This window comes from Barbus barbus (genome assembly GCF_936440315.1).
Source record: "Barbus barbus genome assembly, chromosome: 45".
Classification (NCBI taxonomy): Eukaryota; Metazoa; Chordata; class Actinopteri; order Cypriniformes; family Cyprinidae; genus Barbus; species Barbus barbus.
The window spans coordinates 24,702,061-24,830,425 of record NC_136723.1 but is presented as its reverse complement, the minus strand read 5'-3'; the positions used below and the strand labels follow the sequence as shown (position 1 = coordinate 24,830,425).

General features: G+C 36.4%; 6 protein-coding genes across 8 annotated transcripts; all 6 read right to left on the bottom strand.

The window, feature by feature from the left end:
- Positions 1-8,358: 8,358 nt before the first annotated feature.
- On the bottom strand, positions 8,359-22,747 carry LOC306864141 (mothers against decapentaplegic homolog 4). Of its 3 annotated transcripts, none has more exons than XM_079407865.1 (12): positions 22,451-22,747; positions 21,113-21,450; positions 20,048-20,222; positions 19,935-19,964; positions 18,602-18,811; positions 16,331-16,438; positions 14,943-14,993; positions 14,686-14,869; positions 12,285-12,453; positions 11,366-11,504; positions 10,286-10,484; positions 8,359-8,975 (listed from the first exon to the last, which is right to left on the bottom strand). In XM_079407865.1, the coding sequence occupies exons 2-12, from the start codon at positions 21,350-21,352 to the stop codon at positions 8,894-8,896; spliced, it is 1,587 nt and encodes a 528-aa protein (XP_079263991.1). In that variant the 5' UTR covers positions 21,353-21,450; positions 22,451-22,747; the 3' UTR covers positions 8,359-8,893. The 3 variants fall into 3 exon arrangements, with proteins under 3 accessions (XP_079263991.1, XP_079263992.1, XP_079263990.1); XM_079407864.1 differs by lacking the exon at positions 8,359-8,975 and adding an exon at positions 16,591-16,716 and having other exon boundaries at positions 10,125-10,484; positions 22,451-22,591; XM_079407866.1 differs by lacking the exon at positions 8,359-8,975 and having other exon boundaries at positions 9,442-10,484.
- Positions 22,748-28,812: 6,065 nt separating this feature from the next.
- Positions 28,813-31,813, bottom strand: LOC306864140 (bone morphogenetic protein 10-like). Its single transcript, XM_079407863.1, has 2 exons — positions 31,302-31,813; positions 28,813-29,651 (listed from the first exon to the last, which is right to left on the bottom strand). Exons 1-2 carry the CDS (start codon positions 31,612-31,614, stop codon positions 28,828-28,830), a joined length of 1,137 nt encoding a protein of 378 aa, XP_079263989.1. The 5' UTR covers positions 31,615-31,813; the 3' UTR covers positions 28,813-28,827.
- A 7,366-nt stretch (positions 31,814-39,179) lies between these two features.
- On the bottom strand, positions 39,180-53,166 carry LOC306864139 (neuropeptide FF receptor 1-like). The gene is made up of 4 exons (XM_079407862.1): positions 53,042-53,166; positions 50,979-51,333; positions 45,883-45,982; positions 39,180-41,884 (listed from the first exon to the last, which is right to left on the bottom strand). Exons 2-4 carry the CDS (start codon positions 51,316-51,318, stop codon positions 40,951-40,953), a joined length of 1,374 nt encoding a protein of 457 aa, XP_079263988.1. The 5' UTR covers positions 51,319-51,333; positions 53,042-53,166; the 3' UTR covers positions 39,180-40,950.
- A 5,027-nt stretch (positions 53,167-58,193) lies between these two features.
- Positions 58,194-64,177, bottom strand: LOC306864582 (uncharacterized protein). Its single transcript, XM_079408678.1, has 5 exons — positions 64,126-64,177; positions 62,435-62,973; positions 60,786-60,819; positions 58,981-59,904; positions 58,194-58,461 (listed from the first exon to the last, which is right to left on the bottom strand). Exons 2-4 carry the CDS (start codon positions 62,969-62,971, stop codon positions 58,994-58,996), a joined length of 1,482 nt encoding a protein of 493 aa, XP_079264804.1. The 5' UTR covers positions 62,972-62,973; positions 64,126-64,177; the 3' UTR covers positions 58,194-58,461; positions 58,981-58,993.
- An 867-nt stretch (positions 64,178-65,044) lies between these two features.
- Positions 65,045-97,473, bottom strand: LOC306863838 (splicing regulator ARVCF-like; the record flags this gene model as incomplete). Its single annotated transcript, XM_079407380.1, has 16 exons — positions 65,045-65,137; positions 68,645-68,721; positions 69,734-69,821; positions 69,922-70,033; positions 72,068-72,260; positions 72,340-72,490; positions 74,198-74,325; positions 77,090-77,161; positions 77,574-77,591; positions 81,175-81,343; positions 82,299-82,416; positions 83,911-84,094; positions 90,125-90,551; positions 91,895-92,203; positions 94,410-94,517; positions 97,453-97,473. 16 exons carry the CDS (start codon positions 97,471-97,473, stop codon positions 65,045-65,047), a joined length of 2,268 nt encoding a protein of 755 aa, XP_079263506.1.
- An 8,185-nt stretch (positions 97,474-105,658) lies between these two features.
- Positions 105,659-126,427, bottom strand: LOC306863837 (palmitoyltransferase ZDHHC8B-like; the record flags this gene model as incomplete). Its single annotated transcript, XM_079407379.1, has 11 exons — positions 105,659-106,004; positions 106,338-106,750; positions 110,794-110,900; positions 110,986-111,094; positions 112,150-112,270; positions 113,117-113,208; positions 113,279-113,381; positions 114,795-114,967; positions 115,991-116,148; positions 117,244-117,365; positions 126,345-126,427. The coding sequence occupies 11 exons, from the start codon at positions 126,425-126,427 to the stop codon at positions 105,659-105,661; spliced, it is 1,827 nt and encodes a 608-aa protein (XP_079263505.1).
- Positions 126,428-128,365: the final 1,938 nt, after the last annotated feature.

Sequence of the window (128,365 nt, the reverse complement as noted above, 5' to 3'; positions counted from 1 at the left end):
GCGGCTGGATTTGTGATCTGATACAGTGGTTTGCTAACACTCGTCTGTCGCTCAGTTACCGCTCCCTATTCGCCTCTGGAGTCAGCTGAAGTTGTGTGTGGATTTGGCCGAGGTGTTTGTCGTCGTGTGTATCTTGTCGCCCTACCTCACTCCGGCGCTGCCGGTCTTAAACACAAATCCTGACGGGATTGTGTCTCTTATTTGCTGACCCATATGTTGTCATTTTACTTTCATTTGAAATCACATCAGCTGCCCTCCACATCACGATTCGTGGACCAAACCTTGATGAATATTAGTATAGATAAAAAGATATAAGTTGGGTCTCATTCACAAACAAGCAGGTTTCAGTATCAAAACATTTACGTAAATTGTACTAAATCATGTGATAAATGAGACCTATAATTTTTTTAATCTTATTTTTTTAGTGCTGTCAAATAATTAATCGCATCCAAAATAAGTTGTTGCTTGCATAATGTGTGTACTGTGTATATTTATTATGTGTGTGTGTGTATGTATATATATATATATATATATATGTGTATATGTATGTATATATATGTATATATATATATGTGTATATATACACACACAAATACACGTGTATATTTATATTCATATAATTTACAATATATTATGTATAAATATATTTATGTAAACAATTTTTTTCTTAAATATACATGCGTGTGTGTGTGTGTATGAGTGTGTGTGTAAGAGAGAGAGAGAGAGAGAGAGAGAGAGAGAGAGAGAGAGACACACACACACAGTACACACATATATATTATGTCAACAAAAACTTTTATTTTGGATGCGATTAATCATTTGCTAGCGCTATTTTTGTTAATCTGCATGAATAGACGATGGCATTTCATTTAGTAATAGATCTAGGTTGTTTGTTTGTTTCATTACTGTGATGTTAACCTGACGGACAGGAGATCACAGCATCCGTTAGTAAAGTTAAGGATGATTGGTTTCAGGAGGTACGACTACCTTACGGATAACTTTTATACTTGACCTGTCGTAAATTGCTGTACTATTGTGGAAAACACTGGAAAATTGTAGTTGGAGACTGAAAACTGCGTTATTTTCTTCACTACTGACATTATTTTCAGAGAGCAACGGTGTGCTCAGAAGCCGTTTCATGTTGTTTTATGCATCTTTTTTTATCGAAATATATTATGAATCTTATTTTTAAAGTGGGGATGAACGTTTAAAGTAAAAAAAAAAAAAAACCATCCTGATCGTTGCCGTTCAGTTGAAGAGATTCCGTCAGATGCGTCCAGTTTTCTGATAATCCTGATGTTGATATACAGTGGTGTGAAAAAGTGTTGGCCCCCGTCCTGATTTTTTTTTTTTTTTGCATGTTTGTCACACTTTAATGTTTCAGATCAAGCTAATTTAAATATTAATCAAAAGATAACACAAGTAAACATCACATGCAGTTTTTAAATGAAGTTTTTTATTATGAAGGGAAAACTAAATCCAAACCCACATGGCCCTGTGAAAAAGTGCTTGCCCCCTAAACCTAATAACTGGTTGGGCCACCCTTAGCAGCAACAACTGCAATCAAGCGTTTGTGATAACTTGCAATGAGTCTGTTACAGCGCTGTGGAGGAATTGTGACCCACTCATCTTGGCAGAATTGTTGTAATTCAGCCACATTGGAGGGTTTGAGCATGAACCGCCTTTTTAAGGTCATGCCACAGCATCTCAATAGGATTCAGGTCAGGACTTTGACTAGGCCACTACAAAGTCTTCATTTTGTTTTTCTTCAGCCATTCAGAGGTGGATTTGCTGGTGTGTTTTGGATCATTGTCCTGCTGCAGAACCCAAGTTCGCTTCAGCTTGAGGTCACGAACAGATGGCCGGACATTGTCCTTCAGGATTTTTTGGTAGACAGCTGAATTCATGGTTCATTTATCACAGCAAGTCTTCCAGGTCCTGAAGCAGCAAAACAGCCCCAGACCATCACACTCCCACCACCATATTTTACTGCTGGTATGATGTTCTTTTTCTGAAATGCTGTGTTACGTTTACGCCAGATGTAATGGGACACACACCTTCCAAAAAGTTCAACTTTTGACTCGTCAGTCCACAGAGTATTTTCCCAAAAGTCTTGAGGATCATCAAGATGTTTTCTGGCAAAACTGAGACGAGACTTTGTTCTTTTTGCTCCGCAGCGGTTTTCGTCTTGGAGCTCTGCCATGCAGGCCATTTTTGCCCAGTCTCTTTCTTATGGTGGAGTCATGAACACTGACCTTAACTGAGGCAAGTGAGGCCTGCAGTTCTTGAGATGTTGTTGTGTGGTCTTTTGTGACCTCTTGGATGAGAGGTCGCTGCGCTCTTGGGGTAATTTTGGTCGGCCGGCCACTCCTGGGAAGGTTCACTACTGTTCCATGTTTTCTCCATTTGTGGATAATGGCTCTCACTGTGGTTCGCTGGAGTCCCAAAGCTTTAGAAATGGCTTTTTCACACAGGACCATGTGGGTTTGAAAAAAAAAAAAAAAAACCTTCATTTAAAAACTGCATGTTGTGTTTACTTGTGTTATCTTTGATTAATATTTAAATTTGTTTGATGATCTGAAACATTCAAGTGTGACAAACATGCAAAAAAATACAAAATCAGGAAGGGGGCCGACACTTTTTCACACCACTGTATATTTACGTGTGCAATCTGTGAAAGTCCACTTTTTAAGCGTAACGACCAGTTACTAAAGATTTTCTACAGCTGAAGAATTATTTCTGAGATTATGTAATTTGCTCGTTATGGTTTTTGTACTCGCGTATAGAAAAGAGTTGATTTGCGTTTTCGTTCCTACAGAAGAGCTTTGGTTTGGTTTTTCTTCTGTCCTCGTGCCTGGACTACAGACAGCTCTTCGCTATTGGATAGTTGGGTAGATGTGTTGATCGTGTGCGATGACACTACTCAAAGTGCTTTTGGTCTTGCATGCCTTTTCTCGTGCTGCTAGGATATCATGAGTTCGCTTCTCTGTGGCTTTCGGACGACGTGCCAGAAAGTATAGAACAGTTCAGTGCGTTCATTTCAAACCACATGCCTGTTTCTACTCAAACTTTGCCAAAACATACTTTTGATTTGGACAGTCTTCTCTTTGTTGCATTGTTTTGGTTTTCTTTTCTGAACAAGACACTAAAATTTAAATGGAAATCCTCAATGGACATTTGCAACCTTACTCTGGATATCAATGCAAACTTTTCTAGGAAAAGAAACTTGCCCTTCTTCTGATATCAACATATCAACCCCTGAGGAGCGTGAAGGCAGCTTCACTGACTAGAGACTTCAGTGCCTTTGATTTCACTAAGACCTCCAGAACCAGTACAAGCCAACGGACGGACAGATGGACACATATTTGACACATATGCACATCCCAGTTTAAAGGCACCCAAACGGATTCAACTGCTGATGAAACGATGACATGAACAGAACTATATTGGGATTCCACCACTGCACTATCATTGTCATCATGAGGTTTCTTTTGGTTTCTTTCTATTGTACGTAGAGTGACATGCTTGGTTTCTATGTCGTCTTATTTCGGGGGTTTTTAAGTGCCATTTGACTGTTTACGTAGTGAGTCGTGGCCTGCTGTAGCGCGTTCAAATGCAAGCACAAGCATCGTGGTACTCTGAGAAACTCAGAACTGAAGTCCTAGATGTAAATATTGAGATAAAATGGAAGGATATTTATTTACAGTCCCTTACTTTAAGCAGTTTAATGACAGATATGTGTGAAAATGTAAAAAAGTGTGATATTTCCCCCCCTCTCTCGCTCTCTTTATCGTTTTGGATGACGTACCTTACATATACAGTACATATGGATTTTTTTTCTTTTTTGTGTGTTGTTCCAATTTACCTCTTAGTAAATTATATCCTCTGAAAATTGGTAAAAGCTTACTAATATGTGTAGAGTGATTTGTATTGTGTATTTTACATGAAGGATAACAAACCGGGGAACTTTTATATTTATAAAATTATATATTAACATTTAGTGTGTCAATATGAGGAAAATATAGGAATTATCCAAGACACATGTAGTTTGTTTTTTCTGAATATTTCAGACTTGAGCTCAGGCTAGCTTATTAGTGTTGTTTTCTTAAATTTGTGGCTTGTCTTTCAATTAATAAACTTTTTCTTGTTGAAACGAGAGCTGTTGTGTTCACTGTCACAAAATGACTCGTTCCAAACCTGACCGCTGTGGAACGTGAAAGTAGAAAAATAATAGCTTTTTCATACAGTGAGAAAAACATGAATGCATTCTGTTATTCTACCTGCAAGTTCTGTAATTATAGTCACATCTGATTGAAAAATGAAAAACTTTCAGAAATACGGATCTGTGTTGAAAACTGCAGGCAAAACTCTTCATTTGTTGGCTTGACTCTGAAGCATGGAAGGGATTTTTCTTAAACATTCTTATAATTATGCAAACTGCTCACTTTTAGACAAACAGGTTTTTGCATTTTTGCTGCTTGCTCAATTTGCTTAAAGCGAATGCAAAACAATTGTTGAACGTTTTGTCACGTTTTTTTTTTTTGGGTTACAAATAGAAATAGGGAAGCATGCTTTGAATGGGACTTTACTAGGAACATCTGAAATGATGTTTTTCAGCAAGACGAATTAAAGAGGTTTGTTCGTGTTTAATTCATGTTCGTGTTCTTTTAGTGTTGGATTTAGAAGAGAACATGAGTTATATCTGGGTTTTGGTGATTATAGGAGACGGTGGTAGCTGCAGCCTGGAGCAATGGACGTGCTGAAATGAGGCGTTCCGAAAGGTGAATCAGTACAACAAAATCTACCCCTAACCCTACCCCCACACCCTGACAGACAGCTTTGTCGACCAATCATTAAGACCTTTCTCCACGCCCCTACCTTTTGGCACGCCCATTGCTCAAGCCTGCAGTTATCCCTACTTGGATTATAGACTGAAAAGCTATTGCTTTACTCAAAAAGCAATGCTTGTAAAGTTCTTTAATTTAATTTATATATTAGGTTTACATGAATAATAGATCTGTGTCACGTTCAGCAGCAGCAGCTCTTAAAGTAACAGCAGCCAAAACAAACTAATAACCAGCTGCATGTCTTTCATCAAAGAAATCAATAACTTTTATAGCTTTAAGAATTCATCCATTTAATTTAGTGTTTGATAACTTTTGGTATATTTCTGCTATAAAGGTAACACAGGTAGCTAAACATGACATTGATTATAATGGGTTTATGTGAAGATTGTTTAAAGTTCACTTAAATTAGAAGTTATTTTTTAAAGTCTAATAAATGTTCATATTGATAGCTCTCAATTATACTGTAATGTTGAATGCTATAGTCAATGGTTAAATATTAGGGGGGAGGCAGTTTTATATGACATGGTTCTCGTGATACTGGCCTTCAGTCATACAAAAAATATGCCATTAAACAAATATAAAAAATGTGTTGTTTGTGCATTAATTTGAAGATTGAATGTGAAATTGCAATATAAATGTATATTTAAAAACATTAATGTAAGGTGGGATTAACTGCAGTTAATTAGATTTTTAATAGATTTACAGCACTAGTTAAAAGATAAAATGCCTGTAAAACGATGGTAGATGAACAAATTCAGAATTACAGGATTAGTTTCGAGTTGACAAAACCAAACCCCTACGGTGGCCGAGAGAGCTCAACACGCTGCAAATTCAGAAAACACAAGCAAATCAAGAAAACATCTTCATTTTGACAACACATGCGCTGCAAATGCTCACAACACATGCAAATTGAGAAAAGCTGCAAATGCTCACAACACATGCAAATTAAGAAACGCTGCAAATACTCACAACACATGCAAATTAAGAAAAGCTGCAAATGCTCACAACACATGCAAATTAAGAAACGCTGCAAATGCTCACAACACATGCAAATTAAGAAACGCTGCAAATGCTCACAACACATGCAAATTGAGAAACGCTGCAAATGCTCACAACACATGCAAATTAAGAAAAGCTGCAAATGCTCACAACACATGCAAATTAAGAAACGCTGCAAATACTCACAACACATGCAAATTAAGAAAAGCTGCAAATACTCACAACACATGCAAATTAAGAAAAGCTGCAAATGCTCACAACACATGCAAATTAAGAAACACTGCAAATACTCACAACACATGCAAATTGAGAAACACTGCAAATCCTCACAACACATGCAAATTGAGAAACGCTGCAAATGCTCACAACACATGCAAATTAAGAAAAGCTGCAAATGCTCACAACACATGCAAATTAAGAAACGCTGCAAATACTCACAACACATGCAAATTAAGAAAAGCTGCAAATGCTCACAACACATGCAAATTAAGAAACGCTGCAAATGCTCACAACACATGCAAATTAAGAAACGCTGCAAATGCTCACAACACATGCAAATTGAGAAACGCTGCAAATGCTCACAACACATGCAAATTAAGAAAAGCTGCAAATGCTCACAACACATGCAAATTAAGAAACGCTGCAAATACTCACAACACATGCAAATTAAGAAAAGCTGCAAATACTCACAACACATGCAAATTAAGAAAAGCTGCAAATGCTCACAACACATGCAAATTAAGAAAAGCTGCAAATGCTCACAACACATGCAAATTAAGAAACGCTGCAAATACTCACAACACATGCAAATTAAGAAACGCTGCAAATACTCACAACACATGCAAATTAAGAAAAGCTGCAAATACTCACAACACATGCAAATTGAGAAACGCTGCAAATGCTCACAACACATGCAAATTGAGAAACGCTGCAAATGCTCACAACACATGCAAATTAAGAAACGCTGCAAATACTCACAACACATGCAAATTAAGAAAAGCTGCAAATACTCACAACACATGCAAATTCAGAAACGCTGCAAATCCTCACAACACATGCAAATTAAGAAACGCTGCAAATACTCACAACACATGCAAATTAAGAAACGCTGCAAATACTCAAAACACATGCAAATTAAGAAACGCTGCAAATCCTCACAAAAACGTGCTGCATGGACCACAATGGAAATGTTTCAAGGGGACCCCAAAAAAGTGACGGACCAGCTGGGATTTGCTTATTGTGCAGTGGCTATTGGTTGAGTTGTTGGTGAACTGAAAGGTGAGTGTTTTCTTATTGTTGTTTATTTTAACACCCTGATTGCATGATTTCTTTGTCTTTTGGATATTATTAGATTAATAATGACAAATTACACGATTAACGTTATTATGTAAGATGGCTAACTTAATATCCTCAACTAAATATAATTTCAAGGTTAATGAAAATAAATTCGCAATGCTTCATTAATTGTTAAAACCGGGTCAAAATAAAAATGTCAGTAAGAATAATATTTTAAAATTTATTCAGGCCCTTTTAGTAGGCTAATGAAAGAAAGGACATTTGCATGTGTTGTGAGGATTTGCAGCGTTTTTTAATCTGCATGTGTTGTGAGGATTTGCATTGTTTCTTAATTTGCATGTGTTGTGAGCATTTGCAGTGTTTCTTAATTTGCATGTTCTGAGGATTTGCAGCACATGTGCTGTCAAAATGATTGTTTTCTTGATTTGCTGGTGTTTTTTTCTATTTGCATGTGTTTTCTGAAGTTGCAGCGCGTTGAGCTCTCTCGGCCACCGTACAAACCACTCCAATCTGGCTTTGTTGATACCATGATGCTGATCATCAACTTTCTTATTAAACTCTGGCTTTAATGCTGAGTTTGTGGAGCACGTGCACATGAAAGTGTGACATCACTGGCGAACAGCCAATCACGAGTCTTGGTCAAAGGTTAAATGTTTTGCAAAAGGTTAAGAGATTGAAGAATATGATGAATTTAAATGCATTTGCAATGAAAAAAATTACTTGTTCATGAAAGAGGACAAATAAAAGCTTTATCAGTGCAGTCACAAGTGTAACTTAAGTGAGTTTATATAGTTGTAAATATACAGATAGAGACTCGGATGTAAGGTCAGTCATTTTTAAAGCATTATCTATTGATTCTACAGCTTATATTACATTCGATCTGTATATTGGTAGTTGACGTATCAATGTTTTGACATTGAAGATACACCTCTCATGCTATTTATAACTCTAAGATGATGTATTTTTCTCATGTTATTTGTATGTTGGGTTTTTTTCTACATTTTTGCTGTCACACCACAGGGCAAATCCAATTTTTAGTTGTCAACTACCCTTAACATTCATTTAAAATAAATGATTTATGATAACTGTTAAACTAAAAATGCTTGTAATGGATTAATAATTAATGATGATTTTTAATTTAGATTTTGCTCTGATATGAAAAGTGCTAAAAACATTTGTGAAGATGAGAAAATATGAAATACACAAGACTTCAAAATCAATGTAATATTATACTGTATTTGATAAACTGCTAAAAGTACGAGCTATTGGAGGACTCTTCTCATTCAGAACTTTCCTATTTCTTTTCAAACAGAATATGAAATCAGGCTCAACAGAAGTATTGATCTGTCCTCTAAACCCAGACATGCAAGGCTGACATGATTGTCTAAATTGCCGCCGTATGACATCTCAAGAGTAAGTCTGTCATTTTACAGAGAAAACCACAATCACTGACATCTTATTTCCCATAATGTTCATTTCATATGGCTTTCAAAGTTCACATCGTTCCAGTTCATCTCATATCAATACATGGCCATCATTTATTATATGAATAACTGATATTCTCGGGCATCAGAGGGGAACATGATGTGCTCTAAAAAACAGATTAATGGTATAAAAGTGTTAATTTATCAGTTTACTGTAAAAGGATCATTAGACCCCTCGTAACCTTTGACCAGTAAATCAGCTGTGAAACCGCATTAGAACAATAATGCATTAAAGGAACAGTTCACCTGAAAATTAAAATTTCCTGTCTATTCAAGATTAGGATGAGTTTGTTTCTTGATCAGGTCTGGAGAAATGTGTCTCTGCATCAGTGTCTCAGCAATGAATGCTCTGCAGTGAATGGGTGCCGTCAGAATGAGAGTCCAAACAGCTGATAACAACATCACAATAATCCACACCACTCCAGTCCATCAGTTAACATCTGGATTAGACCAAAGCTGTAAAGTTTAGAGCTGTTTTGGTTTGTAAACGCTGCTTGATCTGTGCAGATTTCTCTCCTGATTCAGACCAGAACACTTTTTCACTGGAGGAAGCGTTATGGATTATGGTATTGTAGTTAAAAACGTCTTCATGCTGGATTTGTTTGAGCTTTTGTCTTCTCCAGATGTTAACTGATGGACTGGAGTGATGTGGATTATTGTGATGTTTTTATCAGCTGTTTGGACTCTCATTCTGACGGCACCCATTCACTGCAGAGCATCCATTGCTGAGACACTGATGCAGAGACACATTTCTACAAACCTGATGAAGAAACAAACTCATCTGATCTGAGGCCAATGTGTTTTTCTGTAAAAGCTGCAGAACATTTTTAGTCTCAGGCTGCGAAGAAGAGAAACTGAAAGATGTAAATTAGACCAAACATGCATATAGTGCTAGAACAAATACATGGCTAAAAGAAAAGAAAAAGCATTCAGAACAAAGCCGGTTGTTATTGCTCGTGCGTGAATGAGTTTAGACTAACCGTTAATAATACGTCTTGCTATGATTAAGTTAGCAGTATGCAGAGTATGTAAACTTGAAAAAAAAAGAAATCGAGCCAATTAGCTGCTAGTGAGAAGCTTGAAAGAAAACGCATGTCTTCTGCACATGCAACACCCGCTACTACGACTGAGTCCAAACCCCTTTAACCCAAACACTGCAATTCAAGAAATGAAATGCTACATGATTTCCATCGTACTTCCAGACCACAGCGCACAACGGCTTTTAATCGTTTGACCTGAGAGACTCAGGTTTGCATTAAGAGATGATCAAAAAGTAAAAAAATAAAAATGAAATAAGACCAGTCTGACTGAAAATGACATTGTTTAGACATAATGAGAGACTCTACTGGCTAGTGAAGCAACAGCATGAAGCAAATGTCTGGGAACAAATCCATTTAAACAGATCTTGAATCCCAGCATGCACCTCTGCAGAGCTGGCAACCGCACATTATCTTCATGCAAAACACTTTTGCATATAGATATATAACACTGGGTCCTGTGCACTTCAAGGTCTGAATGTTACAAGAACAAAAGCAACGCAGGCAAAAACAAAAGAAGTAAATGGAGCCGTATAGATCTCTGAAACCCATTGGTCTCTCTGCTTCATTCGCACAGTTCGGCGGTACTGGGTTTGTCGGAGGCTGATCTCAGTCCAGCGGCGTGGGGTCAGCGATGGGCATGGTGTGCAGAACCTCGTCCAGCAGCTGCAGCGCGCGGTGCAGGTGGATCTCGATCCAGCAAGGCGTCTCTTTGATGCTCTGTCGTGGGTAATCGGGACCCCAGCCCTTGACGAAACTCATGCGCAGAATGCAGAGCCGGCGGAGGTCGTCCACACCGATACCAGCAGCCGCAGACAAACCTACACGACCGATTAATAATTCAGTAAATCTATGATAACATAATGCACTTTACACCAAAACAGATTCAGAACTATAGAAGCTTGTTTCTGCCATGCAATCAAAAAAACTTTAAGCAATTGCAGCTTTTTAATTGCACAATTCTTCATTTTTTTCCTTACAGTTTCTCAAAATTCTGACTTTTTACTACAATCCTAAGATTTCTAAGAATTCTAAGAAAAAGTTAAAATTGCAGGATGTAAAGTTTTAGGAAAAATGTCAGAATTGAGAGATAAATTCAGTGAAGCACAAACGAGACTTGTGAGAGAAAAGATGCAACTAACTTTTTTTTATATTCAGTGTCAAAAAAATGCAAAAAATTGCAAGATTTGAACTCATTCGGAGAAAAAAAACATTGCAAGATGTAAACTAAGAATACTGAGAAAAACTAAATTGCAGGAATTCTGGAAAAATGCATAACTTGCAATTGCTAGATATAAACTTGCAGTTCTGAGGAAAAAAGTTGGTAAATTGTTATATAAACTTGCGACTGCAAGACAAAAAGTCAGAATTTCATTCAAAGTCTCAATTACCTTTATTTGTTTATTCCGTGGTTGAAACAAGCTTCCATACATAATACTACTGCAGCAGAAATCATTCTGGAGAATTCTGATTACAACAACAGAACTACACTTAAGTAGCAACTTTGTTTTGAAACAACACCAATGTCTATGCTATTAAATGTCTATGCTATTCAACAATGCGATTTAAGCAACTATACAGTTCAAATAACACGTTTTTGTTCAATTAATATGAGTGGCCAATGCCAAAAGGCAACATGTTTGTAGATATGAACAGCAAACTTAAAGTGCAGTTCTGGAGTGTAAGCAGTGGGAGCACTTACTGATAGCAGGAGCGATTCCTCCCACGGATCCGGGGCCGGGGATGTTTCCGGCCACCGCTGCTGCTTGAGCGGCCGCAGCTGCTTGTGCCGTCGCCGCCTGCTGCTGCATCTGTCTGTGGCACTGACGCAGATCAAACACCTGCAGGACACAAGCAGCAGCTCAGGCTTCAACTGAGCAATGCCAAGTTTGTTTGTGATGGTCCTACTATCAGGCTGCATGTGTTTTATTCAGAATTAATAGGTGTTTTAGCCTTGTGTAGTGTTCTGATTATATTTTGTTTTTTGTTATCAAGTTATTTTACAAGTGACCCTTACAGTGATTAGTTAGTTTCTTCCAAATAGTTAGTATATACACAACTTGTTTTGGTTGTCTAACCTTTTTAGTTTGCCCAACAAACTGATACACAAGTTAAAGAAACTACTACATCTCTATAATGTAATGATAAAGCTCAGCTTATTCATTTTGGATCCACAAGTAAAAAAACAATTTTTGAGTTTATAGAACTTAACTTTGATGAAAGCACAGACCATTTTTAACTGATAATCTGATAACCAGGGTTAGTATTGTTAACTAAATCCGAAACAAAAACCATAAATTAGTTACTTGAAATAAAATAAACTATAAACTAAAATAAGATATTTAAAAAACATTTCATTTTGTTTAACTTGATGTACTAAAGACACTAAAATTATCATTATTAAAACCTATATACATATGTTTACAAATATAAAGAATAAAAAATAATAAAAATGACAAATACATACAAAATTTGCCTTAAGTTGTGAGTTTTCTCTACTTCTGATATTTTATGGTAGAGAAAATGCTTCTAGATATCTCAAATATTTCCTAATTTTTTAACTTCTCAAAATCCTAAATCTGTCTGTCAAGGCTGGCATCAGACGTCCGTCTCGTTCTAACCTTGATGTATGCGCTGGGGTAAATCTTGTGCACAGCGTCTCCAGGAGCGCGGCCGGCTTCCCGATCCAAGTAGTAGCTCTGGACGAAGACGGCGTGATCGCTCAGACAGCGAACCCAAACGTCGCCTTCGCCTTTACATTCCAGCTGGACACCCTTCCCGATGTGCAGTCTGAAAACAGGCATGCAAACACATCAGATCAAGCCCAATACAGGGGTGTACAATATACCTATATCATCTTTAATGATGTGCGATTTGACATTATCGAGTATTTTGCTAAAACCATTCAAAACACCCCTACAAAGTGCACACTTACATTACACGAGTGTGCATTTAGAGTGTGTTCCTTCACTGCATGATTCAGTCTATTAAAATACATTTAGAATAATCACAAAAATCAACATATGGAGGCAGAAAATGTACAGGTACATCTAAAAAAAAATTGAATATCGTGAAAAACTGCATTTTTTTTTGTAACACTTCAAAAAGTGAAACTTTCATATATATTTTAGATTCATTACATGTAAAGTAAGACATTTCAAAAGTTTTTTGTTTTAATTTTGATGATTGAAATTCAAAATCCAGTATCTCAAAATATTAGAATATTTCCTAAGATCAATCAAAAAAAGGATTTGCAAAGCAGAAAAGTTCAAGTTCTTTAAAGTATGGTCATTTCTGCACTCAATACTTGGTCGGGGCTCGTTTAGCACAAACTCCAGCATCAGTGAGGAATGGCATGGAAGCGATCAGCCTGTGGCTCTGATGAGGCACTATTGAGTCTTCAGCTCGTCTGGATTGTTGGATCCACTGTTTCTCATCTTTCTCTTGAAAATATCCCATAGATTTCATATGGGGTTCAGGTCAGGCATGTTGGCTGGTCAATCAAGCACAGTGATATCATGGTCAGCAAACCACTTGGTGTTTTTGGCAGTGTGGGCAGGTGCTAAAGTCCTGCTGGAAAAGCAAGTAAATTTACTCACAGCTTTGCTTGACAGTATTCTCAAGCTTGCGGTGAACCCTGTTGCTCGTGCACCTTTTCCTACCCAAACTCTTCCTTCCAGTCAACTTTGCATTTAATATGCTTTGATACAGCACTCTGTAAACAGCCACAGCTTTCAGTAATGACCCTCTGTGACTTACCCTCTTTGTGGAGGGTGTCAATGTTCATCTTCTGGATCACTGCCAAGTCAGCAGTCTTCATTATTGTGGTTTCAAAGAACAAGAGATACCCTGGATTTATACTGTAGAGATGGTCGTTTAATGAAGCTCAAATGTAAATATTCTAATATTGTGAGATACTGATTTTTGACTTTCATGAGCTGTAAGTAAAGCTCAAAGTAAAAAAAAAAAAAGCTTTACGTTATGAATGTAAAATATATATGTTACAAATAAGTTACAAAAAAATGTTTTTCATGATATTCTAATTTTTTTTAGTTGTACCTGTATATAAATCCGTGTATCAAAACATTATTTATGCATTTGTAACTGCAGGTTAAATGCATTCATGTCTTGCATTAAACAGTGTGTAAATACATCTAAATGTCTTCTGCGTTTGAATTTAGATGAATTTAGTTGATATTGATTTAATTTGCTTGATAACAGCCCAAATGTGGGAAGTCGTGGCCTAATGGTTAGAGAGTTGGACTCGTGATCCAAAGGTTGTGGGTTCGAGTCTCCGGCCGGCAGGGATTGTAGGTGGGGGGAGTGAATGTCCAGTGCTCTCTCCACCCTCAATACCACGACTGAGGTGCCCTTGAGCAAGGCACCGAACCCCCAACTGCTCCCCGGGCGCCACAGCATAAATGGCTGCCCACTGCTCCGGGTGTGTGTTCACGGTGTGTGTGTGTGTTCACTGCTGTGTGTGTGTGTTCACTGCTGTGTGTGTGTGTTCACTGCTGTGTGTGTGTGTTCACGGTGTGTGTGTGTGTTCACGGTGTGTGTGTGTGTTCACGGTGTGTGTGTGTGTGTTCACTGCTGTGTGTGTGCACGTTGGATGGGTTAAATGCAGAGCACGAATTCAGAGTATGGGTCACCATACTTGGCAGTATGTCACTTCACAAATGCCTTATTACTCTAATTGACTGATTAAATGTAAGAATTTGACTGAAAAGATAATGCACACTTTTATGTAAAGGTAAAAATCTATTTAAACTTATTGGAAAAGATTAATTTCTATCACTGCTGTGAACTGACCGTCACACAGAATATGAAGAACATCAAAAACTTTACGAGTCAGCTGTCCACGGTAGTCCTTAAGATACCAGCACAACACACTCAGCAAAATATTGTCTAATTATTGTTACCGATGAAATACCAAACAATATCAGGATATAATTTTTTTGTCTATCGCACACCCCTAGACCAAAAATCATCATTTAATCGTGATCACTGTGGCAGCTGTACCTCGCCCTCTCGATGGCCTCCGTTCTGTGGACGTTGCTGAGCTGGCCGAGGCAGAAGCGATCTCCTCCGGACGGATCCACATACCCGTCGACGGTCACGATGGGACAGGAGGAGGGAACTTTAAAAGTCTCGCCCACTTGAACGTCCATCTCGAAATAAGCAATGGAGCACCAGTAATCTGGAGCTGCAGGAGATCAGGAGATCATTAGACATCCGAACACGACCGAAATGAGCTCTTAACAGAATTAAACTCTTACCAGGGTGGTTGGATATCGGTGGCTGAAATCCAATTTCATTGTGAACGGGCCCTGAAGAGAAAATAACACAGATTGAGTCCATGGAGATGCACTGCAAATAGTTATCTTCTAAAATCATAAATTAAAGACTTTAAAGGGGTGGTTGATTTTTTTTCTAAGCTTGTGTTTTTTTTTTTTTTGGTTAATGCATTATTTTTCACATAATTTACCTTTATTCTACACTGCTCTGTCCCTTCTCTTACGAACACTCCTGGTTTTATGAAGCCCCTCCCTCAGAAATGCACAATGGGCTCTGATTGGTTAGCTGGCCCAGTGTGTTGTGATTGGCTAAACCGCCTCTAGTGCGCGTCTGAAAGTCCCGCCCCTCAGGTCAGTGGCATGTGCTCCGGTTGTACTGTAAACAATGGCGTTGTCTATATTGCTTATCAACTTGAGCACAATTAAGACCCAGAGGATATTAGTGAAGAGGATCACACAGAACCTGTGCAAGCACGACTCTCAGTGGCATGTTTTTGGTTTGTTGTTGTCTCATACTTTTAGATACGCTGTTATTTGTAAATGCTACTGCTTATGTTAGCTTCTAATATACAGTTTTATCCTGATTAAAGCTGTAATACAGCAGAATTTATAATAGCATTATATATAGCATTTTTGTAAAGTAATGTTTAATTTGTAATGTAACCCATTAAATTGGGTTTGTGATGTCACAAACCCGGGAAGCAACTCATTGTAGTCCCTACCAGCCGTATTTGTAGGCATTAAACTGCCATAATTTTATATTACAATATCTCAGCTTGCATTGAACTTTCAGCGTCGTAGCTTTGCAGATATCATTTATGCTCAAACAGCCCCTTTAAGATCTGCACAAATAAAATGAATACTGTATGACCAAACCAATACACACAATCTCAAACTAATGAACGCACCTCAGATTGTTTATAATAAAACAGGCTGTGGCACACATTCAACTACAGTTTAAAATAGTTAAAAACTAAACTGAAGTTTAAAACTGACTTTAAAACTTGCCCTGAACCGCAAGGTGGGAAAAAAAAAAAAAGAAGAGAACTTGTGGGGGAGAGAGAAAATGTATCACTGTACATTTACATTGTATATATATATATATATATATATACACATACACACATTTTTTTAACTATAATAGGGCCCTATGAGCTGTTATTTTTTCAGAAATTCTGTGCTTTATATTTGAATTTTTATAAATTGTAATTAATCCTATTATAGTAACTGTGCCTGACGGCACGCTTCAGATGTGACTGCACAGCCTCTTGCACCTTCTTCATTATAATATCCAGAAGGCCGGTTGTAAAGCTCTAGACTGGAGCTCAGTGTATTCCTATGATATGTTCTGGCTGAGGTGAGACACTCACAGTAGTGTGCTGGATGGGCCATGGGTGGATGATGCTGAAGATGGCCGTTCTGATGGTGAGGCACAGTGGGGGTGAAGTTACTGTTCCTCGCCCAGGTGGTGGCGGCATCTGTGGACAGAAGAACAGAGAGCGCACGTCTAACACCGGACATGTTGTCACCAATCAGATTTACTCATGCTCTGAATACTGAATGCAGGAGATGCTGAAAAGCTTTCGGACTCTAGGAGGAGCTGCTGGGTGGAGGTTCACTGATGGCTTACTGTGATGGTACGTTGAGGGCTGGCCGGGGGGAAAGCCATTCTGCTGTGAGCCCTGCCCCATCCCAGAGGCAATCTGCAGCAGACCATTGCTGCTATGGCTTCCTGAGAGAACGCTATTGGGCTGAGCTGGGGAGAGAGGGCGGCATGCACACATCAACACAAACAAACCATGAAACACCAGGACTGGGCGGCGTGACCGCAAGCGTGCATGAGCCATTTCATATCGTGGCATCAATACAAATCAGAATATGTGTGATGCAGTCTAGGAAAACCAACCACATGGTGAAAAGTCTCACAATTAAGTCACTTTACTGTGGTAAGAGACTTATTTTAGTCACTACATGCGGTCACCGTTTGAACTAAATGAAAGTAATGCATAGCGTTAATATGATGCTACTTAATGGTGCTAGTCCCTTTAAGAACGAGAGCTCTGTCAAGAGCACTATACTGCTACATTACACAAGCAGACTAGCTAACGTTCCCCCAAACTTTGCATGCTGTAGTTCACACAGGACTAGCGGAAAATGTGCATTGATAGACCTTTATTATATATATTACATAGTTTATTTTGAAAGGTGAACAGTCTTTGTAGTGTTAAGGGAAAGCACCTCCGCAGCACGTGTTGGCAAACTAGAGAAAGACAGTCTTTTCTGCTTGCCACAGTAAATCGCTATTTTTCTGCACTAAACAAGTGAATTTTACCATGATATTTTCAGAGATGATAGACAAGATGTTATAGAATAATAATTTAATGAAAACCCAATGTTAACAAAAAATAAATAAATTTTTACATTCAACCTTTTTTTTAATTTCTTGAAAACGTCCCAGCGCGACATCCCACAGGTTTTCCTAGATCGTATCACATATAGTGATGCATCAAAATTCTGCCAACAAACTATTTTGGAGAACTGACATCAGTGAGGTTTAATTGCATGCACATGACGTGGAGCTACAACAGGTTATCATGTCAGCTGTGTGAAAGCTTAGGACTGGATTAGCAATACATTTGTCATTCTGATGAATCAAGATCTTTTAGCCTGTGCTGGTTTCTGCTGATGCGTGAAAACATCATTCAGCATTAATAGTTGCATACCTACCATCAAATAATCACGATTTGTACTTCTTTTTTTACTTATATGAAACAGACTCCGCTTTCTGTCAATTTTAATAAAGAACAAACAATAAATGTGGTTTTGTTTAATGTGGCGTGACAATCTGTCAAACCAAAATTAATTAAATGAATTTAAATTTCAAATTTAAAACAAATTAAACACTTAAAAGTTGATGTAAAAATGTGCAATTCTGATTTTACATACAACTAAATTTTTGAGTGTTAAATTAAATGTTTAATTAAAATAAATGTCACTAACTGATTATCAAATAAATTTTGTATTTGTTTTTTTTCTAAATTAAAATGTTTTATTGTTTTAATGTTTTATTTCCATTTTGGTGTTTTGGTAAAGATTTTACACTATTATATAAAACTTATTAGATTTTAATTAAAGTTTGAATAAATCTGTCATGAACAAGATTTTATTACAGCCACTGTTAATTGCTTCAATAACAAATTAACTTGTTAAAAACATTTTTTTTGAGTATTGTTTAATTTAAATAAATCAGATTGATTGAATATTATTAAACGTTTTTAGCTTCAGTTTTTGGCTAAATTAAAATTTGCGTTTCCTTAAAAAAAAAAAAAAAAAAGGTACATTACTAATAGTAGTTTTTGCGATTCCCCGGGAATGCAAATGTACAGAAATAAATGTGTATGGATTTACATATGCATGTGCACAACATGTCCCACTCTGTATTTTTGCATTAGTTTATGTTTCTCTGTCATTCTCATGTGTAAATAACGTAACAGTATAAACGCTATAGCAGACTGTCTACGGTCACTGCGCCCAGCCCTATTCAACACCAATGAAGAACAGGACACCTCCACAAACGAGAAAGCTTTTCAGCATGGCCTATGCGTTTAAGGATATGAGCGAGCGACTGTGATGTGTCGTACTTGTGGATCCCACTGCGATGCTGGAGAATGCGGAGGTGGAGGCCGAGCTGCTGCCCTCTGCTGGCGGGAGCATGGCGGGCGTGTTGAAGGGCTCCGGGGCCACCGGTCGAGAGGGAGGGTGTTGAATCGTCTGCATGTGTCCCTCAGTGCTGGGCAGAGACTGCTGCCCTTCATAATCATACTCATCCTTCACCATCAGACCCGACGGACCTGAAAACCATCATATAGAGACACACATCACATCACGCCATCATGAAACTGCATCTGAAAAACAGTTTATTCTATAATGTGTCATGTTTGATTGGATGCTAAAAAGGTTGCAGATGGTCATTTCAGAGGTGAAGCAATTATTACACTTTGACTACACTTTTTTTTTTTTGACTCTAGGAGAATACACAACAGTATTAATTTCATAAGTTTATCAACAACATTTTTCACAAACAAAAACAAGACAAAACGAATTAAATAAAAAAACGTTTTGAATGACAATTTATGACAAAAATCTATTGACCTTTATGTCAATATACATAATATACCTTTATGAACATAAAAACAAGACTTAAGTTCTCTTTCATATCTTATTGCACTTGAATGGACAAATACAGACAAAATTATATCGAAATGTCCGTTTTGGTGAGTATTGACATCAACAGTTGGTTAAGTCTTAAATCAACAAACTTTTGGGTATATTGTATATTAGAATATCGGATGTGTCAATAAATTGGAACCATGCATAAAATAAATATATATATAAAAATATATACACACACACTGTATATATAGGGTCTTAAAGTGACAGCAGCCTAATAAACCTGCTATATATATATTTGTGTGCGTGTTTGCATATGCATTTGAACGTAAATTAAAAATTGTTTTAAATACATAATATGTATTATATATACAACATAACATGTTTTATAACAATTTATAATATTGGGTCTTAAAGTGACAGCAGACTAGTAGATCTGCTACAGCCCATGTCCTTAAAGGGACAGTTCACCCAAAAATAAAAATTCTGTCATTTTCTCTCCCTCATGCTGTTCCAAACCTGTATGAATGACTTTATAGATATTCATACATACAGTTGTTTGTCCACATTGACTCCCATATTATGGAAAAAAAACACTATGGAAGTCAATAGTGACTTATTACCATTATTCTTCAAAATAATTTATTTAATGTTCCACATAGAAACTCATACAGGTTTGGATCAACATGAGGGACAGTAAATTTTAATTTTTGGGTGAATTATCCCTTTTAATTTGGATTAATCTCTTCAAGAAGTACAAAAACACTCAGAAACCAAGTCTTTTTTTCATAGAGTATCACTCACCAGAGCCTGACAGTGTAAGTCCAGATAAATCTAAAAGAAAGCACAGGATAGTTGAATTAAATAGAGGCCATAATGAATGAGCTATACGCTATTAAAACAAACAAGAAACGAACCTATTCCTGGAGACACGACTCTCTCGTAATGGTAAGGGTTCACACAAACGCTATCACACTTCAGGTCAAAGGCAAACTGGCAGTACTTGACTTGTTTCAACTCATTCTTATGAAGGTCCGGCCATCGCCATAACCGTGCATAAATGACATGTGGGAATCCTTTACGACCAGCCACCTAAAGGCAGAAGAGCATTACAGGAACACCCATTTAGAATCACATACCACTAGGGGTGTGCGATATTGACACAAAATATCTCGATATATCCTTCAGTTCACAGCAGTGATAGAAATTAATCTTTTCCAATAAGTGTAAGTCGATTTTTACCTTTTATGAGCAGTTTTACCATTATATAGCCATTTTTCATAAAAGTGTGCATCTTTTTAGTCAAATTTTTACATTTAATCAGTCAATCAGAGTGATAAGACATTTGGGCTGTTACCAAGCAAATTAAATCAATATCAATGAAATTCATCTTTGCAATGCAGAGGAAACACAGAAGCTGCATCTGAAGTGGGATTTAGATGCATTTACACACTGTTTAATGCAGGACATGAATGCATTTAACCTGCAGTTACAAATGCAGAAATAATGTCTTGATATATTAAACATAAAACACTGAATATTTGAAATTAATTAAATTTTAAATTTCACAAGCAATATGGTGTCTTCTCGTTTATTGAACTGTTGTATAAAATCAATATCACATTTGTAATCATGCTGATGTTAGGATAAAAAAAGCCCTCTTCATGTGATATTGACTAACTATATGAAATATATACATTCTCAGCCTCCATTTCTTGATTTTTGTGATTTTTCTAAATGTATTTTAATACTGAATCATGCAGTGAAAGAACGCACACTAAATTTGCACGCATACTAGTCTAACCTACTAGACTTCATCACGTAATGTATGCGTGTGTGTTTTGTTTGGTTTTTGCAATATACTCAATGTCAAATCGCACATTGTTAAAACAACAATTACAATATATATCGCACACCCCTACATAACACACACACACACACAGAGATACAAGCTGAAGAGTGTAGATGCAGTCCTGTCGCACCTGCAGACGGCCGTCTAGTGTTCTCTGTATGGTCACACATTTGCTGGGATGAGCGCCGTTGGTGGTGATGGCGGTGATGAGCGAATCCAGCTCGTCTTTCTTCTCCTTCAGTTTCTTCACCAGACTCTCAATGGCCCGTTTGGCGAACGTCTCGCTCTCGCCGCCCTGCCTGTGACACATCAGACTGTGCACGATGCTCAGACAGGCATCATTACTGGTGGGCGTGTTTGTGATGGACATCCTGCGCTGGTTATCAGCCTCAGAGAGGCTCCCGTGTGCCGTTTCAAACTCGTTTCAGCAAAACACTGGCGCCAGTGAAAGGTCCATCCAAACGTCCCCTGCGGAAGAATTGAGATCGATAATGTTAACGATCGATTGAGGGGTTTCCCTAAATCATATTGCATGCTTTTATAGAAAAAAAATTAAATAGTTGAAATGAGTTGATATATTATGGAAACCTGTTTCGGCCCCCATGGGCTAAAAAATAAAAAAGATAATTGCAACTTTATCTCTCACAATTCTGCCTTTTTTCCTTGCAACAGAGTTTGCATCCTGAAATTCTGATTACTTTTCTCAGCACTGTCAGAAACACTCACAATTGAGAATTACAAGTTCAGTTCTGAGGGAAATTATGGCATTTTCTTACGAGTTTATATCATACAATTCCCACTTTTTCACACAATTATATATATTACATATGGTTTATGAAATATATGAATATATACACACACACATACATATATTACATATGGTTTATGAAATATATGAATATATACACACACACATATACATATATATACATATATATATATATATACACACACAAATACAGTATATGGAAAAATATACTGGGGAAAATAAAAAAATATACACATTTTAAAATATAAATATATAAAAATATATATTTTTTATAAAAAATACTGTGTTTAAAACATAAAACTATAATACGTTAAAAATGTACACATTATTTATATAAAAAGCATTATATAATCTAAAAATGCGAATATTTAGAGCTGAAAGTGAATCTGATCAATAACACGGACAGCACTGTTTACTGAGAGTTTAATTGGATAAAGCGTCTCACACCACAATAATCCTGCACACACTTGATTTCAGACAAGCTGCGGAGACTGATGAAGCTGTAGAAGTGCTGTGAACTCATGAATGTGATGACAGTGATGTATAAATGAGCTGAAGAGAATGTAAACAACGTGAGATCTGCGTGTTAGCATAACATGCTAATGCTAGCACACAAGCGGCTATTGCTTCAGACTTAAACTTATCATATAGACAATTAAAACACATTTAAATGTGGAAATTTGTATTGAAATGACATACCTGTTATGTATCCTGTGAATAAATCTGTCTTTATCGGTCCAGTTTTGATGAGAATATTGTTAGCGGCTAACACACTTTAGCCGGACTAACGCTTTCTGCTGATATCTACAACGATTTAAAGCGACGACAGATCTGAAGACATCTTCCTTTGAGCGAGAACTCTGTTAGACGTGATTTGGCACAATATATTTTAACAGGATGGCAAAAACAGTCACTGCGCTCAACAAAAACAAACAATGTAGCCGCGCCGGTCTCGACGCACCACCTCACACCCTGCTGCGCAATATGGCGAACTGCGCATGCGCACTGCAGCGAGCTGTGTATACACCTCTGAGCATCAGGGGCACATATACTGTCATGAATACTGTGAACTTATACAGCCCTTAGCCATCTTCAACAATCGACTAAAAACACATCTCTAACATCTTTATTTGAACTCTAGCACTCTCTATTCTAATTCTATTCTATATCCCTTTTAGACTTGCACGCTATTCATTTACAAACTGCTTGTTTTCTTTAAAAAAAAACTAACACTATAGCTTCTCTATTCTTTTTGTATTCTATCTGTTTTCTTTTCATTTATTACATAATTAAAAAAATTTTTTGGTGTTTGGTTTAGTGTTATGTTAGAATCATTATTATACTCATACCTTTTGTTCTTTAATATTTTGAATTGTTTTTAGCTTTATTTATTTTTACTTATATAATATGCATTTAAATCAAATCTTTATTTTAATCCCATTTATGAATGTATCTTTCATTATTTATTGCTTTAAGTTATTTCTTAAAATCAATATATTTTTGAATCTGTTATTTACTATTTGCTAATAAAAATTTAATTTGATTTGAATTATTTTATTATTTTTAATTATTAATGAAGAGGTATAAAGGTGCAGTTATGTGTAATGTATATTTCTGATTTCTTCTTGTCGTGTGTGTATACTGATATATATCAGTTCTGTAGGGTATGGCTCCGTATCTCCTCTCCTAAAGGTCTTTACACTAAAACACGTGGTGCTTCAGATATGAGTCCAGTCTAAACACATACCTGAGTAATATTGACTCAAGAGAGAACGTTTGCTTAAGTGAGCATCTACAGGTTTATTCACATCACACACAAACAAACTCTGCAAGGCTCGTCAATCAAGAATAAATACATTTCCTGTCAGATTTAACACTTCAAGAAAACAAAAACAGACAAAAATGGAAGAACGTATTGTAATTTTGTGCCAGGATGTTATCTGTTGAGTTTATGGACCTTTTCTTGAACTCTACAGTCGTTCTTTACTGTTCTGAGGGTTGCCAGGTCCCAGGGAAAAACAGCCTAAATTCCCCGTCCAATCACAGTTGACAGCTTACTTAAACTGTATTTTATCTTTTATTTTAGCTATAAATGTTAGCAATACAAGTCAGAAAATCACTTTGGTTAGAATTTATTTATACCTTTATGCCAGTTGCATGCATATTTATATATATATATATATACAGGTTTTGCCATAAAACACGTATTGTCTCTGTACTTCCCCAATTCTTCAAACATAGTGTATATTGTACACATCTTCATATAATACATGAAAAACTGATATTTTCTGATTGCAGTCAAGAGCATTATAAACAGACTACATTCTCTTCTGTCCTTGGGTTGCCAGGTATTCATTCCTAGAATCAACACACATCAGTAAAATAATGTATGTATAATGTAATAATAATGCATTCCACAAAAGGTTCTTTAGGATTATTCAAATGTTCTCCTAACTTAAAAAATGGTTCTTGAAGGAACTTATCGCAGAAGGATTCTTTGAGGAACTAAAGAGGGTTCTTCTATACCATTGCTTAACTTTTTAAGAGTGTATAGTAAAACGTCTTATCAAAGACACTGTCAAAGATACTTCACTCTTTAAAATTAAGGTTCTTTATTGGCGCTGACGGTTCCATGAAAACCCTTAGCATTTATGTCCCTGGAGCACAAAAGCAGTCATGAGTAACACAGGTATATTTGTAGCAATAGCCAACAATACATTGTATGGCTCAAAATTATACATTTCTCTTTTATGCCAAAAATCATTAGGATATTAAAGCTGCAGTCCGTAACCTTTTTGGGTTAAAAATGACCAGAAATCAATATTTGAGCAAGTACATAACCAGCCAGTGTTCAAAACTATCGCCTTACATTAGCCCGATTCATAACGGTAAGCTTATAATGTTTTCTAATTTGAGTGGTACGGGTAGGTTTCCGTGGGAAATTCGAGCATGGCACTGCGTCATTACGTCACGTCTGTAAACATGAAGAAGTTTTCCCGGCTAGTAGGCTATCGCACGTGAGGATCCTGCAGGTGCCAGATCCATTATAGTCTTTTCTCACAGCAGCTGTAATAATTAAATGCATCATTTTGATGGCGGATTGTTATCCAGAAAGGATTATGTGTTTATGAAACACATGTGAATGAAATGAAATTATATTCCAGTTTGAAATGTGCTTCTGATTACACATAGCCTGGGATTACACAAGATTTGTTTTAAAGAAAAACAGTTCAAAGGGAGCATAATTTGCTTTTTGGGTTAAAAGTATTTCTTAATATGAAATTCGAATTTGAATGGTATGACAATTAGATATTAGACTGTACAGAAATTGAAATACACTATACTCATAGTCACGCAGTGCTGATGTTAACATTAATAATTTGAGAATAAAGTATAACAATAATAATACTTTGCACGGTTTGATGTGATATGAGCTAACCGATCGTTAGATTAAATCACCGTTGGTAGCGTGATTTATGTTAATGTTTTTTTCCTCAGTTGGGCAGAACAAACGTGGCAGACTTGTGCTTGTTCAGATGGCAATATACGGTGAAAGTTCTTATTTGGGTCATATATTCCAAGACAAAGGCTAGAATCTGTGATTGTGAACTACAGTAAATATCCACACCGGTGCGGTGACTGACAGCCACACATTCACCTCAAAACATTAGATTCATCCGCGCTGGAGCCGTGTCGGAGCACATCCCATGCAAGCGAGATAATTCTGCACCCAGCTGCAATTCCAGGTTTTCAAACAGAGATGGCGACAAAGAGGCAAAACTTACGGACTGCAGCTTTAAGTAAAGATCGTGTTCATGAAGATATTTTGTAAATTTCCTACCGTAAATATATCAAAACTTCATTTTTGATTAGTAAAAAGCATTGCTAAGAACTTTAAAGGAGATTTTCTCAATATTTAGATTTTTTTGCTCCCTCAGATTCCAGATTTTCAAATAGTTGTATCTCGACCAAATATTGTCCTATCCTAACAAACCATACATCAATGGAAAGCTTAGCTTTCAGATGATGTATAAATGTTCATTTAAAAAAATGTTCCTTATGACTGGTTTTATGGTCCAGGGTCACATTTACGGAACCAATTAAGGTTCTTTATAATGGAAAAAGATTCTTTAGATTATTAAAATGTTCTTCAGTGATCAGTTTACACTCTTAAGAATAAAAATTTGTAACATGCAACAATGCTGTAGAGATGAACCATTTTTTGGTTCCTCAAAGAACCTTTCAGTGATCAGAAACACTTTTAATAGCATTTTAATAATCTAAAGAACCCTTTTCCACTCTAAAGAACCTTTTGTGCAATGGAAAGCTTTTTAAGGTGATCACTGAAAGGTTCTTTGAGGAACCAAAAATGACTCTTTCGTTGCATCGCTGTGAAAATAACACAAAGCAATGCATAATATGGTTGCACTACACTGTTTAGTTCACACGTCGCAGCGTTAGATGGCAGGAGGAAGTGAAGGCGTCGTTGGAGACCGTTGCTGTTGGTGCTCAGGAATCTGACAGCACTTGGAGTGAGGTCTCATCCTGAGCGAGGGGTCGAACACGTCTCGTGTTTTCACACCTCCTTATCACAGCTGTGGAAGAGAACGTGGCTAAGGCTCGCACGGCATGTGGCCATCAGGGGCTCGAATATTCACGCTCGTTTTGGTTACAATCAGCGCTATTTGAAGCGTATTGGCCTCTGCATGATGAAGCATTAACATCCATAGAACCTTTCCATTGGCAACAAACTCTTACACACTCAAGGCTTTTTTGCAACAATGCCATAGAAGAACGTTTTTGGTTTCCCCCATACAGCAGCAAAAAAACTAAAGAAGCTAAATATATATATTTTTGTTTTTGAAATTTAAAATATTAAGTTTCAACCTTCATAAACCAGAATGTATTTTAAATTGTATTTTAGGGGCAAGAAAATACATATCCACACTGTAAAAATTACCGTGACTTTAATAGTAAAAAACTGAAAATGCTACAGTAAAAACCTGTTAAATGGTTAACGGTAAATTAACTGACGTTCCCAGAATTCCCTGCATTGTATTTCACATTTTGTTTGAATTTGATGTTTTTTCTTTGAAATAACTGTTTCTTCTTAGTTTTGTCTTATCAGTTATGTTTATTAGACTTGTATGTTACATCTAATATTGTTAAATTAATGTTTATTGCATATTTCAGTTTAATGAGTCTCACCGTGATGTTGTTTAGTGTTTGTGTGAATGACACTGTGCACCTTCTATATATGTTATTATTTGAAAGCTGCTTGTGATGGGCTTTGGTTCATCATATGACTCATCAGCTCCTGCTTTTGGTGGTTATCAGTGTATTACAAAGTTACAAAACAGATTTCAGTACTTCAATAGGTTGGTATATTAACATTATATCAGTTAATTAAATTATGGTATTTAACAGTAAATTTAAGTTAAAACCATAATACCTAAATGTTGTTACCGTACTTTTACGGTAGAATTCCGGCAACCACAGCTGCAGTTTTTTTACCGTAAATTTTATGGATTTTTTTTTTCACAGTGCAGTCTTACAGTAGCCTACATTTAGGCTAAATGTAAATCTGGATGGAAAAGCCAAGTATGCTACATTCACTAGTTATAGACAAACACTGTAAAAGTTGCTGCGATCAGTAAGGCACCACATATTTTTCCATTATCTTTTCAACTTAAATTTTTTAATTATATATGAATTAAGTCAGTTCAATATAATTTAAGTTAAATCACTTGCACAGCCAATTTGATTATACTTATGAACTTTAAGTATGTAGAATTTTTTGACAATGACAGCCTTTCCTTGGATTTAAATCATTTTAAATGCCTTTAAAATATATATTTATATTTTTAAAATATATTTTCAAAAATGTGCTATAAATAAATGTATTAAACATATATTTCATGTTTTTTTGTGCATTGTGAAAAATATTTAAAAATACTTTTTGAAACATTTTGTTTTGACCTTTTTCTTTGTATTAGAAGAATATTTTAATAATCTAAAGAACCTAATCTAAGAACCTAATTAGATTAGGTTCTAATCTAAAGAACCTTCATTGGTTCCACAGATATTAAAGATTCCTCATGGAATCATCAATGCCAATGAAGAACCTTTATTTTTAAGAGTGTAGCAGAAAAAGGTTCTTAAGATTTTTTAAATGTTCTTCAAACTAAGAACAATGTAGTTCTTTTAAGCATAGCACTAAAAGGTTCTTTGGGGAACCAGAAATGGTTCTTCTATGCTGTTGCTGCAAAAACGCCCCATTGGAACCTTTTTTTGTATTATTATAAAGAACCTTTATCTATTATAAAAAACAAAACAAATGCAATGATCAAATTAAGCAGCATAACACTGTTATTTCAGCAGGTTTAGTTTCAACTTCACTCATAATAAGTGACATTAATTAAACACCTAAAAGCAGTGTGTTGTACATCACAATAGAAAACAGACTAATTTACAACTAATAAATATACTAGTGCTGTCAAACGATTAATCGCGTTTTTGTTTGCATAATATATATCTGTGTGTTCTGTGTATATTTATTATATATATATAAATACACACACAGTATATATTTTGAAAACATTTACATGTCTGTATTTATATAATTTATATTATATATTTAATATATAAACATAAAATAAACCTTTAAAGTTGTCCAAATTAAGTTCTTGGCTATGCATATTACTAATCAAAAATTAAACTGATATATTTATGGTAGGAAATTTACTAAATATCTTCATGGAACATGATCTTAATATCCTAATGATTTTTGGCATAAAAGAGAAATGTATAATTTTGACCCATATAATGTATTGTTGTCTATTGCTACAAATATACCTGTGCTACTGATGACTGCTTTTGTGCTGCAGGGACACATATACAGTACACATACATATATTATGTAAACAAAAACTCACGATTAATCATTTGACAGCACTAAAATATACATGAGGCCTAAATAAAATGCTGTTAGAGGCGCCAAGACTCTGGATGTTCAGTTCACGATGCAAACGACTACAGTTTCCTCCTATTTTGTCTTTTTTGGAGTTTTCTTCCGACTATCTGCATCCGCATTCCTTGACCACCATGCCCTCGTATTTATTATTCAAAACCAACACGCCGTTCTCGTTCGCGTACAGCAGGGAAATGGGTTCGAGCTCGGTGGGAACGCAGCAGGCCTGCGCGGCTCTCTGAGGACTCTTCAGATTGAGCAGCGTCTGGACTATAGCATGTTTGGTGGGCGTCACTTCCGGAGCCAGAGGATAATTGCAGGCGCCGCGGCAGGTGAACGCCTGATAACCGGACGGAGCAAAGACAAACGAGTCCCAGCCGATGTCCTTAAAATCCACGTACATCTCGGCTTTCCTGCAGTCCTCTGTTTTAGCACTGCGCCGGACTCTCGAGCCGTCGTCGTAGATCAGGTTCGAGAGCGTTTGGGTTAACAGCGTCTCGTCTTGATCCTCCTCTTTCATCTTCCTTTGGAGTTGATGGATTTCACTCGAGTCGTCTGAGAAGACGATCAGTGCCGGTTCGTGTTGTCCATCCGGATTCCTGTCGATGTCCAGATCTACATTCGTATTCCTAAACGCTTGCAGGCTATCGATACGAACCTCCAGTCTGGGGGTCAATGCATTGGCTTTCCTCCAATGCTGGATGGCGTGGGTCATGTCGAACACTTCCCAGCCGCTCTCCCTGCGATGCACGTGTTTTGACGCCAGCGGATCTCTCTGGCAGCGTGCGTCGAACACGCTCACCTTCCACCCCGCTCCGATGCGCTGATGCGAGTCGGTCTTGAGAAGCATGTGGAGCCGCAGCTCGGCGCTGACCACTTGCTCCTGCTGCGGGACAGAGATGTTGAACAGGAGACGGCGTGAGGTGTGGTCTGCAGATCAGAGACAGGGGAATAACTTTGAATGAATTTCAGTAAAACTGTTGAGGTGATGCAACAGATGATGGATGATCAATCTGTTGTGTGTGCGTAAGGAAAAAACAGGAGAAAAACAATAAATATTTAAAATTTCAATTTAAAGAACTGTTAAATAATATCATATTTATTTAAATATTAATGATTTCAATAATTATTATTATAATAATATTATAATAATAATTATAATTTACAGAATGGTAAATTATAATAATAATAATATTAGTAATAATCTTTACGTATTATAATAATAATAGCACTAATTATAATGATTTAATATAAATCTAATAATAAATAGTAGTAAAAATATAATTTATTGAAATAATAATAAAGTTAAATAATTATCATTTATTTTTTATTTAAACAATTGTTAAATAATAATAATAATTATTATTATAAAAATTATAATTATAATTTTAAATAATTTAAATAATTATTAAATAATAAAATAAATATCCTATTTAATAATGCAGTAATAGTACTAGTAACATTTCAATTATTTTATTATTTGAAAAGAATGTTTTAAAGAATGTTAAATATCATATTTAAGTAATAATAATAATAATATCATATTTAGTAAAATAACAATAAATAAATATGTGTTTTTATTTAAATAATGGTTAAATAATAGTAATGCTAATAAAAACATTACATAATATAACATCTCAAAATAATAATGAAAAATAATAGCTATTATTTAAAATATTTATTTGTAATAGTAATTTCATAAGTTATTCTAATAATTACTGAAAACCTGCGAAGAACAAAACCATGAAAAAAAGGACAGAACTCTGATCTCTGGTGTTCAAATTCAAGACACATTATATAAACACAATATTCAACAATAAATAAATAAATCACAACTTTGCAATACTGAAACTAAATTGAAGTTGAACTGAATTGAGTTGAATAATGACACTGTTGTCTTCTGTAGAGTTTGAACGTTACATAATCGATTAATTTACAAACATTAAGTTATTTTCCTGTTTATTAATGCTTTGAGACTATCTGTGTTGTATAGAAATAAATGTGACAAAGACTGCTAAAAGTTCTCTTTCCTTTTTTCCCCTTTCTTTCTTTCTTTGAACCTATAACTCTGATTGCCTGGTGTTTTTTCTTCTTATAGTATATTACTATATTTACGTTATTGTTACTTTCTGTCTGACCTAAGATGAACCACATAAAAGCAAAAAAAAAAAAAGTTATTTGAATGGATTCCTTTGCTTTTTTTACTTCGTTTTTCTTCCTTTTTTCAAAACTTCACACACAAATCCAAGAATTGCACACACAAAATGCCTCACATCTCTAAATATCTCAAAATATCACACAAACATCTGAAAAGCAAACATTTGCAAGCACCTTTGCCATAATATTAATTCCTGTTAGATTTGTGTGTTACATAGAGAACTGTGATGTGTTTTGCAAAAAGTGTTTAATGAAATTGAAAACGGAGTCAAAGGCTGAGAATTAGTGTCTGGATCTGGTGTGTGCTTCTGCTGTTTGAGTGACAGCTTTCAGAAACTGTGTGACAAGGAAAGATTGTGTGTGTAAGCAGCTGAAAAAAAGCTGTAATATTCACCAAAAACAAAACAAACTGAGCCTCCTCACCTTCGTTCCTGAAGCTCCTGACGATGTTGGCCGACGGCGCGGCGCTGCGGTCGTTGTTGAATCGGTTGTACAGTTCCAGCATGTACTCAGGTGGTTCGGAGCGGGGCCTCGGCCGGGGCCCCTGATCCGTCCAGTTCAACACCTGCAGAAACTGATCCAGAACCTCCTGCATGTCCACTTCATCCACAACACCTGGAGCGGAGCGGCGCTCCTCGGGAGGAGGAACCGGGCCGCAGCGACCCGAGGACAGCAGGAGAACGCAGAGGCTCAGAACCCAAACGCACCCGGCTCCAGAGAGCCCAGAAACAGGCATGACTGCGCTGGGAGAGGCGAGGGATGATGTGAAATATCAGGAGGGTTTGGGACACCTGCGCAGGTCCGTCCGTCTGTCTTTGGCCTGACAGCTCGATGTGCTGCGAGAGGAAAAACAGCCTTGTCCTTGTGGATCTTGTGATCGAGTGTGGAGGGCAGGACTACGGTGTCGACCCGCTTGTGCTGACAAGTTTGGAGATGTTGCCACTTGGTCTGTGGGCCTTTCATAGTGCGTCCGGGTTCCTCACACTTCCTGTATCTTCTTTCCATGCATGCCTTTCTCAGACGTCCAGCTCAAACGTATGCACTTGGTACATTCACATTTACATTGAGTAGACGTACAGAAAGAGCTGTAGCTTCACCGTTGCGATCAAAGGATGGCAAACACATTATTAGAAGCAAGAAAAATGATTCCTGTACAAATACACTCTTAAAATAAAAGTGATTAAAAGCTTCTTCACAACGATGCCACAGAAGAACCATTTTTGGTTCCATTCAGTCAAAGAACCATCTCTTTCTTACTTTTTTATAATCTGAAGATGTTAAAGGTTCATTATGGAAGCATTCAGACCAAAAGGTTCTTCTATGGCATCGTGAAGCAGCTTTATTTCTAAGAGTGTACTAATAGAAACCATGGTACAAACACAGTTAAATGTAGTTCAGGCTGAAGCTGGGTTATTTTAGTTCATTAAAGCTAAACTAAAGCCATAAAAAAATATTTCCATTATTTGAAATAAATTAAACTTTAAAATAAAGTATAAAAAACCTAAAAACTTATTTTATTTCAGTTAATTGCATGACCAACATTTCTCATTTTAAGTTGGTCTTTTATATAACTAAGACTGAAACTGAAATAAAAATTAATAAACACAATATAGACATTTTCAACACACACACACACAAAAACTTACAACACAATTACTTAAACCTTAACTTACATTAATATAAAAACATAAAAATAAAAACTAATTCAAAATATTAATAAAACTATAATAGTATCTCAGTGATGGAGTCTGAAATAAAATACTAAATATTAATAACAATAAATATTCATAAACAAATCTCTTATCAGCTTGTTCTTTTTAATTAATAAATGAAAATAATTCAGAAAACATTTTTGTTTTGGTATTTGAGGCTCATTAGACATGAATTAGAATAATTATTGAGTAGTTCATACTTCATCCATTTTTTTTTTTTTTTGTATTTTAATGTCTACAGCAACTGAGAACTAAAAATCTACATATGAATATAGTTTTAAAAAACAGTGTTTACAAAGTGCTTTACAGACAAGAAAACACAACAAAAAACTGTCATGCAAATGCAAATCTATTCTAACAAACTAATAAATAATATATTGCATTCTTGTCACTTGTACGTAAATCAAAAGGTTAAAGTTTTGTCCTAAAAAAATCCATTTTACGTAATAATTTTCAAAATGCATTTTTCTCAAATTGCTTAAAAATCAGCATAAATCTTGTGAAAACCACCAAAGGTATTCAGTTAAAAAATATAAGCATGGTTAAATATGACTAGCTGTGGAACAAGCAATATTCAATTAGATTAAATGTATGATACTGAAACAAATTGCATTTATTGATGATAAATATATAAATCTGTTTATTGTGCATTTAAAACACATTCAGTTTATTAGTATTGTTAGAGAAATCTGATCTGATCAAATATGCATTGAAATATTAGTACATTTAAAATAATATACAAATATTAGTTTTAGTAAAAACTGTGTAATCCAAATGAATGGACATTTTACATGCAATTAAATGCTGAATTTAGGCCTGAATATTAGAGTGGATTTTCCAGCTGTATCACTGATCATCCACTAGAGGTCAGTGTAAAGACATTCAGGTGAAGTGTAACAGGTCTGCTGTAATAGCATTATCAGATTGATGAGGTGATGTGTTCAAGCATCACTCTGAAAGAGTTTGAAAGAGGGATAATTAAGGGCTGGATTGCTGTGACTGGGAAATCATAACCAGCTCGCACATTAGTACAGTTTTCATGATGATGCTTGATTTGAATGCTTGATTAAGCTTCCCTGCAGGTGGCTGATGGCAGCATTTATTGTGTTTCTTTTGATTCATCCAGCACCAGTGACACACATGTACAGGCTCATTTACACACAACATGAGGTGATAATGGAGTAGTTTTGAAACAAGTCACAAGATTTACGGCACAATGGAAGAACAGTGATGGGAGGGTGAAGTGGAGTTATAACTGCAGGATTGACAACGAAACACGGCTGACATTAGCAAAGCCTTCATTCAGACTCCAGCTGTGCTGTTCATCAGAGACTCATCAACATCAGGCTATAGATAGACAGCACCGCTGGGAAGAAATATACTGTTATATAGGAATATTTCACAAAAAAATGTAAACAATTTAAATTTACTTGCACTGATGTTACTCCGGGCCTTCTGCGCTTTTGTTGGAAAGGAGACACTTTTAAGAAACTCTTCAATGCACTGCATTTTATTTGAACGTACACTCAAAAAAATGTAATCCAAAATGAAATTTATATTCATTTATAATTTAGAAATGTATATATTTGAAAATTTTCCATGCATTTGGATTTCATAGATTTAACAAACTATTAAAAATGTGATGTATATTTTAAGTCAGTAAGATTTCTACAAGGTTTCTAAGATTTCTACACAAAAAATCATGGCATAATTTATTATTACTAATTGCATCTATGCAATTTTAATTTACAGCAGGTTTTATAAAGGTTAATTAAAGACTTTCTAAAGAAAGTAAAAAAATGAATAAATTGAACGGAACATAATACATCAACATGGACTACATAAGTGTCTTGTTTGAAAATACGGTACAACTTACAACAGATCTTTTTCTTTTAGTTCATTTCACACACACACACACACACACACACACACACACACACACACAGAGACACTCACACACACACACACACACACACAGACACAGACACAGACACAGACACACACACACACACACACACACACACACACACACATACACACACACACACACACACACAATCTCACACAGCTCTATGGCAATAACTTTTACTGTGCATCTGGTCACACTGCAGAAAGTGAAGTGCTTCCTCAGTATTTTTGATTATTTTCCAGTACAAATGTCTAAGAAATTATTAAATCAAGACACATTTACTTGAGAAGCAAAATGAAACAAATAAATAAATTATCAAAATGAAGTTAGTTTATGATTAAAACAAGAACAAATATCTGCCAGTGGAAAAATCAACATAATTGAAAGTAAAACAAGTTTCCATTCCTCATTGACAGATAGGCCTATTTGTTCTTGTTTTAATCAAACTCGCTTCATTGTGTTCAATTTCCCAGAAAAAAAGACTTCGTATGTTCATTTTGCATCTCCAGTAGATGTATCTTGATTTAAGATGATTAGACATTTGTACTGGAAAACAAGACAGAAATACTGAGGAAGAGATTCATTTTTTTCAGTGCATGCAACATTTAATGCCACGACTTTATGGATTTCTGCTCAGATTTTACTACTATTCCAGAAATCTGACCGTATGACAGAAATATGCACTAAATTAATAATACACAAATACTAGTTTAAAACTGCACTGTAAAAAAATGTTTTTACATTACTTTGGTAACTCATCAAATTGACTAAGTTTAGCAATTTCAACAAGTTTCAACACTATTTGAAAAATCAGTTTAATATAATTTAAGTTGAACTTGATTTGCAGGACCAAGTTGATTATACTTAAAAATTTAAAGGGTGACTATTATGCAAAATTCAGTTTTACATGTTGTTTGAACATAACTGTGTGCTGGCAGTGTGTGTACACAACCACCCTATAATGAGAAAAATCCACGCTCTATAAATCATGAGCAGTGTCTCAGAGCTTACTGACCACAGAATCAGTAAAGTGTGACATCACACTTTACCAGCCCCACCCACAATAGTTGACTGACACAGCCGTAGAATACACCCCAGAAAACAATATGGTGAATTCAGGTTAATTGGGACTTTTTTCCAGTCATCTCAATGGCAAAAAAAAAAAAAAAAAAAGTCTAGTTTACCTAAATTCACCCTTACTTTGTGGCATTTAAAAGTGAAATGATTTTTTGTTGTTTTTGGTTATTAAACATTCTTCTCATTCCACTGTAATCACTATTTTTCTAATTATATTTTCTAATGTTGTTTTGCCCATAAATTAGACATTTCACCTTTAACTCTCTGTGAAAAATGTAGATATTCAAAAAACGTATTTGATTTTGGTATTAAGCTGATGAAAATCAGTGTGCATTTGGTTCACACTCATATGTCAGGAATAGCTGCCTCTGTTGCAGTGAAATAAAAGGAACACAAAACTCATAATTACATCAATCAGTGTTTTAAATCTTAAAGGCTTGGCTGTTTTGCGTGGTTGTGGCCCTGTGGGTTTATTCTAATACTCCACATGCCGTGGGCCGCAGACACACGAAGCGAAAAGGTTGGAAGTAAGCGGTGGCAGACTATTATTCACCTCACCTACAGGGAAATGAGTCACATACATGAGGGACAATGAGCCATTGTGTGCTGATGGCAGACGTTTATCCCCTATATGACATCCACTCATACACACACGTCTACTAACACCACATAAACATCGACAACCCCCACAGACCATTACGACACAAAATCAAATACAAACACAGACATATTAGAATGATTAACACAATGTGTTTATACATTTGCAACATATTTACAGTCTAATTTTTGTTCTTTTTATGAACTATTATCTAGCCCAAAAAAATCTATATAGAGATACGATCCTACAGATGCTGACATAGTTTTCTCTACTGTCTTTAAGCACTAAGATGGCATACCAAAATATCAATACTCATTCAAATTAAAGCTATAGCTCACCCAAAAATGAAAATTTGCTGAAAATAATCTCACTTTCAAGCGATCCAAGTAATGTAGATAGATGAGTTTGTTTCTTCATTAGATTTGGAGAAAATGTAGCATTGCATCAGTGTCTCAGCAATGGATGCTCTGCAGTGAATGGGTGCCGTCAGAATGAGAGCCCAAACAGCTGATAAAAACATCACAATAACCCACACCACTCCAGTCCATCAGTTAACATCTGGAGAAGACAAAAGCTGAGACAAATCCATCAAGACATTTTTTACTTCAAACTGGCTAATCCATAATCCATAACACTTCCTCCAGTGAAAAAGTGTTCTGGTCTGAATCAGGAGAGATGTCTGCACATATGTGGCTGTATTTTGATGTGAGAGACAACAGCAGATGCAGTTTTTCACTGAAGGAAGCGTTATTACGGATTATGGACTCGTCTCATATTTTAGTTAAAAACGTCTTAATGCTGGATTTGTTTCAGTTTTTGTCTTCTCCAGATGTTAACTGATGGACTGGAGTGGTGTGGATTATTGTGATGTTTTTATCAGCTGTTTGGACTCTCATTCTGACGGCACCCATTCACTGCAGAGCATCCATTGCTGAGACACTGATGCAGAGACACATTTCTCCAAACCTGATGAAGAAACAAACTCATCTACATCTTGGGTGACCTGAGAGGGTGAGCACATTTTCAGCAATTTTTCATTTTTGGGAGAACTATTCCTTTAAGATCAAAGCACGAACTTGGATCAGGATTATTCTTCAGTTAAAGGTCTCTCATATAAATTGTCAGTCTAGTAGGTTGGTGGCACAACAGCAAGACAAACAACATCTAAAAATAAAAGCGTGATGTGGTTCACGTCAGCGACCTGCAGAATATTACACCACTGCAAGCACTGAAACACCTAAAGACACACACTGTACAAGAAAACTTCAAAACAGGCTAATAAACCTTATGAAAACGTCAGTTTCACTCAGATTAATGCCACATTGTGTTTCATGATAAATGACTGACTTCATGTCCCATCTGTCACAGTAATATAAATATTAAAGAAAATGTAAATAAAATCACTCTTCTATTTGAACTTCTGCTGCATATAAATCAATCTCACTCAGGAGCTTAGTTTTATAGCTCATTCTGCAAAAGAAAATAACAGAAAATGGTATGAAACAGCTCATTTAGTTTATGATGTGACATGTATTTAGGACAGAAACAGAACAAAACAAAAAGGCAGGATTTGATTTTATCCATCAGGATTTGATTAGACTGTAAAAGTGGCTGTTATATACTGAAGTTTGGGGTCAGTTAACAAAACCCCATCGGATGAATCTTAAGTGATGCCAGTGAAAAGGAAACTCTTAAATTTTGATGAAACATTATGAAGAGAAACTATTAGAAGAATGTCACTGAACATGAATTAAGAAAATAAATGTTGACTTTATGTTGACTTGTGGTGTCTGTAAATATAAAGCAGCATACGGTGTAGTTTCAGCTAATTACTAAAAACAAATCTGAGGTTCAAGTGGCTCTGAGGACATTACATTTTTATCTTCAATACTCCAGGGGCCTCATTTACGAAACGAACGTATGACCAAAAATTGGGCATACGGTCGTTTCTACGCAAAACTTGGAGTTTATCAATAGAGCGGTGGCTACGATCAAATCTCACATCAGGACTGAGCTCGTGTACGCAAGATTTTGAGTTAGCCTGAACGTGCGTGCAGCATAGAGAATTGTATAATGACAGCATTTTGTTCATTTAGATTATTTTCCTAAACTGACAAACAAAGTTTTTTTTCCTTTCAGGGCTATAGCTTTATTTGCGCAAATAGCAGCATAAACAACAGACCATGAGGAATCACACATCGTCGTATCACGCACCTGCAGCACTTCTGTGAATGGAGAAAAACAGAAGGTATAAAAGGAATAAAATAAATAGTATTCTGGTTATTTATAAATTAATGTTAGTTCCAGGCCAGAGGGAGCAACGAGCAACTAGGATCTAATTTTAATTTTGACATTTTGAACAGCAGAATTAAATAAATTAATCGCAATCCCACTGTGCATCAAGCGCCTGCCGCCATTGTTTTAAATGCGCTCTAACGCTAACCGGAAGCGTCCGAGGAACAAAGACGTTACTTCCTTACACCACAGAATATCCGCTGAAATGGTCCATAGGCCACTTTCGTTTTTGTGACACTCTTAATGCATTGTTTTCTTTATATCTTTATTTTTAAAAATGTAACTGATCGGTGATCATGCAGGTGCCTCACACATACAACATTTCAGCGTTACTAACTTGACATTTCAGCCATTAATCAAACTAAAATGCAGTCAACCAACATAAAAGTTTCACTGCACAATTTACAAGGTCCACTGTAACATCAGCGCACCGAAACAAACATTTATAGCGCATGTGAAGGATGATGTTTTACGTGGATATTGGAACACAAGTGAAGTACAAAGCCTTGTTTACATCATAGATAATAGTTTAGCAAACAAATGTTACATGGCAAAAATGGAAACATTTAGATGTTGAATGAGACAGGCTTGTGAGCCCAATTCATTTTAGCTTGACGTTGTATTCTGTTTATAATGAATGCCACTATAGCCTAATTTGTGTTACTTCATAGTTTAATAATTTATAGCTACTAATTTTTTTCATTCTTGTTCTGTAATACTGTTAAATTTAAAAGGGTTTGTTGTGAATTAAGGAGAACTAAATCTATATAGTGTTTATAATGTTTATAAACTGGTATTTAATACACATAAATTAATGCCATTGTTTGCAATTATAAGGTTAACGGGTGTTTTTGGAGTAAGATCAATTTCTCTTTCATTAGATTACTTCCTCTTTTCTCCATGTCGTAAAAATGTGTTTTTAGGGGCGTGATATTCAAACGACCATCGTTTTCTGCCCCCACATTTATCAACGTACGATCTTTCGTACGATGGGATTGGCGGCATACGAATGTTTGATAAATCACACGTGAGCTCTGTCGTAAGTTGATTTGTGCGCTCGGATCTGCGATCGTTTCTACGTTAGATTGATAAATGAGGCCCCAGATACGTAAACAGTAATCCTTCATTTTCCAGCATATTCCTGCTGGTCAAGAACAGAACTTCATCTCTCATGGGATATTATGACTTTCTGCTGTGAGAGAGGCTCACAGTGCTGTAATTTGCTGCAGGTGTATGTCGTTTTCCAGTCATTTTCTCAGAAATGCTTCCGTTTGTCAATAGCTCTATTGTTTTTCTATAGAGAGGGAGAGCAATTCATTTCACTCGTTAAATGTCAGCTAAATGACAAAACGCTTCATATGTTTCCAGGCAGATGTTACTTAGAATCTGACGCAAAGACAATCATTTAGAGTTAGGGATGTTACAAATTATAAATTAATTGTGTCCTTTTATTATTGCTTGGACAAAATGCAGCACGTTTCTTTGAGAAAATGAAATATAACACTATTATAAAATAGCACTTGCATATCATTGCTCTTTTGTTGGTTTTGATTGCTTCTATTCTCCTCATTTGTAAGTCGCTTTGGATAAAAGCCTCTAAATAACAAAATGTAAATATAATGTCCAGGGCTCGAAATTAACTTTTTTACTTGGTAGCACTGGTGCTCCTAACTTTAAAAAGCGGAAAGCAGTGACTGGGTGATGGACAGCTAATATTAACCAATCTAAAATCTGCATTAAATTTAAGAATGTAAAGATGTTATGTAACGTTTGATAGAACGGCAGACCGGTCACCGTATCAGCACACAGAAGGCACAGAACTGTGAACGTTTTTAGAGAAATGAAAACAAGTCACACTAGAACAATTATATGCACTCGCACAGATGCTCCTAAATATATTTTGAGGTCGCACAGATTAAATTATGGGAGCATATGCGACCAAAATTGGCGCAATTTCGAGCCTTGATGTAAATGTAAATAAAAAAACTAAATTTAAATTGTAAAACAAGCTCCAAATCAAATAAATAAGTAACACAAATTAAAGAAATGTCTTCATATAAAGAAAATAAGGCTTTGTCTGTGCTCTTTCCATATAAAATTAGAGGCAACTTTTATTTTGACGGGTTGTTTCTGAGTGTATATGATATAGTTTCTCATAAATTATATGGTAAAATGCTCAGTTCTGGAGAGGTTGTTCATGCATTTATGTCCTCATTTAGTGAGACGACAGAGGCTGAAAACACCGCACATTCCAACGTCATACAATAAATTACATTTTTATGACTGGATTCCGCGATTCCATCCGCCTTTTCCGCACTGCAGAAATCATAGGGCCCTATATGAAGCTGCTTTGAAACAATTTCTATTATATAAAGCACTACAGAAATATATGTGACTAAGAAATTGAGAACTGAAAACAGAAGCTTGCCAAATGTCAGCTGATTAATCAGGATGGCTGACACAGATCAGTCTACAGTGGTTTCAACGCTCCCAGGCGTTGTATATTTTCCCTCCTGCTGAAGACACCATCTTAATCTCTTCAAAGTGAATTTCCCTTTTTATAGACATGCTGCTGTTTCCCCCTTCAGCTGAAGAGCCCTCCGCCGACACCCTCCGGTGCTCAAGCTCCAGGCGAACGCATCCCGCCAGGTCGCTTTCGGTGAAGATCCGATTCGTTCTTGAGCCCAGGCTGAGTGGATGGCCGCTAACAGCAGTATTCAAAGGACTTCCAGCTCTGGGCTGTTTGATGCAGAATCTCGTCGTCTTTTGGGCCCAGCAACAAGCCTGATGCTGACACGCGGCCTGGAAGCCTCTCTTGAAGTTCTCATTGAAGTAGCCGTAGATAATGGGGTTGACGCTGGAATTGGAGAAGGCCAGCCAGTGAGAGAGAGGGAATATATAGCTGGTCAGGAGCTCCAGATTGTCCTCATCTGGACGGGCGTAATCGGTCAGCAGCATGAGCGTCCACAGCGGCAGCCAGGACAGCATGAAGAGCAGAGCCACCACAATCAGCATCTTTATCACTCGGATCTTTCTTTGAGACGCGGGACATTTGCAGTGCACGGGAACATCGGGCTGCTCGGCGCTGGCCAGGATGGCTGTGGCGTACAACTTTGCGCCGATCCAGCCGTACATGAGCATGATGAGCACCAGGGGAATGGCGTATATGTGTACGAACAGGACGGTGGTGTACACTTTCCTCATCTCCGGGTCAGGCCAGGTCTCGTAGCAGGAGTACAGCGGGTATGTGCTGTTGTCACTGTGAACCATGAAATGCCCTTTTTCTTGGTTGACAGTCAACATTAACACCGAGGGAAACATTATGGTGAGAGCGAGCGCCCATATCGCCCCGACTGACACCTTTGCGACAAAGAGCGTAAGTTTGGGCTTGAACGGGTAAACGATGCAGCGAAACCTGGGTTTCAGATGAGGAGAAAACACATATAGGTTATGGATTACTAAAGATCTTAAAATGTGTTTAAATTAGAAAAAAGCTGCTTTTTTAAATGGTGATAAGGAACTGGTTAGAGACAAAAAGAAGGAATTTAGGGGTCGAATTAGGAAAGCTAAACTAGCATATATGGATAAGATTGAAAATAGGTTTCATATACAGGCAATGCTAAGAAGGCATGGGAAGGGCTTAATAGTTTTATGGGAAGAGAGAAGAGGAAACAGGTGTTTTCCTTACAAGGCCCACCTTTTGTAGAAGATTTAAATGTCTTCTTTACTAGGTTTGATGGGGGGAATGTACTACCGAATGTGAGAGAATATGTATTAATATTCCGGCATATGAGCCTATTAAACTTGAAGAGTATGAAGCAGCCAGTCTTGCTAGCATTAAGCCAAATAAATCACCTGGCCCAGACGGGCTAAAGGGTCGTGTTAAAAGATTGTGTTTTCCAACTAACTGGTGTTCTTACCCAACTGTTCCAGCTCTTGTTAAATTGTAGGGTGGTTACAAATTCATGGAAAGAATCACAGATTGTTCCAGTACCTAAAATATATATTGCCAATCAGTTAAAAGACTTCAGACTGATAGCTCTAACATCCATGTTGGGTAAATGTATGGAACGAGTACTAACAAGGCATATTTGGAACCGTGTGGTCAAAGATTTGGACCCCCTTCAGTTTGCCTATATGGAAAAGAGGGCCACCGATTATGCTGTTATAACCTTATGTGATTTTGTAGCTGAACACATTCAGCAGACTACAAACTATGTTAGGACTTTAATTCGATTCGGATTGATATTCTTTTGCAAAGATTAATTAACTTAGGAGTAAATGTTGATCTTATTTGGTGGGTTAAAGACATTTTTAAATCTTCCTCAAAAAGTAGTTGTGAATGATATGATGTCAATCATTGTAAATACAGGAGTTTATTTAATTTTATCACCCTTACTTTTCTCGTTGTATTCAAATGAATTTAAGATCCAGGATTCATATTTTAACTTAAATACGTGGACGATATGGCACTTGTTGGCCGGTTGAGTAAAGCTGGAACAGTGGGAGACACACGGTGTTATAGTTACATACATTTATTTCAAAATTGGTGTAAACCGAGTTCACTGGAAATGAATGTGAACAAAACGAAGGAATTGTTCATTAGTAGGAATAAACTAGATTTTATTGAAGGGTTAGAACCTTTGATACTTGATGGACATCAAATAGAGACGGTAGATGGAAATATTTAGGAACATTTATTGATAGTAAACTGTATGAGTATGTTTTAAAAAAAAGAAATGCAGAGATTACATCTATACAACATTTGAGTTAACATATTTTAGATGGTGTATAAGAATCTTGTTGAGTGTGTTAATACGTTTTAATATGACTAAGTGGTATGGGCTATTGCCAGTTAAAGAAATGCAAAAACTGGATAGAGTAGTCTAGTGCAATTGTAGGACAAACACAAAGACAATTGAATGAAATCTTTCAAACAAGAGTTAAACAAAAAGCACAAGTTATTACTGGAGATTGTTCTCATCCTTTGAATATTACATTTCAGTTTTTATCATAAAAAAAGATGTTTTAGGCAACCTCAAGCAAGGAAAAATCTGAATCAAATGTAATTCGTGCCAACTGGCGTTAGAATTTTATATTCTGGGATTTGAGTGTGAGCAGGGGTGATTGTGTTACTTCTTGTCTTTTATGTAATGTAACTACAGAAGACTCAAGTTTTAAATAGAATGTAAACTTTAATGTTAACCTGCTTTATCTAGTGTTAACAAATGGGACCTTATTGTAAAGTGTTACCTATTGTTCTTTCGTTCATTTGAACAATCTTTTGCGCTCCAAACTTGAAACACTTGTTTACTTTACATAGTAAATGATCTTTAATAAAGTTATTTAACCTGTTAGGAGGACAACAAGGTTTAAAAACCTTGTGCATTTTCTGTATTCTGATCATATAAATAATTGTGCTTGTAAATGTCTCTTTATATCCCCTTATTAAGCTAAAACAAATAATTTGAAAAATTTGCATTGTGCCCCTAAATTTGTTCAATGCGCTCCTAAACTTTTTAACTTATAAGCACATGTGTTCCTTGGGAATAAGGTAAGCGTCAAGCCCTGCTCTAGACTCATTCTTCCCACTGTTCTCACTTTTGTGACTAACTTTCTCAGTTGGTCGCACAAGCACATAATTTGGTCACAAATATATATATTTTTTATACAACATTTGATTAATCAATGCATGCTGATGAAGTTTTAGTTATATGGTAACGAAAGTGTAAAACATTCAACCCATTCTTTTTCATCAGTATTATTTGTGATTTAAATTTTGTGAACAGGAATTCCTTTTTCGTGCGCTTTCACTTTCAAATTCGCGATCTTGGTGTCACGTTTTACAAGAAAACATAATTGTCTGTTTTGCTTATATCTATACATCTTTCACTTTTTAAGACTAAAACAAAAGATGGATTCATTGTTATTCTTAATTAAAAAGCACAACTACAAGAAAACAGTACGTTACAATAACAAACTGTCTTGCATGACATTCATTAACAAAAACGAATAAGACGAGGCATGGCATATAGGACACAACACATGCTGTACTATATACCGACTAATAAATTACAGAATGTTCAGCAAACACAGAGGAATCAAATAAATAATAATATAAAAAAAATGAAGGAAAGCCTCAATAGCTGTATGAAGCAGACGCTTTGGAGCAGCGCAGACCATGCACAAGTGCGACCACGTCAAATTTTTACTCGCACTCAAAAAATGGTCGCAGTCTAGAGTCCTGTTAATGTATTTTTCCTACAACTAGAGTACCTCGTTTGTGTTGTTTAATAATGAGGATTTACATTATTTTACACATTGCATATTTTAGCACAGTATCCTGAAAGACTGTCTTGACTGTTGACTGATCTTGTGTGTAACTTGATTTATTTATTTTTTGTCCAATTATTTATTTTTCTTTATTTAAAAAAAAAAGTGTAGGCCTATTTTTTGTTGTGAATTTCCCAATTGAGGAACAGGATGTGAAAATTTAAGATAAATGTTCATGTTATATGTTTTGGTTGCATTTCTGATTTAATAAAAATGTAGATGGTTGTTTAAAATAGGTATATAGCATATGTAATATTATAATATCGAAATATATATCAATATTCTCCTGTATCCAATCATATCGAAATGGTATTGTATAATTTTTTTTGAAGTATCTGCAAATATTGTATCGCTGGGTATGAGAATCGATATCGTATTGCAATGAACCATCCGATTTACACCCATATATATATATATATATATATATATATATGTGTGTGTGTGTGTGTGTCAAATATACATACATGTAATAGACCTAAAATTATATTTTAATGAATTACGCGTAACATAAATTTAAGCATATATAATTATGTTTCACTTATATTTCATACATCTTGAGCAGATTGTGATAATTAATCCATGAAAATGGTACAATAACTTACTTTTATAAATAAAAGATTATCTTTATCATCATTTACTGATGAATGATGGCACTGAACTCCTTCACAAAAGTTTCAGTTCATTTATGTCTATATATTTGTACATACGTAGAAGGGTTAAAGCTTTGCAGGGCATCAAAACATTGAAATATTTCAGCATCTCTCCAAACATACAGTACATGTTAATTACACTGACCTGCAAGTACTGCTGAGCTCACCCTTTACAGTTCTCGTCTAATGTTTTCTGCACATATCAGAAACAGCATCATGTAAGAGCCGTCATAATGACCAGCAGTTCACCGCTGCGTTTCGTGAGTCTAAACCTCAATCAGCTCTAACAATGTGCTAATTAGTGCTTCCAGCGGAGCTGCAAACTTCAGATACGAGCCACGACTGACAATACCGCTGTTCTATTGTTTCCTTCTCAAACATTTGTTTGTTCAATGCTTATTTCATTTGTCTCAAAATTATAAACACTTACCTGTCCACAGCAATGGCGACTAATGTGAAAACGGAGGCACAGACAGACGTTCCTTGCACCAGACCACTCAGTTTACATATCGTGTTGCTGAAAGGCCAACCTGACAACAACAGAAACATGATCACATTGAATCTAGAAATTCAGTTTAATAAACTAGAGAAAGTTTGATGACAAACCTTGATGTTGGCTCGGCAAAGCCTTGTCTGAATGCTTCAAATTACTTTAAAAGCTTAAAGTTTGAAGGTTTTAGTCAGAGAAGTCAAAGAAAGTCAATTTAACATGTTTCTTAACAAGTTGTAGCAAGTTGCTAACATGTTTTAGCAGGTTGTTAACATGTCTTGATGTTTTATCACATGGCTAGCTTGATTAATCACACTGATGATGGCGCCGAGCATGGCAGCCGTGTTGCGAGCTCCAAGAAAACTCTGCAGTTTTTCTTATGTTTCTTATGTTTTATTTGTTATTTTGTTGTTTCACGTGTTAGATGTTGTCAGTATAACTGTCTACGATAGACAGACGCTTTTAAACATTGGTTCCTTCGTCGCGCAACGCAAACCGGACTTTGAGTTCCTGAACGCCGGCGCCTTGTTTACAGACACCGCATCAGAGCCCTTTGTCTGGGCTGCACGATCGCGACCGAAGAAACGCCGCCGGAAAAGGGGGAAGAGAGCCGGCGTCCTTGTCAGACTCAGACGCCGTCCCCTCCGACCTCCTCTCCCAACTATTTTGCTGGCTAACGTTCAGTCACTGGACAACAAACTCTGTGAACTGCGGGCACGCATCTCATACCAACGGGAAACAAGGGACTGCTGCATTATTTGCCTCACAGAAACCTGGATGTCGGCAGTGGTTCCAGACTCAGCCATTGAGCTCACGGGGTTCTCCGTGCACCGCTCGGACAGAACGAAAGAGCTCACAGGGAAAAGCAGAGGTGGGGGCGTCTGTTTATTTATCAACAACTCGTGGTGTGATGAACGGAACCTACACTCTATTAAATCCTCCTGCTCCCCTGATCTGGAATTTCATATGCTTCTGTGTCGACCATTCTGGCTACCGAGGGAATTTACAGCGATCATAATCACAGCTGTTTACATTCCCCCTCAAGCCAACACAGACCAGGCACTCAAGGAACTGTACGGGAATATAAGTGAGCAGGAAACCGCGTACCCAGATGCAGCGTTTATTGTTACGGGGGACTTCAACAAAGCCAACTTCAGAACAATAGCTCCAAAATACTTTCAACACATCACCATCAACACGCGTGGTGATCGTGTACTTGATCACTGCTACTCTCCTTTCCGGGACGCCTACAAATCGCTCCCCCGCCCACCTTTCGGCAAATCGGACCACACTTCCGTTCTGCTCCTGCCTGCTTATAGGCAGAAACTGAAACGAGAAGCACCCGCCCTCAGGACAATTCAATGCTGGTCGGACCAATCAGACGCTATACTACAGGACTGTTTTGATCACGTGGACTGGGACATGTTCCGGGCAGCGTCTGATGACGACATAGAGGTGTACTCAGATACTGTAACGTGTTTCATCAGGAAGTGTGTAGAGGATGTAGTACCGACAAAAACAATCCGCATCTACCCCAACCAAAAACCGTGGATTAACAGCGATGTTCGAGCAGCCTTGTCAGCGCGGACATCTGCCTTTAAATCCGGAAACTCTGACGATCACAAACAAGCCAGTTACGATCTCAGGAAATCAATCAAAGCTGCCAAACGACAATATAAAAACAAAGTTGAAGAACAATTCAAAACCAACAACGCAAGAAGCATGTGGCAGGGTATCAACAACATCACAGATTTCAGAGGGAATAAACCAGCTACTGTGAACATTGCCGCCTCTGTACCGGACGAACTTAATCACTTTTATGCTCGTTTCGAGGCTCACAACACCGCCCACACAGAGCGCGCTCCCGCGGCTGTGGCAGAAGAGGCGAGCGCACTTTCCTTTTCTGTCGCAGATGTAACCCGATCCTTCCGACGGGTGAACATCCGCAAGGCTGTGGGTCCCGATGGCATCCCAGGCCGTGTGCTCCGAGCATGCGCATTCCAACTGGCCGGGGTTTTCACAGACATTTTTAACCTTTCCCTCTCTCTGTCTGTGGTTCCCGCATGCTTCAAAAAATCCACCATTGTGCCCATACCAAAGAAAAATAAAATCACATGCTTGAATGACTGGAGGCCCATTGCTCTGACACCCATCTTCAGCAAGTGCTTTGAGAAACTCATCAGAGACTACATCTGCTCTGTGCTGCCTGACTCACTGGATCCCCTACAATTTGCATATCGCAGAAACCGTTCCACAGACGATGCTATTGCCTTCACCCTGCACACTGCTCTCTCCCACCTGGAAAATAAGAACACCTATGTGAGAATGCTGTTTGTGGACTACAGCTCAGCATTCAATACCATAGTGCCTGCCACACTGGTTGAGAAGCTCCAGACTCTGGGACTAAACGGATCTCTGTGCAGCTGGATCCTGGACTTCCTGACAGGCAGATGTCAGGTGGTCAGAATGGGCAACAACACTTCATCCCCGCTGACCCTCAACACTGGTGCTCCTCAGGGCTGCGTCCTCAGCCCACTCCTGTACTCCCTGTACACACACGACTGTACAGCAACACACAGCTCCAACGTCATCGTCAAATTTGCTGACGACACAACGGTGATAGGCCTGATCACTGACAACGATGAGACGGCCTACAGAGAGGAGGTGAGAACCCTGACTAAATGGTGTCAAGAGAACCACCTCTCACTCAACATCGACAAGACCAAGGAGCTGGTGGTGGATTTCAGGAGACAGAGCAGAGAACACACACCCATCACCATCGACATGACACCTGTGGAGCGAGTAAACAGCTTCAAATTCCTCGGTGTTCACATCACTGAGGATCTCACATGGTCCGCTCACACAGATGCAGTGCTGAAGAAGACACACCAACGCCTCTTCTTCCTGAGACGGCTGAGGAAGTTTGGAATGAGCCCCAGCATCCTCAGATCATTCTACACCTGCACTGTGGAGAGCATCCTGACCGGCTGCATCACCGCCTGGTTTGGAAACAGCACTGCTGGCAACCGCAAAGCTCTGCAAAGGGTCGTGCGAACTGCCCGTCACATTGTTGGAGGTGAGCTTCCCTCCCTCCAGGACATCTACACCAGGCGGTGTATAAAGAAAGCTCGGAGGATCATCAGTGACTCCAGCCACCCGTCCCACAGACTGCTCTCTCTGCTGCCCTCAGGAAGACGTCTCCGCAGCATCCGATCCCGCACTAGCCGACTGAGGGATAGCTTTTTTCCTCAGGCTATAAGGCTAATGAACAGTCAAAACTAACACACCCTACAGCACACTCCCACTTTACAATATACCACGCACTGCACTTTAATTCCACACAGTTCAAACTGGACTACCAGTACACTACTGCACAAATACAACAATCTTTTTGCCAGCACTGGATACCATCCAATGCACATCCATGACATTTGCACATCCGGTTTATATATAATCTGCTGCATCTCGCATATTACTGTGTGTATATAACGTAGAATGTGTACTGCATACTGTGTATAATGTGTATCGGTAACTGTATGTCTGTCTAATAGTACACTGTGTGTACTGAGTATATGTATGTGTATATTACACATTGTCATCTGTATAAGTCTGTACGTATGTATGATAATGTCTATATGTAAATTGTTTTTGCAGTGTCTGGAGCACGCTCTCAAGAATTTCACTCACGAAGGCACACGTGCTGTGGTGATGTGACAATAAAAGTGATTTGATTTGATTTGATTTGATTTGATGGGCATGTTTTAACATCTTGAGAGCATGTTCTAGTAAACTGTTTAAGTTTAACACATCGCTAACAATTGACACGTTATTTTTGCAACATTGACACACTTTTGCGTTATTGACACGCTATTTTTCTATTTAATACTGTAAAGCTGGAAAAAAAAGGAGTCCAGAAAAATTCAAATGGAAAAATACGGAATCTAGAGGAAGGGAAAACCAAGGGAGAAACACTGGCTATATGTTTTTTTTTCTGCGACTAAGTGACTAATAAATTTAGTCGACTATTAGGGGGCAGCCCTAGTGTTGGCATACCCTAGGCTAGTTAAGAGGCTTTGCTAGTGACAGATAGCCAGACTAGAGGTCTTCTCGGGTCCTAAAATCCATACCAGACCCGAATTGCTTCTTACCCATGCAAAATAAAAAATTGATGCATAAATAATTTTTTTTTAAAGATAAACCTGACCCGAGACAGACCTGATGAAATTAGACCAGAGTCATTTATTTTCGAATCCGAGTGGACCCGAACGTAAACGGCATTGACGTGTGCGCAGCCTGCAGCCCCGCATCGGTCCGGAAAAATCCCGGGGTCCTCCTGACTGATTTGGCCACTGTCCCATTACTTTCATTAATTTTATTTACTTATCTATTAGCCTATTACTTTATATCTTTGCCTGCCTGATGGATACATGTTATTTCTGAGTTTGGCTTTCAATTGTAACCAGTGGATTTGAAATATAAACGTGATAGTTTCATAAAAATGAAATCGATAGGTTAATAAATCATGGATTTGCTTGTCTGCAACGTTTACCTCATCTCTGGTGAAGGGCTTCTGCACACAAAAAAGAAAAGCCTCGCATTGACACGCAGCGTAAAGTAGTAAGTGAATTTTCCTGATGGATCTCATATCTATAAGATGGATTTCTGAGGTTACAAACTAATGTTCCTTTTTTACACGTGTTTCTCAAAAATGAACTTACCATGAACGCACAAGCAGGCTATATGCACTTGAATCTAATCGGGTCCATTTGGGAAAAGCACATTTATTTTAATTACCCGAGACCCGACGCTGCTAATACCAAACCCGACCTGTGTCCGAGGCACTCGTAGAAGTTTTGGACACGAACCCATTCGGGTCTCGAGTCGGACCTTGGGTTTTCGGATCCAAGTGGACCCATGAAGACCTCTAAGCCAGACATAATGATCAGACTTGTTCTATAATTGGCAAACACCTTAGTAGCAACAGTGAGTTTCGCACGGGTAAATATTGTTGCACATCAAACACTAGATTTCCACACCTGTGATGAGGTTGTCCACTAGCGTCGTGGGAATGCAGAAGATCCCAACCAGCAGGTCGCTGACGGCTAGATTCAGGATGAAGATGTTGGTGACGGTTCTCATGTGCCGGTTCCTCAGGACTATCACACAGACCAGACCGTTTCCCATCAGGCACAGCAGGAAGATGAAGAGATACGCCAGCGTGAAGAGCGTGGCCGTCGGCAGCGAATGCTGGTAATAAGGAAACAGGATGATGCCCCCTACAGTGCTGGAGTTGGTGCTGTTGGTCTGGTTGGTGCAGGAGACAAGATCTGAGATGATGACGGAGGCGGCATCCCATAATCCCTCTGAACCCTCCATGAATGCACAGCAACGCTGGGAACAAACACAAAAATAAACAAACTCATCAAAATCATTTTCTTCAGCTTTAGCTCTAATACTTTTGGAAGCCACTAATGAATAAAATTTTGTGATTTTTTTAGCTCACAATCTGAGCTTTGTTTCTCGCAGTGAAAAAAAAAAACTGAATTCTTTTGTTTTTCTTGCAAATCTCTTTTTGTGTTTCTGCCCCTGAATAAATAATAATATGTATGGAAGCCTGTTTCTACCACAGGATAAACAAAAATAAAAAGGTAAATAAACAAAAGGTAATTGTAACTTTTTTGGAGTTTTGTTTTGTTTGTTTTTTTGGGTTTTTTTCAATTCTGAGTTGTTGTTTTTTCTGAATTGAGAAAATTGTGGGGAAAAACTCATAACTGCAAGAAAAAGAGTCAACTCAATTGTGAGGAAAAAAGTCCCAGTTACATTTTCTTTTCTTTTTTATTCAATGGTGGAAACAAGCTTCCATAAATACTACTGACATTTAGCAACAAAACATACTGAAATAAAACACATTTAAAACTAAAAAAATCCTGTTAGAAACATTCAAACGCTGTTGACAGAGCAGCATTTAAAATCTTTTATATTGTGAAGCGCAAGTGGTTTGCTGAAGTGATTAGAGTTACAGGGCTAGCAAAATCGCTAGCCTGACGTCCCGGGGCTATTGTGTTTTCCAGTCGGGCTACCAAAATGTATTACTGTCCTGCCCGACGGGCTACCTTAAATACAGGGCTCCCACGCAGTGTTCCCTCTAAACTGAGCGCACGCGCGACCGCGCAGAAGAAATAATGTGCCTCGAGCACACAAAAATGAGTTGGGAATCCATTTGATTGAATGCCACAGTAAAAGGGAAAGAGTAGCAAGGCTCGGGCAAACCGCTCTAGAGCTGATGTCAACACAGAGTTAGAACCGGGTTCATAGAAAGAGAACGATGTGCACCAAATGAGTCTCTGTAGGAACTGAATACTTCAATAGTTGCTGTGCGCTCAACACAAGAGACAACACAAACACAATGACATGTGAAATAAAACATCCTCATGTATTAAAGAAGAGCGGCTTAATTAAGTGCTGGAAATAGCAGAGGATGGGTAACAAAACTCTGAAACATGTTCAGTCTCACACAAGAGTATTGTACAAACTGTACTTCATAACCATGTTTAGACAGATATAGAAGAATGCATATGTTCACGTTTTTGTTTTATATTTAACTTACAGATCTCAGCTTAAGTTTTGTTTCAGTTTCTATTCCATTCTATCAGTTTAAATAGTTTGTTTTGATAGTATATTATGTTAGGGCTATATTATAAACCTAATAAATAATTGACCTTGTTTTTGAGTCTTTGACTTGAGTCTCTTGCTCATCAAGGCTGTATTCATTTAAAAAATACAGAAAAAAATATACACAGTGATATAGTGAAATATTATTGTAATTTCTAATATTGGTTTCCTATTTTAATACCTATAAGTTACTTTAAAACAGCATTTATTTCTGTGATCAAAGCTGTATTTTCAGCATCATTACTCCATGATCTTCAGAAATCATAATAATAATCTAAACCTTTTCAATATTATTCAGCAGTGATCTGTACAAACAGAGCGATAAAGCGGACAGAACTTCACCTCAGATGCAGAAACTGATCAAGGTAGCTGAAATAGTTAATAACATTTGCGTTTTATCGGTTAATTCGGGTCACAAACATCTTACCTTACTGTCCTTCAGGTGAAACGGTGAAGTAAAGGCAGTGGTGGAATAAAATAAGTGTATAAACAGCTCGGTTACGATCGTGTCCGTCTCTGATCAACTCTGCACTGATTGATTGATTCCCGCGCGCGCGAGCCTGTCTCGCGCCACTGATGTCCGATTCACAAACCGGTTGATTCGTTTGAACCGACTTACAACCCGTTGACTATTATGCAAAACTTGTTTGGGAGAGAAAACGAAATGATCTCAGTTTCGTTTTTATATTATATTTTATATTTTATAAATTTATATCAACTGGTAAGAGGACATTTCTGAGTGTGACCGATGACCTGAACAGATCATTTAAATGAACCACTCAAATGAACCGACTCCCTGAAATGAATCGCGTTCACGCTTCACTCACGACCGTGCTGCAATTAATCTAGTTTAATGATTAGACCTGCTGATTAATAATCACCGTCACAGAAATGACAATTACATTAAGTAAGGCGTTTATTATGAATGCTAAAACCAATATATTAGAGCGCGTATTCAATATGTCTAGCTATAATTGACTCACATATTCATAATTAAGTCGACATACAGTACTAGAGTTACATTACTGTGTGGGAGACTAATTTCTCAGAGTAATATATTAACTAAACACTCAAAATCCAAGAAAAGCTTATATAGGCTATCAGTGACTGAAACAATTAGTGATTTTCTTACATCTGATGTGTATTAAACACACAATGCATGAGAAAATGTCTTATTTTATTCTCCATGTCATTTTAGCAGCTGTTTTTCCTTCTAGCTAAAGATAATAGTTGTTATGATGAAGCACCTGTATGTGGGTGATTCTCAATCAACACCTGTGAAAAATACTACAGCTTTTTTTCACCTGATACAGAATCAGAGCATCTCATTTAACCTACAGTCTGTCTTATTTTATGCATGAAGAATTTGCAGATAAATAAAAAAAGATCTCATTTAAATATAGGCTAGATATTCTGAGCATGCATCTATGCCAGCCTTTGTTTCTTTAGCAATTTGGGGTTGTTTTGCATTAAAAAATAGAGGTCAAATATGAACATCAAAAATAATTTTACACGTAGAAACATGCTGTTTTCTTCCATCGGTAGAGCATTTCAAGTAAGATTTTCCCAGCGTTATCATTTCTGTGTCTCATCATGCTGATGTTTATTAAAAAAATTCAGCAGTATACAATATTTGGTAACACTTTATTTTAAGTAATTACCTAATTAAGCTGTTGTACTTACATGAAACAAAATGTACTTATCATGTAACTAAGTTATGGAACAGACTGTACTTACAGTTTGTAATTATGTAGATGTAATAAACAGCTGTTACACATATGATTCAGACCGAGTCTGTTACACTTAAGTACAATCTTGATACACTTTATTTTAAAGATGTGTACTTACATTTATAATTACATTGTATAAAGTCTGCAACACATATGTAACAATCTTTTGCTTATCTGTGTAACAGACTCGGCCCGTTACATATGTGTAACAGCTGTCTATTACATCTACATAATTACAAACTGTAAGTACAGGCTGTTCCATAACTTAGTTACATGATAAGTACATTTTGTTTCATGTAAGTACAACAGCTACTAAGTATTTAATTAGGTAATTACTCTGTGTTATGACACCTTAAAATAAAGTGTTACCCAATGTTTAACATATTCATAACTCCAATTATCTAGAGCTATTGCTGCCATTAAACAATATGAAAATGTTTCTGTAAACGGTTTGGGTCAGAAAGCATCTGCACAAATATTAAACACCTTTCTCCTTCCTTCTATTAAGCTGCCAGTTTTATTAGACTCTATTCTTCTTATCTCTCTAAAAATGTTCAGCTTTAATTCCCCAGCTGTGCTCAGATCCCGAAAGGGTTTAAAAACAGCAGGAGAGACTTTTGTACACAGAGCTCAAATATTACAACAGTCTGCTCATCTCAGCAAGAAAGCAAGAGATATGAGCATTTTAAATCAACATTTAGACTCATATTCCCCATCTCCGATGTTATCTTTTTAATATCAGCTCTAAATAATAGGCTACGTTATACACATAGCCTTACTCTAGCCAAAACAAATCAAATTACTGTTGTGTATATTGTTCTATTCCCTTTATTACTATCTTTCATCTTTGTTTTGTTTTTATAGCATATGTGCAGTGTCTGGTGGCCACATAATTCACAGCAGGACTGTTTACTTCAGTCAGTGCCGATTAAAAACGCAACCGTCGTTCTCAATCCATGACTGCATTCCCACGTTATCTGGGACGTCTGTCGGAATGTGCTGTTTACTTCAGTCTCTGCTCTATTGTCAATGTTCTCCAACATTTATGACCCTGCAGCACAAAAGCAGTCATCAGTAACACAGGTATATTTGTAGCAATAGCCAACAATACATTGTATGGCTCAAAATTATAGTGTGGGAGGAGACTGGCCAGCAATCAGTCTCAGGTGCAGGTGGCTAGTCATATGATCAAAACCGCATAAATGGTTGTTGCAACAACAGAAGGTGTTTTCTGCAGTTTTGCCGTGTTTTTGAAGTTGTGCTTGACGTGCAGCCTCTGTACCCTTTCACATAGGTATGTTATTAGCTGTGTGGTTTTGTTTGCGTTGAATGACTGCACCTTGATGGCGCAATGCCATTCTGCATTTTTAGGTGATCTTTTCTTCTTTTGGGCTGATTATTTAAGAGGTTTTTATTCTCTGTCCAGGAAGCGGGGCAGACAAGCATTTATTGCTGTGATACCTTCAATGGGCTGGAATGCTGAATAATGGTAAATGCAGCATACACTTTATTGAGGCCGATTGCTTATGAGTTTGATGCAATTAATACATGAGAATTTATTTGATGTGGTTAATATCTGTGCTTGTTTTATAGTACCTTTTATCTATCATGTTTGGGGATTGAGAGTTGAGATTGGATGCAGTTGTACTTTCAATAAAGCGTTTTGTTTGTTTGCTTTATATTTTCTTGATGTGTATTAACGTGCATGTTTTCTTTGCTAAAGGGGCAGACCAGCCACTGTTTCTTGTCTATTTAAGCTTTATATTGTGGTTTAGTGTCTCTTTTATTTTGATATTGATGATTAACGTGATTATATTAAATATTGTGTGTGTTATTTGCTTTTTTGTTTCTGTGGTACTGCTCTCCTCTTTTTGTGTGTTACTGTGTGCTCAGTGACTTTGTACAGGGCCGGGCCTGCATCGACACTAAACCTCCTTCGGCGTAGGTGATTTATTAACGGTGTATGCTGTGGGTTTTCTTTTGTCTCCTGCAGATGGTAGGAGGTTCATAAGAGCAGGCCCGACCCTCTTGCAGTCTTGAGGAGAGCTATTTCCTACTTTTGTGGATTTTATTATTGATGCGTTTTAACATTTGATGGTCTGTGTTGGACAATAAAATAGTGATTTCTTACAAACTACATTGTTGCCCAGAATCAAGTATGTGATTTGTGGAGGGCTCCTCCTGCCTTTAATAAGGCGGTGGCGTAGTCAGCTTATATTTTCTACACTACAATAGATTTCTTTTATGCCAAAAATAATTAGGATATTAAGTAAAGATCATGTTCCATGAAGATATTTTGTAAATATAACAAAACTTAATTTTTGATTAGTAATATGCATTGCCAAGAACTTCACCCTCAGATTCCAGATTTTCAAATATTGTCCGATCATAACAAACCATACATCAATGGAAAGATTATTTATTCAGCTTTCAGGTGATGTATAAATCCCAATTTTGAAAAATTGACCCTTATGATTGGTTTTGTGGTCCAGGGTCACATATAATCAAAACATGAAAACTGTCTGCAGATAAATTGTTCTTGGAATGGAAAGGTCACAATTGAAAAAGTAATTATTCTCTTCTGTTGAAACTCTCAGGGTACTTTTAATGCTCCTGCAATGACATTATAATAAATACAGAGACATTTCATTTCTAATTCTGATTTAATTATATAACCCAAAAATGAAAAACTGCTGAAAATGTGCTCACTCTCAGGCCATCCAAGATGGAGATGAGTTTGTTTCTTCATCAGGTTTGGAGAAATGTGTCTCTGCATCAGTGTCTCAGCAAAAACGAGATTGTTAGACCTGCTCACACTCAGTCTCTTCTTCTACTTTTAAATAACCGGTTGCTTCAAACTCCTTTTACAAGTAATGATCAGATCTAAACGCAGAGCTGAAGATGTACATCTGCACAGAGAATGTGAGAATCCCTTCTGAAGTTGAGTCAAGTAGTAGCACTATAATTGATCATGAGGCGGTTTGCTGAGGTTCAATTGGCAGTTTAATGAAGCTCAAAGTCTCACGCAAGCGTCAGAAATGTCGCCCACATTCCCAGCAGCTTTAACAGAATCCCTCCGAACAAACACAGGTTGTTTGTGAGCTAAAAGAGCCTTTGCTCTTCCTGTGAAAAGATGCACTAGGCACAATCATTAGAAAGCTTGGATTTCACTGTTTAAACTCTTAATATTCATCTAACCCACAATTCTCTGCAAATAAATCACAAATACTTTGAAGTGGTTCATGCATCTGTTAAGTCATTATTCCTTGTTGAGGAAATAATCAATTTTTTAGCCATTCGAGTTACTTAGCAACTAAAACGAGCTTCACTTGTTAAACATCAAACAAATGAGCATCACACTAATTGTTCAAATGTGTTAACATGTGTTTTCATTCGTAAGAAGATGCAGAAACTCCTGTGTGATGATGACTAGGCTGGAAACCAAACTTTTTTCTGCACTGTATCATGTATAATTCACCAAGAAGAATCTGTTCAGTTTCCTGAAACCCTGATTAACAGTTTCACTTCACTTGTTTTGTCTCAAGAACTCAATTTTTACTCAATGTTACCATATTAAAATCTAAATTAATTATTTATTAATTAACAAATGTATTATAGGTAAGATGCAGATGCATGAAAAACAAAGTAAAACACTTTATAATTATTCACAATATATAAAACAACCTTTGTTCTCCTGCAGTGAAGTAAACTAATATTTTAACATAATATATTATATTGTGATACACGTCTTAATGATTATGTATGTATATATATATATAAAGATTTGTCATTCAAATATTTATTTAGATTATTAATATATGATATTAAAGTTAAACTGGTGTAACAAATGTGAATGATGCTCATATTTATTATGTCTGTTTTCAGGTCACATCAGTGAAAATGTGTGACTGTGTAACACTGCCATCATGTGGTCAAATGTCAAAAAATACATTCTCACAGATGTCAATGCTCAAAAAATGCCAGTTCACAGTAGGGCTAACATAAATCAATATAATATAAAGCATATAAAATCTGTCCCTGATGTCCAACAGCTCTTGTGATGCTTCTCGTCTTCATTTGAATTCCCTGGATTCAGCAGCATCTGACAGCCTGAAGACTGGAGGAGGAACAGATTAGAAATGGACATAAACATCTTCATTTTAGAAGCATAAAGGCAAAACATCTGCAGAAATGAGGACAATATTCAAAGAACACTTTCTTGTCCAGACTAAAGATCATGTACACAAGACACATAGTCACATGCCTTTAAAGGATAGTTAAACTAAAAATTAAAATGATCTGAAAATGTCTCTGGAGGAAGTGTTATTATAGATTATGGACTCGTATTTTCTGGATTTGTCTCATCTTTTGTCTTCTCCAGATGTTAACTGATGGACTGGAGTGATGAGGATTATTGTGATATTTTTATCGACTCTCATTCTGACGGCACCCATTCACTACAGAGCATCGATTGCTGAGACACATTTCTCCAAATCTGATGAAGAAACAAACTCATCCTGATATTAGAGTGAGGAGCACATGTTCATGTTTGGGTGAACTATTCCTTTAATAACGTGATGAATACAATATAGAATATCTTGATTTATGTCATTGAAAGAATCAGTAATTGACAAACCTCAGCTGTTCCTTTACTGTGATATGAAAGCGTCTCCTGCAGCTCCGTTCTTGGCGTGATCTTCAGCTGGTTTCTCAGGACATTCAGGTGTCACGTCAGCTCTGTCTGTGTCACGTCGGTCTGCGTGTGTTGAATCGTCTGCCAGCGTAAATCTGCACCAGGCTTCGTGTGTTGGATCCTGATTCTCATACGGGAAGGTAAAAGAACACAGCGCTCTCTGCATCATAACGTTCTTCCATTTCACACTTGACTTGGGTCTGGGAGTGTCTGGCTTCTGAAGAGCGACTGCATTAGACTGCGTGTTTCTGATGGATGAAGGACTCTTGAACCGAACTGGCTCCTGTGAAACCATCTGCTGTTTAATCTCCGTGGCATCTTCACAGTGTTGGAGATCTTCTTTAAAGATCGTCAGCTGTGAAACTAAAGACGCTTCAGAGTCCAGTGATGTTGTGTCAGGCTTTTCATGCAAATGTTGTTCATTTGAGTCTCGCTCATGTTCCTCTGTGTTCGTTCCAGTGATCTTTAGGGATTTTTGAGTTGATTCCTCATTGGTTTGGACGTCCAGTTTGAGATCAGATGAATCATGGCCGTTAATGGTTCTCTGTGCAGGTGCAGGAGCTTCTTTGATTACACTAGAATTAATATCAGGGAAATCAAACTCCCTTGAAACATCAGCAAAAGAAAAGGAAATGCTTCTGTTTTGAGTCTGTTTGTCTGTTTTCCCAGCTCGCTGTCTGTGATCTTCTAGTGTGTCCTGTCTCACGCTGTTAATCGGGTTAGCGGTCATCGGGCTGTTGTCTGAACTGCTGCTGTCCAGCTGTCGGCGCCACAACCGGCGACTGGTTTTTCTTGGTGGCGCCCGGATCACTGGAGGACTCTGGGTAGACGACGAAGCTCTGTGATCATCCTGAATCTCAGAGGAGCCTGTGAGATCAAATCACATGTGTGAGAATGCTCATTCAGAAACTTAACGCATTAAATTCATCAAAAGTGACATTTATAACATGCCAAAATATTTCTATTTAAAATAAATGCTGTTCTTTTGAACTTTCTATTCATCTGTGAATCCTGAAAAATAATAAGCATCACAGTTTCCACAAAAATATTGAGCAGAACAACTGTGTTCAACATTGATAATAATAATAAATGTTTCTTTAGCAGTAAATCAGTATATTATTATGATTTCTGAAGATCATGTGACACTGAAGACTGGAGTAATGATGCTGAAAATACAGCTGCAGATCACAGAAATAAATTACAGTTTAACACATATTCACATAGAAAACAGCTGTTTTAAATTAAAAAAATATTTCACATTTTTACTACATTTTTGATCAAATAAATGCAGAAAAGACATCTTTCAAAAATATTAAAACATCTTTCAGAAACCAAACTTTTGAACATTCATGTTTATATTTTGGGTATGTTTGGCCATAATTAGCCAGTTTTGTCTTTCATAACAATAATATTTTTAACTAATTTAAAAGGGAGATATCTATAGATCATAAACTCGGTCTAAAATGTCTAAAATGATATTTATATGGTGTTTATGCCACATGGGTGTTAGGCAATAAATAGACAGATACTTACTATGTATCGGCCAATATATTTATATTTATACAGTTGTACATAATGTGCACATAAATGTATGTATTACTTGTTTTTATTTTTATAACTGCAAATTTATTTCTATTCTCTTGTATATATTTGCATGTACCCAGAACTCCTGGAAACCTCAACAAATTGATTTTGTCTTTGTGCACACTTGGAGAATTAATATATTCAAATAACATTCAAAGACTGACCTTTAACACAAGTGGACGCTGCAGGTGACTGACCCTGTAATGAAAAGGTTAATTATGCAGACTGACACATCCATGAGTCCTGATCTACACAGATTCTGATGAGATGTTCGGTGAGGAAAACAACACTTGAAGACACTGACGAAGCAGGACATACTGAACAGTGACCGCTGAAAGTACTCAGACACTTTACTCTCAAAATAACGACAGTTAGCGAATGGCTTCAGGAAGTTACGGAGGCCCTAAAGCCCAAAGTATACTTCGTTTTTGTATACAGTAGCCTTTCAAAGGATTCTCCATTTGATATCATGCGCTCTAGAAAGCTTCATCTCAGTCCAGTATCTGCACTATATTTCTCCAGAGGTTATGAACGATAAACATATCTTTGTACTCTTTTAATCTAAAGTTGTGTCTCTCTCATAACAAGCACTTGTTGCTGTTGTTGTTCCGTCTCTTTAGTTTTGTTTTCTACTGTGAAACAACGGCTCGGATCAGTGCTGCCACCTTGTGGAACAACTCATTACTGCAAATTCAATGCGCGACATGCGCGTACTCTCGCACTCGTAATAACCGAAGTATACTTTGGGTTTAAAGGGACATGGTAAAAAATAGAGAGGTAGGAGTAAAAATATATATATTTCAGTGCAACAACAACAAAATAAATCTCCCCAAGAAACATTGTAATTTCTCTCATAATTTTTTGTGATGAAATAATATCCGTAGAAAAACCTATACTTCTGTACTTTTGTGAGAGAATGCAAAGTTTCTTGCGGGAACACAAATGTTTTAGGAGCGAATGTGAATGTTTTGCAAGAGAACGCAACTTTTTCAGGACAGGAAGTAAATAGTATTAAGATCGGACGCAAATGTTTTGTGAGCGAATGCAATGCAATAGTTTTGTGAAAGAACGAAAATGTATTGTAAACTAAGTTTCCGTTTTGTGAGGAAATGCAAAAACACAAAATTTAGCTGGAAAGCGCAAAGTTTTTATGTGGAACGCAAATGTTTTACCAGAGAACACAAATTGTAAACTAAAGCAAAGTTTTTCTGGGCAATGGAAAAGTTTTGAGAGTGAACGCAAAAGCATTGGAAAAAATCTTTTCCTCCCATCTCATATTTATCCATCTCCATCATGTCTCCTTAAGGGCTCTGTAGAAACTAATGAAGGACATTCACTCATTTAGAAGCGAACGAGTAATTTCCAGCTAATATGTGACCCTGCAGCACAAAAGCAGTCATGAGTAACACAGGTATATCTGCAGCAATAGCCAACAATACATTGTATGGATCAAAATTATAAATTTTTCTTTTATGACAAAAATCATTAGGATATTAAGATCATGTTCCATGAAGATATTTAGTAAGTTTCCTACCGTAAATATATCAAAACTTCATTTCTGATTAGTAATATGCATTGCTAAGAACTTCATTTGAACAACTTTAAAGGAGATTTTCTCAATATTTAGATTTTTTTGCACCCTCAGATTCCAGATTTACAAATAGTTGTATCTCAGACAAATATTGTCCTATCCTAACAAACCATACATCAATGGGAAGATTATTTATCCAGCTCTCAGATGATGTATAAATCTCAATGACCTTTAGACTAGTTTTGGGGTCCAGGGTCACATATAAGTGTCCATGTCACTGACCTCCAGCTTGTGCGGTTTCTCATCGCTCTGTCTGCGTCTCCTGTTGTTGGACAGCATCCCGTAGAGCTGTAACTGTTTCTTATATCGGCGGCTGCGGTGCATGTGGACCGGCCGTGTGCGGAGGCTGCGGTGGGACTTTAGGGAGGAGCTGGAGGGTGATGGAGAGGAGTCTGTCCCGGAGCTACACAGCTGCTGGTCTCTGACAGAGCGAGTCATCGGCTTCGGACTATTCGAGTCTTCAGACCGATTACGAAGCAATTCCACTCGCTTCAGTTGCTCTCGGAAGCTTCTGGGCTTTGGCTTCAAAGATCTGGTGAAGTTCAGTATGGGAATCGGCATCTTCCATATCCGGATGGCTCTCCTGAGCAGTTTATGAGAGCGAGTGTTTAAGTAGATGGCAGGATGGGCCGCGCTGATGCTCTTGTTTCGGTGGTGGGTTTGTGAAGCAGAATCCTGCTCCGGTTCATTAGTAGCTGATGATTGAACATCAGAGGAGCTCATGGATGAGGATGGAGCTTCTGCAGGACCTGACAACATTGCTGGACAAAAAGAAACATCGCATAACTCTTTCCTCGTCAAACAGGAATTTTCCGGGTTTCCGTGTTTTCACTGCTATATGCTCAGAGGCGCTAATACACATCTCCTGAATGAGTCTAGAATCACTCGATCAAAAACACAGGCGAGGAAGCTGCAGAAACAAGCGATCTCACATGTAAGCATATGCATATGAAAAATAATGTGATCGTCAACACTAACAGCAAATGAAAACTGCCTGATGCTACAGAGTGAAATGTCAATTTAGAAACAAGCTTTGGTATTCTGATGGAAGCTATATACTGTATCTTTGCTTTGATAATAGTGCTGAATATGATCCAGATGTATTTGATAAAAATGTGATTTTCTCTGCTTTTTGCTCAAAATGTTCAAGTTTTGATAAAAAAAGAATGCTTAAAGCTAGAATACATTTTATTGATTTATTTAGGATATGTATTTATTTATTTTAAGTAGAGGGTCTGATCTTTATTTTGCTGTGTTGCATGTTCAGATATTCATACAACAAAATATTCCATGAAATTTTAGTGAAAATCAGTAAAAACGCTGGCAGTGGCTGGCAACTTTTTTCATAAACCCTGACGGGGAAAGAGTTAATGCAATACTCATTCACATATCAGTGTTTACAACCTGTTTACAAGCTACAAACAGTCCCTGTAGCTGTCTTGTTTAAAAATTAAGCTTTTTAAAATATATTTTGAATCAGTTTTTATTTAAAATTTTGTTAAAGTTTTAGAATTTTTGTAGTGCATTTTTTTATTAGTTTTACATCTGTCTTTATAGTTTTTATTAATATTTATTTGAATTATTTCAGTAGCTACTTAATCTAAATGAAAATTAGTCAAAATTAATGTTTTTTATTTTAAGTATATGTATTTATTTATTCGTTTTAACTAGCCCATAATGATCCTGACCTGGACAAATCTCCCCCAACAGTTATTTTTTTTTTTAAATAAATGTTTATAAAACTTATTTGTAATAAATAAATAAAAATAATACATCTTCTTATGCCCAGTTAAAATGCAGTGAAACTGCTCTGAATCTACATCAACTAATGATCTATTCAGCGTCTTGTTTTAAAGAGATTCGATCCCAGATCATATAAAGCAGGTTAAAAGTGAATATTGAGTCTCTCACACCTGTGGTTTTGCTCTTCTCCGTCTGTGATTTCTTCTGATCAGCATCTGAAGCTTCAGTGATTCTGTAACCGATGGGATGCGATTTCAAAAAACGCTTCACACTCGTATCGTTTGAATCGACTCTTTTCTTTCGAATCACTCAGAAGATTCGAACGCACAGCAGACGAGCGAATCATTCAGCTTGCGACATTAATTGCCACGAAGCAAGAATACGTTTTATTTTATTTTTATTTCATTTATTTTTCTGTTAGATGCATGACGAAATAAATGTATTAAGAAGAGATAAAACTCTGATGTTTATTTCTCAAGCCATTAAATCACTGATGTTATGAAATAAATCTCTGATATAGACTATAATAAGTACAGTTTCTGCTTTTCCAGTCTCAATAACCTATTAATATTCTTAATGATCTTTTTATGCATAAAACTTTAGATACAGAGCTGAAATTGTCTGTGTGATTGGAACGCTATTATCAATTTAGAGACTCATCAACAAAAAATAAGCAATATAAACAACACAAGATCATAAACAATCAATAAATGACTCGTCACATCATCATGATTGTTGAGTTTAACAGTGAAGATTGCCAAAGCAGCAAAGAGTCAAATTCCACTTTCAGACGGATCCAGCTCTGTTTAGCACAGGTCATCGATGTGGACATGAGCAGGTATGATATGCTGTATTTCTCTGGGGAATTGTGCTGAAGGCTGATGATGTCAGTCTAAATGCAGGTCTGAAAGTGGATCTCCAACCTATTCAAATAAAGAGTTCAAGTCAATATTAGATGAAACTCTACATTGCTAATATGTGTTTGATGATACAAAGATATAACTAGAAACTATCCTTCATGGCTTCACTGATAAATGAAAAGAAGTTGAAGCGATGAGTGTGTGATAATGTGGTTTACCGTGAGCCGGATCAGACCCATGAGTCCAGCGGCTGCGGCGTTCGCTCCACTAAACCAACCGCCGGCCTGCTGGTCCTGATGAAATGCCTCTTATCATTCACACCCTGAAACACATTCAGCATCACGAAGCCATTAAAGCACCTCTGTCCATCATGCTATATTTATATTTTTGTTTATATTATAGCTCTTCAGAAAATCATTCCTACTATGCAGTACATTTTATCACACAAACATGAACATGTGCTCCTCACTCTCAGATCATCCAAGATTAGGATGAGTTTGTTTCTTCATCAGATTTGGAGAAATGTAGCATTGCATCACTTGCTCAGCACCTGGAGAAGACAAAAGCTGAAACAAATCCAGCATTAAGATGTTTTTAACTCGAATACAAGACGAGTGTAATATATCTGTTTCTGTTTAGTTTCCTTTCTGCCCATATTTGGTTCTTCCTGTTTTAGTTCATGACCCAGTTTTGTTAATTAGTTATATTCATCACCTGTGTTCTATTAATTACCTTGTTTCCTCGTTTGTTCCACTCCCTTTATAAGTCCTCAGTTCTCCCTCTGTGTTGGTCGGATCTTAAGTTAATAATGTCTTATGTGAGTTGACGCCATTGATTAAAGAATATTCCTTTTTGTTTCATTCCTTCGTCGAGAGCTTTATTGCTACAACCACCGACGCATAACAGAAGATCCGACCGCAAAAGAAAACGAGATCACCGCTCGGGATGATCGAGCTGGTTCCCGTAGTTTGCGGGGGTTCACGCCGCCGTTCGCGGCTCGCCCCTGCTCGTGCTGCGTGGGATGTCAGGCTGCCTGGCGCGGCTTACGGAGGCCACCCGTTTTGGGGAGAACGGGTCGCCATTCGCCTGAGACGGCGAGGAATGTTCCGCCCGCGGCGAGGAGGAAGCCGCCGAAAAGGGCGATGAACGTTGCGCCAGCTGCGGTGAAGAGGGTTCCGCCGCCCACGCCTCAGGTTAAGGACAGGGGGCTATTGGATGAGGCTCTTCCCCCGGAATTCTCGGCTCCCATGCTCACGCCAGAAACTTCTCCTCACCAGTACCATCCAGTGCCTGCTCCTCGTTTGTGTCCGCCTATCCCCGCACCTCGCAAGAGGGTCCCGTCCAGCCCACCTGAGTTCCCGCTGGTCCCGTCCAGCCGTCCTGAGTTCCCGCTGGTCCCGTCCAGCCGTCCTGAGTTCCCGCTGGTCCCGTCCAGCCGTCCTGAGTTCCCGCTGGTCCCGTCCAGCCGTCCTGAGTTCCCGCTGGTCCCGTCCAGCCGTCCTGAGTTCCCGCTGGTCCCGTCCAGCCGTCCTGAGTTCCCGCTGGTCCCGTCCAGCCGTCCTGAGTTCCCGCTGGTCCCGTCCAGCCGTCCTGAGTTCCCGCTGGTCCCGTCCAGCCGTCCTGAGTTCCCGCTGGTCCCGTCCAGCCCCGCGCCTCCCGTGCGCCCTCTAATGTCCGCGCTACAAGAGCGCCCCTTTGAATCCGCGCTGCAAGAGCGCCCTCAAGTGTCCGCGCTGCAAGAGCGCCCTCAAGTGTCCGCGCTGCAAGAGCGCCCTCAAGTGTCCGCGCTGCAAGAGCGCCCTCAAGTGTCCGCGCTGCAAGAGCGCCCTCAAGTGTCCGCGCTGCAAGAGCGCCCTCAAGTGTCCGCGCTGCAAGAGCGCCCTCAAGTGTCCGCGCTGCAAGAGCGCCTCAAGAGTCCGCGCTGCAAGAGCGCCCTCCTGCATCTACGCTGGTCCCGTCCAGCTCTCCTTCGTCTCCGCTGGTTCCGTCCAGCTCCGCGCCTCCCGTGCGCCCCCCAGTGCCCGCTCCTCCAGAGCGCCCTCAAGTGCCCGCTCCTCCAGAGCGCCCTCAAGTGCCCGCTCCTCCAGAGCGCCCTCAAGTGCCCGCTCCTCCAGAGCGCCCTCAAGTGCCCGCTCCTCCAGAGCGCCCTCAAGTGCCCGCTCCTCCAGAGCGCCCTCTAGTGCCCGCTCCTCCAGAGCGCCCTCTAGTGCCCGCTCCTCCAGAGCGCCCTCTAGTGCCCGCTCCTCCAGAGCGCCCTCTAGTGCCCGCTCCTCCAGAGCGCCCTCTAGTGCCCGCTCCTCCAGAGCGCCCTCTAGTGCCCGCTCCTCCAGAGCGCCCTCTAGTGCCCGCTCCTCCAGAGCGCCCTCAGGTTACCGCTCCTCCCGAGCGCCCCCAAGAGCCCTCTCCTCCAATGTGGCCCCCAGAGGGGAACTTTCCCAAAGAAATTTTGGGGGGGGGCCATATAGTCCCAGTCTGTGTGGCCAGGCCAAAGGCCAAGGCCACAAAGGACCCCGATCCGCCAAGGCCGCCCAAGGACTCTGATCCACCATGGACTCCTGAGTCTCCAGATCTGCCATGGCCTCCCGAATCTCCAGTCCTGCCATGGCCTCCCAAGGCTCCAGATCCGCCATGGCCTCCCAAGGCTCCAGATCCACCATGGCCTCCCGAATCTCCAGGCCTGCCATGGCCTCCCAAGGCTCCGGATCCGCCATGGTCTCCCGAATCTCCAGTCCTGCCATGGCCTCCCAAGGCTCCGGATCCGCCATGGTCTCCCGAATCCCCAGTCCTGCCATGGCCTCCCAAGGCTCCAGATCCGCCATGGCCTCCCGAATCTCCAGTCCTGCCATGGTCTCCCAAGGCTCCTGATCCGTCCTGGAGGCTCCCCTGTCCTATCCTGGTCCTGCTCCAGCCTCCAGGACGCCCGCCCCCCCCTCCCCGATGTTACTGTTACTGTTACGGTGCGGGACGCACCTTCCGGGAGGGGGAGATACTGTAATATATCTGTTTCTGTTTAGTTTCCTTTCTGCCCATATTTGGTTCTTCCTGTTTTAGTTCATGACCCAGTTTTGTTAATTAGTTATATTCATCACCTGTGTTCTATTAATTACCTTGTTTCCTCGTTTGTTCCACTCCCTTTATAAGTCCTCAGTTCTCCCTCTGTGTTGGTCGGATCTTAAGTTAATAATGTCTTATGTGAGTTGACGCCATTGATTAAAGAATATTCCTTTTTGTTTCATTCCTTCGTCGAGAGCTTTATTGCTACAACCACCGACGCATAACAACGAGTCTATAATCCATAATAACTCTTCCTCCAGTGAAAAAGTGCATCTGCTGTTGTCTCTCGCATCAAAATCCAGCCACATATTTGTTTAGAGCTGTTTTGTCTTGTAAACACTGCTTGATCTGCAGATTTCTCTCCTGATTCACACTAGAACACTTTTTCACTGGAGGAAGAGTTATTATGGATTATGGACTCGTCTCGTATTCGAGTTAAAAACATCTTAATGAAGGATTTGTTTCATCTTTTGTCTTCTCCAGATGTTAACTGATGGACTGGAGTGGTGCGGATTATTGTGATGACTCTCATTCTGACGGCACCCATTCACTGCAGCAAATGTTCATTTTTATCAAATTCTTATTTCATTTCCTTGGCATTTGAGCAGTTGTATAGACTTTAATCTGCTATATGATGATCTCATTTATCATTTTAGGTTTTGGATTATTTTAAAGCACTTTCGTCAACTTATGTCGCTTTTAATGATGCTATATGAATACATTTGACATGAACAAAGAGTTTGAAAGTTTCTGGAGAACAGAAATGACACCAAACCTGAAAAGTTTCTCGTTCAATCATGTGACACGGAGCATCTGCTGCTCGCTCTGCCTGATCAACAGTGCAGTATCCATCTGCAGCAGAAACAGCAACACACACCACTGCATAAGTGCATTAAACACACACACACACACACACACACAAACACACACACACACACACACACATGTTGGTTTTTGTGGTTTATGGGGTCTCTCCATAGGCGTAATGGTTTTTATACTGAACAAACTACACCTAAACTTAGCCCTCACAGGAGACTTTGTGCAGTTTTTGAATTTTCAAAAAAACACCATTTAGTATGTTTTTTAAGCCTTTTGAATTACGGGGACATAGGCAGTGTCCTCATAAACCACCTTCATATTGTAATACCTCTGTCATACCCATGTCATTATACACATTTGTGTCCTCATAAACCACATAAACATGCACACACAGACACCACTGCATTAGTGCAACACACACACACACTCACACATCACTGCATTACAGTTTTTTTCAACTGCTTACATTTTCAAAACTTTGCCTCTTTTTTTCAAAACTTTACTCACAAATCCAAGAATTACACAAAATGCCTCACATCTCTTGCAAAATGAAGCACTGCATTCAAAATATCACAAACACGTCTCAAAAGCAGACCTTTGCAAACACCTTTGCCATAATATTACGTTAATTCAAGTCAGATTTTTGTGTGTTAGAGAATTGTTTGTTGTGTTTTATAAAAAGTGTTTAATGAAATTGAAAACGGAGTCAAAGGCTGAGAATTAGTGTCTGGTTCTGGTGTGTGCTTCTGCTGTTTGAGTGTCAGCTTTCAGAAACTGTGTGACAAGGAAAGATTCTGTGTGTAAGCAGCTGAAAAACTGTAAATACACACACACTCATCGCATTAGTGCATTAAATATACACACACATGCTTAATTCTAACTAATAATTAGTTATTATTAGTTAGAGTTATTAATAGTTATTACTAATAATCTTCTAATTCTAACACTAAAGCTTGCATAACGAAGAAGGCACAGCACTTCTGTCATTCTCATCAATGCAGGAGCCTCATAAATATGCTGCATTCAAGCAGCAGGAATCAGTGACCTTGGTTCTTCTCCATTAAGGGCAGTGTGATGTCATCGTTCCCTTGCTTGGTGTTCCTCTGTTTTTTGGCCAGTCCAGAGACGGCTGGCTGAAACACACGATGGATATTCATCATCATCACAAAGCTTTCTGAAATTAATTTCATAAGTATGGCTGTGATCCGCCCGTCCGTCTTTAACTGCTGTTACCTTGAAGTGTGTTTTGTTCCAGCCAGCCTTACACAGCATGTGTCGCAGATCCTTATAGGCCCAAACCGTCTGCAGGATGTGTGATGCGGCTTTGGTCTCGCGCACCGATTGGCTGACAAGTTCACAGATCAACAAAACAGAAAACATCCTGATCAGACCAAAACTACAGCTTTACATCTACTGTTTAGGGTTGTTTCTATGGGAGTTGATTTGTGGATTTTACCACATTGCTATAGCATAAGGTGTTTTGGGTGGTTACTATGGGGTTGCTAAGGAGTTCTGAGTGGGTTTTACCACTTTGCAATGGCATAGAGAGTTTTGGGTGGATGCTATGGTGTTTTGAGTGGATTTCACCAAATTGCTATGGCATAGGGTGTTTTGGGTGGTTGCTATGGGGTTGCTAAGGAGTTCTGAGTGGGTTTTCCCACATTGCAATGGCATAGGGCAGCGGTCGCAACAGGCAAAACTGGCCCGCCAGCAATAATATCTGGCCTGCGCCCGCACCCAGATTATATTGATAGTGGCTGGTTTCACTCGCTCCACCACCGCTCCATCACGAGTACAATTCATGCCAACAACCCATAATATAACTGCATATTTAGCAATTTGCATATTTAGCATATTTATCCTTCTACTGAATATTTTCTGCTAAAAGCATGATTTAAACAAAAAAGCTGTGGAACGCACTTCCGGGACAGCTTCGAAGCATCACTGAGTTGTGTGTTTTTAAATCGCAGTTGAAGACACATCTTTTCAGACAAGCTTTTGATATGTAGCCACTGACTCGATTGTTGTTTTTATGTATATTTGTGCTTTTATTTATTGCTGTCTACTGTGTTTCTTGTTTTTATACTGGAAAGCGCCCTGGGCACCTTTCAGGTTGTTGTATGGCGCTATATAAATAAAATTTGATTGATTTGATTGATAAACAAGTACTACAACACTTATTCACACGCAATCGCTCTCTCAATAATGCATTCAAACAAATGTAATCTTACAGTGCGACTTCATTTGTATCCGATTTCGAATGAGCAGAAATCTGTAAGAAATGCATCGATCCGTAGGTAAAATAACTGACGAAAACATAGTTATTTTCATCACAAACAAAATTTGCACTGCAAAAAGCAGCAATTATACCTTTTAATGCTGACAACCATGTTATTAGCTTGTCATGTGGTAGGAAAACAAGTTTGCCCACTACTGTTCCAATAAGCCACTTTGAAACTCTCCTGTTATTTTATTAAATTTTTTAAATATATTTTATGAACAGAACTGCGATATTACAAACAAACTCAAAATACTTTAGACGTGAAGTGAAGGCGGAGCGGTGTTTCTGATGTCAGCGAGTGAAGGAGTGGAGTGATTATTAAATGCTCGGAGTGCGGAGGGGAAATTGTTGACGCTCCACTCCGCTCACATACTCTGCAGCACACCACCACACAAATGTGGCTTTTTGTTAATGACTGTCCTCCTACAGGATTTAACACAGAGTAACAGCTCACTAGTTACATTTTTCATCAATTAATTTCTTAAAGTATCCTTTGACTATATTCTGGCCCACCATCTAGTGGCGAAATATTTTTGTTGGCCCGATGCCAAACCTACTTGCTAACCCCTGGGATAGGGTGTTTTGGGTGGTTGCTATGGGGTTGCTAATGTGTTCTGAGTGGATTTTACCATGTTGCTATGGCATAGGGTGTTCTAGGTGGTTGCTATGGGGTTGCTAAGGTGTTCTGAGTGGATTTTACCATGTTGCTATGGTATAGGGTGTTCTGGGTGGTTAGTATGGGGTAGCTAAGGTGTTTTGAGTGGATTTTACCAAATTGGGGGGTAACCAGCGCTCTATCCACCTCAATACCACGACTGAGGTGAAACCCTTGAGCAAGGTACCGCGCCCCCAACTGCTCCCCGGGCGCCACAACATTGGCTGCCCACTGCTCCGGGTGTGTGTTCACAGTGTGTGTGTGTTCGCTACTGTATGTGCGCACTTAGATGGGTTAAACGCAGAGTACAAATTCTGAGCATGGGTCACCATACTTGCCCATATGTCACTTCACTTCATAGGGTGTTTTGGGTGATTGCTAAGGTGTTCTGAGTGGGTTTTACCACATTGCTATGGCATAGGGCGTTTTGTGCGATTTGCCACCTGGTTCTATTGATTGAGACCAGTTTCTGGATTCCCTGTCCCTGGATGAGGAATCTGGCATTCTCCGGGTTCTCAGAGACTATCTCCAGTATAGTGTTCAGGATGGCCACCACTGTGTCTCCCTCCAGGTTCTTGGCGGGTCGCTGCTGGCCGCAGGGCAGGTTACTGACCAGATCCCTCATGGTGTAACTCCCTGACCAGGCAGCAGAGAAACCGTCAGCCTCAGCATCACATGGAGAGCATCAGCGTAAAGCTGCTACTCTGGATCTTACCGATGAGATCTTTGTTCTTGTGGTCGATGGCAAGGTTTCTGAGCGCGATGGTAATCGCTCGCACCACTTTATCTGCATCGGAGTGCAGCAGCTCCACCAGCACCGGCAAACCCTTCTCCTTACGCACCGTTGCTCGGATATAATTGGACCACTGAGAAAACGAAGAGGAAGTTTAATTAAGAAGCTTTGATTCATGCTTTACTGCTCTGTATTGTAATTTTAAGTTTGTGTTTTGAACACAGTTTCACTTGTTACTCTGAAGAGTAAAACATACTCAGTCACACTATAAATCATCTTGGTTTTGGTTTTAAATGTTTTCTCTAAAATCATTAATACTGTAATATTACATAAAAATATTAGGCTTAAATTTAGAATTAATTTGAATTGCATATAAAATTATTATATTACAAAGTATTAAGTTAAACATGCTAATAAACTTAATGTGCTGCATATTTTTCATAGATCAAAGATAAATGAAACGGGTCCGATTTCCAAAAAAAACCCTGTGTAATCCAAATTCATGGGAATTTTATATGCAATTCAAATACATAAAAATTTTGTACGAATAAAAATACTTACATTTTGAATTTAGGCCAATATTATATATATCAGCATTATTTTAGTATCAGCGAGATACTATTATAACTTTTTATTAATATTTTATTCATATGAATTTTTATTTTATTTTTGTTAATTTTGTTGTGTATTTTTGTCATTTTTAGTAGTTTTTAAAATAAATTTCTATATAGTTTTAATCATTTTTACTTTAGTTTTAATTATTTTAGTACATAAAGCTTAACTAAATTAAAATGAGAAATGTTGGCTTTCAAACTAGCTAAAATGTTTCTGTTAATGTTCATTTTATAATGTATGTTTATTTTGTAATATACTGTGTGTATATATATATATATATACCAGAATATTGTAAAAAAAAAAAAAAAAAAATCCAGACATTAATTAAATAATTGCAGAATTAAAATAACAGCACAGCAGTCTCCATGTATGACTGTACAGAAAACAGAAAATATTGTGGAAAATGTGTATAGACTTCGTGATCAGAATTTCTTTCCATCCAAAAGTACTTCAAATCAGAACACACAGTTCTGCTGGTGAAGATCTAGTTTACTTGCTATGAAGTGCCTCAAAGCAAAACTGAACATCTCGCTATCTTAGTCAAATCCAGTGATTTTCATCAGTATCAGTCTAGAACCTTGCAAACACCTCTGCATTGCATCCATAAACACCTACGCATTGCATAACAGCAGCCAATCAGATCACAGGTCATCTGATTGAGAGCTTTTGTGCGCAACATGCATGAGACAGTCAGTGACAGATGGACAGTTACAAACGGTCAGTCGCAGATGCTCAGTTACAGATGGTCAGTTCCAGGTGGTCAGTCGCAGACGGTCAGTTCCAGACAGTCACAGACAGTCAATTGCAGATGGTCAGTTACAGACAATCAGTCACAGATGGACAGTCACAGCGGACAGTTGCAGACAGTCAGTTCCAGACCCTCAGTCGCAGACGATCAGGCCAGACACAGATGGTCAGTCGCAGACAGTCAGCTACGGATGGTCAGTTCCAGAAGGTCAGTAGCAGACAGTCAGTTCCAGATGGTCAGTCGCAGACAGTCAGCTATGGACGGTCAGTTCCAGATGGTCAGTCGCAGATGGTTAGTTGCAGATGGTCAGTTCCAGACGGTCAGTTACAGTCAGTCGCAGACGGTCAGTCGCAGACAGTCAGATACGGATGGTCAGTTCCAGACGGTCAGTCGCAGATGGTGAGTTGAAGACGGTCAAACACAGATGGTCAGTCACAGACGGTCAGTTGAAGACGGTCAGTGTTTGGTGTGACTCACGGCCCAGTGTCCGGCTGACAGGTTCTGCAGGGCTCCAGCCGCCGCCTCCAGCGTGTTGTGGTTCTGGCTCAGTTTGAGGAGCGACAGGTAGAGTCGGACCACCTCCGGCTGGTACAGAAGCTCCAGGCCTGCAGAAACAGATCCATTAGCATGAATCATGCATGAGACATTCATGCAATCATCTAAAATACATGTAAAATGGGAACGTGTGACGTGAAGACCAAATCCTGTTCGAACTAGAGTTCTGCATTATTTTTTGAACACTGAGTGCTGGTCGACAGGCTTTTACTGATGTTCTGAGAGGTTTTCTTGAGCACTGCGGGACGAGCTACACACTGAAGTTTAATATTTAATGCAGAGGTTTGTTCAGATCACTCTGAGCACTAGCACTGGTGATGCTGGAGTTGGTAAACAGCACTGAATAACAGATCTACAGTCACACCTGAACCAAAAGGTTCAAGATTCTGTAATTCAGAAAGTCTGATCCCGACTGAAAAGCAGAGATGATCACGTGAGGCTTTAGGGATTTCATATCTCAGAACGTGTCTTTCATACTAACAGCGTCTCTCTGTTACTGCAGCAATTCTTCATTCACATCAGTGAGTCAAACACACATCTAATGATCCTCCTGCTAGCAGATCATCAGACCGTCCTCCTCAAATAAACATGTGCAGGTCATACTGAGAAACGCACTGCATCTTAAGCTCATAAAAACTCACATTTCACTCCAAAACCATAAGAAAAAAACTAACTGCATAAAGTTAATGAAGACTACTTTTAGGACAGTTTTTCTTCTCCATTGCATGGCGTTATTTTTTATAACAATTAAGCAAATTTTCCCCAAGTTCTTATTACTGTATTCATTACTTTTATTTTTTATTTCTTATTATTAATTATCCATGAAACCCATGCAAACACAAGTTTCATCTTATGAAAATCATAAGATGAAATAATTATATATTGCAGAAAATTAAAAACATTTTAGGACTCAAAGTTGTTTTTGTTTTGTTATTTTTTTTGTCTTGCATTGCATTATTCTTTATAACAATTAAACACATTTACCCTAAGTACGTATTATTATAGTGCATTGCTTTTCATTTTTAATTTATTATTTTTTTTAATTTCCTTCAGTGATGATTCTCAAGAGACTACACAAGAAAACTCATATTTCACTTCAAAATCATATCAATGAAAATGTTTCATTGACAGCATATTTTTATAATAATTAAGCCCCCTTTTCTCTCCAATTTCTTATTACTGTCATGCATTTGTTTTAATATTTTTTATACATTTTTTATTGTAATTATCCTCAATAATGATTCTCATTAAACTTTCATTACTCTGCTACTATAATTTTTACTGCATTCATGTAAAAAATATTCAGATCAAATTAAATGCAGTACTACAAATACTAACATCATATATAAAAACTTTTAAAATGTATAGCTACATTTTAAATAATACATCACAATTTGCTTGACTATAATGTGGGAAGATCTTGTTCTTATTTATTTTTTATTTTCCAGTATGATTTTGGTGTGTATTGGGCATGTTTTTGTGATGTAAGAGGGTAAAAGCACAGGAAGCTTTGCTGATAGTGTCATTCTCAGACTTGGTGACCCAGTTACATGAATTACAATCGTTTCGTGTTTAAGCTCACCGTGATCCGCTCTTTCATGCGGTTTGTCCTCTAACAGCTCCACCAGATTCAATGCCACACGTTCATTACGATTATTACTGTAACGCTTCATCCGGCGCTTCACTGTCAGCCGACATCAGACACATCAACAGAAATCAAAGCTGTCCACACACTCCAGCATCATCAACATCACCTGCAGCATCACACACACACACACACACACACACACACACACACACACACACACACACACACACACACACACACACACCTCTCCTGATCCACAAGTGAGGATGAGGAAATAACAAGCAAAAATAAAGGAAGAAACAGTTCTTCTGCTGTTTACAGCAAGTGTTGTTTTAAATAATTCATGCATTTTCATATATTTACTATAAACATGCAAATGGAGACATGGAGACTGCTCATCTACAACCGATTCAGATCAGCGTAAGAGAGATTATGTGTTATTAAAGCTGGGAACTAACTGTTAAATTTACTAAAACAAAGAATTTAAAAAAAATTATTTAACTGATGTAAACCTGACATATAATATAAATATTAAATACAAAACTTAAAAATTATAAACGATACCTTAGCAAACAACTGAAATAAAATAAGTTGAAATATTAAACTTACTAAAACTAAGTATTAAAAATAATTAATTGATATAAAGCTGACATAAAAATATTATATTTAAAAATCTTAAACTAAAAAAACTTACAAATTAGAAATGTTGCCTTGGTAAATAACTGAAATAAAATAAGTTAAGGGTACTAAAAGTATTAAAAATTATTTTCTGGAAGTAAAATAAATATGACATAAAATATAAATAATATATCAAAAAAATTAAGTACTAAAATTGACTAAAATCAAATGTTCTAAATTTATTACTAAATAAATAAAAATAAAAGCCAAACAAAAATATTAAGAAAACAAAAGCACAATAAATTAAGTGAAATTAAACTAAAATTATTTTCAAAAACTGATAATATCAAAATAAAAGCTAATTTAAAATATTAATACATACTATAATTATATGAATTTATATCATAATAATAAATACTAAAATAACACAGTTAGGCTGCTTTAGTTTGGTGGAATTGTGGGATACGGCTGTCAGGACGCAGCTGACCAGACAGAGCCGTCTGAGCAGAAGGGTGTACAGATTAAACTGCTTCTGTTTTGCCTGCGGTGTTTCTCAGGTTTCAGACAGGTTTCAAATGAAACATGGCCAAACACAAACACACTCCAACCTTTCATCGGCAGACTCCTCCTGGACAGATCCACACCGCTGCTCTTCTTCTCCCCGGCTCCGTGACGCTTGCCTGAGGAGAACCAGCGCACACATCAGTGTGTGTGTGTGTGTGTGTGTGTGTGTGTGTGTGTGCGTGTGCATGAGAGTGAGTGTGTGTGTGTGTGTGTGTGTGTGTGTGTGCGTGTGCATGAGAGTGAGTGTGTGTGTGTGTGTGTGTGTGTGTGTGTGTGTGTGTGTGTGCGTGAGAGTGAGTGTGTGTGAATGTGTGTGTGTGTGCATGAGAGTGAGTGTGTGTGAGTGTGAGTGAATGTGTGTGCGTGTGCATGAGAGTGAGTGTGTGTGTGAGTGAATGTGTGTGCGTGTGATTGTGTGAGTGTGTGTGTGTGTGTGTGTGTGTGTGTGTGTGTGCGTGAGAGTGAGACTGAGAGTGAGAGTGTGTGTGTGGGACGGCGGTGGGCGGGAAGCTGAATTAAAACACTTACACTGATGGAACCATTCTTCTGCAGAAACCAGCGAGGCCATGAAACACAAAACACACACACACTCATCAGACACACACACACACATTAAAAACTACAGCTATTACAATGAGACCTGGGAATTTCAAATCATGACTGCAGGCTGTGTTTCATTTACTGTCATAATTTAACGTGCACTGCTAGAAACATACAAAACAATGTGGTGTTATCAGGGTTATTATAGTCAACCAAAACCATAAAACTATTTTTGTTACTTGAAATAAAATATATTTAAAAAAAATACATTTCTAAATATTTTTTAATTTGAAATACAAATCTTTTTTGACATTATAAATGTTTTTACTGTCACTTTTGATCAATTTAATGCATCTTTGATGTATAAAATTATTAATTCCTAATTTATAAAATAAATTGAGTTAAAGTTTTTTACATTTTATTTTATTTCAGCTAGCTGAAAAACAACATTTCTTATTTTCATTTAGTTTTGGCTTGAAGTACTAAAATAACTAAATAAATATTATACTAAATAAAAATTAATAAAAACTATAAAGAAATTTAAAAATAACAAAATTATCGTGAAACCTGAAAACATAAATAAATTCAAAATGTTAATAAAAAATATAATATCTTTGATTTATGATACTAAAAATAAATATGATACTAAAATAACCTGCATGTTACATAAGCACTGTTCAAGCTGGATGTTGTCCATGTGAGTGGGTCAGTGAGATATACTTTTGAAAAAATTAGAAATTAATATTTTCATTCATCAAGGATGCATTTAAATTGATCAAAAGCGACAGTGAGGACATTTATAATGTCCCAGAAGATTTCTATTTCAAATAAATGCTGTTCTTTTGAACTTTAAAAAATAAAATGTATCACCGTTTCCACAAAAACATTGGGCAGCACAACTGTTTTCAACATCATAACAATCAGAAATGTTTCTTGAGCAGCAAATCAGAATATTATTATGATTTCTTTTTGTGAACAATTTTTTATTTTATTTAAAAGGCAAACTGTACATGAAAAGAAACAAAACAAAAAAATAGAATTATGAGTTAGGATCAGGGAGAATTACTTTTCATAAAGGGATGTTCAGGCAATTCTATCAGCATTATCACCATTTCTGTCTAAAATGGAAATATTTAAATTTCTTCAAACGGTTTCAAAACACCTTTAGTTTTATTGTCAGTCGCAGCAAAAGAGACCACCTCGTAATATTTATTATTCCATCTATGAACATCATCCATCCACAAATGATCTTTCCGGATCAAAGCAATGTCAAACTTTTTTCGTTGCAGTAGTTGTAAAAAACTTACGTTTATGGGGGCCATTTAAACCATTAACATTACAACTTATTATATTAATTTCAGTCATTACTATCAAACAAATAAGTGAACTGAATAAATGAGAGAAAGTTATACCACTGCAAATGAATTAACTCTAGTCTGCCAGAAAGAAAACCCACCCCATAAAACTTTTACAGACTGGGATGAAAACCCTCCTCTGTCTTAATCAGTGACAGTAACATGACAGCCGTTTATTCTTTACAACACCGCCCTATTATAAGAGAACAGAATAACTTTGAATTCACACGAGTGATAAAGTGGGGTTAAAAAATAAATAAAATTATGTATACTTTCCATAACGAGGAAACAAACATAGATAATTGTATCATGTACATTGAAAACTGTACACTAGTGATACCAAGTTTCCTTGCTTACATGAAGTTCAAGTTCAAGTTCAAGTTGAGCTTTATTGTTATTCTGCTACATGTGGGGACATACAGTGGAACGAGATGTCGTGTCTCGCAGGACCACGGTGCTACATAAATACAGACATAAAACAATGAAGTAAAAAACACTATAAACCTATACACAACTAACCTACTGACAGATTTAACTATAAGTATACTATATAAGTATTTACCCTATACAAACTAAGAGAATAAAAGATAAAGTACAAACTATACTAATGCTTCACAAATACTGTACATGTGCAAAGAGAGATATTTTGAGTCAGTAGCTGGTTGGGGAACAGTGCAGGATGATTTGTAGTGCATGAGCATGTAAACATACATATATTGCTGAGTCTTTTGTGGGATTGTGTACACGCAGCAGTGTGTGTAAAGTGTCTAGTGCACATAGAGGAGAGTGTGTTACTACTGTACAGGTGGTTTGTACAGGCCCACTCATTGTCTTCCTGATGGTAGGAGCTGGAAGAGACTGTGGGAGGGATGGGTGGAGTCCTTCACGATGCTGTTGGTTTTGCTGGAGCATCGTGTAAGGAAAATGTCCAGGATGGAGGGGAGAGGTGCACCGATGATCTTTGCAGCTGTGTTCACTGTCCGCTGGAGGGTCTTGCGGTCAGCAGCACTGCAGTTCCCGTACCAGACAGTGATGCAGCTGGTCAGCACACTCTCAATGGTGCCTCTGTAGAATGTGGTGAGGATGGGTGGAGGGAGACTTGCTCTTTTCAGCCGGCGGAGAAAGTGTAGGCGCTGTTGTGCCTTTTTGGAGAGTGACATGGTGTTGGTGGTCCAGGTGAGATCCTCTGTGATGTGCACCCCAGGAATTTAGTGCTGCTGACTCTCTCCACAGTCGAGCTGTCGATGGTCAGTGGGGGGTGGTCAACGGAGTTTCTCCTGAAGTCCATCACAACCTCCTTTGTCTTCTCCACATTGAGGGACAGATTGTTAGTGCCACACCATTCAGCCAGCTGTGCCACTTCCTCTCTGTAGTGCGTTTCATCGTTGTTGCTGATGAGACCTACCACTGTTGTGTCATCAGCAAACTTGATGATGTGGTTGGAGCTGAACTTGGCAGTGCAGTCGTGGGTCAGCAGTGTGAAGAGCAGCGGGCTGAGCACACAGCCTTGTGGGGCACCTGTGCTCAGTGTGGTAGTGCTGGAGGTGTTGTGGCCGACACAGATCAGCGGTGACCGTTTCAGAAAGCTGGATTGTAGTCATGTGAGAGGCGAATTCGGTGCGCATTTCTGCTAATTGTGTGTAATAAAAAATTATAAAATATATAAAAATTCTTCATAGTATCAAACAAATGTCTGAAACTTCTTAAAAACGAACAAAAAAGACAATTCAACTCATGCGTACACACTCACACAAACACACACACAGAACTGAAGGTAACACAAAAATTGTCATATTATTGATTGTGTTACTCAGTAATTGGTACAAGTCCTTGAATATAATAAATGCAGCCTTGGTGAGCAGAAGAGACTTCTCAATGGTAGGGCTGGGAAAATAAATCGATGCATCGCGAATCGAGAAATGCGATTCTGAGATTTTCCGAATGCATGGCGATTCTTTCCGGAGTGTATTCTGAGGTTAGTTTTGAACAGCAGCTGCTTTAGAAACAGCCGTACTCTGCTTGTTTCCAAATCCTTACACACACTTGAACCTAAAATAATCACTCATAAAATTCGAAAAGGTTGAAGCGAATTACAAGGGTGTTCACAGTGGGCTGTGTTTACATTAATCTGGCGTCATAAAAGCATTCTGAGCCGAGGTGAAAGTGTATTACTTTACTTCTGTAATGATGTATTTGTGAGTGCTGTTATGATAATGTTTCAGTAAGTGTCTGACCTTTGGTCGTTCGTCCTCCAAAACAGTCCGGCTCGTCCTTCTTCTTATGGTGACCTCCTGATTTTGCGCTGTGATTGGCAGCTTGGATGTGGAATTTCTCAGCTCCAGGAACCTCTTTGTGCACGTGATACGACAGATTACGCAAGATACAGACGCAGTTCTCCACCGACTGAGGAAAAAACACACGAGAAACACAGGTGTAAGACTGAGAGGAAGCCTTTAAAACCAGGAGAAATACACACATATGTTTCAAACACACTGCAGGAGAGATGCACATAGAGCATCATATAACATAAAAACAAATGTATATATATTTTTAATAATAATAATAATAATAATTATTATTATTATTATTATTATTATTATTATTATTATTAAAGTAAACTAAACTGGAATTAAAAAGTAAATATAACAAAAACAAATGTATATATATTTTTAATAATAATAATAATAATAATTATTATTATTATTATTAAAGTAAACTAAACTGGAATTAAAAAGTAAATAGTAATAAAAAATATATAATAATAATAATAATAATAATAATAATAATATGAACCATTATTTTATATTAAATAAAATAAAATAACAATAATAATAATAAATATTTAGCTTTAGTTAATAATAATAATAATAATAATCATGATAATTCTTCTTATTATTATTTAGTTTTGTTTAAAGTTTAGTTTATAAAGTATTATTAAATTAAACAACTGGAATAAAAAGTAAATGGTAATAATAGTAATAGTAAATAGTAATAGTAATATTATTTTAATTTATTATTTTAGAATGTATTATTTTGTTTGTTTTTGTTGTTTACTATGCCATGTAGTGCACTTTGGTCAACCTCAAGTTGTCTTAAATGTGGTATATTAATAAAAAGAAAGAAAAAAAAGAAATAAGTAATAATAACAATAATAATATTAACCATTATTATTATTATTATATTAAATGAAATAATGTAGTATAATTTTAAATAATAATAATAATAATAATTAAAATATGAGAAATCAGGTTTAATTTTAAGTTAAATATTATGTTTTTCCCTTGTTTTGGGGTGAAATGTGAGTTGATCAGCTCGTGTGCAGGTGTGCCGTGGCCTGGATTTCTATTGAAATGCTTACTTTGTTATTTATGTCCCTCTTGGCGACAGCTGAATAGAGCGCGTGCAGCAGAGCATCCACGAGCCCGTCACACTCACGCAGTCTCTGTCGAGCTTCAGCTCCGTCTGAACTCACGTTCCTGCAAACATATGAGTGCAAAATAATCCTGCCGCCGTCTGATGATCAGCATCAGAGCAACGAGAAACCGCTCAACCCTCAGAGCTCATTCAGGTCGTTTTGACCCGGAAGATATACAAAAAAAACATAGAATTTAGTGAGGGACTGAAACTTTGCAAATGCGTTCAGACCCTCAAAATACACATCATTTATTTTTTTCAAATTTTTTACAATTATGTTTTAAGAGATATAAGCATTTTAAATGTTTGGGTCATTTTTGACCCGAGTATGTATGGAGCGCCGTTAGTGTCAAAAACGTTTTACTTTTTATAATATTATCTATGAAATTATATTAGAGTCAAAAACTTTGGTAACATATTTCACCTTTTCTCCATATCTCACACCCATTTGGCACTGAATTTTGTTGATGAACATAAATACAGTATGTAAGTCTATTGATAAACCAGCGCAACATGAAAAATTTATCACTTTTTCATCTGAAAGAGAACATTTATGTAAGTAAAATGAATGTATTTTGTTTGAAAAATTTCAGAGTAATATTTATGTTGTTTTGATGTTTTGTTAGAAAAAATATCTAGGCTTCATAAATTTGGATCATGAGTTTAATTAAACTTCAATTAATTCCAACGGGGTTAATACTGAGATTATATGTTCTTATTATACATTCATAAAATGATATATACAAATAAAATTTTGCCTCAATACTGAAAAGCAAATCTACATATTTTGCATCATAGTTTTGTTTTGGGTGTAGTTCATATGCAATCTCAATTTTTTAATGAATAAAAAAGGGGTAAATAATACAGTAATAGTATAGTAACATTCAAAACTTTTAATGTTTTCACATTCACTAATTAAAGGGTTAGTTCACCCAAAAATGAAAATTCTTTCATTAATTATTCACCCTCATGTCGTTCCAAACCCGTAAGACCTTCGTTCATCTTCAGAACACAAATTAAGATATTTTTGATGAAATCCGAGAGCTCTCTGACCCTCCATAGACAGCAATGATATTATCATGATCAATGCACAGAAACGTAGCAAAGACATCGTTAAAATAATCCATGTGACATCAGTGGTTCAACCATAATTTTACGAAGCTACGAGAATAATTTGTGTGTGCAAAGAAAGCAATAATAACAATTTTTTCAACAACTCTTCTCCCCGAGTTTCATTTTGGAGAGTACCCCAATGCATTGTTTACATTCAGGATAAAGCGCGTGCCGTCTACTGAACATAAACAACGCTCATTACACTTTCAGAATACATTAAAAAAATCTTAATTTGTGTTCTGAAGATGAACAAAAGTCTTATGGGTTTGGAACGATATAAAGGTGAGTAAATAATGACAGAATTTTCATTTTTGGGTGAACTAACCCTTTAATGAAAAGTTGCTGATTAAATACAATATGGTTTTATGACTGTTTAATAAGAGGGATAAAGAGCTTGATTTGAGCCGGTTTGGCGGCTGCAGCGCACTCAGAGAAAAGCGAACCTCAGGCATCCTGAAGTGTTCTTGAAGACCGTGTTCCACTCGGGGTCTCCAGGTCGGACCGGGTCGTTCGGGTCTCCTCTCAAACCCGAGTGAGGAATAATGATCTCGTCGGTCAGCGTCTGCAGGCCATGGTTGATGACGATCATCTTCAGAGGCTCATGGGAAGAGAGATTCCACAGCGTTCCTGAGAAACACAGGAGACTCACTTCACCTTCAGCAGAATTAAGAATAATGATTTCATTTCCAGGCTGGATTGGGGCTGGTTTGATAGTTGTGGCTTGTCTATGAAGCACTGATGGAACTACAACATTCAGTTCAGCTCAATTCAGCTCAATTCCCTTCTCCTCACTTCACTGCTGGTGACCAGTTAAATTTGTTGGTGGAAGTGTTTCTGTAGCTCAAACAGAAGAGAATGAAACAAGTCTCTTCTGCTTAGCAAGGCTGCATTTATTTGATCAAAAATACAGTAGGAATTGTGAAATATTATTACAATTAAAAATAGCTATTTTCTATGTGAATATGTGTTAAACTGTAATGTATTCCTGTGATCTGCAGCTGTATTTTCAGCATCATTACTCCAGTCTTCAGTGTCACATGATCTTCAGAAATCATAATAATATGCTGATTTGCTGCTCAAGAAACCTTTCTGATTATTATCAATGTTGAAAACCGTGATACATTTTATTTTTTAGGATTCACAGATGAACAGAAAGTTCAAAGAACAGCATTTATTTGAAATATAAATCTTTTGTCACATTATAAATTTCTGTACTGGCACTTTTGATCAATTTAATGCAGCCATGATGAATAAAAGTGTTTCTTTCTTTCATCGTTCAGTGTTAATTATTTAGTATCACTGAGATACTATTATAGTTTTTGTTATTATTTAGTATTAGATTTGATTTTTACATTTTGTTTTCATTTTAGTTAAAGTTTAGTAACTTTGTGTTTTTGTTAGTGCTGTCAAACGATTAATAGTGAATCCAAAATAAAAGTTTTTGTTTACATAATGTATGTGTAGTGTGTTTATTTATTATATATATATATATATATATATATATATATATATATATATATATATATATATAAATACACACACATGCATGCATATATTTCAGATTTTTTTTTATATATTAAATATATTTATTAATAATATAAATTATATGAATATAACTATAAAAAAATATATAAATACATGTAAATATATGTAAATATTTTCAAAATACATACTGTGTGTACTTATTTATACATAATAAATATACACAGAACACACACATATACAGCATTATGCAAACAACTTTTTTTATTAATTATTAATCGCGATTAATACTCTGCCTGACTGAAACCTGGCTGAAACGAAATTAATATTTTGGTCTAAATGAGTCTGCTCCACCAAGCTACTGTTATAAACATGAGCCCCATCAGACTGGTCATGGCGGCGGTGTGGCAACAATATATAGTGATATTCTCAATGTTACTCAGAAAACAGGATACAGGAGGTTTAACTCATTCGAAATACTTCTGCTTAATGTTACACTGTTAGATATGCAAAAGAAATCTCTCCTGTCTCTTGCTCTGGCTACTGTGTATAGACCGCCAGGGCCATATACAGATTTCCTAAAAGAATTTGCAGATTTCCTCTCGGATCTATTAGTGAATGTTGATAAACTGCTAATTGTCGGAGATTTTAACATTCACGTTGATAATACAAATGATGCGTTAGGACTTGTGTTTACTGACCTAATAAACTCTTTTGGAGTCAAGCAAAACGTCACCGGGCCCACTCATCGTTTTAATCATACGCTAGATTTAATTATATCGCATGGAATTGATCTTACCGATATAGATATCGTACCTCAAAGTGACGATGTTACTGATCATTTCCTTGTATCGTGCATGCTGCGTATTACTGATATTAATTATATGGCTCCGCGTTATCGTCCGGGCAGAACTATTGTTCCAGCCACCAAAGACAGATGCACAAATAACCTGCCTGATTTATCTCAACTGCTCTGTGTACCCATAAATACACATGAACTAGACGAAATGACTAGCAACATGGGCACTATCTTCTCTAACACATTAGAAGCTGTTGCCCCCCTCAAATTGAAAAAGGTTAGAGAAAAACGTACTGCGCCATGGTACAACAGTTATACCCATTCTCTCAAGAAGGAAACTCGTAATCTTGAGCGCAAATGGAGAAACTTGGAAGTTGTTAGAATTGCGTGGAAAAACAGTATGTCCAGCTATAGACAGGCTCTAAAAGCTGCCAGGGTAGAGCATATCCACAAACTCATAGATAATAACCAAAACAATCCAAGGTTATTATTTAGCACAGTGGCTAGATTAACAAATAAACAGACGCCACCCGATCTAAATATTCCCCCACAGTTTAATAGTAATGACTTTATGAATTTCTTTACTGATAAAATAGATAACATCAGAAATACAATAACAAATGTATATTCTACTGCGTCTAGTATTTCAGCTTCATGCATCGCACCCAAAGAAAAACTGCAGTGCTTTACAACTATAGGACAGGAAGAGCTAAATAAACTTATCAGTGCATCTAAACCAACAACATGTTTATTAGATCCTGTACCCACTAAACTACTGAAAGAGCTGTTACCTGTAGCAGAAGAACCGCTTCTCAATATGATTAACTCATCGTTATCTTTAGGTCATGTCCCAAAACCATTCAAGCTGGCGGTTATTAAGCCTCTTATTAAGAAACCACAACTAGATTCTAATGAACTGGCAAATTACAGACCCATTTCAAATCTTCCGTTTGTGTCTAAAATTTTAGAAAAAGTTGTGTCTACTCAATTATGCTCCTTTTTGCAAAAAAATTATCTCTATGAAGAATTTCCGTCAGGTTTCAGGCCTCACCATAGCACAGAAACTGCACTTGTTAAAATTACAAATGACTTACTTCTTGCTTCAGATCAAGGCTGCATCTCATTGCTAGTATTACTTGATCTTAGTGCTGCGTTTGACACTATAGACCATGACATACTCATAGATCGATTACAAAACTATATTGGTATTCAAGGGCAGGCTTTAAGATGGTTTAGATCCTACCTGTCCGATCGCTACCACTTTGTTCATTTAAATGGAGAGTCATCACAATTATCACCAGTAAAGTATGGAGTACCACAAGGATCAGTCCTAGGTCCTCTGCTATTTTCAATATACATGTTGCCCCTTGGTAATATTATTAGAAAATACGGGATTAGTTTTCATTGTTATGCTGATGATACTCAACTATATATCTCAACAAGACCAGATGAAACTTCTAAACTAAGCTAATAGATTGTGTAAAAAATGTAAAATATTGGATGACCAATAATTTCCTCCTAAATTCAGATAAGACAGAGATATTACTTATTGGACCAAAAAACAGTACACAGAATCTCTTGGATTACAATTTGCAACTAGACGGATGCACTGTCACGTCCTCTAAAGTCAAAAATCTGGGTGTTATTTTAGACAGAAACTTGTCCTTTGAAAATCATATTTCCCATGTTACAAAAACAGCATTCTTCCATCTTAGAAACATTGCCAAGCTTCGAAGCATGCTACCTGTTTCTGATGCAGAAAAGCTAGTTCATGCATTCATGACCTCTAGACTGGACTATTGTAATGCACTGCTAGCTGGTTGTCCTGCATCTTCAATAAACAGCTACAGATAGTCCAAAATGCAGCGGCTAGAGTTCTTACCAGGTCAAGAAAATATGATCATATTACCCAATTTTACAGTCTCTGCATTGGCTACCTATTCAGTTCTGTACCATTTACAAAATATTATTACTTGCCTATAAGGCCCTAAATGGTTTAGCACCTGCGTATCTAACTCGTCTTCTACCACGCTACAATCTAACCCGCTCCCTAAGGTCGCAAAACTCTGGACTTTTGGTAGTACCTAGGATAGCAAAGTCCACTAAAGGAGGTAGAGCTTTTTCACATTTGGCTCCCAAACTCTGGAATAGCCTTCCTGATAACGTTCGGGGTTCAGACACACTCTCTCTGTTTAAATCTAGATTAAAGACACATCTCTTTAGCCAAGCATTCACATAATGCATTTTATAATCTTGTACTGCAGTTATATCTGATCAAATGTACATTATTATTATTCTTTAGCTTGGGTTGAACAAATCATTTTTGCTTAGATGGAACAGCAGCTACGCTAATTATGTCTCTATTTGTTTCTCTGTTGATTAACATCCCGTGGTAACTAGGAATGACAGAAGCTTCAGTCTGGATCCAACCCTTAAATGATCTCAGATGACCGAACACCTGAGAAAAGATGATGCCAACCCCTCAGAGGACCTCAGAGGATGCCAACGCTCAGACAACATACAGAATTACCTAATTTTGCCATAAGTCAAACATATTAAGGTTCTGCAATATATAAATATATAGATGTAGATATAAATATGTAGAGCTGCTTTGCAACGATTTGTATGGTAAAAAGCGCTATACAAATAAACTTGAATTGAATTGAATTATTTCGTTTTTTTATCCCATTAATACTTTCCAGTAAGACCCTTGGGTAAATATTCATAAAGTGACAGGACAAGATCACTGAGATGCTGCTCTTTCTCTTAATCAGCAGTGTTCTATTTACATTCATTATTTTATTAAAATATTAATATTCTATATAAACTATTAATGAAATTCAAATTTCATAATTTAAAATAATATTCATTTACAATAGATACAAGTTATTTTCTACTTTTCGCATGACAGTATTTAAAATGTTTTGTTTGCAAGAGATGCTGGTTATTTTCTACTTTTGACACAATATTCGTTTACTTTGCAAAATTGCAAGTTATTTTCTATTTTTTTAGGGAACTTGCTTTTTACAATTAAGTAAAGATGTACAGTCTTACAGTAAGACATGTTCATTTCAATCTTTGAATTTTAATTGTTCAAAATATTCAACAAATAACCATAAATACAGGTGCATCTTGGACCACTGAGCAACAGTCCAGTTCTTTTTCTCCACAGCCCAGGTAAGACGCTTCTGACGTTGTCTCTGGTTCAGAAGTGGCTTGGTAGCCCTTTTCCTGAAGACGTCTGAGCGTGGAGACTCTTGATGCACTGACTCCAGCTTCAGTCCACTGCTTGTGAAGCTCTCACAAGTGTTTGAATCAGCTTTGCTTGACAGTATTCACAAGCTTGCGGTCATCCCTGTTGCTTGTGCACCTTTTCCTACCCAAATTCTTCCTTCCAGTCAACTTTGTATTTAATATGCTTTGATACAGCACTCTGTGAACAGCCACAGCTTTCAGTAATGACCCTCTGTGTCTTACCCTCTTTGTGGAGGGCGTCAAAAATAATTCATTGAGATGCACCTGTAGTTTGTTTCCTTCAATTATTTAAAAATCCTACAAAGATAAGAAATGCACCTTTAATAGTTGAGTAGCTATATTTATAGTACAAACCTTTTATGAAATATGAGGGTAAATATATATATATATATATATATATATATATTATATATTAGTGCTGTCAAATGATTAATCGTGATTAATCGCCTCCAAAATAAAAGTTTTTGTTTATATAATATATGTATGTGTACAGTGTATATTTTTAATGTATATATAAATAAACACACATGCATCATGTATATATTTCAGAAAATTTGTATTTTTATATATTAAATATATCTATTTATAATATAAATTAATATAAATATAGACACGTAAATACAATCAAAATATATACTGTATGTGTGTTTATTTATATATACATAATAAATATACACAGAACACACACATATATTATACAAACAAAAACTTTTATTTTGGATGCAATTAATCGCGATTAATCGTTTGACAGCACTAATATATATATATATATATATATTATAAAAAATATTTTAAAAAAATATATATATAAACATTTTTTATATTTTAAATATAAATTATTTATACATTTATATTAATTTATAAATAATATGCATATATATATATATATATATATATATAAAATTTATAAATAGATTTTAATATATATATATTAAAAAAAAAAAATCTTTAATAGTTGAGTATATTTACAGTACAAACCTTTATTGAACTATGAGGGCAAAAAAATAAATAACAATCAAATTAATTAGGTTTTGATTTCAGGCCATATCGCCCATCAGCACTAACTTGTGTTACCATCATTTCTTTCACTTTTTAGCTTGAAAGCAGGAAAGTATATAAACCTGTGACGAGTTCTCGGACTTCCGCGTCGTTGGATCTCCTCAGGAGCCTCAGCAGCGCAGGAATGCCGTCCGAGTTCTTGATGGCCACCTTGTTGAAGTTGTCTCGGCCGAAGGAGATGTTCCTCAGCGCGCCGCAGGCCTTGCGATGGACCTCGGCTTTGGGATGATCCAGGAGCCCCACCAGCACGGGGATTCCTCGCAGCTGCCTGACGTCTTGCTTGACCGTGTCGTTCTCGTAGCAGAGGTGCTGCAGATACGCCGCGGCGTTGGACTTCACCGGGTCCATCGGGTGGCTCAGCATGGAGATGACCTCCCGGAGGTTAGGATCCCGCCAGCGAGGATCCTTGCGGATGGTGTCGAGGCTCACCATGCTGGCACGCTTCTGCGGGATGAGCGTCTGCGCACGATACAGGTCCTGGAAACAGGGCTGGACGATTAATCGAAAACGAATCGAAAGCTAAATTAAGGAAAAACTACATTTTGATTATTTATTTATTTTTACAGAAAACAAGACTTAATATCTTAAATCATTTTAATTGTACAGTAAATTCATCTTGATTCAATTTTTTTTAGATATTTATACTAGAAAACAAGACAAAAATACCAAGTAAGAGAATATATATATGTTTTTGCAATGAACTTTAAAAGAGACAGAGATGTAGATGTTTGTGAATGATGTTTTCTTTGTTTTGGACGGATGAACACTGTTATTATACCATATTTAGTGCATCAAATGCAAGGGGTGGATAATTTTATCAGTTGTTTATTAATCATGCAACTATAAATATTACTTTTATAGTTTTCATTAATAATCATTGCTATATAGATGATAATTGTCTAGTGCTCTTATGAATGTTTAATATAAATGTAACAGACTTCTTCATGGCTAGTGTTTGTGTATTTAATTTCATTCTGTAACCTACTTCTTCTACAGATCTGTGTACTAATGTTAAATGCTACTGTTTTTGACAGCGTTGATACTGTTTCTGACAGATAATATTATGATATCTTTTGCGTTTCCCTTACAGAATGTGCTATCCTGTCAGCAATAACCTGTGTTATTTTATTTATTTTATTATTATTATTATTATCATCAGTTTAAGTGCTGATGCAGTGTTGCCAGATATTGCTATAAAATCAAATAAAAAATATGAATAATATGAAAATTAAAATATGAAAATATACCACCTTAGTAGTTATATTTACAGTACAAACCTTTATTAATCTATGAGAGCAAAAAAAATGAATAAAATAAAATAATAGTTCAATAATCATAATGAGTTAAAGTGTTCAATTAATCGAGGTTTTGATTTTATGTCATACGTCACAGATTTTGTGAATTTTATTTATTTTTATTGTTTTTAAATATGTCTATATAGTTCTTATTAATTTTGATTTCAGTTTTAGTTATTTTAGTACATCAAGTAAAACTAAATTAAAATGAGAAAAAATAAAATAAAATAACATAAAATAAAAAATCGTTCAATAATCGTAATCAAGGTAAAGCGTTCAATTAATTGAGGTTTTGATTTTAGGTCATAGGTCACAGATTTTGTGACTTATTACATTTTATTGTTTTTAAATATGTCTATATAGGTCTTATTAATTTTTATTTCAGTTTGAGTTATTTTAGTACATCAAGTAAAACTAAATTAAAATGAGAAAAATAAATGAAATAAAATAAAATAAAAAATCGTTCAATAACCGTAATCACGGTAAAGTGTTGATTTAATGGCGGTTTTGATTTTCGGTCGTATCGCCCAGCTCTACCTGTAAATAAGCGTGGGTGGAGAGGTCGCGGTGCAGCGGCAGAGTGTAGCAGTTCTCCGGTAAGAAGGTCCGGCCGGGAAAGAAGGGTAATCCGTGCAGGAGCGAGACGGCCTGAGTGTTCAGCGTGCCGTACAGAGGCGGCTGATCTGTGGGAATCTCAGGAGGGTCAGAGGTCACGCCGGGGTCAGGGTGAGGAGGTCCAACCGTGTGTGTATCGTCCTTTTCACCGGAGGAATCGGGAGGCAGTGCTCGATCCAGACACTCAACATCCGGAGTCTGGGACTCCTCCAACCCTTCAGATGAAGCTTCCTACAGAGAAAAATATAAACGTGATTTGAGGAGTCATCCAAGTCTGGATTTGAGTTTATTTATACTTTTTATTTTTTTTACCCCCATTACTAATCAAGTGTTATTTTAGTATTGTTTAGATCATATTATTATTTTTTAATTCATTTAATACATTTTTTTATTTATTTTTTTATTAATTTTATATATATTTTTTGGTATGTCTATATAGTTTTATTAATTTTTATTTCAGTTTTAGTTAGTTTAGTGCATTTTAATGAACAACTTAATAAAATGAATGACAAGCTAAATGAAAATGAATAAATGTTGCCTTGGCAACTTGCTGAAATAAGAAAAAAGTTATTTTATATTTTACTTGATCTGTGCTATTTTAGTATCTTTGAGATACTATAGTTTTGGTTAATATTTTGAACGATTTTATTGATATATTTTCTGCGTTCATGTTAATTTCAGTTCAAGTTTTAGTAATTTTATTGTGTGCTTCTGTCATATTTATTAGTTTTATATAGTTTTATAGTGTTTATATATTTTTTAATTTCAGTTTTAGTTTTAATTATTTTAGTACATCAGGTTAAACTTAATGAAAATGAGAAGTGAGTCCTTGGCAACAAGCTGAAATAAAATAAAATAAGTTTTTATTTTATTTCTGTTTATTTTATGCAAAGTAAAATTTGCATGTTTTTAATTTCAGTTAACTATAATAACCCTCTTACAAATATCTAAAGATTCTTAAATAAATCTACATTTACTGGAGAACTAAATGATTATTTTAACACATTAAGTCTTGTTTTCTGAAAGATCATCAAAATGAATAATTAAAACCTACTTTTTATCAGAAGAAAAAATGTACAATGAATTATTAATCATACAATAAAAGCAAAAAATGAGGTCATTTCCCTTCGAATTAAGTTTGTTTTTCTTACTGCACTCACAGTTTTAAGCATAAACACTTAATTTTGGTAGATTTTTCAAAAAACAAGACTTATTATCTTATAGACCATATAGTCTGGTAAACGACCAGCTGTGTCCAAACGAAGCATAAAGAGGCGTCTCAAAGTGCCAGATTAATAATAACACATCAATCTGAACACATTCACAGCGTGAATAAAGATGATATTTTCTCACCTGAGAATCTGGACTCTATCAAATCTGATTTAATTAGTGTCCTACTGAGCTGTATAAATTACTGCGGCCAGTTTTGATGAAACGGACTCAGAACCCTTTACCACTACACACTACACAAAATTATTTTCTTACTTAGTATTTTTGTCTTGATTTCTAGTATAAATATTCTTGACTCAAGATTAATTTACTGTACAAGTAAAATGACTTAAGATATTTTTAAAACAAATATCAAAATGTTGTTAGTTTTTCCTTAAAACAAGCAAAAATATCTGCCAATGGGGCAAGAAAAGTACACTCTTAAAAATAAAGGTGCTTCAGGATGCCATAGAAGGACCTTTTTGTCTAAATGGTTACATAAAGAACCTTTAACATCTGAAGGACCTTTCTGTTTCATAAAAGCTTCCTTGTGGTGAAAGAAGGTTCTTCGGTAAGAAAAAGATGGTTCTTTGACTGAATGGTTCTTCTGTGGCATCGCTGTGAAGAAGCTTTTAAGAAATTTTATTTTTAAGAGTGTAATCTTGTTTAGCCTTTGAATTAAGATTATTTTTCTTACATATTTTCTTATATATTTTTGCTTGTTTTAAGGAAAAACTAACAAATTTTTTTTAGAAAACAATACTTAATATCTTAAATCATTTTACTTGTCAATTAAATAAATTTAAGAATATTTCCAATGTAAAAAAAAAGAAAAAAAAAGTTGAGCAAACTTAAAATTTTAAGGCAACCAGCTTCAGCAGATTTTTTTAGTTTTCTGAACTTATTTTTTAGGAACTTTTTGAGTTTTCTCAACTTGTTGTTTTAATTTTATACAACACAAAGTTGAGAACTCAAAAATTTCCTAAAAAAAAAGTTCAGAAAACTAAAAAAATCTGCTGAAGCTGGTTGCCTTAAAGTTTGCTCAACTTTTCTTTTCACAGTGTAGAAAATAAGACAAAAATACTAAGTAAGAAAATATTTTTTTTTGCAGTGCAATACTGAAACAAGGTGATTCATATTCTTTAATACTGGCTTTCCCAATGAAAAGCATGAAAATGCAAAATGATATTTCGATGAGGATATAGCTGGTTTGATCTGTAATCTTCACCTTCAGGAGGTTGGGCACGACCTGTTCATTGGAGCTGCTGGAGCTGAGCGGGTTGGATTCGCTGTCAGGACTGGACGAGTTCTCCGTCCCGATTCCTGAACTCTCAGTCTGCAGAACATCAGAGAAACGTCTCAGCGTGAGCTCGTTAACATCACATCCACACACACCACGCCTCATTAGCCTGCAGCTTAGGCTTGTAAACAATATCTACTTTTCATCACGAGAAAATGAATCCTTATGAATTATAAATGACTTGTTTACAAAAAGAACCTGTTAAAATAATTATTTTTTGGCTCTCAAATTCTAGTCAGACTATGAATATTTAAATCCTTATTTTTATTAATTTATCGCGCTGCCTAATGAAACCGGGTTATTAAGCAAATGCCTGTTTAGTATAGCAGACAGATGCCAACTATGAGAAAATACATGTTGTTTTTCCTCAGTATTTTTCAGTACAAATATCTAAACATTCTTACATTAAGATACAGTTACTTGAGAAGCAAAATGTTTTTAGGTATTAAGTCTTGATTTCTGAAAAATGCATCATAACCGGGTTTATGCTTAAAACAACAACAAATATCTGACAATGGAGTCAGAAAATAATAACTTTCTCTTTGAATCGTTTTGTTTAATGATCTCATAGATGGTTATTTTTCTTATTTTATGGATAAACTCACTTCATTTTGGTAGAATTTTCTAGAAACAAGACTTTTGTCTAATGGATTTATATTTACGCCTCAAATGTCTCTTTTTGACCCGGAAGCTAAAAAAATTATAGTTTTTAGTAATGGAAGGAAACTCTGCAAAGGCTTTAAGACACTCAAAATACACTTTTTTTTTTTTTTCCTGATTTTTACAATTATTCTTAAGAGATGTAATCATGTTTCATGTTCAGGTCATTTATGGAGTACCATTAGTGTCAAAAATACTTTATGTAAAATTATCTATTAAGTTAAATTAGTGTCAAAAAAATTGTCAAAGTGTCAAAAGTTTATGGAAGTAAAATTTATTTTGTTTTAAAACTTTTTAGAGTAATATTAATGTTGTTTTGTTAGAAATAAATATGCAGGTTTCATGAATTTCAGCAATCATGAGTTTGATTAAATTTAATTAATTCCAATAGAGTTAATACTGGTAATTCTCAGATTTTATAAATTTCAGCACATATTCAAATTAATTTTCTCAGTAATATTGAAAAAATATATACATATTTTGCTGCATAGCAGTTTTTTTTTTTTTGGTGTGGTTCATGTGTATTTTGAAATTTCTAGGAATGTCTAAATTTTTTAATAATCAAAAAGGAATAAATGCAGTACAAAGATGGTGATAACATGGTAACATTCAAATCAATTTTTCACATTCAGTCAATAATGAAAATTTGCTGATCAGATACAATATGGACTAGACACTTTATGCTTCCATCTGCTGATACGCTTTATGGAGATGCTGATTTAATTTTCCAGCAGGACTTTAGCACCTGTCCACACTGCCATAAACACTTCAAAGTGGTTTGCTGACCATGATATCACTGTGCTTGATTGGCCAGCAAACATGCCTGACCTGAACCCCATATAAAATCTATGGGATATTTTCAAGAGAAAGATGAGAAACAGTGGATCCAACAATCCAGACGAGCTGAAGACTCAATAGTGCCTCAGCAGAGCCACAGGCTGATCGCTTCCATGCCATTCCTCACTGATGCTGGAGTTTGTGCTAAACGAGCCCCGACCAACTATTGAGTGCAGAAATAAACATACTTTAAACAACTTGAACTCTGCTTTACAAATCATTTTTTTGATTGATCTTAGGAAATATTCTAATATTTTTGAGATACTGGATTTTGACTTTCAATCATCAAAATTAAAACAAAAAAACTTTTGAAATGTCTTACTTTACATGTAATGAATCTAAAATATATATGAAAGTTTCACTTTTTGAAATGTTACAAAAAAAAAAGTTTTTCACGATATTCTAATTTTTTTAGATGTACCTGTATAGACAAGGACACCTTAAAATTAAGTGCAACCAGTAAAGGGAATAATAATAATAATCAATTTAGCTAAATAAAACACGGATAGCACAGTTTTGCTTATGCAACAAAACTAGTTTTTGTCCTGAGAAGATAAGTGGTGTTTATCTGAAAACAGTGTTTGATATTGTTGCTTTTTGGCCCTTATGAAACAATCCATTTACTATAGTAACCATAGTTCAACTATAGTACAGTATATAAAACTGAAATAACCATAAATTTACCAGGGTTAACATTATTTGAACTATAAAATTTGGGAATAAAGCATGCACTACAATTTCACTTATGTAACACCATAGTTTTCACAAGGGAGATATGACGATTATGTAATCTGAATGAGAACGAAACAAATGCAAATCAGATTTAAACACTGTAAATGACTATCAAATCTGTTTATGAAAAATATGCACGTGAGGAAAGTCGTTTCAGAGGTGGAGCAGGTGATGAAACACTATACGCAGAGTTATAAAGACATGCACTGATGAATGAGCCGCAATAAGAACATAAATTAAGAAAGCAAATAGGGTCGACTCATGTTTTTCACTGCTGAATTCCCAGCTCACTATGCACCAGATGCTTTTACGCGGTTTGTAGCCCGTCTTACCCACTACGTCATGTGGCTCATCCATCCATCCATCATCCATTTCATGCACATCATCTCAGCTCAGTGTCAGTGAGTCGCTCAAGGGCTGCGGATCCGCTGTCACAAGCCCAAGTAGGACACATGCATCACGGAGCTCCGCGTATTTGGTAGTTGTGCCGCATCCAGCGCGGCATCAGAGTTTAAATCTCACTGTCAGACGCGCAAGAACACAGAACCCCTGCGGTATGAGCGCTAGCGCACGCATGCCGCATCAACCCTCTGTATTTACATGCGATCGCGCCACACGTGTGAAGCTGCAACGCAAACAGATCCAGAGCAGGAGAGGCGATGCCCACCCAGCCCTGGCATCCACTGCTGCTACAGACGCACAAGCATCATCGCGCTGCGGGAAAAGCGACGCATGCACTCACCTCGTTCACCTCCGCAGGCATGCTGGCGACGCAGAGCGGCGTGTGTGCGCGGTTTCTCTGGGTAAATACAGCTGTGTGCGGCTCACACATGAGCAGCCATCCTTCCTCCTGCCACACGCGTCCACATGCACTCGATCATGCTCTCACATATACACACACGGGCACGCACACCCCCAACCTCACTCTCTCTCTCTCTCACACACACGCACGCGCGCGCAGCGCAGTGGAGGAGCTGCTGAATCAACAGCGCGATTCACACACACTCTTCACCGCCCGGCGAGGAGGAGAACCACGTCCAGTTAGTGTTTGCCATTCACTAAATAAGATCATTAGCGCTCATTAAACCGCGTCAGAGAGATGAGAGAGAACGAGACGAGGAGCTGCGAATGCGACTGATGCAGCGCGCGCGCACACACACACACACACACACTTTCTCTCTCAAACACTAAAACAGAATATGAAAGTTTCTGGACTATTCAAAGTCAATGAACCAACCTTATTTCAGGCTTTTAATAAAAAACCATTGACTTCAGGATGATGGAATCAGTAGAGCTAAAATGCAACTTGCTTCTGGGCTTTGGCCTACAAAAACAGGTGTGAGCGCATCGACTCACCTGCACAATGACAGCACTGTGTCTCAGCAGAGGATGATGGGAATCTGTGTGACATCATACTGACCTCCATTCTCATGGACACATAAATCATAATCAAGATTCTGAATAAACCGATCATTTGAGCAATGAATAAGCTCCATTTAATCGCACATACTAATCAGAAGAGGTTACAGCATGCATTTTCATGTTTTTGTCACTCGGTAGATTTAAATAAGGCAGAGTCTCTGGATCACACCCACATGTGAGATCTCTCCATGAACACCTGCTGGACTCCCAGTCATGAAATAAATAACACACACAAATATCAGATTCCATCAGTCCCACAGTCTGAACCCACACAAATACTCCAACTGAAACAGATTCACTGACGCCCTTTGAATCTCCCTCGACGGCATTTACATAATCACACAGTAGCTCATTCAGACCAAACAGATACAGTACATGCTGCTCCTGTGGCTTAAAGAAAAAGTTCACTAAAAATGAAAACATGCTCACCCTCAGATCATCTGAGATTAGGATGAGTTTGTTTCTTCATCAGGTTTGTATAAATGTGTCTCTGCATCAGTGTCTCAGCAATGGATGCTCTGCAGTGAATGGGTGCCGTCAGAATGAGAGTCCAAACAGCTGATAAAAATAAGTGAAAAAGTGCATCTCCTGTTGTCTCTCACATCAAAATCCAGTCACATATTTGAGCTGTTTTGTCTTGTAAACGCTGCTTGATCTGTGCAGATTTCTCTCCTGATTCACACCAGAACACTTTTCACTGGTTATTATAGACTCGTATTTGAGTTAAAAACGTCTTAATGCTGGATTTGCCTCATCTTTTGTCTTCTCCAGATGTTATGATGATACTTGTGGATTATTGTGATGACTCTCATTCTGACGGCACCCATTCACTGCAGAGCATCCATTGCTGAGACACTGATGCAGAGACACATTTATACAAACCTGATGAAGAAACAAACTCATCCTATAGGTAGCACATTTTAAGCAGATTTTGGTGAGCTATTCCTTGCTGCAGCTTTAACTGTGAAGATTGTGGAAGTCAAATGGCTTGTGAATGTGGATTCGTCATTCAGAATCTGACGGTCTGTTTTCATCTGGATCAGCTGAAGGTTGGATATGTCACACACCTGTGGCGAATGCAAACACTCCCTCCAGCTACGCTAGGATGGGAAAGAGCCCAGAGCAGTTTTATAATGAATAATAAATAGGGAACAACTCTTTCTGAATTGTGATTAATAATGAATGTAAGACAACTTCCCCCGGAGAGCAGCTATCCAGTCGGATGATTTATTCTGCTCTTTCAGCCGCCACCACAGGAGGCATTTCATCATGCGGGACTGAACTGAGTGTGTTGAAATCCAGCCGAATGTCACTGCGTTTCAACCATAGAATCAGGCAGACACCGGCGAGCCTCGCACCCGTACACCATCTTCATTAGACTGAATGAGAATCCATTACTGGAGATAAAACATCCAGAGAAAGTCATGTGAATTAATGAAGCGCTGCGAAATTCCACCTGAGAAAACAGGACAAGAGAAGAATGTAAAAATGCTGAAGACTTTACCTTACTAAAAATATGAATTACCTTATCAGTGAACATTTACAACATTTAGCTGTTGTAGACAACACTTTAAAATTTACTGTGAAATATTGAAAAAAAAAATTTAAATTAGTATGAATTACCTTATCAATGATGCTTTATATTAATTAAAATGTTTATAAGAATTTTATGCAAAAAGTAGGACTCACCTTTAGGTTGAAAATGGTATTCACAGAAGTCTCTGCATGAACTACACTGATTTGCATTTAATTTAGATATTTAGTCATTTAAATTATATTAAATTTACAAAGACAACACTTCAAATTTTACTGCAAAATACTCAAAAATTAATTAATCTAATCAGATTTGGTGTATGCCTTCTATGCTTTGTATTTTCAGCTTCTCCTTCCTATTGTATTACTGTCTGGAATAACCTTAAAATAACTTGTGCCTTTTTTATTTTTTCTGTTTTTTTTCTTTCATATGAGAAGATGTAACTACAATATTGTGGTATTACATTATTATATTTTGTTACATCTCAATAAACCGATTGTTTAATAAGATATTACCTACAAAAGATAATTTAAAGCCATTATTGTGTTACATGAGAAAACCATGAAATAAATATTGCAAAAATTAGCAAATTTTTTTCTTGTTTTTTTAGTTTTAAATTTTGGGTGAACTATCCCTTTAATTAGTTTATTATTATTATGGGTTTTTTATAATAATATGCAGTGGGCTAACGCAGCTGCTGAAATAAACATGCACTCATGAAATAAAAATAAACATACACGCCATAATCCCATAGAAAATCATTTACATAAATTAGTAATAATCTTACAAATCAGAAACTAAAATAAAAATAAAATTGATTAAATATCACTCACCAATAAAAGGGCTTCTTCCTGCTCTTCTTCAAAGAGAATTCCTCAATTAAATCCCCAAAAATGTCACGTGGGCTACGTTACACAAACCATGGCCTGAGTAAACTTGACCACTATGGAATTGTGACTGCACAAAGGTGTACTAATTTGTGAATTTACACACCTACATTGTGGCATAATATTTGAAAGCACAACTGAATATGTCAGTCAATAAAGAATTCTTACTAACTACTAACTAAAATTTTATTGTAACCATGTAACCTATGAAGGCAAACGAGAACATATAGAGTGTGGGCTGCTTTTGGTGCTTGAATTTGTTTTTCAGTAATGAGGTCCAAGTTTAATACGCGTTTATACATTTTTTTATAATTAATTTTAAAAATGTATAATTTTGTTTCTCTATTTAACAACATTAACTTACGATAATAAAAGACGTCTTCCCTCAGGTAGATAGTATGTTTTCTAGCTGGATGCTGTGCTTGAGAAATGTTGTCTCCTTTTTTGTAAGTAGTTTTAGTTTTAAGACATTAACTGAAATAAGTGGAAAAAGCATTGATGTTTACAAATAACATATCCATATTTCCATTCCAAAGATAACAGCCAACACAAATCTACGAACATATTCAGGTGAGGAAACATATCTTAATGCGTTAAATTGACAGTCACAGCCCTGATTGCAAGCAATCTGTTTAGACAAAACGAAGCTTCTCCTCGTTATCAGTCCAGTGCACCTCGAGCGAACCGGCATATCAAACACCTCTCCAATAAAAACTTTTCAGATCATATAGTGGAGCTGGTGCTGTTAATATTTGATCAAAGGCCGGTAAGAGATTCCACTGCGCGCTCCCGTGTCCCAGAACTAGAGCGCGATCACAGAAAGGTCTGAATATGAGCACAGAAAGCTCAAATAAACATGATTTACTGCATGATTTATTCATTTTGACACATCAATATTAAAGGCTGTCTGATGATGTGCTTTTCCATATTTTTCCAAGTTGAGAAAACTCAAAAATCTGCTGACGCTTGTTCCCTTAAAATGTTAAATTGGCTCAACTTTTTTTTTTTTTTTACAGTGTACAGGTGCATCTCAAAAAATTAGAATATTGTGAAAAAGTTCATTTTTTCTTGTAACTCATTTCAAAAAGTGAAACTTTCATATATTTTAGATTCATTACATGTAAAGTAAAACACTTCAAAAGTTTTTTTGTTTTAATTTTGATGATTAGAGCTTACAGCTGATGAAAGTCAAAAATCAGTATCTCAAAATATTAGAATATTTCCATTTGAGTTTCAATTAATGACCATCTCTACAGTATAAATTCAGGGTATCTCTTGTTCTTTGAAACCACAATAATGGAGAAGACTGCTGACTTGGAAATGATCCAGAAGATGAACATTGACGCCCTCCACAAAGAGAGTAAGTCACAGAGGGTCATTACTGAAAGATGTGGCTGTTTACAGAGTGCTGTATCAAAGCATATTAAATGCAAAGTTGACTGGAAGGAAGAGTTTGGGTAGGAAAAGGTGCACGAGTAACAGGGATGACCGCAAGCTTGAGAATACTGTCAAGCAAAGCTGATTCAAACACTTGAGAGAGCTTCACAAGCAGTGGACTGAAGCTGGAGTCAGTGCATCAAGAGTCTCCACGCTCAGACGTCTTCAGGAAAAGAGCTACCAAGCCACTTCTGAACCAGAGACAACATCAGAAGCATCTTACCTGGGCTGTGGAGAAAAAGAACTGGACTGTTGCTCAGTGCTCCAAAGTCCTCTTTTCAGATGAAAGGAAATTTAGCTTTTCATTTGGAAATCAAGGTCCCAGAGTCTGGAGGAAGAGTGGAGAGGCACAGAATCCATGCTGCTTGAAGTCCAGAGTGAAGTTTCCACAGTCAGAGATGATTTGGGCTGCCATGTCATCTGCTGGTGTTGGTCCACTGTGTTTTCTGAAGTCCACAGTCAATGCAGCCATCTACCAGGAAATTTTAGAGCACTTCATGCTTCCTTCTGCTGACAAGCTTTATGGAGATGCTGATTTCATTTTCCAGCAGGACTTGACACCTGCCCACACTGCCAAAGGTACCAAAAGCTGGTTCAATGACCATGGTGTTACTGTGCTTGATTGGCCAGCAAACTCGCCTGACCTGAACCCCACAGAGAATCTATGAGGAAGATGAGAGACACCAGACCCAACAATGCAGATGACCTGAAGGCCGCTATCAAAGCAACCTGGGCTTCCATACCACCTCAGCAGTGCCACAAGCTGATCACCTCCATGCCACGCCGCATTGAGGCAGTAATTAAAGCAAAAGGAACCCCTACCATGTATTGAGTACATATACACTACATGAAGCCTGACATTTCTGTTTACATTTTTTTTATTTTTTTTATTGATCTTATGTAATATTCTAATTTTCTGAGACACTGAATTTTGGGTTTTCATTATCTGTAAGCCATAATCATCCAAATCTCAAGAAATAAAGGCTTGGAATGTTTCACTCTATGATGAGTAATGAATCTATATAATATATGGGTTTCACTTTCTGAAATGAGTGACAAAAAATATTGACCTTTTTCACAATATTCTAATTTTTTGAGATGTACCTGTATATTGTTTATATGAACTTTCCAGTTCATCAGTGGACCGACATGCAGTTTATCTCAGTGAACACCAGAGGGAACTTCTGCTTCTGTAATATTCCTGATCATATTCCCATCATTCTTAATGAAATCAAGAACATTTTTATGTTTATGAAACATGTTTATGAAGACAATCTGATCTAAAATAACCGGTTTCCTCTGACTGAAGGCATTTGAGTGTCAAATCTAATACAGTATCACCAAGAATACAAAGATCAAACCAAACAAATCAAACTTTATTAGCCAAGAATTCAATTATAAAACACAATATTGAAACAGAAAAAAGTAACAAAACAATATATATATTTGACATTAAATATTACACTTAACAAATAACTTTGTTTTAATTAAAGCACAGGATGAAGTCTTTCTTGTCCTCTAGTGCAGTAAAAAATGTATTGCTTATAGATTTATTAAACCCATGCCAGCTTCTTTGCTATTTTGGCGAAAACCATTCTTGAGTTATTAAAATTTAAAAAAAGAAACTAAAGACATTTAAAACGAATTTCTCTGGATATATCTGACTGCAAAATATTCCTGTAAATACATTTTAAAAATATATAAATAGAATAGTAATTGATTGGATATAGTGTTATTTTAATAACATCAATATACTATAATAGTTGTTGTTATAATTTCAGATTAGATTTTATTTTTAAGTTTTCTCTTCACTTGTATTTTAGTCAAATTTTTAGTTGCGTCTTTGTTGTTTTTTAATGTCTCTCATTTTATTCGTTTTAGCTATTAAATGAAAATGAGAGATGTTGCTTTGGCAACTAGCTGAAATAAAAGAAGTCATTTTGGTAACGCTTTATTTTAAGATGTCATGTTACACGTTACATGTACTGCTATTATAATAACAATAAATTATGCATAAATACATGCAAGTAACACTAAGCCAAATTCTAAACATAGAGTAAGTACATGTAGTTAATTAATATTACTCAGTACTTAAATGTATAAGTACACTGTAACAAGGACACCTTAAAATAAAGTTTAACCGTGATTTTTTATATTTTATTTGATTTGAGTTAATGTTTATTTTATTTCAAATAACAAATGTTTTTCATGCTTTTAGTTTGAGTTAATTATAATAACCCTGATGGGATATCAGCATCTCTACAGGGTGTAGGATATCAGAGACCGAATCAGACAAATTAAGATTCGATCAGATTGGTGTTGAACAACCCAAAGAGGCCCAGGGCCACGAGACAATGTCATAAATCTGAACCCTCAGCCAATCAGCAACCTCGGGAAACACCCTTAAAGGCAACGCAAGTAAAACAACTCCAGATTCTAACTGAGCTGGTGCATTTAATATAAATTTTAGCCTCATTGAGAAACTCGAGGGTTAATTAAGTGATTGATGGTTGTTCAGGTCTATGCAATAGCACATATTGCTGTAAACTTGGGATATCACATTTTCATTCTCTTAAACTCATCCTTTCTTCACTTTCTCTCTTTCTGCAACGTGTGAATGCATGTGTTCATGTGTTAGAATAGTTTACATCTCTTAGATTTATCAAATAAAGCCTTATTTATATTGAAAAGAGAAGTATCTTGTGTTTTGTGCTTACAAGTTAATGTCTTAAACTGCTGATCTTGTTACTGTGCTATTTAATAGTGATTTCACTACATTGTGATAATATCCAGTGCAGAGTTGATGTTATACTCGTTCAGTGAATCGCTGCCGACTCAGTGATCGGCCGTCAAACAGTGAGTCTGTTCAAATTCCCTATAAAATTAGAAATGATTCCCTTTGAGCTTAATTGACCTGTTTCCCTTACATTTTGCATTACAAGGGTTAGGATATTGGACCAACATCCTACAGGATTTTGACCAAGAAATTTTGACCAATTGATGATTTTCTATTCTTGATGATCACTGTTAAAGCGAGACTTCACCCAAAAATGAAAAATGTTATCATTTACTCTCCCTCAAGTTGTTGCAAACCTGTATGAGTTTCTTTCAGCTGTTAAACACAAAAGATATTTTGAAGAATGTTGTAACCAAACAGGTGCCGGTAGCCATTGATGTCCATAGTATTTTTGTCCATAGTCAATGGGGGCCAGTGACTCTTTGGTTAAACAAATTCTTCAAAATATCTTTCATTTTCAGTAATGCTGGGCAACGATTAATCGTGATTAATCGCATCCAAAATAAAAGTTTTTGTTTATATATGTGTGAACTGTGTTTATTATGTATATATAAAGACACACATACAGTATATATTTTGAAAATATTTACATGTATATATTTATAGTCATATAATTTATATTATATGAATATATATATATATATATATATATATATATATATAAACAATTTTTTTCTTAAATATATACATGCATGAGTGTGTATTATTTATATATACATAAATATACACAGTACACACATATATTATGTACAAAAAACTTATTTTGGATGCAATTAATCACGATTAATCGTTGCCCAGCATTAGGTTAACCATCCCTTTAAAATCCCCTGATATTTCCAGGTTTTCCATTAAGTCTCTAAACAGACAAGTCTCATAGTTCCGGTTCGGGTTTTTCTCCTCCTCTGATGTAAGCCAGTGCTTTCTGCGGCCCGTAGGAGGAGGTGGGAAGCGGAGCAGGGAATGTGGATGAAGGGAGCTGTGACTGTCGATCCAGGGACTGATAGATAGAGGGCGATAGAGAGCGGTTAAAGTGCAGTGGCGAGCTGGCAGTCCGAGGCGCACGGGTGAGCGAGGAAGACGAGGAGGTGGACAGATGCGAGCGACTCCCGTATCCATACGCCGCGCTGCTCAGGAGGAACTCCCTCGAGCCGTATGCCGGAGGAGTCGGGCCGCGGAAATCCTTCGCCAGGCTGCGTCTGCTGGGAATGTCGTAGATGCTGTTGTCTGATCCGAGAGACACCAGAGCAGATTTATCTCTTTCGTTCAAAGTGAGAGACACCAGAGCAGATTTATCTCTTTCGTTCAAAGTGAGAGACACCGGAGAGGATTTATCTCTTTCGTTCAAACTGAGAGACACCGGAGCAGATTTATCTCTTTCGTTCAAACTGAGAGACACCGGAGCGGATTTATCTCTTTCGTTCAAACTGAGAGACACCAGAGCAGATTTATCTCTTTCGTTCAAACTGAGAGACACCGGAGCGGATTTATCATTTTCGTTCGAACCAAAAGACACTGGAGCAGATTTATCTCTTTCGTCCGAACTGAGAGACACTGGAGCGGATTTGTCTCTGTCGTCCGGCTCACGGCGCTCCTGGATGGAGCTCATGAGTGGTTTGGGGAGGCTGTCATAGCGAACAGGCGACGACTCACAGTTGATATGCATGAACACCGGGCTACAGTTGCGTGCTGGAAGCCATTGCACATCAACGGAGCTGCGATCTATGGGTAAAAATGCCATCTGGACACCCGCTGGACGCAGCAGGCTATCATAGGACAGGCTTCCCATCCGGCCGCTGAGGACACTCTGGGGGATTTCTGCGTGCTGGGATCCACGGCGGCTGGAGTGTTTGAGACTCAGCGAGTGTGAGCTCAGAGCCAGAGCGTTTGAGTGATTCTCGGACGCCAGCAGGATGGGTTCAGATGTGTGTTCCTGGGGAACCAGCGGGGAAATCCTCGACCCCATCTACAGCGACAGACAGAGGAACATTTAGAAGAACGTGCAGCCAGTTTGCAGGAAAACATCCAAAGCAAGGCTTTAAAGCCTGTTCACACCAAGATCGATAAATATAAAGATAACTGTAACATGAAAGATAACTACTATATGCAAAAAATGATACACAGTATGCACACATATATTATGTCAATAAAAACTTTTATTTTGGATTTGAATTAATCGCGATTAATTGTTGCCCAGCACTGCAAAAAATTATTCTCTTACTTTTAGTATTTTTGTCTTGTTTTCTAGTATAAATATCTAAACATTCTTGAATCAAGATGCATTTACTTGGCAAGTAAAATTATTTAAGATATTAAGTATTGTTTTCAAAAAAAAAAAATTATCAAAATTTTGTTAGTTTTTGCTTAAAACAAGCAAAAATATCTGCCAATGGGGTAAGAAAAATAATCTTAATTCAAAAGCTAAACAAGATAATTTTTCTACAGTATTTTTTATATATGCATAATAAATATACACAGTATACACACATATATTATATAAACAAACTTTTATTTTGGATGCGATTACCATAAAGAAATTACTATAAATTACAGCACAACTATAAAGACAACTATATTAGCATCCACACCAGTGGACAATGGTCAATGCTTTTATCGTTCATCAGCTGGAAAAAATAATTCTGAAAGTGATTAAAATGATATCGTTTCTCTGTGCCTTTATCGTTTTAGCTGTAGTGTGGACTCTGCTATTCTTTAATAATAAGAAAGATATTTCGAACTATATCTTTATTGTTATCTTTATAGTTATCGTATTTGTTGTGAACGGGCCTTAAGGCTGGAATACACTACATGACTTTTAAAATCTGAACAGATTTTTAAAACACTAGGCATCATACACTTACCGACTTTATAAATAGTGGCAAAGGAAAACTGGACATCATACACTACAGAACTGAGGATCATACACTAGCAGACTTTGAAGTTGTTCTGATCACAACAAACTCACGCAGAAATGTGTGCCTTGTTGCTAGGAGACGACTGACAGATGAAAACATTTTGTGATCATCATACACTACGTGATTTCCTATGGAATCTGTAAACTCAAATCTGCAGACTCACTAGGGTCAACTTCTCCAGACTGTAAATCGGTGGAAAATCGTGTAGTGTATTACAGGTTTTAGAAGTCAAATTTATTTGTATAAAGCTTTTCACAATCATTTCAAAGCAGCTTTACAGAAAGTCATACTGTTATGTCTATAAAAGGAAAGGAAAGAAAGGACGTGATGTGTGGCCAAGTATGGTGTCCCATACTTGGAATTTGTGCTCTGGACAGGACACGATGGTGCTTCTGGACCTTGTTCACATATGGCACGGCGGATTGTGTTTACCGACAGTGGTTTCTGGAAGTATTCCTGGGCCCATTTAGTAATGTCAATGACAGAATCATGCTGATGAGTGATGCAGTGTCGTCTGAGGGCCCGAAGACCACGGGCATCCAACAAAGGTCTTCAGCCTTGTCCCTTAAGCAAAGAGATTTCTCCAGTTTCTCTGAATCTTTTGATGATGTTATGCACTGTAGATGATGAGATTTGCAAAGCCTTTGCAATTTTACATTGAGGAACGTTGTTTTTAAAGTATTCCACAACCTTTTTACGCACTCCTTCACAGATTGGAGAGCCTCTGCCCATCTTTACTTCTGAGAGACTCTGCCTCTCTAAGACAACCCTTTTATAGCTAATCATGTTACAGACCCGATGTCAATTAACTTAATTAGTTGCTAGATGTTCTCCCAGCTGAATCTTTTCAAAATTATTGCTTTTTCAGCCCTTTGTTGTCCCCGTGCCAACTTTTTTGAGACCTGTAGCAGGCATCAAATTTGAAATGAGCTCATTTAGTGGATAAAAGTGTAAAAATTTCTCAGTTTAAACATTTATTATGTTCTCTATGTTCTATTGTGAATAAAATATTGGCTCATGTGATTTGGAATCTTTTAGTTTTCATTTTATTCAAATTTAAAAAAACGTCCCAACATTTCCGGAATTCGGGTTGTACAGTTCAACAGTGACTCAAACACACATCTGAGCATTCAGAGGCAATTCAGAGATTTACATTTTGATTGGTTTCGTTCGGTTAAGAGATTCAAATGTCGGTTGGTTTGGATTGGTTAAGAGATTTAAATGTTACATTTTGTTCAATTAAGAGATTTAAACATCAGTCAGTTTTGTTCCATTAAATAATTAAATGTGGGTCTGTTTCTTTCCATTACAAGAATTAAATGTCGTCAGTTTCGTTCCATTAAAGAATTAAATGTTGGTCGGTTTCGTTCTATTACAAGAATTAAATGGCAGACAGTTTTGTTCCATTACAAGAATGACATGTCGTTCAGTTTCATTCCATATTGAGAATTTAAATGTTGGTCGGTTTTATTCTGTGACGAGATTTAAATTTTGTTCCATTACGAGTTTTAAATGTTGGTTGGTTTCATTCTATTACAAGATTTATATGTCGGTCGGTTTTCGTTCTATTATGAGATTTATATGTCGGTCGGTTTTCGTTCTATTATGAGATTTAAATGTTGGTCGGTTTCATTCTATTACGAGATTTATATGTCGGTCGGTTTTCGTTCTATTATGAGACTTAAATGTTGGTTGGTTTCATTCTATTACAAGATTTATATGTCGGTCGGTTTTCGTTCTATTATGAGATTTAAATGTTGGTCGGTTTCGTTCTATTACGAGATTTATATGTCGTCGGTTTTCGTTCTATTATGAGATTTATATGTCGGTCGGTTTCATTCTATTACGAGATTTATATGTCGGTCGGTTTCATTCTATTACGAGATTTATATGTCGGTTGGTTTTCGTTCTATTATGAGATTTATATGTCGGTCGGTTTCATTCTATTACGAGATTTATATGTCGGCCGGTTTCGTTCTATTACGAGATTTATATGTCGGTCGGTTTCATTCTATTACGAGATTTAAATGTTGGTCGGTTTCGTTATATTATGAGATTTATATGTCGGTCGGTTTCGTTCTATTACGAGATTTATATGTTGGTCGGTTTCGTTCTATTATGAGATTTATATGTCGGTCGGTTTCATTCTATTACGAGATTTAAATGTTGGTCGGTTTCGTTCTATTATGTGATTTATATGTCGGTCGGTTTCATTCTTTTACGAGATTTATATGTCGGTCGGTTTTCGTTCCATTACGAGTTTTAAATGTTGGTCGGTTTCGTTCTATTACGAGATTTATATGTCGGTCGGTTTCATTCTATTACGAGATTTATATGTCGGTCGGTTTCATTCTATTATGAGATTTATATGTCGGTTGGTTTTCGTTCTATTACGAGATTTATATGTCGGTCGGTTTCATTCTATTACGAGATTTATATGTCGGTTGGTTTTCGTTCTATTACGAGTTTTAAATGTTGGTCGGTTTCATTCTATTACGAGATTTATATGTCAGTCGGTTTTCGTTCTATTATGATATTTAAGTGTCAGCTGGTTTTTGTTCCATTATGAGATTTAAATGTCGGTCAGTTTCATTATATTATGATATTTAAATGTCGGTCGGTTTCGTTCAATTATGACATTTGTATGTTGACTGGTTTCATTCCATTTAGAGATTTAATCATTGGTCAGTTTTGTTCATTCAAATATTTAAATGTCGGTCGTTTCCATTCAATCTTGAGATTTATATGTCAGTCGGTTTTGTTTGATCAAGATTGGTCAGTTTCATTCCATTATGAGTTTTAAATGTCGCTCGGCTTTGTTGTAATCGAGAGTTTTCAAAAAGTCTGATGTGAGTTTAAGTAATTAGCAAGCTCTAGTTTAAACAGGCAGCTGCTAGAAACTCAACACATAGTGCTTTATTCCCCCAGTGAGCTCCAGGAGGAGACTGTGGCAAGAAATGAAAAACTAATTTTGGTGATAACAGGAGAATAAAATCCTTGGGTGAAACAAGGCTACATGGGGAGAGGCAGCTCTCCTCTGGCCAAACAATTTCAACAACGTCAGCCTTGTCAAAGCGTAAAACTGTCTTCTCACCTGATCTCTGGGAACTTGGTAGAGCACTTTGGTGGGTGACTCTGAAGTTTTAAGTGGATCCATATTGTGTCCTGAAGGCATTAAAGCTCTGGACTGGAGCAAACTCTCTGTTATAAGACACACAGAGGAGACATGAACACATTTAGTGCTTCCGACGGTCCAGAAACATGATTCTGCCACACATCCACCCACCTTCCAATGCTGCCAAATGGTTCTTCAGCAGGACTGGATCTGGTTTAGGGGGCAGTGGAGGTGGATTGGTCAGATGTTTGCTGTCTGGAGCATATATTTCCTCAAGAGACTGACACAAACACATCAAAATCACACAAAATATTACACAGATATCATCGACAGTGAGCTTAAACTAAAATTCATTTAGTTTAAGCTTGATGTACTAAAATAACAAAAACTGAAATAAAAAATAATAAATCCTATACACATTTTAAAAACAGAGTAATAAAAAATTACAAAAGCACAAGAAAATGAACAAAAAAATATATATATATATTTTAAATATATAATTTAAAATAGAAGAAAAAATTATATTGATTGTAAAATATATATCTCGATACTAAAATAATACTGATCAAGTAAATATTTTAAAAAGTTAAACTTTTAAAAAGTTAAACGCATTTTCATTTAGTTTAACTTGATATACTTTAACTATATATTTAAATATCTATAACTAAAACAATGAATAAACACTTTATAAATTTATATTTAAAAACTCAACAATAAAAATGACAAAAACACACAAAATGACTAACATTTTCACTAAAATTAAAATGTAAACAGAAAATATAAAAATAAAAATACAAAATACTGAAACAATCTATAATATTATCTCAATTATAGTAAAATTACACTGGGACAAACTACTCATGATTTAAATGTAGTCAAGCTATGTTTTTGAAAACGTAGTTTGATATATTACTAAGTAATAAAAGTAGAAGCTATTTAAGCTGTCAATATCTCTTTAAATATATAACGATTCTAATTATTAATAATAAAAAAAAAAAAATCAGAGCAGTATTTATTTGTCACCAAAACCTGATGAATATAAAACTCATTTAACTAAATAGTTTGCTATAAAAAAAAGAGAACAAAATGAAGCATACAGACTCGAATCATTTTGAATCGTCCAAAAATGACATGATAAAATGAATCAGACCATCAAACCATAAAACCTGTTTAAAAATATTTACTGGATCGCTGCTGGATTAAGACATATATTACCATTACGCTGAAAACATTCGAAAAATATCTGAAGATTAATGATGCTGAATGCAGGTTTGACGTTTAACCTCATTCACAGCCTTGATGCACCACAAATGAAGTATCTATGGACATAAGTACCTTGACCGGGAGTATTTGGCTGCCGTCGGCGCTCTTCACAGGACTCAGCTTGTGGGACTCTGGGAGATGGAAAGGAGGCTGAATGCGAAGCGGCAATCTGTCACTGAGTTTCCCAGTGTACCTGATATTTAAAGAGCAAAATTAACATTCTGTCATCATTTACTCATCATCATGTCATCATTTCTCTTTTGAGTTCTTCATAAAAAATAACAGAAAAAACTTACAGTTTTATGATATGATGGTCAAAGTCCTGAAGAGATTACATATTGTATATATAAATATAAAAAACTATGTAAAAATTGTATTGAGTGTGCATTAAAATACTCTAAATTTACTCTTTAAATTAGTGATTTACTTTAATCGTGATTAATTGCATCCAAAATAAAAGTTTTTGTTTACATAATATATGTGTGTGTACTGTGTATATTTAATATGTATATATAAATACACCCACATACAGTATATTTTAAAGATATTTAGATGGTTATACATTTATATATTCATATTCTTATATTTTATATTATATATAAAAATATATTAAATATATAAACATAATATATTTTTCTTTTATATATATATATATATATATATATGCATGTGTTTGCATTTATATATACATAAATATACACAGTACACATACATATATTATGTAAACAAAAACTTTTATTTTGGATGCGATTAATCGCGATTAATCATTTTCCTGCACTATTTTAATTTATTAAAAGAATAACATGATTAAATGTATACCTTTGGATAAAAGCATCTTCCAAATGCATAAATTATTGTTGCATGGAACTTCTGAAATTTTGGTCAGTCTTCTGTCATATTTAAAGCTCGAGATGTCATAACTGTGAGCTATTGTTGCATGCAATTGTAAAATTTCTCTTTTTGTGTTCCACAGAAGTAATAGCAGCATGCAGGTTTGGAACAGCATCATGATTTTGATTGATGTAAGTGCTTGTTTTACCTCGGCGTGATGGGACTGAAGAGCACGAACTGCACGTTCTGACAGCAGCCGCGTGTGAACGGATTCACTCCTCCCTGGAACTTCCCCGTCACCTGTGATGCAGTTTAGTGAGAATAAATTCAGCTTCCAGCAGAATCTGTTGCAGGTCAAACATGATCTTACCTGTTCGTTTGTGGTGCGTCCTCTCGCCACCAGCACCAGATGAAAACATGACAGACCCAAGACGGGAATGAAGAACAGAGCCGAAACACTCATGACTGCCAGCCTTTAAAACACATTGTCAAGGTACTGACCACTGCTTTACACAAGCAAAAAAACTCATCTGAGAATTTTTTTTAAAACAAATAGTAATATATATTTTAAAAAATAAACAAAATGGCAAAAACTGAAAACTAACACTAAAGCTGAAATAAAAATAAATTAATCTTAAATTGTATTCATTTAAAAAAATTTAATAAAACTGACAAAAGCACAAACAAATTCCTAAAAATTTAACTAAAACTGGAAACCAAAACTAAAACTAAAACTGCAATAAAAATAAATTATTTAGGAATACATAAAAAAAATGACAAAATCACATAAAATTACTAAAAATTAAACTAAAATTAAAACAAAAATTAAACAATAAAAAAATTAATCTAAACTGTAATCTATAAAAAAATTAAAACGACACAAACAAAAGTGCTAAAATCTAAACTAAAACCAGAAATAAAAACTAAAACTGAACTGAAATGAATCCTGAGTAGTAATAAATAAAAATAATAATCCAAATGACAAAAGCACATAACAAAACTACTAAAAATTACAACTGGAAACTAAAAATGAAATCATATATATAGCAATATGTGAAAAAATTAACATGAAAGTACATAATAAACTTACTACAAATTAAACTAAACCTGGAAACAAACATTAAAACTAAACTAAAAATTAAATTGTAATAAATTAAACAAACAGTAATATATTAAACAAATGTACATGAAAGCATGTAACAAATTTACTAAAAATAAAATCATAAATGACTAATAAAAATCATAAAAAAATAAGAGCTAATTCAAAATATTAATAAAAACAAAAAAAAATACTCAAATAACACTGGTTCAGATTTGCCTCCTGAAGAGTGAAACTCTGTGGCTCTTATTGTATTGATGTATTTGTTACATGTCAGATTCTGACTCAACCAATCACGTGAGTCTGGGGCGGGACTATCTGTCTGACTGACCAATGGCAGACGGGGCAGCAGGAGCGCTTGTGTGATCATTTTTGCTTTTCTATGCCACAAACACAGAGCTCAAGTCTCAAGCCTACTTTATTTCCACTACAAAGTAGACTAAAGGACTGTACATCAGCACAATCATACAAGAATACTAAAACAAAAATCAACAATAACAGAAAAACAAAAATAGCCTAGAAGAAAAATTTACTAAGTCAATCTCTTATTTAACTGAAATAAGAGATTGACTTACTCCCAAATAAAGTGCATTACAATAGTCCAACATGCACGAAGATCATGCATCTCAAGATCAGCAACAGACAAAACAGATTTCATTTTTGCAATAGTCCTCAACTGAAAGATGCAACTTTTCACCACACATTTAATCTGATGATCAAATGTTAGAGCCGAGTCAAAAATGACACCCAGATTCCTTATTTGGGACCGCACAGAGCTGAAGGATACGTGACGGTGGCATGCAGTTCCCACAGGTTCTCCAGATGATCCAGAACAAACAGAAGACCTCCGGAAAACACGCCCACCATGTGAAGAGTCAGAGACAGCAGGAAGAGGAAGAAGAAGCGATAGTTGCGTCTCCCGATGCAGTTGTTCACCCAGGGACAGTGATGGTCAAAGTCCTGAAGAGATTACATAGTGCTCTCAATCCATTAAAAAAATGAACTAATCAACTGCACGTTTTCTGAATTAATTGCATTAAATATGCATTTAATGGCATCTTTGGAAGCCTATTATTAATGAAGAAAAATATAATTGATACCAATACTGCTACCGAACTGACTGCACTGTATTTGATGTATAATCATTTTTATTTCTAACTGTTCTAAATTCATTTTCAATCAATTTCAAGTTTCTGAAATCCTTGTTTTAATGATTATTTTACTTCCTTTTATGTAAAGCACTTTGAATTACCATTGTGTATGAAATAAATAAACTTGCCTTGCCTAGACTTACTGATGTCTCTGTTAAATATATTTTTCAACATTACAGTATAATTGAAAGACATTATTTTTTACATTTAGTAGGCTTTGAAAAATAGTAAACTAAATATCTTTTGCCACTAAAATGATGAATAAAGAATGTGCATGATTGTGTTTTAGTTTTTTTCCTGTTTTTGTTCAATTTATGAAGGTGATGTAAACTGAATCATTATTTCATGGTAATTATACAGTAGGCTAATAAAATATTTTGCAAATGTAACTTATATTAAAAAAATGCTCTGAATTGTAGTATTTCCCATTCATTTCCTATGATTGCCCATTTTTGTCCAGAAGGACACATTAAGGAGTTTTTTTTCCCCCAACCATTTAACTTTGTTGAATCGAGTAAAATATTTTTTGTGTGTGTTCAGGTGGCAAATTTATGAAAAGTAGCCAAGTCTCGTACCACTCAGATTAAGGAAACAAATAAAATGATTTTGCCCAAATTTGTCCCGAAGGATGCTTGAGGGTTTTAATAGACACAAGCGAATCGCTGTCATTTAAAAATGAGTGTTTGAATCAAGATCACAGTCTTCTAACGATTAATCGTGCAGCTCTACGTTAAACTGAAAATAAATAAATAAATAAATGCACAATTAACGGCCCTAATATATCTTATTTTTATGCATGATTTTGCAGCTGATGTTATGGCGCTGGTCTCACCTCCACGCAGTGATCGCAGATGCTGCAGTGCGAGCAGCGCGGCGGCCGATAGAAGTGACACGACGCGCACCACTTCATGCGCACCTGCACGCCGCGCACCTCCACGTTCTTATAGAGCGGCGCGCGGAAGTCCTCGTCCTGGTCCTCGTCCTCGTCCGCTGCGGAGAAAACACAGAGCGTCAGGCCAGCACCGGCCAGTGAGTATTATGGAAGCTAGGAATAAACCAGCAAAAAAGGGTAATTTCAACTTTTTATTTCGCAATTGTGAGATATAAAATCAGAATTGAGAGATAAGTCGCAATTAGCTTTTTAATTTTTATTACACATTTTTATTATTATTGGCAGGAAAAAGGAAACAGAATTGCAACAAAAATAGTCAGAATTGTGAGATGCAAACTCAGAAATCGGAGATATAAATTCTGAGAGGAAAAGTTGTTATCTTTTATAAATATATATATATATATATATATATATATATATTTTTTTTTTTTTTTTTTTTATTACATGGTGGAAATAAAAAATAGAATTGCGAGTTGATAACTTGAAATTGCAAGATATAAAATTGCAATTCTGAGAAAAGAAATTAAATATCAAATAATGAAATTAAATATAAATTCCCAATATAAAATAAAACTATGAAATATAAATGTGAGAAAAATAACTCAGAATTGTGAGATAAAAAGTTGCTATTACCTTATTTGTGCAATACATAAATAAAAAAATAAAAAAATAAAAAAAGAGACAGATTTGCAATTCTGAGAGAAAAGTAAAAAGAAAAAAGTTCCAATTGCAATAATGAATTTATAACTTCCAACTACAAAATAAAAACTAGCAAATTTGTTTGGACTAAAGTCAGAATTGTGAGATAGCTAACAACATGCTACAAATGCTAGAAAAATACTAGCAACATGCTAATTCTTGCTAGCCATGTGCTAAAATGCTAACAACATGTTAACAACAAGCTAAGTCATGCTAACGACATGCTTAAACATGCCATCAACGTTTTAAATCATGCTAGCAACATGCTAAAACATGTTAAAAGATGTTAACAACATAATCATGCTAATAACATGAAAATTACCTTTCTTTACATTCAGTGGCAAAAAAAAACAAGTATTGCAAAATGTAAATTGATAATTGTGAGAAGAAAGTGTCAGAATGTGTGATTACGGCTGTGATGTGAGAGGTGCTGAGTGTTCTGTGTGTATCTGCAGACTAGTTTAGAGAAGAATCCTGTGTTTGGCTCCACTGACCCCTCGGGAACACGCCGGCATCCATGAACGTCGCCATGATGAAGTTGGCAATGACGAAGAGGAAGATGATCCCGATGCATGGCAGGAAAACAGGAGACACGTTCAGCACGAGCCACGGACACCTGAGAGGATCAGATACAGAAACACTGAAGATCTCCTCAATGTCTTCTGGTGTCTGATAGTTTAGAGGTTTTTATCCAGTAAAAGCTCTTTTAGTGTAATTGTACAAACGTCCAGCGTCTGCTGTCACATCTTGACTGATTTTGATCAAGTAAAGGTCAGAATAACTGCAGTCATATCTCCAGATGAACTCTTACTGGACTGAAGCAGCTCAGCTTTACTTGATTCTCCATCAATCATCTTCAGTGCGTCTCAAATCTGATCTTCAGGATCTTTTGAGAAGTGTTTGTTTCCAGAAGCTTCACTTTCTCTGTTCCTCAGCGGAGGAATGATCTTCACAAGCCTCCAAAACATCAGCGTTTATTTCTTCATCTCTCAATCAGCATTGCATTGCATTATATGTTTGGATCATTTCAATCTCATCATACTGAGACATATTACTGGAGATATAGAGCGATGACTGATATTTAGATCATTTTATGTATCTGGTATAGTGTTATAAATATCTCACTGATTTACATCACAAGCAGCAGAATTTCATCATAATACTTCACCAATATTTGCCGAATTTGAGTCTCTGAATAAAATTAAGCTGTTTTTTTCCTCCATATTCTCACTGTATATCAGACTATATTAGCCATAAAAGCCTCATGCATTACATTTGATACTCAACATACAAACTTGTTTTTTTCATTAGATTTTGTCTAATAGTTCAGTCACATATATATTTTTTACTATTATTTCATGTGTCAGGCATTACAGGGTTAATTTATGCTCAGTCGATTCCTGATGAATTAAGTTTCACTTTCATTGCATTGAAAAGTGCTTTTTTCATATTATTCAAATAAAACGGGTTGCAAATATTGACTTTAAGAATTATTTCTACATTTAAGAACAATCACATGAAATAATGTTGACTTCATATCAATGCACCAATAATCAATTCAAATCTGCTTTCATCGCTTCATCGTTTAGATCAAATGTAGTTCAGGATGAATAATTCATAAACTAAGCGTTCAGCTGAGTCGAATCAGACGTATTTTGCCTTTCTGAAGCTCCATCTCTAACATCTGAGAGGCTCGTCGGCCCTGAGGACCATCAGCTTCACAAAGCCAAAAAATGAAAGTGTGGATCAGTCGAAAAGCAGGGGATGATTACATCCGGAGAGTGAGATTAAATGCAGAGGTAATAAACGCAGATTAAACTCAGGTTTTCATTGAATAAATCCGGAGACTGCAGCATACTATTGAGGATGTGGATTTGTTTCTGAATTCTGTGGTTTTCTGATATATTTCTGTATCTGTATGTGTGTCAGCAGGAGTGACGGGGGGGAAGGAGGGTCTGGACGTCATTAATCCCAGATTACAGGATCACAGAGCCGTCTGACAAAACTGCTGGATCCATATGAACAAACCCGTCTGCACACGATACTGAACAACCTCCAGACCAGACAGACCTGCTCAGAAATCACTCTGTATGAGCGAATCGGTCAAAAACACCTCATACATGCAGTGCAAAATGTGCAGTATTAGGACCATTATGATTTTGTTTTGTTTTCATTTTTATGTAGTTGTTTATTTAAAGGGGTCATATGACGTTGCTAAAAAGAACATTATTTTGTGTATTTGGTGTAATGCAATGTGTTTATGTGGTTTAAGGTTAAAAAACTCATAATTTTCCACATACTGTACATTATTGTTGCTCCTCTATGCTCCAGCTTTCTGAAACTCGTTGATTTTTACAAAGCTCATCTGAGAAGCGAGGCGTGCTCTGATTGGCCAGCTATCCAGTGCGCTGTGGATTGGCCGAATACCTCAAGCGTGAGACAGAAATGTTACAGTGTTGTAAATACAACTTAACCACTGATTTCTAGTTGTGTCCTCTTTTGGAAGCCCATGCAAAGTAGTTTTGCTTTCACAACGAAACACAGCGTCTCCAGGACATGGCTCCGGCGGCAGCAACAACACTACAGCCAGAATAATAGCCTTCTTTCATTACGTATACAATCTTCTCACACCGTGACGTAGACATGTGGGGCGTGTTTGAATGAGCCGTTTTAGGAGGGCGTGGATTAGTCTTAACTTTGATAAAGAATATCTCTTTGGTTTTGAGACTTTAGTCTTTGCAACTTCAGGGATCTTATCTAAGCACAATCAGCTTGTAACACGCCAAAGAGAAAGGAAAATATGAAGTCGCATCATATGACCCCTTTAACAGGGACAATGGAGAATAATATTACAGATGCTCTACTACATACAGGCTTCTAGCCAATGGCTATGACAGGTACAGTAAAAGTAACAAAAATCTAAGACTGTGTACAACCATCAATGCTCACAAACCTGTTATAGTTTGAACCAATTTTTAATATTTCTCAAATGTTCAACACTCTACTGTAATTATTATTTTCATGACAGTTAAGCACATTTGATATAAAAAGGTTGCTGGGACTCCAAAAAAAGTATAAATCCTGCGAAGAAAACTAAAATTTGTGAGGAAAAAAAGGCAGAATAGTGAAAAAAAAGACAAAATTTCTTTTTTTAAATTCAGTAGTGGAAGCAAAAAAACTCAATTGTGAGACGTAAACTTAAAATTAATTAAAAAAATTAAGACTGTGACATAAATTTGCAATTAAAAACAGCTCAGAAAAATAGCTCCAACATAAAGTTGCAGTTCCCATTTTATTATTTATTTTCATTCTGTGACAAAAATAATTCAGAGATTTTGTTTTTATCTCAAAATTGTCACTTTTTTCTCAATTTTTTAAATGTTCCCCCTATGAATTATATAGTTTATATCTTATTGACTGAATTCTGACTTTACGCCTCACAATTCTGTTTTTAGTTTCCATCATGTAATAAAAAGTTTATATCTCACAATTCTGACATTTTTGTCAGAACTGCAAGGATAAAAATGATAAACTGTGATATAAACTCAGTATTGAGAGGAAAAAAGGCAGAATTGTGAGATAAATTACCTTCTTATATTACCATTCTCAACAAAAAATTATATATTATTTTAATTGTAAAGTACTACACATCATAATATTTCTTGATGCCTTTTATTTAAGCTAATTAAAATTATAATGGAACATTTGCATTATTGTATTTTTTACTACCATACAGCAAAAATGAATTGAATACTAAAACAAATGAATTAAAAAACAAATGACATTTAGGCACTGCAGTAATACAGGGAAATAATATAAAGTGACACGATCTGGTTAAATCAGTGAAAACGTCTTTTCTTTTTCTAAAATGACATATATAACAGATAAGCTCAGGGAAAGTGAGTTCATCTGGATATAGGTCAGGAACAAATGATTAGTATGGAGGACAAAGGCTTTTCTCTAAGATTTATGAGAGGATTACAGCCGATGTCTCATTGAGTTTTGACCATCTGCACACACTGATGACAAACACACACAAATATTCAGTCCAGAAGCAGTACATATATGGCAGATATTACCATTATTATAATGCATAGGTTACTAATACAGACATCACGTGTTAATCATTCATTCCAGTGAAGCTACAACATCTCATAACACAACATATAGAACTATTAATACATACATAACACACTATATAATACAAATATTAATGACAGAAATGCTGATAAAACCAATAAGACCCTGTGCTGTGATTCTTGCATTAGCAGATCGAGCGGCGTCTCAAACTAAAGTTAGCAAACATCTGTTTCTGATCCGTTTTAATAACACACAGACACTTTTATCCATAGTCGCTTATTACAGGCACAAACAAACTGGAGGTGTAGTGCATTCTGGGACTGAAAATGATTCAGAGCTTATCTGTAGGTTAGTTAACGGTGTGCAGTTAACACTGAACAGATGCAGCGCCACACTCTCATTAGTCTCTCAGATTACAGTAATAAATCACACTGCATGCTGGGAAATCTGCACGCATTCCTGGAGCATTTAGAGCATAAATACATCGAATGAATGAAGATTATTCACTCAAAAGTGATACAAAAAAAAATTAAAATCAGTCAGAAAACTGAAGAACAAATCAGTCTCAGTCAAAGCTTAACTTAAAGCTAACTTAACTTAGGCCCTATTGTATTTACAGTAAATGCCTGGAAATAATATTTAATGTTTTCAAGTCCATTCATTATTAGCACGCAAGCCACCCAATAATCGCAGCTTTGTTACTACAAATTCCCAGCCTTCTTTCAATTTTATGACAAAATACAAACAATAAATGTGTTTTTACGCTCTTTAATTTGTTGTGAGATAATTCACCTCATGGCATATGAATTAATGATATTTGCAACACGAAATAAACATGAATATTTGAATGCATGTTGAAAAAAATCTGAACAATTTAATACAAACGAATGAAATCGCTCAATCGCAGTTTCAAAAAAACGTCAATAGAAGTCCACGCTTCATTGCTGTTTTTCATGTTAAATGTGAAGAATGACAGGTTAAGCCACAGACTTTTTTTTTAGGTGGAATATTCACATTAACTTCATACAATATAACATGATTTTATTATCCTAATTTTGACTTTATTCCTAAAATATTATCATGTTAATCTTATTTATTTACTTCTTTTTCAACGTGGCTATACTGAATGCAAATTTTGGCACAGCGGCCCAAATAAACAAACAAATAAACAACAAAAAAGTAAAAAAATATATATATTTGAATTATTTGTTAAGAAACCAGTGCTTTCTGAGTCAGTGTCACAAAGAGGACTCAAAGATGTTTTTTCTTATTTTACAAAAGCACGTTTCGTTGATATTGTGAGTGCACACAAATAAAATAAATAAAATGACGGCATATTTTTAAGTTTCCACTGTTATTAAGAAAAAAAAATGCAAGTGATCACAAACTATTGTATATGCGCCTACACTGTAAAAAATGCAGCTGCACATTTTCCAGTTTACATATTCTCAAATATTCTCAGAAATAGAAATATTCTCAGTCTCAAATTTTTCTCTTTTCCAGTTTACAAAACTTTTTGAGTCTCAAATATTAAAAAATGCAATTTTCTTGAAACTTCATAAAAACCCTTGTCAGACCAACAAAATTACACCAAATGTTGTCCCAACTAGTCAAAAACAAACAAAGAATTTCATATTGTTGGAATGTTACGGCTTTGTGAGTTCCCAGCATGCATTGCAGCATGAATAAATTAATGTTAATGTTATAGGATTATTTTTGTTGTTGTCGTTTCACTTATATTCCTTTCCTGGATATCTTAGTCTTGTAAGCTGTTTTACAAGCAAATACAATGCTGTCTACATATTAGACTAAGTTATTCTTTAAGGTTTGTCATTCGTAAATAAACAAAATTGATAATATGGTGAGTTTTTAAACATTCTTTTTTTCTTCCAGGAAACAGAAAAAAATTAATTACTTTAACGACATTATATTTAATTTCTTTATTTCCTTATGTGGGTAGATAGTATTTATAGAGTTGTAACTTAGTTTTAGTTACTTTTTCTTATTTGTAAGTCGCTTTGGACAAAAGCGTCTGCTAAATGACAAAAGTAAAGTAAAGTAAGTGAAAGTATTGTTGAGAGAACTCAAGTCTTACTGCATCAAGTTGCCTTATTTTTTTACGTATTCTCAACTATTTATTTTTTACAGTGTAATATAGCACACATTTATATAGGTTAAATGTTTCAATTAATATTGTGAAATGCATGGTGTTTTTTGTCAAAAACTTGAATTTAACAAACATAAAATGTAAAATGTGTCTAGATTGCAGCTCTGATCATCAGGTGCATCATGGGATGCTTTTAAACACACTTCTGCTTCACTATTCACTTCAACTCAGACATTCAGAAATAGTTTATGAAATTCATATTTAAGCGGAATAAATATTTGAGAAACAAAACCAATTCCAAGTATTTAAGCAGAAGCCATTAGATCTAGAATGTTTAACATCAGTGTCTCCAAACCAGTGTTATTCTAGTACACTGAAGAAAAAAAACACTAATTTTTTTAAGTGGTTGCAAAATTTTTATTTTAGCTACATTTAGGGAAAGGGAAGTGGTGTGTGGCCAAGTATAGTGACCCATACTCAGAATTTGTGCTCTGCATTTAACCCATCCAAGTGTACACTCAGTAGTGAACATACACCCGGAGCAGTGGGCAGCATTTATGCTGCGGCGCCCGGGGAGCAGTTGGGGGTTCAGTGTCTTGCTCAAGGGCACCTCAGTCGTGGTATTGAGGGTGGAGAGAGCGCTGGACATTCACTCCCCCCACCTACAATCCCTGCCGGCCGGGGACTCAAACCCGCAACCTTTGGATTACAAGTCCGACTCTCTAACCATTAGGCCATGACTTCCCTGAAATGTTGCAGCTGAAATGTTGCCATGGCAACTAGCTGAAATAAGATATTTATATTGTATTTTATTTCAGTTAATGTTTATTTTATTACAAGTAATGAAAAAGTGTTAAATGATTTTAATTTTAGATTAAATTTTAATTAACTTTAATAACCCTGGTCCGAACTTTAGAAAATATTTCTAGACTGTAAAAAATATGTTTATAAAATATAAAGCTGTAAATAAAACAAACATTATTGGAGTACACAGTGTTATTTTAGTATCGCTTATAAATAATTCTAATACTTATTAATATTTGAATTTTGTTTGTCCAGTTATTTTCATAATTTTTCTTGAAGTTGTAGTAACTTTGCCTATATATCTATATTTTGTATTATTATTAATTTCTATTTCAATTTTATTTTTAGTACGTCAAGTTAAATTAACCAGAAATCAGAAACGTTGCCTTGGGAACTAACTAAAATAAAATATATTTTTTTTATTTTTCATAACAGCTAAGTTTACATTATTTCAAAAAACAAAAATGTCTTTTAGTTGGTTTTATTTGTAGTTAACTATAATAACTTTACAAGAAAATATTGTTTCTGTTTTTCTACTGTAATTCTTTGTAATGATTTGTGACGATGTCTGAGTGAAAATGAAGTGAAAAATAAAACTAATGAAATCCTAAAAAAACTTGTTTTTTAATATAGTCATTTTTGAAACAAAAGATAAATAAATGGATACATTTGTGTCCTTTTACACTACAGGATATTCTGCAATACAGTCATTAATTGTCAGAGTTTGGCTTAATCTCACCAAACTTCCCAAAGCCTCGTCTGTCATCAGTCTCTGAGTCTCTTCAGCACCTGTGAAGCTCGTTCTGTGCAGATGACAGATGTGGAGCTTAAACTCATCAGGGGTCACACGCCTGATCAACACCCCGACTTCTCCGGGATGGGGAATCAAAATCCTAATCCTCAACATCCCATCTGCTCAAATCTGGGACCAACACAGCATCAGCAGCGGCCGATGCATACACAGATAAAGCAGAAGAAACGTGCACGCTTTCACATCTCAGGAGAGAATCCATGCAGAGCGTTCAGAATGCAGAGGAGAATAATAACAGAGGGATATCAGCGCATGAGCAGCTGTTTGCAGCGGTGCACTGGCCTGCTTTCAGCACTGGATTCAAGTCACGTCTTGATATGGAGTTCACACTGTAAACATGATTTTGTCTTGTTTTCTAGAATAAATATCTAAACATTCATGAAGTAAAACGATTTAACATATTAAGTCTTGTTTACTAAACAAATGATCAAAATTTTATTCGTTTTTGCTTAAAACAAGCAACAATATCAACCAATGGGGTAAGAAAAATAATCTTAATTCAAAAGCTAAACAATATTATTTTTCTTGCCCCATTGGTTGATATTTTTGCTTGTTTTAAGGAGAAACTAAGAAAATTTAGATTTTTTTTTTTTTTTACAGACAAGACATAATATATTAAGTCAATTTATTTCAAATTATATTCTATTTTTTCTTTAGATATTTGTACTTGAAAATAAGACAAAAATACTAGTTAGGAGGATCATTTTCAGCAGATCAGTTCAATATATTGTTCTGTTCAAAATACACAGTAAAATAATCTATTAAAGAATAGTTAGTTATATTCACTACGGGACAAAACTGAAATGATGAAAACAGATTAAATCTTCAATCAACATGAATGAGTGTAAAAAAGCTCAAAAACATGATTAATATTATACACTATATTCCAGGACAGAAACACTTCAAGATGTGTTGACCTACAATAAAATCTAAAATTATTTATTAATATATTTGTACATGTAGTAAATGAATCTTAAGCAGAATAAAGCTAGAAAATAGTTAATTATAAAGTTATTCATAATGTAAATTGTAATACATTATATCTTTCCATAAATAAGTTGCATTATAATACTTGCAGACCTCTTGCTGCATCTAAAACTAGTTGTTTGTCATGTGTTTTAATGCATTATACTTTCTATATGTTCTTATAATATATAGTATGCAATTATTCATGAGATCTTACGATGTATTGCATTACAAGGCATAATTAATGCATTATAACTACTTTATAATGCATTGTTTATAAAGGTTTTTTATTTTATTTATTATTTTTTTAATGCATTGTATTTACAGGAGTTTTACAAGAACATACTTTTTCAGTTTTTCTACTTTAAAATGTTAAAAGAGTGTTAAATTCAATGTTACTTGCCATTTCTTTGTAAATCTTTTCTGAAATTTACAAGCAATTTCTGTGAAAAAATTTCTGTCAGTGTAATGCTTTGCATCTTTTCATACACAATTGTTACCAAAGTTAAAATGCTTTATAATATTTGCAGATTCTTTGTTTCATCTAAAATTGGTTGTTTCTTGCACGCTTTAATGCATTATACTTTCTAAAGGTGTAAGAGTGAATATATACATATTATAATTTATGATTATTAATACAATCATACAATGCATTATAAGGTGCATTACAAGGCATAATTAATGCATTAAATACTTTTATAATGCATTACATATCAGGCTTAAAGTAAAGTAATACATGAAAAGTTATTATACAGTGTCATGAAAGAATTCAGTAAAAGTTGACCCTAACAGTGAATTAAAGTGAATGAAGGTCAGCGGTGACTTACGTGAAGACGAAGAACAGCGTGGATGTAGTGACCAGCACAGCGGCAGCAGTGGACACTGGGATGTAAGCGCTGCTCCTGCGCATCCTGCGTCTGCAACAGCCATCAATCACCCAACAATCACACTCTCAAACACACAACAGACCCTCAGCAGCAGCAAGCACACGTCTCAGATCAGAGCACTGGGAGTGTGTCACTGAGTTCAGAGTATTTATACAGGGGAGGCTGATGAGGGGCGGGGCAGGAGGGGCAGTGGGTGTGGCTTAAATATAAAGTAGAGGAAGCAGGTGTGGCTTATATCTGTCGTTTTGGGGCAGTGGGTGTGGCCTACAGTGGGCGGGGCATTAGAACAACGAGCGAGCGGATGCACACACACAGTCAGTCAAACTCACACACAGTTAGACACTCTCTCTCACACACACACACACACACACACAGTCACTCACACACTAACACACACATAGACACACACACACACTCACTCTCACACACAGTCACTTTCTCTCTCACACACACACACACACACACACACAGACACACACACACACACACACTCACTCTCACACACAGTCACATTCTCTCTCACACACACACACACACACACAGTCACTCACACACACACACTAACACACACACACACACACTCACTTTCTCTCTCACACACAGTCACACACACACACACACTCACTCTCACACACAGTCACTTTCTCTCACACACACACACACACACACACACACACACACACACTCAGTCCAACAGCAACTAATCTGACATTTTCATGGTTGTATAAAATAAAGCATCCTGACATACATCTGTTTTAGGTGTAGAGTTAAAATACAATTTCATTTTATAAAGTCACATTCAATTAATTGCTTTTATGGTTTTACGTGATCTGAAGTCACCTGAGGAGAATATTACAACAATAAAACCTGTAAATCCAGTCAGAGGTGATTGTTTACAGATTTGACCAGCGCTATCTGCTGGCACAGAGTAAAACAAGCGTGTTGCATGTGATCAACACAGATCTGTCACTTAGTTTGCACCTTTGTGTAGAAAGAGAAAACATATCAAATGCAACAAAACTGTTTTCTTAATAAATCTTTATGTAACAAGGAAACATACTTCAATGCATTATAATTATATATTACATATATCAAACTTCAAATGCAGCTTCCCCCCCCTGCATTCACAAATATCATCATGCAGGAAAATTAGTGTAATTATTAAAGGCAACACAATTGCTGTGCAAAAATAGAAAATTGCATAAAACATAGTTTAACTTGTAATAAAAACACTTCTGCTGAGAGTTTCTGAGCTGAAGCTCTGATTAAAGAAGACTGTAGGGTTTGATCTGCGGGCTCAACGTGAACCGCTGAGGGTTAAATTGACCAGGACCTCTGAACTTGGGCGAGACGGTTAACCAGTTCAGTCTGACGGCTGTGTCTCTGTTCATCTGTGAGGGGGACGGCCAGCTGAAAATCACATCATGTAACAAGGAAACATACTTCAATGCATTATATACATCTCATAAATATACAGTTGTGCTCATACCCCTTGCAGAATATGCTAAATGTTAATACTTTTAACTAAATAAGAGGGATCATGAAAATGGCATGTTATTGTTTATTTAGTACTGACCTGAATAAGCTATTTCACATAACAGATGTTAACATATACTCCACAAGACAAAATAACTGAATTTATAAAAAATTACCCCGTTCAAAAGTTTACATACCCTTCAATCTTAATACTGTGTGTCTTTCCTGGATGATCCACGACTTCAACTGCCTGCTGTTCTTCAGAAAAATCCCCCAGCTTCTGCACATTCTTTGGTTTTCCAGCATCTTCTGCATATTTGATCCCTTTCCAACATTGACTATGGTTTTTATATCCATCTTTTAACACTGAGGACAAACCAAAGAATGTGCAGGAGCTGGGGGATTTTTCTGAAGAACAGCAGGCAGTTGAACTGCTCAGGACCAATGAGAGACTCCATTAATGAATTCCTATTACACAAACAATA

Excerpts from the sequence above, each read along its gene's own strand:
- LOC306864139 (XM_079407862.1), bottom strand. The coding sequence starts at position 51,318 with ATGGAGGGTTCAGAGGGATTATGGGATGCCGCCTCCGTCATCATCTCA. Across the intron at positions 45,983-50,978 it reads AGTGGACAACCTCATCACAG|GTTGGCCTTTCAGCAACACG; the intron begins GTGTGGAAATCT and ends TGTTGTTGTCAG. Across the intron at positions 41,885-45,882 it reads GTCGCCATTGCTGTGGACAG|GTTTCGCTGCATCGTTTACC; the intron begins GTAAGTGTTTAT and ends TCTGAAACCCAG.
- LOC306864141 (XM_079407864.1), bottom strand. The coding sequence starts at position 21,352 with ATGTCCATCACAAACACGCCCACCAGTAATGATGCCTGTCTGAGCATC. Across the intron at positions 16,439-16,590 it reads GCCCTCAACGTACCATCACA|ATGCCGCCACCACCTGGGCG; the intron begins GTAAGCCATCAG and ends TTCTGTCCACAG. Across the intron at positions 11,505-12,284 it reads ACCCCAGCGCATACATCAAG|GTGTTTGATCTGCGTCAGTG; the intron begins GTTAGAACGAGA and ends TGTGTCCTGCAG.
- LOC306864582 (XM_079408678.1), bottom strand. The coding sequence starts at position 62,971 with ATGTTGTCAGGTCCTGCAGAAGCTCCATCCTCATCCATGAGCTCCTCT. Across the intron at positions 60,820-62,434 it reads AGAAACCGCACAAGCTGGAG|GGTCAGTCACCTGCAGCGTC; the intron begins GTCAGTGACATG and ends TTTTCATTACAG. Across the intron at positions 59,905-60,785 it reads AGCGTCCACTTGTGTTAAAG|GCTCCTCTGAGATTCAGGAT; the intron begins GTCAGTCTTTGA and ends TTGATCTCACAG.
- LOC306864140 (XM_079407863.1), bottom strand. The coding sequence starts at position 31,614 with ATGCCTGTTTCTGGGCTCTCTGGAGCCGGGTGCGTTTGGGTTCTGAGC. Across the intron at positions 29,652-31,301 it reads CAGGAGCTTCAGGAACGAAG|ACCACACCTCACGCCGTCTC; the intron begins GTGAGGAGGCTC and ends TCTGATCTGCAG.